This window comes from Felis catus, chromosome B4, assembly GCF_018350175.1.
Source record: "Felis catus isolate Fca126 chromosome B4, F.catus_Fca126_mat1.0, whole genome shotgun sequence".
Taxonomy (NCBI): domain Eukaryota; kingdom Metazoa; phylum Chordata; class Mammalia; order Carnivora; family Felidae; genus Felis; species Felis catus.
In genome coordinates, this window is record NC_058374.1 from 73,796,305 (window position 1) to 73,940,483 (window position 144,179).

At 39.9% G+C, this 144,179-nt stretch overlaps 1 protein-coding gene and 1 long non-coding RNA gene across 4 annotated transcripts; one reads left to right on the forward strand and one right to left on the reverse strand.

The window, feature by feature from the left end:
* Nucleotides 1-27,370: 27,370 nt before the first annotated feature.
* On the reverse strand, nt 27,371-98,285 carry SLC38A4 (solute carrier family 38 member 4). Of its 2 annotated transcripts, none has more exons than XM_006933639.3 (16): nt 98,152-98,285; nt 57,645-57,874; nt 53,662-53,752; nt 53,044-53,159; nt 50,216-50,289; nt 49,498-49,590; nt 44,694-44,775; nt 44,521-44,603; nt 44,362-44,420; nt 43,234-43,509; nt 43,042-43,121; nt 41,595-41,695; nt 39,720-39,844; nt 33,871-34,015; nt 32,416-32,513; nt 27,371-30,468 (listed from the first exon to the last, which is right to left on the reverse strand). In XM_006933639.3, exons 2-16 carry the CDS (start codon nt 57,761-57,763, stop codon nt 30,367-30,369), a joined length of 1,644 nt encoding a protein of 547 aa, XP_006933701.1. In that variant the 5' UTR covers nt 57,764-57,874; nt 98,152-98,285; the 3' UTR covers nt 27,371-30,366. The 2 variants fall into 2 exon arrangements, with proteins under 2 accessions (XP_006933701.1, XP_019690401.1); XM_019834842.2 differs by lacking the exon at nt 98,152-98,285 and adding an exon at nt 67,851-68,005.
* An 11,130-nt stretch (nt 98,286-109,415) lies between these two features.
* LOC111561355 lies at nt 109,416-118,604 on the forward strand. Of its 2 annotated transcripts, none has more exons than XR_006600677.1 (3): nt 109,416-110,206; nt 113,084-113,309; nt 115,845-117,011. It is a non-coding gene; the product is annotated as an uncharacterized LOC111561355 (long non-coding RNA). The 2 variants fall into 2 exon arrangements; XR_002743867.2 differs by lacking the exon at nt 115,845-117,011 and adding an exon at nt 118,438-118,604 and having other exon boundaries at nt 109,423-110,206.
* The last annotated feature ends 25,575 nt before the right edge of the window (nt 118,605-144,179 follow it).

The window sequence follows — 144,179 nt, forward strand, 5'->3', positions numbered from 1 at the left end:
TAAATCTATCTGGGTGGGGAGTTTTCTTGGTGGGATGGTTTTAAGTTACAGTTTCAACATCTTTAATAAACATAAAATTGTTTAAGTTTTCAATATCGTTTTTCAAGGAATTGGTCTAATTCATCTACATTTTCAAATATATTAACATAAAGTTATTTAGAACTTTTCATTATCATTTCAATATCAGTAGGATCCATAGTGATGTTTCTTTTCCATTTCTGATATTGTATTTGCACTTTTTTTCTCTTTATACTTGATTAGTCTTCTTAGGAATTTATTCTTTTCATTAGTCTTTGCAAAGATCCACCTTTGAATTTCTTGAGTATCTCTATAATGTACCAGTTTTCTATCTTAACAATTTTTGCTTTTTCTTCTTCTTCTTCTTTTTGACTTCCTTTAGGTATATCTGCATTTAACACAATAACTTTTCTTACAAGCACAGCTTTAGCAGTATCCCACATATTTTGATTTGCCATATTTTTATTAACCTTTAAATATTAAAAAATTATTAAAATATCAATAATTTGTAATTAATAAATTATTTATAAATTTATAAATAATTAAAAACATTAAAATTTTAAAAAGTTAAAATATTTTCATTTTCTACTTTTATACCTGCCTTGATTTGTAGTTAATTTCTGAGCAGTTGGAGATTTTTAACTTCTATTTTTGTATTGTTTTTGAGCTTAATTCCACTGTGTTGAGAGCATACTTTGTATGGCTTCCATATTTAAAATTGTTTGAGGTCTGTGAGTAATTAAGGTAACTATTCCATAGACAATTGCAAAGTAGGTATATTCTGAAACTGTTGGTGCAGAGTTCTGTATGTGTAGATTAGGAAAAGTTTGTTAAGCATGTTATTCAAATTGTCTATATCCTTACAATTTTTTTTAATCATTATTTTTATTTTTTTTTCAATATATGAAATTTATTGTCAAATTGGTTTCCATACAACACCCAGTGCTCATCCCAAAAGGTGCCCTCCTCAATACCCATCACCCACCCTCCCCTCCCTCCCACCCCCCATCCTTACAATTTTTTAATCTGATTATTGTATCAGTTACTTGGAGATACATGCTAAATTCTTCCATTATATTTATGGATTATGTAAATTTTCTTTTAGTTTTATAAGTTTTTGCTGTATGTATTTTGAAGCTAAGTTATTAGATGATTACAGGTTTAGTATTTTATGTGTTACAGTCAATTAACTGCTTTGACATGAATAAATGCCCCTTTTATCTTTTGTAATGATTGTTCTCTTAAATACTATCCTTCTGATAATAGTTAAGACTTACCAGTATTTTGGTTAGTGTTTGTATGGTGTATACTTTTCCATTCTGTTTAATCTTATTCTTTCTTTGTTCTTATATTTAAATTGTATTTCTTAGGGGCACCTGGGTGGTGTAGTCAGTTGATTTCGTCTCAGGTCATGATCCCAGGGTCATGGGATCAAGCCCCACATCAGGCTTCAAACTGAGCATGGGGCCTGCTTGGGATTCTCTATTTCTCTCTCTCACTCTACCCCTCATCCCCACTGTATTTGTTTCTCTCTCTCTCACTCTCTTTCTCTCTCTCTCAAAAAATGTATCTCCTATAACCAGCATGTATTTGTGGGTTTTTGAAATTGGGTCTGACAATTTTTTTTTTAATTTTTTTTTTTCAACGTTTATTTATTTTTGGGACAGAGAGAGACAGAGCACGAACGGGGGAGGGGCAGAGAGAGAGGGAGACACAGAATCGGAAACAGACTCCAGGCTCTGAGCCATCAGCCCAGAGCCTGACGCGGGGCTCGAACTCATGGACCGCGAGATCGTGACCTGGCTGAAGTCGGACACTTAACCGACTGCGCCACCCAGGCGCCCCGAGGTCTGACAATTTTTGTCTTTTAGTCAAACTATTTGTTCTATTTATATTTATTTTAATTACTAATATATTTAAGTTTATAATGACTGTCTTACTACTTGTGTTTATCTGACCCACCTGTTCTTCTATTTTTCTCTACTTTTAACTTCCTTTGGATTAATCAAATTTTTTTTATTCCACTTTTCTGCTTGATTATTTTGTTAATTACATACTCTAATACTATTCTTCTACAGCTTGCCCTAGAGATTACACCATGCATTCTTGACTGACTGCAGACTAATATAACTTGTCACTTTTACTTTTTGGGTAATGCAAGAACCAGAGAACTGTTCAACTTTGTTCACCCTTCTTATCCTTTATGTTATTCCTGTATTTTTATTCTACACATATGCTAATCCCTTTAAGACAATATTATCAGTTTTTGTAGAAATAACATTGACTTAGATTTACTCCTAATACTCTTCATTCTTCATTTCTGTGCTTCCATCTTGGGTTATTTTTCTTCTGCTTAAAAAGTCTCTTAGTGTTTCTTTTAGTAAAGGGTCTACTGGCAACAAATGCTTTCAGTTTTTGTCTAAAAAATGTCTTTGTTTCAATTTCATTTTATAAAACAGTATTTTCTTCAGGTTGTGTGTAGTTTTTTAAAACAGTATTTTCTTCAGGTTGTGTGGCAGTTACTTATTTTCAACACTTTGAACATATTCTATCTTTGTCTTCTCAATTCCATTGTTTCTACTGATAAATCAGCTCTCAGACTTATTGTTGTTCCTTTGAAGGTAATGTGTCTTTTATCCTGGCTGCTTTAAATTTGTTTTTCAGCAATCTGATTAGGATGTGCCTAGGTGTGGTTTTCCTGGATTCATAGGATTTTAAAATATGTGATTTGATATCTTTGGTCAGTTTTAGAAAAATCTCAAATATTCCTTCTGCCCCATTCTTTTTCTGGGTTCCAATTATATGTGTCTCAGGCCCTTTCATCATATCCCATCTCTGTCTTACAAATATATTTTCTGTTTGTTTAAACCTTTTTTTCTCTCCTTGTGTTTTATTTATTTTAATGTTTATTTATTTTTGAGAGAGAGAGAGAGTGCAAGCGGGGGTGGGGGGCAGAGAGAGAGGGAGACAGAGAATCCCAGGCAGGCAACATGTTGTCAGTGCAGAGCCTGACATGGGGCTTGAACCCACAAACTGTGAGATCATGACCTGAGCTGAAATCAAGAGTCGGATGCTTAACCGAATGAGCCGCCCAGGTGCCCATCCTCTTATGTTTTAGTTGCTGCACTGCATCACACTCACCTTTCCCAGTTACGATTGATTGAGAGGCTTGTTTTCCCAGCTGCTGGGTATGTTGGTGCTGACAATTCTCACGTGTTGGTTCTTTCCAGGAATTTAATTCAGCTGAAGCTAACCACCTCCCTGAAGTCCATGCCCTCATCCTGGGAACAGCCTATCAAATGACTGATCAATGCAGGAGTATAAAAGATGGGCCCAGTTGCCCCCTTGCTTGAGCGTTTCCCGTGAAATTGGCTGACTCTATTGAGATGCGATTTTTCTCTCTGCCCTTCACTTTCTTTACTTCCCTCCAAATGTTTATCCCAAAGAGCTCTCCCCTGAAAATTTCTGAATTCTACTCTCCGTTTTAGAGTCTGCTTCCTAAGGAATCTGACCTGCAATATGATGCTTCAGTTTGTAATTTTTCTCTTAATCTATCTTGCAGTTCACTAATCCTGTCTATTGCTATGACTAGCTGTGGTTAAAGAATTCTTGAATTTTTAAGTTTAGTTATTTAATTTACAGTTCTATTTCCTTTGTTTTTTTTTTTTTCTTTTAAATAGACTTCACTTATTTGGAGAAACTCCTCATCTTCTTAAAATATAACTTGATAATCATATCTAGATCATCTGTAGATTTGTTTCTGGGTTTTTTTCTTGTTCCTTTCTGTTAACATGCCTAATAACTTTTTAAGTTGAATGTTGAACAATATGAAAAACCATGAAGATTTGGGATGAGGTCTTTTTTCCTCCCAAGAGAGTTTAATTTTCTTCTGGCAGACAGAACAGGGTAGATTACCTCTATGCAGTCAAGTATAGATCTGACTTGAAGGTGGATTTCACCATTTGTAGAAACCTGCTTATTTCTGGTTCACTCTTGCTCCTACATTTAGCTGTATAATAGTCTACCTAGAAGCATGAAGTTTATAACAGCCTCTTACTTTTGTGGGTCCTGAATTTTGTTTTTTCGACAAGTGAGACTCCTGAAAGCTGTTTGTCTTCTCAGGCTGTTATCTGATGCTTTCTGCTCATTCCATGCTGCTTATGTGAAACAAATGCTCCAAAAGAAACAGTGTAGATCTACACCCTCTCTTGGTCTGCTCTAGCACCATCAGAATCCATTTCCTTATTTTTTGCCAGCTTAGTTTGTCACTTGTCACCGTAAACATATGGTAGTTTTAAAAAGGCCTACAAATTATTTGCCCCATTTCCATCAAGAAGTGGAATCTGGGGCACCTGCGTGGCTCAGTCGGTTAAGCGGCCAACTTCGGCTCAGGTCATGATCTCAGTTTGTGAGTTCAAGCCCCGCGTCGGGCTCTGTGCTGACAGCTCAGAGCCTGGAGCCTGCTTCAGATTCTGTGTCTCCCTCTCTCTTTGCTCCTCCCCCACTCACGCTCTGTCCTCCCCCTCTCTCTCTCAAAAATAAACACTAAAAATTTTTTTTCAAAAAGGTGGAATCTATTTCTCCACTTCTTGACAGGCTTCTGACCAGCTTTAACCCACAGAATGTGGAGAAGGCAACGTTACTCAAGTTCTGAATTTGGGCTTCACGAAGGTTTGCAGCTTCTGCAAACCCAAGCAGTGGAAACCATCCCAAAACCTTTGGGCAAACCCAAGCAAGCCTGTTGGTGAATTAGAGACCATATGAACAGTGCACTGCCATCTACTTAAGATCCCAGACATGAGTGAACTCAGACATGAAGAGCTGATCCTGACCCAGATCAGAAGGACCACCCAGGTCTTCTCAGCCCGACTTCATAACCAGACTCATGAGCTAGATAAAACTTTTGTTACTTTAAGCTGCAAAGTTTTGGGTTGGTATGTTATGTAGCAATATGTAAAGCTAATTATGTAATTTTTTTGGCATTTGAGTGTTCTTCTCCTGGATTTGACTTTCTAATTGGTCTCCTGGGGAATGCTGGGCTATAATTAAAAGTCTGAAGGCAATGAGAGGGGGAATTGATGGAACCTGAGGAGACTTCAGGCAGGAACAACTTCCAGCAGTAACTCTGCTCTCACAGGGTGATTAATAGAGTTTGGATAACTCAGAATCCTTATTCCTCCCAAACGTTACCATTCTAATTCTCATGGTTCCACTCTTTCTCAGTCAGTGCTGTTTCACATAAAATACACTAGAAAATTTACTTTCCCACCCTGCACAATGACACTCTGATTTTTATCTGTTTATGGATCCATTTATGGACCAATCGATCTGCTAATGTAGTCTGCCAGCTGATCGATCTGTTGTATTCTGTTGATCGATGTGTTATATTTTATCCAGCTATGTCATTTATGAGATTTTTTTTTAGAAAATGCGAGAAACTCCATGATTCTGTCTTTATCTAAAAGTTGACACTAAGCCTCAATTTTCTTTAAGTTCTGAAGCGTAGGCAAAAGCATTTAATGCCCAGCGCTCCTCTATTTCTTGTGATTCTCCTACTGTGCTGTGGAGGTAGGCCCCATATGCCAAAATCTCTTTCATAGGCACTTTCTCCGTATGGCTAGGATGGTTAAGTAGCTATTTTGCCACTGCCAGTTGTGAATTACAAGTATTCTATTCCTTAATGGCAAATGAATCTTCACTACTGTGTAACCCAACCAAATCAGATAACCAGTTCCAGTCAGTCAAGGTACCTCAATGAGGATCCAGTGGTAGACAACAGAATCCACTCGAGCCAGTTTAAGGAGAGCTTCGGTTGGGGGATTAGATGCTTATAAAACTTTCAAAGAGGAAGAAACAGGCTCTAGGCAAGCTCCCAAAATGGTACTGCAGAATTGGTCTACGAAGTGAGTGAGCTTATGCTCTGTCATTATTAGGAAGCTGGGGAACTCGGAAGCTGCCTCCACAACTGCCGGTTCTAGAAACCGTCTCGCTCCTGACTTCTGCCATGATGTGGACTGGGTGAATGAGTCCTCTGCTCCTTACCTCTCAACCCCGTAAAGCTAGGGATACTCCAAAGAACCAGCTTCTTCTAGGTCCGATACCGAAATACCCTCGTGGCAGTGATTTCCAAAAGAAGTTAATAGAGCACAACTTCTATCTTTGTAGATACCCTAGCATTTGAAGCTTCCAAATTTCATGCAGGTGTATCTGCTTGGCCTAAGCTCTCTGACTGGCTGAACTATAAAGGAATCAGGGAAATGTAGTTTTTCACTTTTCATCTTCTATTTCCTGACTCACAGAGTGTATCTGTTGCCCAGTGGCCTCAGCATCCCCTGTAAGGGAATAGAGATGAAGGAATTTATCTGCTAAAATGCACGTGATCTGCTTGGAAACGTGCCAGTAACATGGATAATGCTTAATTCACGCTGTTTTTATTGTTGGTCTGGGGGAAAGGCAGACTCCAGGATGGGGGGAATCTGAGGCTGCTTCAGGCCAGAGTAGAAACGCACCTTTGTTTTCTTCCTGCTACCAGTGTTGTGCTCTTACAAACGGCTTTCCCAAAATACCAGTGCCGGAAGGGGCTTGGTTTTCGATGAGCAACTTTGCACACCGTCTCTCTCATTGTTAACCCCTTCCATCAATTACCTCAATTTCCCAGTGAAAAATGCCACTTTCTTTCCTCATCTTTGTTAATTTCCTGGTTTCCTCTCTTTCTTGCTTTTCTCTTCCCTCTTTGTCTCCCTTGCCTGCCTTTAAATATAAGGTTTTTTTACATTATTAAAAGCACTTTATATTCTTAAAGTCTTTGACTTCACCATAGTGAGTTAATATTTGTAAAGCATTTAAAACAATTCCAGGCACACAGTAAGCATTGTTTGAAATACTTTTATTTACTAACTTTAATTTATTAACTAAAAAATGGACCTACCTTAGGCATACTTTGGGGCCCACCTTGCCTTATAGTGATGTTCTTTTAAAACTTCAGGAATTAAATCACTTTGGCTGCGATCCAAGATGGACCTATTTTGTACTAAATCTTGCTCTGGAGAGGAACACTGGAGGATGATTCAGTGTTACTATGGCAAAGTCCCAGCCCCCACCCCCCATATTTGCTGTAGAGAACAAACTAATGCTGAGCATCAGGTCTAATTTCATGTGGTTCAACCTAAGTGTTATAAATAAAAACAACCCCGTTGTACATGCTCAATTTTGGATTTCTCTTAACACGTGGTATCACACTTGCTTGTACTTCTGCTTAATAAGATTAGATATTGGTGGTGCCTGGGTGGCTCAGTCGGTTAAGTGTCCAACAGTTGGTTTTGGCTCAGGTCATGATCTCATGGTTCATGGGTTTGAGCCCTGCATCAGATCCTGCTGAGGATTCTCTCTCTCTGTCCTTCCTCTGCTGGTGCATGCACCTGTGCTCTCTCTCAAAATAAACTTAAAAAAAAAAAAAAGACTGGATACTGGCTTTCCAGAAGAATCCAGAAATAATTGAAAGGGAATTACACACCTATTCATCACATATGTTTATATTTTGGACAATTTTAATTTTATCTTAAATGTGTCTTTTTAAGGGCCTTGAAGACAGAAAGGGGTACACTGACATAGAACACTTTAAAATCTGAGAGGATGTACTGGAACCTGCATTCAGAGCCCCAATCCTGGGAAGACCATATCCGGGAAAGCCTTGCTTGTAAAGATGTTATTTAAGATTTGCAGGACGCAAGTCAGGAAACCCTGATTCTGGCTCACCTGGGGCCCTTACAGCTATTAGCTGCTTTGTTTTCCTGCACTTCAAGCAGGGTTTAATAAGGCTGTTTGGTGGTCTTTTTGTCTACACACGCTTCCTTATATTTTCCTTCGCTATGACCAGCCCATATGGATACTGCAGAACTCTCCACCTCTGAGATAGCAATAATTATCTCTTAAGTCCCTTGAAAAGAGCATTTACAACCTCGGCCTCTCAGTTTTGGAATGTGAGGAAATGATTATTCAAAAATTGTGTTTAATATTCATTTTTGAGAGAGCATGAGCAGGGGAGGGGCAGAGAGAGAGGGAGACACAGCATCCAAAGCAGGCTCCAGGCTCCGAGCTGTCAGCACAGAGCCCGATGTAGGGCTTGAACCCACGAACTGCAAGATCATGACCTGAGCTGAAGTTGGGTGCTTAACCGATGGAGCCACCCAGGCACCTCAGGAAATGATCATTTTAAACAAGGGTTGCAACAGACCTCAAATGTGGTGTCTTTTGTTAGATTTACTTTGGGAATAAACATTGTGGCAGAGCTTGATTCAAGAACAGATCCTGATGTTTGCAAACCGTCCCTTACATAGAGTGCATAGGTTGGAATGCAAGTTCATCAACAACACTGATAAAAACCCATAATTTGCTGCCAAGCAAGGATCCAGCTGTTTTCTCCAACCCGAGCATACCCTATCCAGCCTAGTCAGTGTAACTGACCGATGACTACCTTACAGGTAGGATGACTATCTTCACTTTCCAGGACAGTCCTGCATATTGTGCTGCATTGATCCAGTTCATAGTCCCATTCAATCTCAAGCATATCTAGATTTGGATGATAAGCTTTATGGACAACTTATTCTTAAACAAGTAAGAGGTCAGGAAAAAGCTACTCAGGATACACAGATCTGCTCTTGCCCTACAGAGTTCCTGGAGGCCTGATAAATAGTCGGCATTCATGCTAGTTGAATTGGGAACTTAATGGAATCTTCAGTGACAATGGGGCCCCCCTCCTTCCCACTAATCTATACCCTTCTAAGCACTGTATGCTCCCCTTCTAGCCTTCCCTTAAAACTGTTCAAGAGCATTGGCATCAATTAGCTCCTTTCTGCCCTCCCCAGTCCGCTCCATCTCCTACCTGCTGCTGCTGCTGCAACTGTCGTTCCACATTGTTAAGTTACATTTTCTATCTTGGGACACTTTGCTCAACAATTACAATACATATTACGGCCACCCTACAAGAATTTATTTGTACCAATCATATGCTTTACTGGTTACTTGTTCAATTCTTCTATTCCTGTTCTATTTCTTGTGTCCTATCTCCTTCCCATTCTTGGATTACATTTTTATTTTGAGTAATATTTTCAGAAGGTTATGTGGGTGGCAAAATCTCTAAATTGCTTGCATGTTCAAAATTATCTTCATTTTGCCTTCATACTTGAATGCTAATTTGCCTGGGAAAAGTTTCCAAATCCTTTCCCCTCAGAATATTTTGGCAATTCCTTCATGATTTTCTAGCTTTTCAACTTGCTAGTCAGAAGTCTGGTGCCAGTTTCATTCTACGTCCTTTGTAATTTTTCCTTCCCTTCTACCCTTTTTCTGGTTTTAAAAGTTTGTAACGTTTTTATCCTTGGAATTCATAAAAATCACCAAAACGTGTTTTTTAACATTTGCATAAAGCACATGGTGGGCCATTTCAATCTGAACGTACATGTCCTTCTTTAGCATATGGAAATTTCTTCCATTATTTCTTTTTTTTCCCCCTCCATGCTCTGTTCACTTATTGGATAAATATTAGATGTCTGATATAGCTCCATGTGTATTAACTCCTTTCATAGTTTTTCCTTATTTTTGAATGGTGTTCTTGGGGAAAGTCCTTAGCTCAAGCTTCCAGATTGCCTAAGACACCTCCCGTCGTCTGTAGTCTTCTATTCGGTCCTTCTACTCAACTTTCATTCTAGCAACCAGAATTTTAGCTTCTGAAAGTTATTCAGTGTTCTCATGCTTTAAATTTCCTACTGTTCCTTTCTCATTTAATGGCAATGATTTTCTTAAATTGTCAGACACTTCTATAAGTTTAAGATTTTAGTTTTCTTGCATTAATAGTGCTTTCCTTGAGGACAGTTCCTCTACTTGGTCCATTTATTGACTTTTTTTCTCCCCTCAAATACTGGGGCCTGAATCCATATTGGGTGGGTTTGTGTGAAGGCTGGAGAAGCCCATCTTTGGGGTTTGGGGCTCCATGTGCATAGAGGCTGGCAGTGATCTAGGACCTTACCCTACTTCTCTTTCCACCTCCAGGGCTCGTGCTAGGCATTCCCTAGAAGTAAACTCACTTATTTTGAGAGGTATTCTTAGGTCTACAGTCCTAAGAAGAGGCCCTAAGGGGCAAATGCCATAGGCAACTGTTTGGAAAGTAGATTCCTGCACACTGTTTGGTTTTGCCAGTAACCAAGTCCATTTGCTTTATATCATTCATACAGAAATTCCTTAGTATTTTGGTCTGCTAATGACATGGCCTCTGGTTTTCTAGTGCTTTTATGGATTTTTGTTCTGATATTTTGGAGACAGCAATAAGTAGTCCATCCATTTTGAGCTTTAAGGAATACCAATTCACCAACTACTCTAATCCCATGGAAGGTTTGCCGAGTCTGAACTGTATCGACTTCCTGGTTGATAAAATTGACCATAAAGCGCCTCTTAAGGTGCTTCCACTTACCACTTTCTAATTGTCTAAGTTTTCTAATTCCTAATGCATGTTGAAAGACATCCTATCATATGCTACAACATGGATGAACCTTGAGGACATTAGGAGTGAAATAAGCCAGTCATAAAGATACATACTACATAATTCCTCTTCTATCTGAAGTAGTATCTAAAGTATGAAATGCTTAAAAACAAAGTAGAAGGGTGGTTGCTAAGGGACTGTGGGGAAGGGGAAAGGGTTGTTCAGTGGTTACAGAGTTTCAGTTTTGCAAGATCAGGTCCTAGAGATCTGTCCTACAACAAGGTGCTTATAGTGAAGGCTATAATCTTAAAAAAATGGTTAAGATGGTAGATTTTGTTAGATTTCTTACCATAATAAAAAAAATCAGAGCTTTAAATCTCAGTTTGACAGAAGCAGTGTGTGTAACTACTCCAGGGAGAAGGAAACGATTGGCTTAAATTTAGCCATAGCTATAAATGACTAGAATCAGACCCTAGTTTAGCTGCAGGTTTTCACAGAAGCAAGGATGGCAGAGAGTTTTGCATCTTGGGGGCTTCTGACGGACAGGGTGGGCACATGTGATGCCAAGAGGTCAGATGCTAATTGTTACATCAGAATCATGTTCTGATGGTGAGGGGCACATTTAGAGATTCAGCAATACAAGTTTAATTGGTAGATCATATTCCTACAAAACTCTTTCAGGAAGTCAAAGAATGCATGGGAAACAAATTTCTTGTGGAATCCGGTATGTAGTTCATGAAATTACAAGTGTTTTGAAGGGTATATTGTATATGTGAATGTGCTGTGAAAAGCTAACTATATACAAGGTAGGTATTAATCATGGTGAAATCAACAAATTGTTTTGAACAAGTGTTGGTGAGGATATGGAGAAAAAGGAACACTCATGCACTGTTGGTGGGAATGCAAACTGGTACAGCTATTGTGGAAAACAGTATGGAGGTTCCTCAAAAAAAAAAAAAAATTAAAAATAGAACTAACCATGATCCTGCAATTGCACTACTGGGTATTTACCCAAAGAATACAAAAACACTAATTCAAAGGGATACATGCAACACTATGTTTATTGCAGTCTTACTTATAATAACTGGATTTTGGAAGCACCCCAAGTGTCCATCAGTTGATGAATGGATAAAGAGGTGGTGCATATATACACAACGGAATATTATTCAGCCATAAAAAAGAATGAAATCTTGCCATTTGCTATGACCTGGATGGAGATAGAGAGTATGATGCTAGGTAAAATACGTCAGTCAGAGAAACACACGTACCATATGATTTCACTCATATGTGGAATTTAAGGAAAAACAAAGGAGCAAAGGGGAAAAAGAGACAAACCAAGAAACACTCCTAACTGTAGAGAACAAACTGATGGTTACCAGAGGGGAGGTGGATTGGGGATGGGCTAAATAGGTGATGGGGATTAAAGAGTACACTTGTGGTAAGCCCTGGGTGTTGTATGGAAGTGTTGAGTCACTATATTGTACACCGGAAACTAATAATAAACCATTGTATGTTAACTAACTGGATTTAAAATGAAAACTTAAAAAAAAAATGAACAGATGACTTGATCTTGCTATTTTTACATCTCCATTTTGACCCTGCTGTCTTGACTCAGACATTTTACTTTGGAGAACTTTGATCATGCACATGCAAAATTTGTTTTGATTTCTGTGCTTAATAAACATTGAAATCAGAAAAAAATTTGCTTTGACCTGCTTTTCTTCCATCTGCAGTCACCTAACTTTTCTAAAAGCTAAACTTAGAAAAGCTCCATATTGCACGATAACTCTTTAGGCTGCTCTTCTCGGCATGTGCTTCCTATTTCATGGTAATAGCACCACACTAAGTATTAGGGAGAAATTGTAAGAGATCAAAATTCCAAATGAACTACCATACGAAAATTTGGAAATACTGATGTTATCATTTGCGAGATAGTGAGAACAAAAACAATATACAAAATTTTAAGCTGCAATTTTCTTTGGAAGGGAGATTTTCCTTACATAATTTTTAAAATCTCAGGACAAATTATTTAGATAGTTAACATTTTGGGGTGCATGGGTGGCTCCATAGGCTAAGCATCCACCTTCAGCTCAGGTCATGATCTTGCAGATTGTGGGTTCAAGCCCCACATCAGCCTCTGTGCTGACTGACAGCTCACAGCCTAGAGCCTGCTTTGGATTCAGTGTCTCTATTTCTCTGTCCCTCCCTCCTCTCACACTTCTGGCCTCTCTCTCAAAATAAACATTAAAAAAATAAGATGTTACTTTTTAAATTTTTATTTCAGAAGGGTGTTGCTTACATGGTTTTCTGTCCTATCTTCTCATTATTTTCTTAAATATATTCTCATTTGTAATCAAATCAGGTGACTAAATTACTACCTGTGTTAGGATACCTGCATTCAGAAGACTTTGTGCAAGTCATTTCTGTTAACTGTCAAAATCCTTCTTTTAGTTACAACAAAGAAAATACAGATAGAATGGATTTTTAAATTAACAAAATCCTAGATTGCAATTATATATACATATATATATATATATATATATATATATATATATATATATATACCACATCTTTCCATTCATCTCTTGATGGACACTTGGGCTGCTTCCATAATTCGGCTATTGTAAATAAGGCTGCTGTAAACATAAGGGAACATGTATCCCTTTGACTTAGTGTTTTTTCTATTTTGGGTGTAGATACCCAGTAATGCAGCTATTGGATTGTAGAGTAGTTATTTTTTTTAAATATTCATTTATTTTGGGAGAAAGGGAGAGAACCCTAAGCAGGCCCTGCACTTTCAGTGCAGAGCCTGACATAGGGCTCTATGTTATGAAATGCAAGATCATGACCTGAGCTGATCAAGAGTTGGTCACTTAACCAACTGAGCCACCCAGATGCCCAGGGATTGTAGGGTAGTTCGATTTTTAATTTTTTAAGAAATTAATACTGTTTTCCAGAGTAGCTGCACCAGTTTGCATTCTCACCAACAGTGCAAGACGGTTCCCCTTTATTCACATCCTTACCAATGCCTGTTGTTTAGCCATTCTGACAGGTGTGAGGTGATCTCTCAGGTTTTTTTTTTTGTTTTTTTTTTTTTTGTTTTTGTTTTTTTTGCATTTCCCTTATGATGAGTGATGATCATCTCTTCATATGTCTGCTGGAAATCTGGATGTTTTCTTGGGAGAAATGTCTGTTCATGTCCTCTGACCATTTTTAAATTGGATTTTTTTTTTTTGTATTGAAATGTTTCAGTTCTTTATATATTTTGCATGCTAACCCTTTATCAGATATGTCATTTGAAAATACCTTCTCCCATTCAGTAGGTTTCCTTTTAGTTTTGTAGATTGTTTCCTTTGCTGTGCAGAAGTTTTTTGATGTTGTCCCAATAGCTTATTTTTGTTATTTCTCTTGCCTCAGACATAACTAGAAACATGTTGGTACAGCCCATGACAAATATTACTGCCTATAATCTCTTCAAAAATTTTTATGGTTTCAGGTCTCAAATTTTTAGGTCTTTAATCCATTTTTGAGTTTATTTTTGTGTATGGTATAAGAAAGTGGTCCAGTTTTCATTATTTCACATGTGGCTGTTCAGTTTTCCACAACACCATTTGTTGAAGAGACTTTTTCCAAGTCTTTTCTTGCCTCTTTTGTCAAAGATTAATTGACCATATAATTATGGGTTTATTTCTGGGTCTTCTATTCCACTGATCCATGGGTTTATTTTTATGCCAGCCCCACACTGTTTTAATTACCAGCTCTTTGTAATAAATTTGAAATCTGGAATTGTGACACCTCCAGGTTTGCTTTTCTTTTTCAAGATGGCTCTGGCTAGTTGAGGTCTTTAGTGGTTCCATACAAAGTTTAGGGTTGTTTGTTCTAGTTTCATATTGGCATTTTAATAGGGATTGCACTAAATCTGTAAATTGCTTTTGGGTGGTATAGACATTTTAACAATATTCTTCCAATCCATGAATATGGAATGTCTTTCCATTTCTTTCTGTTGTCTTCAGTTTACTTCATCAGTGTTTTATAGTTCTCAGAGTATAGATCTTTAACTTTTTTGTTTAGGTTTATTCCTAGGTATCTTATTTTTGGTGCAATTTTAAATGGGGTTGATTGCTTAATTTCCCTTTCTGCTGCTTCATTCATTATTGGTGTATGATTTTTGTATCCTACAACTTTACTGAATTCGTGTATTAGTTTTAGCCATTTTTTTGGTGGAGTCTTTCAGGTTTTCTATATATAGTATCATGTCATCTTCAAGTAGTGAGAGTTTTACTTCTTTCTTACAGATTTGGATGCTTTTTATTTCTTTAATTTTACCTCCTTGGTTAAGTTTATTCCTGAATGTTTTATTGTTTTTGGTGTATTTGTAAATGGTATTTTCTTAATTTCACTTTCTGCTCCTTCATTATTAGTGGATAGAAATGCAGCAGATTTCTGTACATTCATTTTGTATCCTGTGACTTTACTGAATTCTTCTATTCTAGTAGTTTTTTGGTGGAGTCTTTTGGGTTTTCTAATGTAGTATCATGTCATTTGAAAATACTGAGTTTTACTTCCTGACCAATTTGGATGCCTTTTACTTCTTTTGTCTAATTGCTGTTGCTAGGACTTCCAGTACTATGTTGAATAAAAATGGTGAGAGAGGGCATCCTTGTCTTTTTCCTAACCGTAAAGGAAAAGCTCTGTTTTTCTCCACTGGGTATAATGCAGGCTGTGGATTTTTCACATGAGACCTTTATCATGTGAAAAGGTGTATTCCCTCCAGACCTACTTTGCAGAGGGTTTTTATCATGAATGGATATTGTACTTTGTCAAATGCTTTTGCCTCTACTGAAATGATCATGATTTTTATTCTTTCTCTTATTGATGTGACTTGTTATGTTCTGTGAATATTGAACCACCCTTGCATCCCAGGAATAAATTCCACTTGATCAAGGTGTCTTTTTTTTTTTTTAATGTATCATTGGTTTTGGTTTGCTAATACTTTGTTGAGGATTTTTGCATCTATATTCATGAGAGATATTGTCCTATAGTGTTTTTGTTTTGTTTTTGTTTTTGTCTGTTTTCTTGTGGTGTCTTTATCTGCTTTTGGTATCCGGGTAATGCTGGCCTCATAGAACAAATCTGGAAGTTTTCCTTCCTCTTGTATTTTTTGTAGTAATTTGAAAAGAATAGGTATTAAGTCTTTAAATCATTAGTAGAATTCCCCTGTGAAGATGTCTGGTCCTGGACTTTTGTTTTTTGGGAGTTTTTGATTCTGATTTCATAGCTGGTAATCAGTCTGTTCAAATTTTCTATTTCTTCCTGTTTCAGTCTTGACAGGTTATGATCAGGTCATTTTAAACTCACATCAGCACAGTGTGTATAAGAAACTGTTAATACAGATTAATGGAAAAAATATTTTAACAGAAAAGGGTAAAGAACATAAGCAAATTTCCAGTGATGAAACAGTAGTTATAAACATATCTCTAAATATGTATAAAATTTGTTAATTAAAACAACAAAGTTCTGTATTTCCCCATCATAAAGACAACTATTAAATAATGACAGTATTAAGGAGATGATTATAAGGAGAAATTATAAGGAGATGAATACTATAATATACTACCAGTGAGAGAATAAATTGATAGTTATTTTGGAGAATAATTTGACAGTTTGTATTAAAGTTGTATGTGATCTTTGGCCTGGCTTACGTATATCAGTAATGAACTATGATCTACAGTATTTTTGGAGTGACTAAATTACAAATGACTGTGACTCCAGAAATAGTGTAATAAACATACTATATTAAGCAATGGAGTTACTGTAGTTAAGGCAGTAAATTCAAATCTATATGAATCAACAAAAATTTTAAAAATTATGCTGGGGCGCCTGGGTGGCTCAGTCGGTGAAGTGATTGACTCCGGGTTTCAGCTCAGGTCATGATCTCCCAGTTCATGGGCTCGAGTCCTGCAGTGGGTTCCACGCTGACAGTGTGGGTCCTGCTTGGGATTCTCTCTCTCTCTCTCTCTCCCTCAGCCCCCTTCCATGCTCTCAATCTCTCTCTCTCAAAATAAATAAACTCTAAAAAAATATGCTAATAAAGTTATAGAACATAGTATATAAACTTATATTTAGAAATGACAAAACAATTTTATATTTTTATCCATGGTAAAAAAAAAATGCATGGGCAAAGTCTGGAAAGATACACAGCAAGCTTGTAATACCAACTCCCGCTGGGAATGTGAAAGTAGAAGCTTCCAGGCCTCTTAGAGAACAGCTATAAGATCATTTCAACTACATGCTCTTGGTCAGAGCAACTCTCAGGACCAGCCCAGATTCAAGAGAACCTCATCTCTTAATGGGGCAAGTGGCAAGCACATGGGTAGAGTTGGTGGTGGTAGGATTTATAGCAACCATCTTTGTAGACTACACACCATTTCCCTTTCCTTGTTTTGGCCAATTAACATCCTTTGGCTCTTGGCTCCTTTTCCTGCTCCTATATCAAAGCTTACTTTTAAAGGAAAATTTTATAGGATTCTTCTACTTTAATTGAGAATTGAAAACAGATACAACATTCTAACAGGACAGTTATTTATATCTCTTTGGTCGTGGCGAGAAATAATTTATCTCTTAGGGCAAGTTCAGGCATTAATAAGTGGGAGAAGTGTTTTCCAGAGCCTTGCTTTTGAGTCTCACTTCATAGCTTTCTAAGTGCTGCACCTCTTCCACCCTCTTAAAAGCTGGCTGGGAATTAAAAGGTATTGTCACCCTGGAGGGACTGAGCTCTCCATTCACAGATGCTGCCCAGAGCCTGGCTCTGAGCTTCTGAAGAGGTGTTCATTGCCTGGAATAGAAGTGTCTTTAACCACATTCTTTTCTGGGCCACAGTTAGGTTATTGGCCATGTCAGATATACAGGAGGAGGGGAACAACAAGAAGTCATCCATTCCAAAATATTTGCTGATGACAGTGTGGCTGGATACTATGCAAGGTACTAGATGTACCAGTAGTGAGCAAGACGGGCAGAATCTGCCCTTATAGATGCTGTAGTCTGGTGGGTTGTAGAGACGAAGAACTGGCAAGTGTAAGATGTGTTAAGTACGATAAAAGGAAGGTGCTACAGGAGGACTGCAGAGGGATCTAAAAAGTCGTGTGCTGCTAAGTGTTTAAAGACTGATTTTACCAATAAAACAAAACTGAACTAAAAGGAACCCCCTCCCCCTGACTTGCAGTATTTGCCAATTTTCATGGTGTAAAGATTTCCCGTTAATGTCATGCTACCAACATGATCTCACCGAATGGAATTATAGAGATATGGCTCTTGAAGGCCATATTAGCCAATTGTGGTACATCCCTGGGTCTACTAAACAAGGAGGAAAATACTTTCATAAAGCTCTACCAAACGGTGCTTCATTTCATAACATGATCTAATTAGAAAGTGAACCATGTGATGAATATCCTTCACAGGTGAATTGTTTGAAATAGTCCATTTTCTTTTCATTTTCTTGCACAGTGAGAGGACTGCCATCTCAGCAGCAGCTCTCCGCCTCTAGCAATGGCTGGCCCTCAGTGGCTGGCCAAGGTGTATACCTTTAGGAAAAGAGCTAAATGCAAAGCTGCAAGTGGTTTTAGTTCTCTTTGAATTGCATAGGTTGAAAGAAATGCTGATTAACCATCTGGGAACAGAAGTTTGGGCTGCAGACCAGGTTTAGACAATCTCTTACCAAGTAAAAACCTGGTGATCTTCCAAAATTTTAAGTTACAAAGCTGGCAGTAATAAAACAAATATGCCCATCACTATCTGGAGAACAGTCAAGTTTTCCTTTTGAGAAAGATAATACCAAGAACCTGACCGTAAAATAATCATTCTTGAATAGCTTATTCACAAATGACCCTGATAAAATGCTCTCGGATCCAGTGCCAGGGAGGCTGAGCCATGACGAACAGGGAAGAATCAGGTTTCTGTCTTTCTCCCTGCACCTCCCCGGGCTGGTGGGAAAACTCCAGCTTAGTGACACATACACTTAATGTCAAACTAAGCATAAAGCTTGCTGTCTAGGAACCTTATTGTTAGGGCTACACGCTGCCTGAACCAGACCTGGGACTCAGACCAAGAAGGCCAGTTGCAATGTGGAGGTCATTTTGCTATTACCCTTCCATTCCTGGTCTCAATTTCCCTTTGGTAAAATAGCTATATTTTCCTATGAGTCCATTAAGCTACCCAGTTTGACCAAAATTAGGGTGATCTGGAAAAACGCAGATTACAGTTGAGTTCATGTTTTATTTGGTCACCTCTTGTAACCTTCGTCTGGTCTGGCCTGCACCCATCCAGACCACACGCACGCAGGCATACGTACGCACACAACCATTCTGGAACTAACGTGGCACGTGGTGATGGTAACCATAACACTCTGTACTACTATGGACAGAATCTCCAGATGCGGGGGGGGGGGGGGGGGGGAACTGAACCAATCTCTTTGCATCAAAGACTGTTAATAAGGTTGGTTTTTTTTTTACTTTCACAGAATGTATTAAAGATATTCTTACATTAAGATGCACCATTATTTCATGTACCAATAGAAGAGGAAAAATGCCAACTGAGACTTAATGCTTTCTTTTTTTAAATCTTCATCAGTCTTGGGGCGCCTGGGTGGCTCAGTCGGTTAAGTGTCCGTCTTCGGCTCAGGTTGTGATCTCGCGGTCCGTGAGTTCGAGCCCCGCGTTGGGCTCTGTGCTGACAGCTCGGAGCCTGGAGCCTGTTTCAGATTCTGTGTCTCCCTCTCTTTCTCTGACTCTCCCCCATTCATGCTCTGTCTCTCTCTGTCTCAAAAATAAATAAAAAGGTTAAAAAAATTAAAAAAAATCTTCATCAGTCTTGTTAGAGGATTATCAACTTGGAGTTTTCCAAAGAGCCCGCTTTTGTTTCACTTTTTTCTTTTTTCCCTATTTTCCTGTTTTTGGTTTCATTTATGTTTATTAACTTCCTTCTGGTATGCCTAGGTGGCTCAGTTGTTTGGGCTCTGTGCTGACAGCTCAGAGCCTGGAGCCTGTTTCAGATTCTGTGTCTCCCTCTCTCTCTACCCCTCCCCCGTGCATGCTCACTCGCTCGCGCTCTCTCTCTCTCTCTCTCTCAAAAGTAACGATTAAAAAAAATTTTAAGTAAATTCCTTTCGCTTCCATTTGGTTTATTTTGTACTCTTTCTAGGTTTTTACCATGGGAACTTAGAGATTTGAGACCTCCCTTCATTTCTAATATAACTTAGCACTACAAATTTCTCTCAGCACCACCTTAGATGCATCCTACATATTTTGATATGTTTCTTTTAATTTTTATTCAGTTCTATGTACTTAATTTTCCTTTGATACTTTGACCCAAAGATTATACAGAAGTGTTATTTGACTTCCATACCTTTCTGCTAATAGTTGCTAGTTGATTCCATCATGGTCAGAAAATGCACTCTGTGTGATGTCACTTCTCTTTAATTTGAGGGTTTGTTTTATGACCCAGGATATGATCTGTGTTGGTAAATGTTTCATGCATACTTTGGAAAAAAAAAACTGCAGTGTGCTGCTGCTGGTGGAGTGTTCTGTGTGCATCAGAACCTTTTGATTGTATTGTTTGGATTTTCTATATCTTTACTGATTTTCTGTCTAGTAGTTCTATCGGTTTCTGAGAGATGGGTGGGGAAGTCTGCATCTATAATTGTAGATTCATCTTTCTCTGGTCAGTTTTCACTTCATGTATTTTGAGGCTCTGCTCTCTGGTGTGTGTGTACAAATTTAGGATTGGTAGGTCTTCCTGCTGGATCGATCTTTTTATTATGTACGTGGCAGAGGCAAAGGAACACCTTTTTGTCTCTAATAACTTTTCTCTGAAGTCTATTTTATCACATGAATATAGCCATGCCTACTTTTCTGGGTGATTTTTTTTTAATGTGTATCTTTTTACTCCTTTTTACTTCCAACTTACCTGTGTCAATGAATTAGAAGTGAGTTTCTTAGCATGTAGTTGGGTCATGATTTTTACTCATTTATTATGTGTCTTAAGGTTATTTACTTGTCTTGAGAGCTCATGAGCAGGGGAGAGGCAGAGAGAGAGAGAGAGAGAGAGAGAGAGAGAGAGAGAGAGAGAGAGAGAGAATATGAATGAATCCTAAGCAGGCTCCGTGCCGTCAGTGTAGAGCCTGACATGGGGCTTGATCTCACAAGCTGTGAAATCATGATCTGAGCCAAAATCAAGAGTCTGATGCTTAACTGACTGAGCCACCCAGGTGCCCCTATTCATTCTTTTAACTTTTTTTTTTTTTATTAATGTACTTCAACCACTTACATTTAAGGCATTTGTTGTTATTGCTTAAGTGTGCCATTTTATTGTCTTTTTTTTTTTTCTCATTCTCATTCCTGTTTCTCTTTTCTTGGCTTCCCGTGGATTACTGAAATATTTTTGAGAAATTCACCTTTACTTATGGTGTTTCTGAGTGAATTTTTGTATAGTTCTTATAGCGGCTGCTCTGGCTATTGTAGCATACATGAGTGACTTAAAACAGTCTACTGGTAACATTTTACCACCAGCAGCAAATTGTGAAAACCTCATTTCTGTTTAAGTCTTTCTTGGTTCTCCACTTAAAAAATCATTGCCTTGAGTATTAGATGATACGTTTTCTGATTGAAGTAAAAATTATTTATGAAGCTTGTGAAGAAAAGAATGGTCTACTGCATGTATCCATATTTCTGGTCTTTCCTCTGCTCTTTTCTAATTCTCTAATATTTCTTTTTTTATCACTTATTTTCCGTTTGAAGAACATTCTTTGCTGCATCTTTACGGGTAGGCCATTCACTTAATTTTCCTTTTTCTGAGAATGCTGTTTCCCCTTTCTTCCTGAAAGCTAGTTTTGCTTGATACAGAATTTATGTTGAAACTTCTTTTCTGTCAGCACTTGAAAATGTGCCAGTTCTTTGTGACCTCCACGTGTTTTGATAAGAAATCCTCAGACCTTAAATAAGTGTTCCCCTATAGGTAACGTGTTCCTCTCAGGATGCTTTCAAGCATTTAACAAGTATTTGCATGGATTTCTTTGGATTTTCCTTTTGGGAGTTCACTGAGGTTTTAAAGTATATAGCTTGGCATCTCTCACCAAATTTGGGAAGTCCCTCAGCCATTATTTCTTCAAATTGTCTTTTAGCTTTATCTCTTTTCTTTCTGGGACTCTGTTAATACAAAAATGTATGTGACATTTTTGTCACAGAGGTCAGGAGCCCAGTTCTGTTCTATTGTTTCTTTTTCTAGTCTCCTTCCTCTTTTTTTGTTCAAATTGGATGAATTCTATTTATATTTGCTCAGGTATGCTGATTCTATTCTCTATCTCCATTCTACTGTGCACACCCAATGAATTTTTCTTTATTTAAAAAAAATTTTTTTAAATGTTTATTCATTTTTGAGAGCTAGAAAGAGCATAAGGGGGGAGGGGCAGAGAGAGAGAAGGAGACGCAGAATCTGAATCAGGCTGTAGGCTCTGAGCTGTCAGCCCAGAGCCCGACGCAGGCCTTGAACTCAGACTGCGAGATCATGACCTGAGCGGAAGTCAGACTCCCAACCGGCTGAGCCACCCAGGCACCCCTGAATTTTTCTTTAAATTTCTGTTACATTTTTCCATTTGTAATTTCTAATTATTTTTATAGACTTGAGTTTTTTTTGCTGGAATGTTCTATTTTTTTGTTTTAAGAGAATTTATAATTAACACTGAAGTATTTTTAGAATGGCTACTTTAAAATTCTTGTTAGGAGGGCTGCTCGGGTGGCTCAGTAGGTTAAGCATCAGACTTTGGCTCAGGTCGTGATTTTGTGGTTCATCAGTTCCAGCCCCGCATTGGGCTCTGTGCTGACAGCTCAGAGCCTGGAGCCTGCTTCAGGTTCTGTGTCTCCCTCTCTCTCTCTGCCCCTCCCCTGCTCATGCTCTTTCTCTCTGTCTCTCAAAAACAAACATTAAAAACAATTAAAAATTCTTGCTAGGTAATTTGAACATCTGATTCATCTGTGTTGGCATCAGTTCATCATCTTATTCAAGCTGTAATTTTCTTGGTTCTTGGTGTGGTGGGTGACTTTCAATTGCATATCAAACATTCTATTAAAATCTTTTACTGTAGCAGGCAGCCACTCTGTTTAGATTTGACACACAGGTCTTGACCTACTTTGTGGCTGTAGTGCTTATCAGTTTAGTTTTAAGAATCTTTGTTTTACTTGGTCTGCTTGGTTTATGATTTTTGCTGGGGCTTCTACTGATCCCTGCTGGAGCTGCCTATAAGATGATAAAATGTGTTCTTTAAAGTCACTAAGACTATGGTAATTTGTTATAGCAGCAAAAGGAATCTAATACAGAGTATGTGGAAGGTGTATGCATACATGTGTCTGTGTGGAGTGGGGATTCAATGGGAGCAATCATTTTTTTGTCTGTGCTCTTCTCCTTCTCATCTTTTATCTGATAACTTCAGTGTGTCCTTTAGGATTCAACTGCCAGGATTAACAGGCATCTGATGCCAGAAATCAGAGTACTCTTCACTCCCCAAGCTTGACTTGGGTACTCCCCTTAGAGACTCCGTGGGATCATATGTATGCACATATACACACACACACACGTACACATACACACACGTAATTAGTTTTACTTTTTTTTTCTTCCAAGATTTTATTTAAATTCAAGTTAGTTAACACATAGTATCGTGTTGGTTTCAGGAGTAGAACTTAGTGATTCATCCACTGTATACAACACCCAGTGTGCATCCCAACAAGTGCCTTCCTTAATGCCCATCCGCCACTTAGCCCACCCCCCCTACCCTCCAAACCCCTCAGTTTGTTCTCTATCATTAAGAGTCTCTTATGACTCGCTCCTCTGTTTTTACCTTATTTTATGTTTCCTTCCCTTCCCCTATGTTCATCTGTTTTGTTTTTTAAATTCCATATGAGTGAAATCATGTTGTATTTTTCTGACTTATTTCACTTAGCATAATATACTCTAGTTCCATCCAGTATTTTCGATTTTATATTATAACTGTCTGTATACATGGGCCCCTTCCTCTATAAGCTCCTTAAAGACCAGGACTACTCTGTATTCTTGTGCCTAGGACAGTCTCTGGTGCACGGTCTTCCCTGAATAAGGGTTTGCCCATTAAATTATTCAGCCTGAGTGGCAAGGTGGAGTATTCCCCGGGAGCATTTGACTTAACCTAACTCCCACTTTGAGGACCCAGCTGCAGAAATCATTGCTTCAGGGTATGCTTTGGAACACTTGGAGGATCCCTTCCTTATGGCTGTCGAGTATGTGCTCTAGAGGTATAAGGACTTTCTGATATTCCCAATGATTCTAAGCTAAATCATCTTGGGAATTGCATTATGTAGAAATTATACCAACAGAAATGAAAAAACTGAAGCTCAGTAAAATTGAATGACTTTCCCAAACCATGGATCTGGGACTGAAATCCTGGCCTACTGGCTATGCTGTACTGTTTTCTTTATGTCCTTCCCATGCCTCACCTCTGGCGAGGGTCTGCCCCATCCTTTCTACTTCTGCTTCAGTCATCCGTGACTGTGCCCCCAATCATGAATTGTATTCTCCAATTCTGCCTTTAGACTCAGCTGAAAACATAAAAATTGGCAGCATGTTTTAGTTATTTCCAGAAAATCTAAATTGACAAAAAAATGTTTCTCTGAGTTTTTCATAACTGTAAAAGGAATGGTCTCCGTAGAAAATAACAGAAATCTAGGTTGAAGAATAACCTCACTTATCTTGTTATCTATCATATCCACTCTTAACACTTATGTCTATTTCCGTTTTCCTATTTCTATTCTATTCCATGCATTTTTAATATGTAAAATTGGTATAATGAAACATGCATTCTTTTTTTTTTTTCACTTTATACCATAGTTTCTCATTTTGTTGGTAATGATTCAAAAGCATTTTTAATGACTATGTCCTATTCCAGGCTGTGAAGCTACTAGAATTTATTAAATCATTCCACAATTTTGGGCTTTTGGAGTGTTTCAAAAATGTAGCCCATTATATGTTCAAAGAATACATTAGTAGACAGAAGTCAATTCACTTCTCTGATTTCTTCCTCAGAATAGTTTCTTAGAAGAGTTAGTGGATCAAAAGACACGAACATTATTGTATTTCCTAGTTTCCTGTTGTAACAAATTGTCACAAACTTAGCAACTTAAAACAAGCCTCATTTTACTATCTGCTAGATCTGTGGGTCAGAAGTCTGGCTAACTAGGAAGAGTTCTGTGCTTGGGGTCTCACAAACTTCAAATCAAAGCATTGGTGCCCTGGGCTTCTATTTGGAGAATCAGGAGAACCATTTTCTTGGCTCATTTAAGTTGTTGGCAGAATTCATTTCCTTATGTTTCCACATGGTCTCTTCTGTCTTTAAGCAGCAGTGGCAGTTTGAGGTCCCTCTCATGCTTTGAATCTTTCTGATTTCAGCTGAAGAAAGTTCTCTGATTTTAAGGGCTCATGGGATTAGATCTTTTGGGGGTCTTTCTGCCCACTACAAACATCCTTAGGGATCTTTAAGCATTGCCAGCATGCTTTCCAGATAAGCCAAGCCAGGATTTCTGCTACCACCATTGAACGAGTGTTCAACTCCCCACACTCACCAGCACAAAGGATTAATTTTTCTTATTTTAGTAATGTGACAGACAAAACAATTATATTTGTGTTTTTCCTTGTTTTTGACTCATAGGTCAAATGACTTACACTCATTCACCATTTTTCTTCTGTGATTGCATGTCCATTGCCCATTGTTCTATAAGATTCTTAGTTTCCTTTTTTTTTTTTTTTTAGGTTTATTTTGAGAGAGAGAGCATGGCAGAGGAACAGAAAGAAAGGGAGAGCGAGAAAATCCCAAGCAGGCTCTGCTCTGTCAGTGGGGAGACCAATGCTAGGCTCGAACTCATGAACCACGAGATCATGACCTGAGCTGAAACCAAGAGTCGGGCCACTTAGCTAACTAAGCCACCTGGGTGCCCATCCTTGTTTTTTTTATGTCTTCATACATTAAGGGTATATTGGTTTGTATTTGATACTGGCTGGTATTTTTTTTTTAATGTTGATTTATTTTTGAAAGAGAGCGCACAAGTGGGGAAGGACAGAGAGAGGGAGACAGAGCATCCAAAGAGGGCTCCGTGCTGACAGCAGCGAGCTTGATATGGGGCTGAAACTCACCAACCGTAAGATCATGACCTGAGCTGAAGTTGGTCACTTAACTGACTGAGCCACCCAGGCGCCCCAGTAACTGGTGTTTTCTAAATTGCTCTTTAATGCACTACTGTATAGTCCCATGATCCATGGTTGCCCTTGTAATTTCCTCCACTGTGTCTTACTTCCCTGGGCAGCTGTCAGGTCGTTCTTCCTAAAATGTCGCTGCCTAGGTTTTTGCCTTACTTACTGACTTTTTCCACTTTTGGTGTATGATGTGAAGGAAGGGTCTGAGCTAATTTTCTTTTTTCAATCAGTTTCTTCAATATGGTCTATTGGATAATTAGTACCCAATATTTTCTTGGGAAAAGACCATCACATGCCATAGAAGTAGACGCCCTGCGGACTGCTTCTGCACATGAAGTAATTTCTCCTGTTTCATCTGTATATGCCTGTAACAAGGACTGAGAAAGCTAATGAACTTGATTACAAGTAGCCAGGAAGGGTTTTTGATGTCCTGGGTCTATCTCAGTAGTACTGGGTCTCCTAACCTAGAGTCAAAGTGACTTAGCAATTAGTCAATTATCTATTAAAAAAAAAACTACATTAGTATACTTTCAATAAAGCTCACTAGAAGGCAAGAAAACAGATTATGCTCTGCCTGAAAAAGAGAAGAAGACTTCCTCTCCAAATTTGAAAATCTAAATGTTAATTATAACAATACCATCCTAACTAACTTTATTCTAGTAAGACAGGAATTATTCTAGTAAGCTATACAGACATGGCCCCAGAAAGATATAATTAAGATACCTTTAGGTAAATGAGTAGGCTTGTCCTAGACTGAGAAAGTAGACTGCCATCTGACAAAGGACATGTGTCCAGAATATATAAAGAACTGACAAATCCACAATAAAAAGACAAACAACTTAACTCTTAAAATGGCCAAAAGATTTGAGCAGGCACTTCACAAAAGGAAACATGAATGGCCAGTGAACACATGAAAAATTTCCAACACTAGTCAGCAAGGAAATGGAAATGAGATACCATTTCATGGGGCACCTGGGTGGCTCAGTCAGTTAAGGGTATGACTCTTGATTTCAGCTCAGGTCCTGATCTCATGGTTTGTGAGTTCGAGTCCTGTGTCAGGCTCCGTGCTACCAGCATGGAACTGCTTGGGATCCTCTCTCTCAAATATAAATAAACTTAAAAAAAAATACAATTCCATACCCACTTGAAAGGCTACAAAATACAATGCCAAATGTGGGCAAGGCTGTAGAGCAACTGGGGCTTGTATATATTCTTGATGAAAATGAAAATGGTGGAAACACCTTGGAGAACTATTTGGAAGTTTCTTAGAAAGTCCAGCACTCAACTTAGCGTTTGACCTGATATCCCAGCAATTGTCCATTTCTACCCAATCTGCTGCACTCCTGTGTTGCTTTCCCTTCTCCAAACCTTCCATGTCTCTATTTTACTAATCTTCATATTTCTTTTATTCTTCTTCCATCACAAATGAATTCCTCCTGATTAACTATATAGAGACTCATTCTAGGAGATATGTATGTGATGACATAAATAAAAATGATTTAGGGGATGCCTGGCTTCTCCAGTGGGAAGAGCGTGTGACTCTTGATCTCAGGATTGTGAGTTCAAGCTTTGTGAGGAGTGTAGAGATTACTTAAATAAAAACTTAAAACAAACTTCAGGATTAGCTGTGTATTTTACCAAAATAAGATGGCAACTATGTTTTGACAGCTACAGATTTTAGTTATGTCAAGACTAACAGTGAAAATGGAACATATATCAGTAGAAGACAATATGTAGACTTAAAAATTTTTTCTCATGTACAAATAATTTATAGCCTTCAACAGTAGAAAGAAAATCAAATCAGTCATTTGAAAAGTTCATTTATTATATACCAATATACACTTTCTGTAATAAAAAAAAGCCTCCCAGTACATTGAACCATCTTATAAATGAAATAAGAAAATAAAACTTTCATCTGTTTATAAATGGGGTTAAATTAACCAGTACAAGATACCATATGTAAGCCTGCCCTGCAGTCTATGTGAGCTCCAATCCTGAAAATTGCCATGAGAAAAAAATGGTGCTTTATTATTTGGCACTGTAGTATTGCTCTTGAATATCTGTATAATTACAGACGTTGATATTTTCAAGTTCGTAATTTCAAAGGTAAAGTATTCAGACTAATACAGATTGGATACTTCCCCAATTTTTGAATCAGTCTTCATCTTTATATTTAAATACATTCAGATTAAACCTTTAACACTCAGAAGGTACCTTTTTCCATTTTCTTATTTTGACACACTCTCTAGGTGACCGTTAATAGAAACCTATCTTGAAGATGCTATTTGGCAAGTATTTTCAGATAATAGTGACTCCAAAGTTATGATAGTGTCTAGTAATGCTCAGTTTCCATAACAAAGTGCACCATTTGACAGTATTATGCCTCTAGAAAATAATATATAAAACAAATGTACGTTTTCTTAAGGCACAATACAAAAAACCCTATTGAAATATGATTTAATATTATACTTAGCCGATACTTGTATTTCATACTTGGCTTGACTAAAATATAAAAATCTACAATAAATGTTCTTCCTACCGATTTGGGGGGGAGGAAGTGGCAAAGTCTAGAAATTCTGGGCAGCAAGTGCTAGTTTTTAAATCCATTTTATGTGAGCATGTTGTTGAAGGGAGCAAGAATACCAGTTTGCATCTCTGTAGTGTTAGCACTTTTATGGAGAACCATTCAACATCGCATTAAATGGCAAATGAATGTCAGACTCCTGTGCAAGCTAAAATGAACTAAATCCTATTTTAGACATGCTTAGTTAGAAGAACAACTTTGGTATTGACTATTATTTGCAAACAAGGAACTTATTTTCTTGTAGATGATTGTTGTTTTTGTAAACATTGAAGAGCATTACTGATCTATATATAACTTAGGTTTCAAATTTAAAATATCCCCAATAGGCAGATACATACAAATGGATTTTTGAGTTTATCAACATAATTCCCTGCCCCCACCCTCAATAACATAAACGTTTTGACTGTGAAGAGAGAAAACTACACATGTAAAAAATAAAAATCAAATGTACCATACATCAAAATTCTGATGACTACAGAATAAGATTATATACATACACATATAGCAATCACAGTTTCCTGCACTGAATGTTTATCAAATAAAAATGTATCAAACAATACTGGGTAATGTAGCTCCACATGAATCGTGGTCTATCTAAAAATTGTGAATGACAATGGAAGACGAGAGGGAGAGCATTGTTCAGTGACAAAAAAGCGTGACAAGAGGACTAGGAATAATATTGAAGAACAAATGCTTCCAGAACAGGCAGTTGAGCAATAAGCATTATTTTTGTTGTTGCTCTATAATTTAAAGCCCCTCTCTCTGTTTAGAAGATGTTTTAACATTTATACATAAAAAAAATTGAACGAAGAAGGCACTCCAGTGTCCCAAACAGAAGAGGCGAAACATTCCTTTACTGTTGACAGTAAGGTGTACTGGTGTCTGATCTTTCATGTATGTACCTTTCAGGGACAGTTGATAAGACATGTAGGCATACCTCAGAGATATTGCAGGTTTGGTTCCGGACAATCACAGTAAAGCGAGTATTACAATAAAGCAAGTCAGATAGATTTTTTGGCTTCCCAGTGTATATAAAAGTTATGCTTATGCTATAGTGTACTAAGTGTGCAACAGTATTGTCTAAAAAAATGTACATACCTTAATTAAAAAATTGCTAAAAAGTGCTAACCATATCTGAGCTTTCAGCAAGTCTTAATCACTGATCATAGATCACCATAACAAATATAATAATGAAAAAGTTTGAAATACTATGAGAATTACCAAAATGTGACAGAGGCACAAAGTGAGCAAATGCTGTTGGAAAAATGATGCTCCACGCAAGGTTGTCACGAACCAATTTGTAAACAAACAAACAAACAAACAAACAAAAAACCAACAGGGAAAAAAACCCGCAAAAAACCTCAGTGCTAAGCACAACAAAGCACAAGAAACGAGATATGCCTGTGTTTAATAAGATGTCTTTAACATTTACCAAAAATCTATTGAATGAAGAATTCATTAATTCAGTGTCACAAACAAATGGGCAAATATTCCTTCACTGTTGACAATAAGATGTTCTAGCCGGCTGTCTGATCATTCATGTACCTTACAGGGACAGTTCCTAAGACATGGCTTTTGCCTCTGTTATTAAATAGACCTAGAGTATTTGGTGCTGGATTGGGGGAAGGCATTAAGTGGTGATAGCTTTGCCACCAGGGCATTTTTGTTGGATGTTCTGAGAATACAAGTATTTGGTAATTTGAGGGGGAGGGGAAAAGGTATTATCTGATGACCATTCCATGCAGCTACCCTTATTCTGCTTGTGCAACAGCAAAAATGCATCCTCTCACACTGTTTTAGGAAAACCTGGGTAGAAATGTGCACCGCAGGTTTTAAACCTATAAACAGCCATTCTTGACAAAAATGATGCTTTTTTTTCTTCCACATGTGCCTGGTGATGTTACTATAAACATCTTTGGAATCTTCCTGTTATTTCCTATGAATAACATTCCAATCAATAGAACTCAAATGTCTTTTGCAGCATAATTTGCAACCATTTCCAATAGAAAAGGTATTTTTCTTTGGGTTAGTGATGCTTGGAATTTGGAGGGTTGTAAATCCAGTCAATTATAATGAGTGCCATGCTTCCAATCATGAAGATGATTCCAACCACAAGGAAAATTAAAGCCTGTAAATCAGAGAGCTTGTTAGGGAACACAGAAACCATATTTAGCACAGTTTGCTCTTAGAAATTGTTTACCCAAGACAGCAATCTGATTGGCATATTGAATTGTATTATTCTTATGGCTCAGATGTCTATGCCTAGCAGTTCAGTGAATTTAGAAGCCAAGTTGAGGAAAGAGGGTGAATACAGTGGAGAGATTTAATCGAAGTCTTCAAAATAGATAAATGGTTGATTTGTTACATCAGAATGATGGAATACTCTGTAATCATTAAAAAAAAACAAGTGACAGAAAAAGATACAATGACATTGAGTGTGCTCACAATCTTTTAGGTGAAGGGCATATTATAGTCTATAGGACAGGATTAAATTTACAAAGTAAACAGATAAAAACAAAAGCCTAATCTATGTTACATATTCCTTTAAAAACGTGTGTGTGTGTGTGTGTGTGTGTGTGTGTGTGTGTGTGTGTGTGTGTGTAAAACACTAGAAGGGGCCTTATATATTATCATCACTGGGATCAACCACCTCATTCAATCTATGAGGAAGCAACAGGTGAAGTTTTTCACTAGAAAGGATCAGGGGACAATTTTACTCATTTTTACATCAAACTCAGAATGGGTCACAAACAGGATAAATAATTTGCCATGGTCACCCTTCTGTAAAAGTCCAAGCAAAATAGACTGGAGAGGCTAGGAATTCGGGGGTGGGAGTGGGGAGGAGATGTTGGGAGGAGCTTTGGATACCAAACTGTCCTGAAGTCCCTGAACAGTCCTGAGGAGTGAATGACTCTCAGGCAACATTCAGCATAACTTAGTAAGAGGCACTGTTTTTAAGCCTTAAATGGAAGATATACTTGAATATTATCAATGACTATTTGATAATTAGAAAAACAAGGGGAGCCTGGGTGGCTCAGTGGGTTGAGCATCTGACTTTGGCTTAGGTCATGATCTTGCAGTTTGTGGGTTTGACCCCTGTGTCGGGCTCTGTGCTGACAGCTCAGAGCCTGGAGCCTGCTTCAGATTGTGTGTCTCCCTCTCTCTCTGCCCCTCCCCTGCTGACGCTCTGTCTCTGTCTCTGTCTCTGTCTCTGTCTCTCTCTCAAAAATAAACATTAAAGAAATAATTAGAAAAACAATTTACTCTGGCATGTGTTTCTTTCTTTTTTTTTTTTTAAATATCATGCCAGTGTTTAAAGCAGCACTTTCAACGTGTATTTATTTTTGGGACAGAGAGAGACAGAGCATGAACGGGGGGGGGGGGCAGAGAGAGAGGGAGACACAGAATCGGAAACAGGCTCCAGTCTCTGAGCCATCAGCCCAGAGCCTGACGTGGGGCTCGAACTCCTGGACCGCCAGATCGTGACCTGGCTGAAGTCGGACCCTTAACCGACTGCGCCACCCAGGTGCCCCTGGCATGTGTTTCTATAACATCATTTTGGAAAAGAAATATGCTCTCGCTTAATAAAATTAAATTTTATATCTAAAGAGGTTAACTGGAAAACGATGGTTTTGTTCTGGATCTCAGTCCACTCCAAGGTACTATGGAGGGGGAAACCAGGCAGCATCTTTTCTTTTGGCCTTCCTAACCTAAAAAATATGACTAAAATGTTTCAGTTATTTCATAACACTGTCAGGGAGCCTCATTCCTTCCCACATAATTTCCTGTGGATAGTGCTACAATCTTGGTGGTGGAAACTGGTATCCATATATGCCTGTGGGAAAACTCTTAGTGTTTGATGGGTAGAAAGGACTTAACACAAGATTCTTGATTTATGACGGGAAGAAATCCTGGAATCATCTCAGTACCAGAGATCTACCCTCCTTTCTCTCCACTAAAGTTCCAGCCCATCTCTGATTTTCAGTTCTTGGTCAATCTTTTTGAATTGTATATGTTCGGTTTACTCTCAGTTAAAGAGCAACTTATAACAGGGGAGATTGCAAGCCTTACTTACCCCAACCTTTTGTGGTGACCTAAGAGGTTCTTTCTTGACAAGTTTAAGGTAAAACACTGCTGGAAGTATGAAGATCAGCATAGTGGCAGAAGAAGCCCCTGAGGGGATAAACACAGGCCAGGTCAATGTCTTACTCAGCAAGGCAGAGACTCAAGGTCATGCACTTTAAAAGTCTTAATGCTACCCTAATCTTAGCACTGAAAGTACTATAAACCTGTCTTGGTTGCTTATTCAAATGTTTATCAAGAAAATTAAAATATACCTAACATCATAGTTGTATCCTAAGTACACATAACATATAGTAAACAAAAAAAGGCTGACTTAAAAACTTATATAGGAAACTGACAATAGAAACACATACTAAGGAAGCTGAACTCATCATGCATCCTTCTTATCCACTTCCAACTTTTCAAGTTGCTGACACCTAATCCAAAAAATGTTATATTTAAAATTTGAGTAATCCCTCAAATCAGCAGATGAAAACTATATTAACGGGCCACACAGTTAAGGAAATCTGCTTTATAAGACCAACCTTCTCCACCTCCAAAGATGGCCATCAATGCTCAGCTGATACTGACAGACTCGAGAAAGCATCCTATAGGTAGACTGTGTCTTCCTTACTTTTTGATGCAGAGTTAAGACCTAAATTCAAATCCTGCAATAGTCCAAGATACAGGTATTCCCCACTTTGCAAAAGTTCATATCATGCCACTTCACTTTTAGGAAGGACCTATGTTAGCACCTACCTTCCCTAACTGAAAGAAATCCAAAGAAGATTTCTGTCTTTATGGGGAAAAAAATTAAAAGGTGAAAGTTGCGCCCAGAATTTGTTTTGCAGTAAACATTATGGAGGCAGCGCCCCCTGAGCAGCGAGAGAGGTGTCTCCAGGTCTCTTCCCTGGGGACTACACTTCATCTCGGCATTAAGTTGCCATGGCTTTTGAACCGTTGTGAATATCTGTGTTTTAGGTCGATTTATTTTCTGCATTTGTTATCAATATTGTGTCGTAAGTTATCAGAAGAGTCCAAGAGCGGTTATCTTTTGTGTCTGGGATGCTCAAAAATGCTTCCATATGAATGAATCGTAGTTTCTTCGTAGCTTTATGCCATCAAGGCTTACGAAAGATTTCATATGATGTTCTACTTTTGGATGGAGGGGAAGTGGGGAACTGTATATGACTTGACTTCTGTGGGGTTCCATTTCCGTCAGAAAAGGCAGCTGGACTAGATGACCTATAAGGTAGCTTTTACTGTTGACATTTTCTGATCCTGTGATTAACTTCCAGAGTCACCTGGGAGGGAGGGGAGGTGACCAGGTGGCCCGGCTGGGCTCACGAGAATCCCATGAGTCAAAGATGGAGCAGGGATCCTTGACTTCCCCTCCACCAGCTCCCCGTCTGCCACTTAAGGAGGTATCCACTTGAGCTGATCAAATAAAAGCCTTTCTCAAACTTACCTATGAATCCAAAGATATATTTTATAGTGGGTACAAGGATGACCAGAACATTATTAAGTGCAAGAAGTATGGCTGCAATCAAGAAATGTCTTATCCAACTGAAGGGTCTTTTGGGAAATAAGAGTGTGGTCACTGATGTACGAATCTGCAACAAGAAAGTTCAAAGGCAAGGTTACTAATTTGTTTTTGATTTTCGTCTACTATTTCAAATATTCTTGTCACTCTAAAGCACTTTGTGTTTTTCCTTTTTCTCCCAGAAAAGATCTTGATGCTGATTTGTTTTTCAAAATTTCATTAATGTGGTAAAATATTCATAGTGTTAACTATCATAACTATTTTTAAGTGTACAGTTCAGTTATTAAGTATGTTGATATTGGGGCACCTGAGCCCCGACTTCAGCTCAGGTCATGATCTCATAGCTTGTGGGTTGGAGCTCTGCATCAGGCTCTCTGCTGTCAGTGCAGAGCCCATTTTGGATCCTCTGTCTCCCTCTCTTTCTGCCCCTCCTCTGCTTGCAGGCTCTCAAAACTAACAAAGAAAAAAAGTATGTTGATATTGTTGTGCAGCCTTGATGCTGATATTTCTTTGAGATAGTTATTTTCCTTGTGCTCACTTTCTCAGCTTTCAGAATTTTTTCTTAAAAGTTATCTCAGAGAAAATAACAGGTAAGACTTCAGGGACACAGTAAAACCCTTATTGATTTCTAAACGTGTGTTGTCAAACAGGATTAAGTATTAAGGGCAAGCACTGAATTGATTTGCACTCCTTGTGATTTTTACAAATCTGGGCTTTTTAAAAATTTGGCATCGTATTTAGCATATAATGCTTATTTTGCCACATAATGTTTTTTAAAATGATACTCTTTGTATTTCTTTTTGCCCTTTTGCCCTCCGTTCCCAATTACAGATTATAAATGCACACAAAATGCAAAGAATAGGACCTGGTAATTTTAGCATTCCTCGGAGTTTCTCGTTTGGTGTCTCTTGCACACAGCAGGCACTCAATACATGTTGAATTAAGTTGAACAGAATGAATCCCTTCCCACCCTTCGGGAGCCTTGACAGACTTCAGCCCTATTTCAGCAGCTACAATAAGTAGGTGAAGGGTCAAGAGAGGCTCCATTTGTAGCAGTCTTTCAAGTTACTGTGCTATAACTGGATAATAAAAAGATCCTTGTGGGTGGAGGGAATGCCCTGCATGTTTGAACAGCTTAACAAAGTGGAAAATACTCTCATCTTTAGAATCTTTTAGAGGACACTTTTGACTCAGTGGCATTATTCTGTTGGCTTTTCAATAAGGGAACACTCCAGTTAAGCTCGGACTTCACATTTTTAGAAATGCCGGCATTGATTTTCCACTTAAAATTTTACTTCTGAAGTCTCTTACTGGTGGAGAGATGGGAACTCATGTAAAAGCAAAAATGTAAAATACATTTTTGAAACACATGTATGAACGGCCAAAACTTTGAGCCGAATTGCTTGTAGTGTCTAATGTGACATTCCTTTCATACTGGTCCACCAAAATTAAAGCCATCTGTTTAGGTTTCAAAAGCAATTTCATTTCCAGAATGGCAAACCAGATAGTCTCTGGAAATGGTTTAAGAGTGACTTTGTAAGGGATTTTAAAAATTGGATTAGTGAAAATTATGAAATTCGCTCTGAAAAGTAGGCTGAAGAAAGCAAATGCCTTGATTACATTTTCCCCAGCTGTCCATTAATTCTACATTATGATCCACACTCCATGGTTATTGGATATTGTCCAAACCAGTCTTATTAGGCTTCAACATAAGCTTTCCATGGTACATCCTTATGGCTTAAAGATTTACTTGTCTGAAAGTGCGAAATTTACAGAATAAACAAGTAGAATACAGGTTATTTTCAGGCAGGGGACTTACATATGTGAGTTTTTTTGTTTTTTGTTTTTTGTTTTTTTTGTTTTTGTTTTTGGTCTTTTGTTAAAGGAATACTCTATTCCAGAAGCTGAGTTAGAGGTAAACCTCTAAGTGCAGTTCCCCTGAATGTGAATGTGGTTTCCTAAGGTCTCATGGCTCCCAGAAAGACTAAGGTTTGGCTTGGTGATGTAAGAGTACAGAAGGTTTACAGGAATCATCATTGGAATAAATGATGAAAGCTTGCTCCTCACAGCAAATAAAGAAAAACAAAATCCCAAACAGAACTGAAAGCATGTAGAATTGCCAATGCATTCCTAGAAAGGATCATAGGGCAAGCGGGGAGATAGTAGGGGGCTGGTGGTGGTGGAAAAGAATAGAAGAAAACTTGCCGGTCATTCTATGTTAAAATGCTGCCTTGCGAGGTGAGCCTGGATCAATAGGTCCTGAACAGTTCTATTTACCTATGTCAGGACTGAGGCAACTCTGGCGTGTTACCCACAAAGCACTGCCTGCTGTTCCACTTATCTAAGTGCCTTTTCTCCACTGACACAAACTGATAAGAACCTGGAAATGTGGGTCAGATGCTGTGGGTGGGGAAGTCCTTAGCAACAGCCATGCCCTCTGACCCAGAAGGATTCCAGAAAGGTCCTTTGCAGCTCTAGAGAAAACATCTGTTATTTCCAGAGAGAGTATTCAGAATAGGAGGTGCTATGTTCTAATCTGGGGACCCACTGGGAGGCAGAGTAAAAAGTGGGAACCTTAGGTCTGAACTCTTAAAAAAAATCAATCTTATTGTTTAGAAGCGAATCAGTTTCATTTTGTAAGACTGCCTAGGGTAGGAGTGTTGGAAATATCTGTGGACCACTACTCTATTCCAGTTCTCAGCAACATTTGCCATATTTCTATGCCTATATCTGCATATGATTCAAAACAGATCTGATGGCAACATATGTGGGGAAAAATGATTTCACCATCACAGAATAAAAGAGAAGTAGCTGGAAAATCTGAGATGTGATTTTTTTTTTTTTTTTTTAAGGTATGGCAAATGGAATGTGAGTCTGTGTGTTCTTGATAAACTCTTTAGGATGATCTGGTTTTCTGTTTTTCATGTTAATGGGTGAACTTTACTGCATAAAGGGGAGTACAAGCTGAAAATGGAATTAATAGTCTTTGGGAAGGAGGTGTAGTCCCATAATAGACTACCCTCCCATAAAACCCCCACCCCCAACAATAGAAACAAATGTTGAGCTACTAGTAAAAAAGTAATTCACTTCATTTATTCATCTGTTCAATAATCATTTCTGCACTCAATATGTCTTTTGTTATGGAAAAAACTAGCCTAACTGCAGAAAATAAGATAATAAATAGAGTAATCAAAGGAAAATCCATCTAGTCAACCAAAAACAGCAACGCCCTTCCTTATTGTGTCTTTTTGGGCTCCTAAGAAAAAGAGCCTATTATCCTCTGTTGAAAGAAGTAGAATATACAATTATGCCTAAAATCGAGAGATTTTAATCCAGATTAGGTTTTGTTTGTTTTTGATTACTTGTATATGGGGATATCAAAGCAAAGTAAATAAACTTCTTATTGGTCAAGAGTTTCTTAATTCAAAAAAACTACCGGGAGAACCCTGCTGTGCATGGCTCAGCGTTTGACATGTTGGAAATCATGGCTCTAAATCATAAGAAACAAACACATCACTAATAACTTATCTCACTTTAGGGAGAAAGTGTCTGAAGGTAGTCTTGTGGGTTTGACTGGGACGAAGAGACTTTTTTGTCCTCCATGTTTACTTTTATGTTCTGCATCATACCCATGGACACTTAATTCATTTAGCCCAGCTCCTGACCCGAACTAAAGTTCGTGGCAAATGTTGGCAGGGTGAACAGCTTATGCTATTGCTAGAAAAAGCAGTTTACACATCTCACAAGGCAAGATTCATTTGGAGACCATTTTTCTGGGCGATTGTTGTCAAACTTCTCCTGCACCAGTCACTGTGCCCATTCCTAACCTTTAAGACTTTTAAACCAGGGGAGAAGGTGGACACCTACGCAGATTATCTCAATGTAATAATGTTGTAGGGTCAAAGACAGAATTATGTGCAACATGTTTCGTAAATGCTAACGTTGGGTACAAATACTTAAGGATAAGTTATTTTTTGAAATTTTGGTTCCCATGATCCATTTTGATTCTAAGGGGCATCTAATGGGAGACATTCCCAAACCACTACTGTTCCTGATGGTCAAATTTATATCTGTGCCCTGTCACAAGAGAAAGAACTTCTATGGGGAGATCTGGATTTTAAATGTTGAGGTAAAATGACCATCAGTGTGACTTCCACTTCCTTTATCTTGACCTCAGCCATCAGTGTCCTTCTGTGAGCGGTGCATTAATCAGCTGTAACTAACTGCATGACCACAGGCAAGTCCATTAATCTCCCGAGACCATGACCTCAAACTGCTATATTTAGGGCTTATGAAAAAAGCAATACAGAGCCACATAACAAATTTCTTCTATAAAATGCTTTGACTCGATAATGATGTGAATACCTACTGTGTGCCAAAAATTAGCTCTTTACACACAAAAAGGGCTTTCAACTTTGGTTCCTCAGAGACACTGTTTGCTTAGAAATTTTACCTTATGGTACACTTTGTCAATAGCTGTCTTCTGCCTCATACCCATGATGGAGCTGATTTTAGGCTAAAGCTGTATGCATGTCATTTGAAATACTTACAGACATATGTGAGGCAAGATATTATTTAGGAGTAAAATATTAGCCCTCCTAGTAATAAGGATCTGATTTCATGCACTCATGAAAAAGGAATGTGTTAAAAAATATTTCAGCACACAAGCTGCATTTAAAGTGACCACAGTGTCATTATATGAGTAGTCCTTATATGCTGGGCCCTGTATGGAACATTCTGTACAGGATGGTGCTGGTTACTAGGTCGCTTATTTTCTCCCCTTAATGAATGAGTAAGTTGAGTATTTATGAAAGGAGAAGAGTTGGCAGGAGAATGCGGACTTGTGTTTGTCCATAGGTGGTGGTTTTAACTCACGCAGCCCAAATCTCTTCAACCAGCCCTGCTCTGTGATCCCAGGACAAGTGATGCCAAAGGCAAATGCCAAGAAGGGGTGATCCCAGTATGAGTCTAGTCGAGGGCATGTATCAGTGTTAGGGATAGTAGAAAAGATATAAAGTGGAAAATATAGCTATTTTTCAAGAGATTTAGTTCTAGTAAGTAATTTACTTAATAAAATTCCCCTTCTCATTGGTCTTCAAGGAATCAGATTAAATAAGGCAACATTTGAATGTGACTGCAACAAAACTGTAGGGGAAATTTAAATACCTTCAGAACTGGTGAAAATGCAACAAATTGAAAAGTAATGTAGTTTTTGCCTTTTAAGTTCCAGAAGTTCTATGAACTCCTACTCATTTCTACCAATCCACAAGATAGAAACCCAAGATCTTCTTTCTGAATTGAAGTTTAACAAAAAACTTTGACCTCAATAAAGTTGGAAAATAAATAGAAATTTTGTGATTATATTTTTCCTCCTATATCTTCAAAGTGTTTAACATTTGAGGCGCCTGGGTGCCTCAGTCGGTTAAGCATCCGACCCTTGATATTGGCTCAGGTCACAATGTCATGGTTCATGAGATCGAGCCCCGCATTGGGCTCTGTGCTGGTAGCATGGAGCCTGCTTGGGATTCTCTCTCTCTCTCTCTCTCTCTCTCTCTCCCAAAATAAAGACTTTTTAAAAGGTGTTTAACATCAAAAAATATTTGTTGAATCTACGTATTAAATTGTCCATCTTAAATGGCTCCAAAATGCTGTGTGAAAATAACGTCTTCAGGCATTGCAAATGCAAACTCACATAATTAAATCCATGTCAAATTGGAACATATCTAAGCTAGGAGATTAAGCAGGATTCTTCCATCAAAGCTTCAGGTACTTACTGGGAACAGGACAATGGGCACAGTTAGTGTCACTGCCACAAGGACTGCCAGGCGTACCATGAGGAGAGGGGTGTCAAATGTATATACTTTACTATAAGCATGAAGTAATTCGTCTTCAACTTCTCCTACAAAGAAGAAGAGAATGGGTCCAGTTTGGTGTTTCCAAGTCAGTATTGATTACCAAAAGCAACATTTTACAAAGGGAACACAGTACAACGGAAAAAAACACCCAGGTCTGGGAATCTAGACGCCTGTTTTTATCCTATCTTTGAGCTTATTTATTAGTTGTGTTGATCTTTCTTCAAATGGACAAGGGGGCCAGTGAAGCTTATGAAGTTAAAGAAGCTAGAATAAAATTGTGAAGATGCCTCTCTGGCTCATTTGCTTCGTGATAAGTCTACTCAGTTTGTACAGAAGCCTCACAAGAGACGGGAAGCTGAGGTGCTCTGGTTGAAGGGGATGAAAGGTCCAAGCCCCCACCAGCCTGTCCCTTACATCCTGCCCACTCCCCCCTCTATTCCCACCTGCTAAGTGAGCCTTGATGCAGCTTCTCTGAATCTAGTATGGAAACCTTATGACAAATGATTTTTAATATTTTTTCAAGTTCAATAATTATGACTCTATCATGATACCAATACAGATACTTCCGGGGATTTTTCAAGCTTATCTTATGAAACTCATTAGAATCAGTATAAGTAACATTCAAGGATGAATTAGCATGATCTTAACAGGGTCTCCCAATGAATACTGATCTAAGATTAAGATGCCATGCTCCTGGAAAGCTTATCCACTCAGAATTCCAGACACAAATGACGTGGAGATGCTTATAGAATCAGATGTAGTTCGATTTTTCTCCCTACGCCCCTCCAAATCAGATAAAACGGGGTAAAAATACCTTCAGTGGTATTGATCTAACTTTTATTAATTCACAACCAACAAGCAGTTAATGCCCAATCTAAAGTGAATGCTTGGTTAATAGCCAACTATTAGTCAAATAGAAAAAAAAACCCCAAGTAAATGGTGCTCCCTCCCCAGTCTTTTCCTCCACAATTTGTCTAGTAATCAATTTAATTTAGTGAATCAGAAGAAAAAAACAACTAAAAAGTTAGAGAAGTTTAAACAAAAGGTTTATTTATGTTGATTACACTGATTAGTGATAACAGGTCAATGTTTACGTCCCTGAAATTTGTCTATTAGGCTATGCTTCAATGGAGTGCAATAACAATCCTACTTTTGTGTCCATTAAGATGCCATAGACAAATTGTTTTAGGCATAATCTAATGTGTCCATAGTAACTTTTTTTGTTTTTGGTAGTGCACTCCCAGATTGAGTGGAACTCTGTCATGTCGTCTTTTCTCAGGAAACTGTTCATTATAACAGAATAGAATGGGATAAGCCAGAAAATTTACCTAATGCTCCAAGCCCCCAGATCCCACTTGACTGGTAAACAAGAAGCAGGTTCCAAATCAAGGACTTTGCACTTTCCCTACCATTTGCTTAGTAGTTAGTTATTCCACCAAGAAAGCTTTACAACATATGATTGGATTCACTGTGATTGCTCCTAGCATGAGATGGCCTAAGAAGTCAAAGTCAAGGAAATATAATCTATCCCGTAAGGAAAATAATGTAGATTTGAGGGCTGGTTTTTCATAAAACATGTATGAATTCACAAATTGTTGTAACTTGTTAGCTAGACTGGTTCAGGTCCCATTTTCTTAGGTCAAGTGACAAGGCTAAAATAGCATGTTAGTTGACTACATGGACTATAGATCATGCTGCTTATAGAGGGTAATTAAAAGAATTATACCTACCCGGGTTAATGATCAGTCCAACTAGGATTTGCACAAAGAGAATGACTTTGACAGAGTGACCTACCATAGAAGGTTAGGTAACCAAAGAGGGCAGCAAGCAGGTACATGATGAGCATTCCCGTGATGGAAATATTTGACACTGTTTGCATCTTCCTCCGGGACCGACTGAAATGAAAAAAAAAAAAAAAGCTCAGTGTTTTTTTTTTTTATCATTTTTTTAGTAAAAAAAATTTCTAAAATAGTGAAAGAATGTATGCCTGTGTACTATTATAAAACCAAATATCTCATACAGAAACATAGCTTCTTTAAACTTGTCCTAAAGAGCTGTGGGGGATTTGTTTTCATTTTTCTTAACTACTACTCTGTCAGTCTTAGAGACAACTATTTTCCTAGAAGAAGACTGGTTTATTTTGTGTTGATAAATATACTTGTCTACTGAGTACACAAGAATGTAATTAACACAAAGATCCAACTGTCTGCCAATGTAGAAAGCTTTCATACTTCATAGTGAGATGGGATTCATATTTCATGTGGGAGGACACAAACCTACTAGAATCAGCAAAGCACAAGTTGCATGAGTCCAGACCACAAGAGAGCCTAGAAGCGTCTGGAAACCATTCTGGAGGGCACCCAGCTGCTTAAAGTCAATTGCTGGGCTTCTGGAGTAACTGCTATCACTTCTTGATCTTCGGTTAAGGTCAAGTGTAGAGTAAATGCCGCATGTGATTTTCCAAGTAAAGCGAAAATTATTGAAAGTGTTCCCCCAATTTTTTATAAGTTAAATCAGAATTTGTGAAGCAATTATTGCTATGTACTGAGAATAAAGAGTGAGGTTACTGATATCCGGATTAAATAAAGTGAGAATTACTATAGGCCACCTTTTTCTAAAGGTAAAGGGGAAAGCAGTGCTAGAGGGCTCAGACACACTACATACCTAAGTAGATGTCAACAGCCTCAAAGGGAAAAGACTACAAACGAATCCTAGAATTTCAGCTAGAAGAAACAAGATTGTCTAGCCATTGTCTCCATTGTACAGATAAGACAATGAAGGCCAGGTTTTGGCACATCCCTGTGGTGAATGTCTTCTAGACAAGGGTTAAAGACAGAGCACAAGTGACATCAATGGCTTAGCAAGGTCACCTTAGCCATAATTTTTGGTCTTCATGGGTGCGGTCATTTATAGCTGAGGTGACATCATTCCTAGCAAATTTCAAATTCAAATTTCTCATTCCTGCCAAAATTCTTCTAGCCATTGGCTCTTCCTCCCCCTGACCTAAATTCCTCTTGTGGACCATTAGGATGAAGAAATGGGAGAGAAGGAAGCAGATACGGTAGTGTAGGGAGGGGGCTAATTCATACCTTTTTGGTTAAAATACATTACTGATGAGTGGTATGTACCACAAACCTTCTCTGAAGAGAAAGCCATTAACCATGCTTTTGTATAAAGCACCTCTGAACATATGAGCACATTTTCAAAACAAGTTAGAATGTTAAAATGATGGCTGCCTTACTCTTTAAGTTCACTGTATATGGGAAGGACCTCAGGGTGGCACACAAAAGCAAATGCTAGGATGGGAATTGCGTAGGCCGTCTGAAAAACAAAGACAACAACGCATGTGTAGCTTTTCAACACAGATGGCAATCCCAAGCCATCTCAGCTTATAAAATGAAGACCCAGCCGTTTTGGTAGGCTCATCACTTACCCGGGAGTTGAACACAAAGTATTTGGGTTGACACTTGTCATCACTGTGTGCTTCATACTCTACTCCACTGCCATGAAGAGAGCCCTTGGCCTGGTTCTCATCTAGCCCTGCAGGATTTTGGTGGGTGTAATCCATCATGAAGTTCACGCCATTAATCTCAGAGTTGTTAGGTAATATTACCATGTGCACTGGAAGTGTATTGTTGAATGTCAGATTTCCAACATTGTGATCCAGAACAGGCAGAGGGCAGGGTATTTGGAATTTCTTGTAAATCACCTAGGCCCAGCCATTAAAAAAAAAATTATCAGCTTTTTGAGGAGAACAGTGAAACAAAAATCCATTTATATAGCTTATGGGGTAGTGGTGAGGGGCCTCTGCTGAAGATTCCCTTTAGGCTAATAGACAATGGAGACTCTCTAGCCTCTGCTCTAAGGAAAGAGTTGGAAGGATGGTTGTCCCTGAGAATCAATAGGACAGTATTTTGCATGAATCTCTTCTAAGAATCATCCATATTCTTCTGTGATAAAGATGATCATTTCCTTGCTATATTTCATATCTTTCATTTCTTCAAATTAATATGGATTATCAAAAAATTTCCCATCTTCTTTTGCCTTTTTTGGGGAAATGCTGTATACATTTTGGCATCCAGGATATTACAGAAGTTTCCCTTTTTGGCAGGGAGTGGGGGCAATGGGGAGAAGGATCTCTTCTTTAATTCCACTGGGATTACCCTCTTTTCATGGGTGGAATGTGTAGGAGAAAATGGCTGACTGATGTAGACATGAATAATTCTATAGCTCATTGATTTCTGGGACTCTTCACCTCTTCCTCCACCTTTCTAAATACTAGATCATTGTCATGTTACTGCTTGAAGGGTTCCTTTTGTCCAAATATATATCCAGTGTGCTTAGAACATACTATTAGCAATGGCCTTGACATTCTAACTCAACTATTTTTAAAATCATGACTGTTCTTTTCTCATTCCAAATTAGAATATAAGAAAATGGCTTGTGATGCAAGAAGTATTTGATGCTAGTGAATTGCTTGAACAAAAATGAGGACACTAATTCAGGGACTATGTGTCTCATGCTCACCAACCTACAAGGATCATGTCAATAAATCACTTACCACACTGACAAAAAACACCATGCAGGTAAGAGAAAATCCACTGGTGTAACCAAGGTAACCTAAAAGTTAGCAGAGAAATTCTGTAAGGTGAATACAGTATCTACAATCGACTTACCTATTGGAATAGGAAATGAAAATAAAAACTAAAGATGACTTTACCTAAATTTTTAAGAAGAGAAAGTGGGAGAATGATTCCAAGAGACACAAATATGACGAGGTAGTTGCCATTGAGGTACCATTCTCTACAAGGGAAAGAGCGTCAAGAATATTAGGATCAGAAAAGACCAAGTAGAATCAGCCAAAGGATGTTGTAGAGAGAACATAAGACATACCCAGTATTTTCTTCAAGTCCCATGAATGCTCTGATTACTTCAGGTAGCTCATATTTAATGATAAAGAGGTAGCTTGACATTGCTAAAATGGAAAACGTGACAGCTTAGTGGTGCACATAGCACTAAAGTCACAGGCAAGTTGTGAGAAGTCCTGGCCTTTGGGACATTCAGTCTTCCCGTCAGATGTGCATCTGATCCCCTGAACAGAAAGAAAAGCCACCCGGTATATCTTGTACTGCTTCCGAGTTCTTTTCAAAAATAGGTATTTGGCCCTCTGGCTCTTGCACATGGACCTTTGCTGACAGTATCAATGCTGATTCTGTTTTTAATCCAGCTCTGAGGTTTTTAGTAAAGTTGTTCCATCAGTTAGACGTCATGATGGCCTGTACTAAGTGTGCCTGTTTTTGTGTCCATCATTTGGGCAGGGGCCTGGCAACAACAGGCATCGGCCAGAGGAGAGAGGGCAGAAGTGTAGGGCGGTGCTGTGTAGATTATATGTCACTCTGGCTTCCCCGGGTGGGCGCTAGTCTAGTCCTCTGTAACCTCCCTGATGGGCACCCAAAGCCTCAGACCACTAATTGTCTAAACTGGAGGCTGACTGGATTGATAAAAGAATGAAAGAAATGATAGCTTTCCCACTTTTGTCAGTGAATTTTCTCTTCTCTATATCCCAGTCTCCTCTTGACCAAATAAGAAATTATACCAAGTGGCAAAAGCTCTTGAGCATCTTGACAAATGATCCACGTGTGATCATGTACTGTTCTGAAAATCTGATATAATCTATAAACCCTCTCCCTGGAAAAAGATGTATGTATACATATGCATAACATATAATCTTGCCAAGTTATAGGGATTTATGCAACATCTTTTCTAAGTCCATCCACTCCGTGAAGTAGAATGCTAATTTGACACATGGTCCAGTAAATTAAAAATAAAATACATTTTGGGGCACCTGGGTGGCTCAGTCCGTTAAGCATCTGGCTTCTGCTCAGGTCATGATCTCATGGTTCATGGTTCTAGCCCCACATCCAGCTCTGTGCTGACAGCTCAGAGCCTGGAGCCTGCTTCAGATTCTGTGTCTGCCTCTATCTCTGCCCCTCCCCTGCTCACACTCTGTCTTGCTTTCAAAAGTAAATAAACATTGAAAACATTAAAAAATAAAAATACATTTTATTAACTTAAAAATAAAACTGACGGGTTTTGCATTGCTAAAAAAAAAAAAAGTGTGTGCTCCATCCTTCTGGTGAAGTTTTGCTCACAGACACGTAAAGCAGATTTCTAGGTTGCAAATTGTGCTATTAGTAGTTTCAAAATACTTAACCTCAAACAAGTAATAATGGTGATAATAACTCCCTGTGTTGTTTAGTACTGCACTTCACTCCATTTGATCAGCTGAAAAGCCTTGTAAATCAGCAAGATGTATGTTATCTTCATTCCACAGCTGAGGGCATAAAGGTTTGAAAGCTTAGATGACATACCCAAGATCACACAGATTGAAAACGACAGACCACATCCAAAATAGAAGATCCCCGATCCCCAGGCCAGTGTTTCTCTTCTATTGTGAAGTGAAATGATTTTTACAATACCTGATGTGTCTTCTGTAAATATTATTTGGTTAATCTTTACAAAGACCTTGGCTAAAGCTAAATCTTACGGTGCGTAAACAGAGGAGATATTTCTGATTAACTGGCTCAGTGAGGTACCATTCAATTTTAGAGCTATTAATTGCTGACTTTCAGTGATGTCACCACTGTTAATGTGTTTGGTCTTCGAAAATTTAGAATGATCCAGACCTGTCTGGGTAATGTCAACATTATTCTGCTAATGTTGAAACATCTGTGGTAAATGTTAATTTTTCAGGGGATTGAGAAAGTTAAATGTTCTAAATGTGGAGTTGCTAAATACAGAAATACAAGTGATTTCCCTTAGGCTAAAATAACTACTAATCACACAGAGTAACCAAAGTGAGAGCATTTTCAGGAATGGTATATGAAATTTTGTGTTAGCGCCTTAAAGCCATACTTCCCTCATGTGTGTGCATCTTGAGAGACCATTTTATAGTTTATTCCATTACTTAGTAGCTACACTTTGAGCCACAGATGTTGTGGTTGTCCCCCAACCCTTGGGGTTTAGGGCCAGATATGTGTCAGGGTATTTCAGTTATTCAGACAAATAAATTAGATCAGCTATGAGGTGATACTATGAAATGCTTGATGTTTTAAGTCTTGAAAAGGCTAAAAATTTGAACCAAATGTAAAGCGGTCTATTTGGTGGGAATGGGGAGCTTCTATGCTTGTGGCCCAAACCCAGTAAAATGAATGAAACAATCCTGGAATTCCTGCCAAATTCTACCCGGAGCTGTGATCTTAATATATACAAATATGAAAAGAAATAAATACAAATCACGAAGGTATGCCTGGATTTTATTTATCTGCTTACCGACTGTCCTTTAGCAGGAGAAGTTAGAATTGGATAAAGGTTACTAAAGGAATTGCTGAATTTGGGAAATCCTAGATAACTCCAGTGACTTTATTATTTTTCTTTTAATGAAAAAAACATTTTAATGTTTATTTTTGAGAAAGAGAGAGAGTGCAAGCAGGGGAGGGATAGATAGGGAGACACAGAATCTGAAGCAGGCTCCAGGCTCCAAGGTGTCAGCACAGAGCCCGATAAGGAGCTTGAACTCAGGCTTAACCAACTAAGCCACCCAGGCGCCCCTCCAGTGATTTTATTAAGAAGGGTTACCTCCTTGCAAGATTGCTGTGCAAATTTATTTATTGTAGCAATTGTTTGGATGGTTTCCAGTTTTTCACTATTACAGTGTCAATAAGGGATTCAGTAAACCAATTATGGTACATTTGTACAATGGAAAATTCAAAGCCATTAAAAAGAATATGCAAATACATTCAAGGCATATTGTCAGGTAAAGAAAAAAGGAAGCTGCAAATCCGTGTTATAAGATGATCCAATTTTAACAGTAACAATATACTTATTAAATTTTGCATAGAGAAATTACTGAAGTAGTTATTTCTAAGGGTGACTTATATAAACATCTCTATAATTTATGTATTTATGTCATGTTCCAGTTTTTCACAGTTAGTATGTATTTGTCTTATAATTATGCCCATTTAAAAAAAAAATCAGGAGGGCTCCAGTGACATTGAATCTGAGAACTGGGGAGGAAAGGATGTACTGAACCCTCATTATGTGCCATATGTTGTCTGATTTCATCCTCAAAATGACCTTGTGAGATGGAATAATACTCCCATTCTCATAGATGGACAAATTAGACTCACTGGAGTAAAGTCACAGTGGCAGAAACAGACTCACATTTGGGTGCATCAGACTCTAAAAGTCTATTCTCAATGGTTTTAAAATATTTTTTAAAAACAATAACATATCAGATATATATAAATGGGGGCACAAGGGAGCCCAGGGGAACTAGTACCTAATAATCTGGAGAAGTCATGGGAGCAAACAGAACGAGTGTGTGTGTGTGTGTGTGTGTGTGTGTGTGTGTGTGTGTGTGTGTTAGGGTGGCAGGCCTACGAAAGGGGAACTGAATATGGTTTGTTATGGTATGACAGGACATATAGAAGCTAGGTAGCTAGGTAGATATGGGGGTGATAGGAAAGGTGTCAGAAAAATAGGCAGATGAAGACCCTTCTATGTCAGACCAAGGAGTTTAAACTCTACCCTGAAAATAATGAGGGCATGCTAAAGAATTTTATGTGTGTGAGAAGCAACACTAGATTTGAATCTGATCTGGAGATCAGAGCAGGAGAAACTCAAGGCAGAAAGCCCAGTTAGAAGGCTAATGCAAGAGTCTGAGCAGAAACAATGATCACTTGAACTATGGGGGAGAGACTAGAAAGAGAGGAGAGCTTCACAAGGCAGGTAAGATAATAGACTGGACAGGAGGTGGTATTTGGACATTCAGGGTTAGGGAGAACGGGAGAAGTTTAGGATGATATGTGAGATTCCTGGCTTAAGAAACTGGATGTTGCTGGTATTCATTGAGAGAAGAAAGAAAAGAATAGAACGGCAGGTTTGGGGACAGGAGAGGTGAGGAAAGAAGTGCTGCTGTGTGATGATAGCTTCCAGGCCAAGCAAGAGGACATAGACAGTAGGACATAGGAAAATGGGTCTGGATGCCTTCTGGGGGTCAAAGACTCCACGGGACCAGTGAAGCTGGTGGGCAAACATATCACCTGGAACACTATTACAAATGCGTATTTCTAGGCTCTGGAAATTATAATTTAGTAGGAATTATAAGAATCTGTAGAACCAAGGATTTGTGGTTTTATCATAATGCTTCTGGTGTCTAGCCGAATTTCTGCTTTGGCACAATTTCTCGGGACACACTCCAATGGGCTGGTTCTGTACAGGCTATCTGAAGGATACCCCATACTTGGATATACCCCTCAGATACTTAATTTTCAGTTTGACGAAATAAACCCCATCATACGTAGGAAACCTCAACTGTTCCAACAATGAAGTAAGCACTAATGCTTTAATTTTTCTTAAGTAAAATTAAGGCCATGATAGCATTTGATATCAAGAGGTTTTGTTCTATACTTCTAGAATACATTTGGTGGGATCTTATATAATATTTTCTTAGATATTGTTATTTTTGATTAAGGAACAGTAAATCTACTTAACAATCTTCTTGTCTTTTAAATTTCTGAATGTAAAGCAGCTGTTTTTTTGTATTTAAAGTGCTTGTTCCTTGCTGTAAGAGTTTTCTTATTTATTGAACATTCTCTCGAAAGTGTAAGTGGTAGGGAAAGCTATGTGCCCTTACCTCCAATGTTCTGCATTGTAATGGAAACAAAAGCTCCGATTTTCCCAGGCCATCCAAATGCCTTTTCCCCTAGTTTTTCATAAATTAAAGACCCTATAATAAAAAATAAAACACTTTTTAAAAGGATTGTTTGTTTTTGTTTGAGAGAGAGAGGAAGAGGGGCAGAAGGAGAGAGAGAGAATATTAAGCAGGTTCCATGCACAGGGCTCGATCTCATGAATCGTGAGATCATGACCTGAGCTGAAATCAAGAGTCAGACGCTTAACCGACTGAGCCACCCAGGCGCCCCTAAAAGGATTGTTTTAATGACTAAAATATTTCTATAATTGCACACTGGAGTCTCAAATGTGTACATAAACACCACACAGAAATTATAAACCCAAAAGATGCAATCTCAAAAGCCAATACCAAATATGTTACATGTTCTCCAGACAAGAAGCAATGGCTTCATTCATCTTAGCTCTGTGCGGCACGTCAGAACTGTTATTTCTGTCATCCATCAAGGCTCCTTTTTTCTATTTGGCTTAAACCTGAGCCAGTTGCCTTTCACTTCCCTGAGCTGCCCAAATTACTAAAAACATTGAGAGGCCGTGTCATTGGGGTCAGAGAAAATGCAATGTGAAATTAACTAAAATCATCCTCCAGTTCTAGAGCTATCGACTGAAATACCTTTAACAAGAATCAAAATAGGACGTCTTGGACTTAAGGGGTAGCATACCTCCTTCCTTGGCGGTCTTTAATAAAAGGTGAACTGAGTACAGGGATAATATTGCTACCGCAAGCAGCATGATTCTAGGAAGGGAATAGAGAGTAGAAAATAAATGTCTATAATAAAGAAGACACAACTCATGTTAGATATTATTATAATAAATTATCACATGGGCCCTTGCAGTCATTAACCTTCCAAAAGTATGTGGATTGGGGGGAAGCTGAGAAATTCTTTTCAGAACTCTACACATACCCTTTCCTGTCACACAACGGGAATTTGCTATATTTTATGTGCTAAAACGTACCACCAGAAGTTCCTAACCTTTCCACTAGTGGAATCTGGTTTACAACTTAGATGCTGAATGTACAGCAAAATTAGCAAACACTATGCCTACTTACTCAGCATATGGGTATATGTACATCAGGTGTGTGTGATAGTCTCAGCCACATTTATAATTTAAGGGCTATTTGACGGCCTGGCTAAATTTTAATGTAAAATCTGGAAATACAGACACCAAAGCATGCAGAGTCTAAACTCCTCTACTGATCCTGCATGTTAGATGGCAAGATACTTGTGAGCCACAGCTCAGGCAATTGCCTGTAAAATAGAAAAAAAGAGAAGGAAGTATAGGGTGCAGGAAAATGCCTTTATATGTGTTCAGAAAGAATCCTTTCTGGTTCAGCCTCCTCCACATGTCCACAGGCACGTAGGGATTCTTATACAGTGATCAGTGTTTCTCCAAAAACAAGATTTGGAAAGCAGAAATAAGAGCATAGATAGAAGCACCTATATAATAAATAAAGGAACAATACTAACCTTTACCTAAAACCTAAAGAACAAAACAACAACAACAACAACAAAAAACCCTTATTCTTTATTTTACACAACAATAAACATTTTGCCACAATTGATCTAATTCTTTGGTATTTCCTGACGGAGTCAACTTTGCAAATGTACATTTGGGCCATGAATTTCAAGTGTTTCTAACTAGCTATATTGTGCTCTCGCTTTCCACAAAGTCTGTTTACCGGAACTGTAATCAATGACTTATTCGTAAATTTTTCCATATGCCCTGTGAACTTCCCTGTTTTTAAAGATGCAATTCAGATGGCATAATTTTGTTTCCTGGAAAAATAATGAGCATTCCCTGTATTCTAAACATATAATTGCTTTGGCCAAAAATACTAAAAGTAAAACCAATGAAATCCTGTGTCACTTGTTGAGAATTAAGGGAGACGGCTGCATTCAGTCTGTGCCACTTGGATACACAGAACATACCCCATCATGTATAACAGTTTAATTGCTCTGAACATCTTAATCTGTTAAATGTTGTTTAGGCCTGAAATGAGGCTGTCGGTTTTAAAAGTGGAATATTCTTCCTTGAAAATAATCTTGTGGCCCTAGGATCGGGGGAAGAGTTTCTTATTTCTGTTCATCAGTAAGCGATGATAACTTCTGATTGTAATGGCATGTGTAATTACTAAGGAGAAGGCAGTCTTAGAGATAGCATACATTACAGAAGTATACGACTATGTATACGAACACATCTCTAAGCCATTAAGATTCAGAGAATTAAAAAAAAACCCTTTATTTCAAACATGACATAAAGAGTGGTTGACATAAAAATCCATTCAGCTAAAAAATGTTATACCTAAAACAGGCCAAAGCACTAACACAATATAAATATTTATAGTCCTGCTGATCCTTAGCCCTCAAATAGCTGTGTGATTAGATAATCACAAATGATGTTCAAAACATAAATAGCATATATTTATATATAATATAAGCATTGCATTCTTAGACAGTTATTTAACGCCCTGGCATTGCATTAGGGGTGGCAATCTGCATTCACACGGATGCCTGACTAATATTAGACTTTATTCCTGTGAAGAATTTCACTACTGCCAACTGTGTCTTGGAAAATACCAGGCTGTACGTAAGGTACACAAACACCTGTGGCCGTCTGTCATAGATGATGTGATATCCATCCTCCAGGTCAGCTATGTGGCGCTGCTGTCCTTAGGCAGCATTTGACCAAGTACATAGGTCTAGGAATACATTTTGGCTACTCTGCAAATATTTCTATGCCAAGCACTATGCTAGGTCTTGGGGATACAGACATCTGGTGGGTGAAAACAGACAATGGCTCGATCCTCTGGAGATTATAGTCTGGCAAGGAAGAAGATAGACACTAACCAAATATATCAGACAACTGCACTAAAATATTAAAACTGTGGGGAGTGTTTGTCCCAGTCATGGAAGTCAGGGAAGGTATCGATGAGGGGGAGGGGGAGATGTGCTATGAGGAGTTAACTAGATGAGGAAGAAAGGGAAAAGGATACTAGAACCATGTGCAAAGGCCCTGTGGTGAGAAGGAATATGGCAACTTCTGGGATGGAGAGAAGGCCAGTGTGCCCATCGTATCAGGCATTTAGGGGGCGTAGGGGATGGGGCACAAGAAGAGATCGGAGCATGCAGGGATCTGTAGGCCTGGATTGGAATGGGATCTTTCCTAAGAGTGTGATAAAGCCAGATCTGCTTCTGGGAAAGATCTTTTTACGGTGAATCACTTTGTGAATTGCTTTCTACGGACTGGTAGGGCTGTTCCAGCACCCTGGGTGGTTGAGCACATATACTTTCTGCCATTTGGTTAGGGGCAGTTGGTTGAACAAGCACCAGGATGAGTATGCTCTGATCATTCCTCAGGTTGCTGTTCTATCTATAAGCCCAAGAATATGCTAATACTTTCTCAGAGCATTATTGTTCACAAAGATCAGACTTGAGGTTGTTACCTGAAAGAACACCAGGTGTGCATGGGCTTTGAACCGAATACTTACATAAAAAGTATGATCCCCGTGTTGGCCATGGCGTAGGAGAGGCCCAAGATCCCACTTCCCATGATAGCATTACTCAGGTTGAATGAAGACATTCCAAAGGAGGTGGTTCCAGGATGCTTAAAGAAAAAGGGGCACGTTTGAAGCAAATATTTGCCAAAAGGGTGACCTCTTTCAAATTATTCTTATTCTCACATTATCTTTGCTGGAGAAGATTATGGTTCAAAATTGAAGACTAAGATAAAATCACAGTGAACAAAAGCTGTTACTTCAGTAAAAGCATGTAATTTTCAATGGAATGGAATGCTTGGTTTTAGCAAGGGTCTCAGTAAAAATAAAAAATACAGGCTGAGTAACATAAAGAAAGGAAAGCATGTATGATTGCAGACTACATTTGGGTTAGAATGATTTCTCCAAAAAACAAATGAATTTCATAAATGATTTATGTAGCCATATGGCGAACAGGAAAAACAAGTCCTTATTCCAGTAAGGGCCTGAATAAACAGAGAATGTGCTGATCAAGGCTTGGAAAATTTCAGTCACATTGTTTTCCCACAGAGACCTAGGTAGATCAGACACCCTCAAGTCCTGTTTACTGCCTGAAAGCAGAGATTCACTTACATGTTCATCATCGTAATCTGCCAGCTTCTTTTCCCCCAAAAATCCATTTGTCAGGAATTTCTGACTTTCAGCATCTTCGTTAGTAAATTGACTGAACGCACATAAAAAAAAGAAATAAAGTAAAAACATCTAAGTAAATGCTCTGAATTGTATTTGTTTCGGGTGACCTAAGTAACTGGATCAGGGAGGAAAAACAAGGCGCTGAAACCTTTTCCCCCCTTCTCTTCCTTGTCTTCCTTCCCCCCTTCTCTTCATATCAGTGGTCTTCCCAGACCAGCAACTGCCCTCCACTTATGAATGTCCTTTGGGAAGGAGAGACGAAGTTAGGAAAGGAGAAAATTTTTTCAGTTGGCATCTTCTTTTAAGCCACATTTCTTCTTCCCACATTAACTCTGCAAGAAAGAGAATGACAGCTAACGCGGTTTCCATTTAGGGCCCTCACAAAGAGAGGGTACCGGAGCAGTGACTGAGTTTTCTCAACTCCTGCCCCACTATAATCAGATGATTCTCTCAATTCAGTAGATATTTGCTAAGGGCCTAGGCCTGTGATCTTCAACTCAGTCGATGCTCGAATATCCCTGTGAGAGGAACTTGCACGCCCCTACTCTGAGGATGAGGTGACCATGGCTCAGAAAAGGGAAGTACCATGCCTACACCCACTAGGCTCCAAGTCTAGGGTCTTCCATGGCGCCCTGCAGCCCCAGGCAGGGCCCTGTAGCTGGTATTTTTTTCCTTTTTTTTTTTTTGCTCCACCTGTGTATTCACCTATCCCGTGCTGGAATGTAGTTCAATGGTAGCTCGGTGTCGTGTTTGGTTTTTGTGTCTGAGTGTGAGGATTTTAACTGCTCTGGAAATACATTTGGCTTATTAGACGATGAGAAAGGAAGAAAAGCATTAAAGACACCCATGAAATTGGAAGAGCCGGGAAGGAAGCAGGACCTTAAAATGTCACGATCTGTGAACACCGTGGTGATTGTGGGCTACTTGGGCAGAGGCTGGCAACTGCACATTGCCTTCCTGTACAGGTCCCACAGTTGTCTGCCAGGGGTTTTGAGGATATAGATCTACTACCACCACGTTTCCAAAAGGCTTGACTAATAATTATAGGCGATCTGTACAAGTTATCCTTTGTAATAGAAGCTAATCCTGAAAATATCTTGCGAGCAAGAGGGACAACCAGGTTCCTTTTTGAGAATGTGGAACAACGTAAAGTGTATGCAGGACCAGCTGACAAAATTACTAAGCTTTATGTGCTTTTCCAGATGCTTCCCGTGCACAAGTTAGGAACATTTCCTGGCATCCTCCTATTTCTTATAGGGAGCGTCGTGCCCTCAGATGCTGCTTTCTTTCCTCCCCGCACTAACCCCCACAACCCCCTGCTCCCTTTTGGTGCTTTATTTCAATCGTCGGTAGTTAATATACTTGCTGCGTGGAGACTGGTACATAACGCTCATAGTTGGAAACAGACAATAAGATGAAATGGAGCCTAAAGCAGGCCTAAGGATTATAAAGCAAAAGTGTCATCTAGATTTAAACTCTGGAATGCCAACATTCTTTTTTTTTTTCTTTTTTTTTTTTTTTTTTACCTTAATCAATACATTAGAATCCTTTAGTCCAGGAGTAGTTTTTACAATGTAAAATGTAAAAGTAAGTAAGAGTTTCCTTCTTGAGTCGTTCGTAAGTTTTTATTTTGGCATGTGATGAATTATAATAACACATGACAATATTGGATAAAATATATGAGAAATGTTTTGAACGTCTTAAATGTTTTGATACTGAACCCAGCCTGTATTGAAAACATAAGTATAATGATGTCAAATAAATGAATTGTGAACTTTTGGGAAATTAAACGTATTTAGGGGAACAATCCAAACCAAATGTAAGCAAAACCCATCTTTTAAGAGTGATTGTAAAATTGCAAAATGATGACCCGTGTTTGAGTCAGGAGTTAAAAGCTAAGGCACTGTAAGTGGCCCAGAACACTCTATACACTTTTAACAAAAGCATTCCTGCTCTTTCCATTATGGCTTTCAGAGCCCAAATCGAATGACCCTGTAGGACTGTTCTCGGGCGGGCATCCCCTTCAGCTCGGCCACCTCTGCAGAGATCACATCTGTGCTCATCTTTCTCAGAAACGAGAGCCATCAGAGTTGATCAGTTTACTAAGGGTGATGAAGTGGAGGACAAAGAAACAAGGTTTACTGAGTATCAGCGATCTTTCAGGTATTCACTTCACCCCGAGAATGGTAGGTGCTGGTTTGTCATTCTGCATTTTTCACTGAGGCTTCCGGAAGATACATATCGTCTCCAAACTCAGATATCCACTCTACAGATTCCAGAGCCCTGTGTTCTGCCACATCATGCATTCTCAAGGATTGCTCAACCTAGAAAACACCACGATTTGCATGTCTGTGGCCTCTCTGGTCCAACAGCGTGAAAGTTTACTCCACTGGCTCCATGGAGGAAGAACAGTGCTTCCTCCTGCGGCCTTTCCTGGATGTTGTGAAATGAAGTGAGCTGTCCTTGTCTAAGGATATTCTCTACCTCAACCCGAGATTTGGTCAAAAATTTCCTTCTAAGTGTCTTAAGTCGTGCATCATTCATGTTATATACCATACGGTGAGGAGTTAGTTTACTTCATCAAATGGCTGTTGTGCACCTATCACATTCCAGGCCGTGTGATTTGTGCTGGGGCCACAGAAGCCATTAGCCTGTTGTAGCAGTATAATGACGAGAGAGGGCACACAAAGGAGCAGGTAGTCACTTCCACCTCCGGACTTCATAAGAGTTCTGACTTTGAGCTGTGCCTTGAAGGATGAATGGTATCAATAGAGAGAAAGGGGCAGGTAGGTGGGTGACACTGAAAGAGGATATTCCAGGCAGATGGAGCAGAATGAGTGAAGGCACAGGGAACTGGGAGTGGCTCAACAAGGCTTCCCTACAAAAAGGGAGCAGAGCAAGAGATGAACAGGAGAGCTAGGCGAGCGACAGATCATTGCCAAGCAACGTGTAGCCCAATCTTTGTCTTATAGCTAATGGGGAGCCACTGAAAGGCTTTACCGAGGGATGGAACAGGAGTCCCTTGGCAACTGTAAAAGATTACTTTTGCAGGGATGTGAAGAGCTAGTTGGGGGAGAGCAAACTGTAAGACAGGGAGACCAACCTGCCTGTTTTAATAGGCGACAGATAAGGACCTAAAGTGAGATGGCAGTAGAATGGGTACACAGAAGTGGGTGGATTTCAAGTATTCAAAGAGGTGGAACCAACTGACCACAATCAAACATTGGATGTGTGGTTTGAGGGAAGGGACAACTCAGGGTTGTTAATCGGGGTCTTCAGATTGTGTTGCTGTATGATAGTGGTGACTTTCACTGTGGTGGGGACTCCTGGAGGAGGAGCAGGTTTGGAAGAGAATTATAGGAGTTCAATATTAGACATTACAAGTTTGACTTTATACATGAGGCGGTTCTGACATGTGAGACACCCCGTACAGATGTGCAGCACACAGTTGGGTATAACGATCTGAAAGGAAGTGGAGATGTCTAACAGGCCCAAGACGTGGCATGCGTTCAGTGGGTGAGACCGTGATAGTTGTGAATGAGCTTGCTCACAGGACACTTTTAGTGACCAAAGAATCCCTACAGAATTCTGGAGACGCAGCAGCATTTAAGGGGCAGTCAAAGGAAGAGGGATCAGAGAAAATAGTCCAAGAGGTAAAAGAAATGGTAGGCTAATATAACTGGAAGTATCCTATATTAATGACACAAGAATGCTATAACTTCAATTCTAAATTAGTCACACACAGTCTAAATCAGAGACACAGAATAATGATGTAATAATGAATACTTTAGGATCAGAAAGTTGATGTGTTAACATCGATGTCATTGTTATCTCTCAAATAGGTAATGAATTGAAAAACATTATTTCTCACATCCACAAACCTCTCATTTTTCCATGGAACCTGGTCATCTTTAACCCCATACCTGCTCATTGCTGCCTTTTCTAAATTTCCCATCCCAGTGTAGCCATCTTGAACACTTTCTCCACTGATGCTCTCATCATCAGGTTCGATGTTGACATTTCTCAGTTCCATGGGATCCATTTCAGCTGTCAGCGCTTCTTGTCCACACACAAGCTCCTTCAGTGTAAACAGTAGGCTGTACCTTCAGCTTAAGGTTCTTCCTCTTTGGGCTGATGTTCAGAACACTCTGTTCTGTGAGCGGAACACAAAATAAACCATTGTAATTTTCTTTGACTAGATAAATGAATATAGAATCACCTACTTTGTGTATGGTCTCTATAAAAACATGGAAAGAAAGTAAACTCCTGAAACTGTCATATAAATATGTCTGGCAAGTTTCCTTTACCCAATACAAAAAAGGGAAAATCAAAGAGAAGAAGGAAAATCATTAATAAATTGCTCAATCAGCAGATATTTATAGAGTGCCTATGTATATCAACATGGCAAGTGTTTTACTATTCACTGTGGGAAGAAAAAAAATAACACCTGGCTGTGATCTTGAAGAAGCTTTTCTGTTTGTAAGCAAATTGCATGGTTTAAAAGAAAGGAAAAGTGAATTGTTGACAAAGACTTAACAAAGCAGAATCTAATGGTCTGCTTGAATTTGCTAATTGGGCATGAAAGAATTAACATCACCAAAATGCTTGATAACAGGCAACACAGGATAGGAGGATCATGCTAAGGGAGCTGCTTTCCAGGCACTTGGATCATGAAGCCAAGATCTTTGAGTAAGCATCAGTCAACGTCCATATAAAAATTAAAATGCATTTTAACAACAAAGAGACTCAGCTTTTAGGTTCTACTCTGCCTTTAATGCTTTGAATCCCAGCACTTTTCTTTTCTTTTTTTTTACCTCATTTTCATAGTAACATAAAAAGGGGTGGACTGGCATTGTGTTTAAAAAAAAAAACAAAAAACTGTGAATCCATCATATGTTGTTGACACAATTTCTTAAGTTTTTACTATTAGAATCAGTCCATTCTTTAACTGTTATAGTGGGAGAAATACTATCACTCTTGGAAGGTGTTCTCAAATGTGCACTACCTGTTTGGTAAGAAAATCCTGAGCACAGAAACTAACATAAAAATTTCTCTAACTCATGAAATCCACAAGTCCCCTGACAGATATAAAACAACCACATGGAAATGCCTCTGCAATCCAGTGAGCTAGTAGCACATCTGTGGAAGGAACACTTGACGAGTTCACAACCCTAAATTACAAAAGCCACATGAAAACTCAGGAAGAACATCAGTAAGCATGAGATATAAGATTCATACTTAAGTAACTAGAGATGGCAAAGCAATTTACTTATTTCTTTTTTAATTAAAAAAAATTGTTTTTCATGTTTATTTTTGAGAGAGACAGAGAGACAGAGCACGAGCAGGGAAGGGACAGAGAGAGAAGGAGACACAGAATCCGAAGCAGGCTCCAGGCTCTGAGCTGTCAGCACAGAACCCAATGTGGGGCTCAAACTCATAGACCATGAGATCAGGACCTGAGCCGAAAGTCGGACGCTCAACTGACTGAGCCACCCAGGCGCCCTGAGATGGCAAAGCAACTTAAAAGAGACTTTACAACATAATAAAAAGTAATAGGAAGATTCAAAATAAGAAACAAAATTCATAAAATAAGAACATTGTAAAAGATCAGGCTTATTTGAAAAAGAGCTGAAAAGGAATTCTTAAAAAAAAAAAAAAAGTCATTGAAATAAAGAGAACTCAGCTGAAGGGAGAGTCATGAAACTGGAAGATAGGTCCATGGAAATCACTCAAATTATATCACAAATAGGTAAAGAAAGACAAATACAAAGTTAAGAGACATGGTGGGGGGAAGCAAGAATAAGAAATTTAACATATTCTTTTTTAAAAATTTTTTTTCAACGTTTATTTATTTTTGAGACAGAGAGAGACAGAACATGAACGGGGAGAGGGTCAGAGAGAGAGGGAGACACAGAATCAGAAGCAGGCCTCAAACTCACGGACCGTGAGATCAGGACCTGAGCCGAAGTCAGACGCTCAACCGACTGAGCCACCCAGTTGCCCCGAAATTTAACATATTCTAATAACCCTCCTAATATGAGAAACATGTAAGGCCAGGGAGAAACAAAATAGAAAGACATAATGGCAGAGAATTGTCCAGAACCAAAAAAAAGATAGTAGCTCTCAGGATTAAGAAAAAAAAAAAAACATATAGTGTATGTATTTTAAGTAGAAGGAATAAAAACGAATATATTCATGAACATGAGGTTGTGTGTGTGTGTGTGTGTGTGTATAATAACAAATGAAAAATTATAAAAAACTATAAAAGTCAAAGAATGGAAGACATGCGTATGGTTAAAGAAAAAAATAGAAACTTGTGTTAAATGAGTAAAAAATTTTCTCACCCATCACACAGACCAGTTTCGCTTGAGAGCAAGAACCATTAATGACCGTTTCTATTTTTAGTTCTTTATATAAAGTTAGTCCTTCTAAATTATTCACTAAAACCTCTGAGATGGTTTATCAATTCTAGACTCGTGCACATGACAGATGAGGAAATTAGTGTACTTCTTTCTATCCATCCTCTCACACACTTCTAATTGTTCTGGTTAATGAAATGCTTTTTATGATATTGAGATTCATAATACTTTCATATTATTCTGTAAAACAACTAAGTCTCGTAATTTTCTGTAGGTTGTTTTGAACACTAAAAACCAACAATCAGCATTTACAACATTATGATTGTGTTAATACTATGCTCCAAAGAACCAGTGGTATATTTGACAGCATAATAAATGATATAGAAGTCCTCTGTGATTAAAACTTTGAAAGTGAATTTTTCATCACTGTTACTTTCTGAATGGTCTCCTCCTCCACACTTGGGGTCTCACTCAGCTGCCAATGTCCTCTGAACACCATTCTATCTTCTTTCTTCAGTTCATTTTGCATTGTGCTGGAATCCACCTTGATTGACTCCTCTTACACAGTGTGTCCATGTTTGTAAACAGAATTTCTGAGTTGTTTCACATTGGAAAAATGACTTGGCTTTGCCCTCAGACTTGGTCTGAAGAAGTATTAAGTAGAAAAACAGTTTATTTTGTTAAGTTTTTATTTAAATTCCAGTGAGTTAACCTACAGTGTAAATATTAGTTTCAGGTGCAGAATTTAGTGATTCAACACTTCCATACAATACCTGGTGCTCATCACAAGTGCACTCCTTTATCCCCATCACCTGTTTCACCCATGCCCCCACCACTTCTGCTCTGATAACCATCAGTTTGTTCTCTATAGTTAAGTCTGTTCCTTCGTTTGCTTTCTCCTCTTTTTCCTCCTTTGCTCGTTTGTTTTGTTTCTTAAATTCCACATGTGAGTGAAATCATGTGACTTTCTCTGACTGACTTATTTCTCTTAGCATGATACTCCCTAGCTCCCTCCATGTCCTTGCAAATGACAAGATTTCATTCTTTTTATGGCTGAGTAGTATTCTATTGTATAACACACATTACTTTTAAGCTATATCTATTTTATTTATTTTTAATTTAATTTTTTAATGTTTATTTTGAGAGAGAGAGAGAGACAGATAGAGTGCAAGTAGGTAAGGGGCAGAGAGAGGAGACACAGAATCTGAAGCAGGCTCCAGGCTCCAAGGTGTCAGCACAGAGCCCATAGCAGGGCTCGAACCCACAAACTGTGAGATCATGACCTGAGCCACAGTCAGATGTCCAACCGACTGAGCCACCCAGGCGCCCCCTATTTTACTTTTTGACCTGTCCACTAACTATTTTTCACAGTCATGTTTTGAGTTTATAATAACTTGGTTTTGAACTTCTCCCTCTTTTTTTCATCCTATCTTTTTATGTTTGTTTTGCAGATGCAATATTTCCTCAAATCTTTCTAAGGACGTTGATTGGAAGTTTTCAAAAGCTTCTTTTGCTCCTTACATTTATGTATTTTTTTTTTCTGGAGTTAATTCTGTTTGTTCAACTTGGTCCTTCTCTTGCTTGCTGGTTTTCCTTAAATTCTTAGTGACCTTAGGTTGTCTATCTTTGTGAATGAAGGGGACATGGGTTAACTTAGGTAGTACTTGAGGTTGCTCTTAAATCTTGCAGGTTTTGGGGCACCTGGGTGGCGCAGTCGGTTAAGCGTCCGACTTCAGCCAGGTCACGATCTCGTGGTCTGTGAGTTCGAGCCCCACGTCAGACTCTGGGCTGATGGCTCAGAGCCTGGAGCCTGTTTCCGACTCTGTGTCTCCCTCTCTCTCTGCCCCTCCCCCGTTCATGCTCTGTCTCTCTCTGTCCCAAAAATAAATAAAAAACGTTGAAAAAAAAATTAAAAAAAATCTTGCAGGTTTCATCGATGGGTTGCTCTCTTGTAGGTCCTGTAAGTGGCTTCTCTGCAGATGTCTGTGTATGGAGCATCCCCTGAGAACCCCACTCCCAGACACGGGGGGCACTCTAGGAGAGGTTTCTGTGGGAGCAAAATGCTGTCATGTGTTTTCCTCGTGGATAGAGCTTCCATTCCTGCTTGTAACTCCTCTCTGTCTGCTGTGGAGGCCCTAGTGTCTTCTGTAAAGGCCCTAGATCACAGCCTTATCCTTTGAGCGAAGGCGGCAGCCCAAATGGGGTAAGATGTCCAGATTGAGGTTCCTTGGTGACCCCCTGGTCAGTGGTTGCCAGTGATCCACACCTTCTCTTCGTGTACGTTGATTTAACTTGGAGCTGCTGCCAGGCTTATTCTGGGGAAAAAAAGCCCACATACCTTGGTCTACCCTGGCTTCCTTCTCTCTTTCACAGACTTTTCCAGTGAAAAATATCTGCTCTCTGCCTTTGAAGAATGCTTCCAAACTTGTGTTTATTAATGACACTGATATTTTTTGGAACTTCTTGGTTTTTTCTTTTAAACAGTATTTTGCTTAACACTTCGTTGCTTAAATTTCTCAACATTAGGTCCTAAACCCCCCAGTCTTCCAATCTACTCGCAAGACTTCATATCCCAAGGACTGCTCAAGTGACATCCTTATCCAGGCCTCTCTTCTCTCCAGGTGCACATGTCCAGTGTCCTAACTGATGTATATACTTGGATATCTCAAAGGCAGTTTAAATTCCATGTGACCCAAATCTAACTTGTAACAGTGTCCTCTTCTTCCGATGTTTCCTAACCAGAGAATATCGTTACCATTTATCAAGTTACTCAAACTGGAAGCATGAGTCTTCTCTTAAAATTTTCCTACCTTACCCCCACATCCGGTCCTTTATAAAGTCTGGTTGATTTTACACCTAGTCAGAGTATTTCTCAAGTTAGTCTACTACTGTCTATTTCTGCCTCCATCAGTCGTGGCCAAGCTACCATCATTTCTTCTGCTGTCAACTGTAACAGTCCTAATCCCTGTCCTTGAACCCTCTCTTGCCTCTCTTCTCCGGCAATTTGCTTTTCACACAAAAAACGAGAGTGACCTTTTAAAAACAAAACCTGGATCATATTTACTTGCTTAAAACCCTTTCCTGTCCTCCCCTTGTTCTTAGGAGAAAATCTAAATTCTCAACATGGTTCTACAGGGTTCACCCTCTTTTCTGGTTCCCTCTCCTCCCCACCTCACTGTTCTAGCTTCATTAGCCCTGGTGCAGTTGCAGGAACTCAACAGGTTCTCTACCGCCTCAGGCTGTTTGCACAGCTGAGTCACGGTACCTGGAATGCACTGTATTCTGTGCTTTAGTCAACCCCTCTAGGGGGTTCCCAGAATATATGTGGCAGTAGGCCTGGGGGCTTCAGTTAAATTCCATTTCATTGCATATTTATTCAAAGGAACCTCACTGATTTTATTCATATTAAGCTAACCTGATATAAAAAAGTATATAAAATGTGGCAGTACTTACCACATGCCGACACTGTTATAGAGCTTCATATCTATTAACAAGGATCAGAAACTCTGGCTCTGATGATAAATATAACGTGGTATAAATCTTGGCCGAATTAACTAACTTCTGACATTTCCGTCTTCCCGTATGTAAAATGAGGGTAATATTATTTACCACAAAGCAGTGCTATCAGGATTTAGGAGATATCATGCTCATCAAAGTTTGGCACGGAGTAGCAGTAAATTCCTGTTCTTTCTTTTAATAATCAGAATTTAATTGCTATTTTTATCAGCATGCCAACATATATAGCATCTTACATGTATATCTACAGTTTTCATAAAAGAGGACTTTAGAGTTCTCCAAACTCAGAAAAAATGTAAGCAAGGTAGGTATCCTTAAAAATATGGGAATCGAGACTTAATCTCATGCTGTTTGTACCATATATAAATCATTACATTCTCTTTTGAAGATGACATAATATAGCCCATGAAGTATGAATTAGTGGTTTAAGATCTTGGCCCCTAATCCTGATTTTGGTCCTGGCGAAGGGATATCTTCTCATAAAAGCTGGGACACATCTTCCTATCTCATATCTTTAGCTCTAAAGATTGTATGACTGGCCACTCAAGGAAACAGCCAAGAGCAAAATTTAAAAAGAATTAGAACATGAGAAACTAAATATTCTGCATCATGTGCCTGTAGCAGAAAGTACATACTTTGAAACACTCAGCGCATAATTATTAAAATTTACTAACATGATTATACTTCAGTGTGGAAGTATTTTACAGATGGTATTTATTCATTCAACAAATATTGAGAATGAAATGTGGGCCAGAAACTCTGAAAGATAAAGCACGAATAAGACAGAATTGCTGTAGCTGATGAACTGTTTAGTAGAAAAAAACAGATTTTGAACTATTAAAACATAATTTACATTTTCACTTTTTCTCTAAATAGCTACTTCTCGAACAATCAATGAATCATTGCATGGGCAGACCAGAAAAGAATGATGTTGGCATACACCTTGATTGAAAAATATAATATATGTAATATACTATATACGGTACATTATATGTGACATTAAAATAGAATAAAATGTTCATAGACACAGATTCTCCTGCCCCCATCTCAGTACACAGCACTGTCATTAACCCAACTGCTCACAGGAAGAATCTGGCTATAGGTATTGACACCTCTCATTCTCTATCCTGAATCTTTCTATCCATGTCCAATCTATCACCAAGTCCTATCAGTCCTTCTTTCAAAATTAAAAAAAAAAAACAAAACGATTTTTTTCATTACTCTTTAGAATCAAGTCAAATTTCCTACTACGTTACAGAGATCTCCCTACTTGAACACACATGTTGCTCTTTAGGCCCAAACTGAACGGCACCTCCCTTCACTCCCTGGGCCTTTTTCATTTCTCCTTGCCACCTCGGGACCTTTTAACATGCTGTTCTTTCCACCTGGAATGTTCTTTCCCACATTCTTAAACCCAGGTGTCTCCCGAAGTTAAAAGAATCTGGAAATCTTTAAATGTGGTCAGAGAGGCCTGCCATCTAAACTAGACCCCGGTGGGGGAGGGGGTGGTCATCTGCATTGTTGCTTCACTCATTCGTGAAGATACAAAATCAGAACTGGAAACGAAGGTATTTAGGATACTATTACTATTAGAAGGCTTTGTTTTTTCACATTTATTAAGTGCTATCTTAAATGTCATCATAGCTGATTCCTTATGTCCAAATTCTAGTTACTAAACATTGTGCCTTGTTTGAATAGGTGCCCAAAAAATGCAGGCTGGAAGATTCTCAGAAAAGCAAACTTGTGTGTTACTTATGTAGTTCAACGTCAAAGAAAGACCTCAAATCTGGGAAGCCAAACTGTCCTTGAGTCAAGAGGCAAAAGTTATGACCTTTCCTAGTGACTGTAAACATTTATTTTACCTGATAAGGGAAAGGGAAAAGGAAGCTAGCACTGGCAGAGCATTTCCCACCATCCAGTCTGTCTAGTCTTTCATGCCAAGTTCTGATGAATCTACCCTGAAATCTAGGTTTAGGTAGCAGATAGCCTGACATCTCATTTACCCTTTGGTTGAGCAACTGGGAAGTAGCTGGTCATACAACTTCTAAGAGCCAAATGATCTTTGCATCCAAGCAATGGACTTAAATCCACACCCCAAATGTACCTTAGGTAAATGAATACAGCGTTAACAATGGAGTCAATCTAACATTACCTTTATATTAGATTCTTTTAAACAGTTTCCCCAACGGTGTCTTTCTGGTCACATATTGAGAGTCAGATGGCTTGTTAGTCTGTGGCATGATTTTTCACAGAAATTAGCTTCCACAAAAGCATTTGGTATCATTCAGTCTGAGGTACCTCTTAGAAAAGAAACTGCCAATGGCAGCAAAACTGTTTACTTGACTACTTCTATTGCTGGTGCTAATATTTTAACATTTCCATTCCTTTCCTCTACTCAGCCATACCTTAGAAATAGTACCTGGGGAGAACTAGAAAAGTTAAAAGAAATAACCCTATGTTGAGATCTTTTCCTTTTGTAAGAAGATTAAATGCTTGCTGATATAAGCATAAAGCAGTCATTTGAATCATATAAAGGACAATTCATAAAATGTGAATATGTTAAATGTTATTTTCTTATATTTTATAAGCAAAATAGCATTTCTAGCTCTGTTCTTAGATGGTAACAGAGGTTCTCTATCATCTTAAACATGAAGAAGCCTCTTATATTTGTGCATAAGTTTCAGTTCCTATTTCCTCAAACAGTAGTTTCCAGAAATGTAGAAAGATCTGTCCCATATGATATATCAGAGTGAATTCTGTATGCTTCATGTATTAAAGCATGATATTTCAGAACCTGAATTGTGGATGCAATAAATTCTAAGATGTCAACATGCTTTATAATAGATACTAGATTACCCTCAGAGGTACTTTTTTAAAATAATTTATTTTACTTTTTCTAAAGCAAATCATATTAAAACATGGTTATAGAAAACACAAGAATTTAGTCCTCAAAACTGCATTTCTCAGTACTTAAATCTTACTGATATACTTCATAGGAGTAGAAAAATAAAGACTTTCAAGAAAATCCAAAAATATCACCTAAATATAAATCTGAACAACTGGAGGGTCTTGGCCTATAAAATAAATGGTAGTCTTTTCTAGAAAACACACCTAAATTTCTTCAGTGTGTCAAAAATCAAACTTTCAGCCAACTGACCATGAATGTGATATATATCATCAGTTTAAATACTTTTTTCAATGAGTTAGGAAACACTCTTTGCTACCACCTGGGAATTTAGGTGAGACCCTTACTTTATGTTCAGCAAGATACCCAAAATATGCAGATACTTAAACCCATGGAGAATTTCCCCCATCTGATTGATAAATTTGAGGAATATAGCTTTATTTTTAGATAATTGATTCTAGTCCTTCAAAACCTAAAGCTATGTTTCTATTCTTATTCTCATATATATTCTTATATTCTATTCACTTTTCCAGTTTCTTTTAGTAAATTTGCTCTAAAAATACTCCTTCATTAAAATGGACACATAAGGGGGCGCCTGGGTGGCGCAGTCGGTTAAGCTTCCGACTTCAGCCAGGTCACTATCTCGCGGTCCGTGAGTTCGAGCCCCGCGTCAGGCTCTGGGCTGATGGCTCGGAGCCTGGAGCCTGTTTCCGATTCTGTGTCTCCCTCTCTCTCTGCCCCTCCCCTGTTCATGCTCTGTCTCTCTCTGTCCCAAAAATAAAAAATAAAAAACGTTGAAAAAAAAAATTAAAAAAAAAATAAATAAAATGGACACATAAGCAGCAAGGTAAAACACAACTGTGTCTTTTGCATTTACCAATGGTGCAGCCCAAACTCTTAGCCATTGATACCTGCTGCAGTCATGGGATGTTCCTCCTTTCATTGGTTTTTGTGGGCATTTTTGTTTTCAAGACAAGGAAAATCTTTAATGTTATAGCATTTGGAATGTACTTCTAAAACCTTATAATTTTACTAAGACAAATTAAGTCAACTCTTTACTCAGTGGTTAACCAGGAGATGTAAATAACTAAATACTTGTTACCTAACCCTTTTTTCTCTTTTCTATTATCCACTGTCCTAATTTTATGCTCAAACCTAAAATTATCTGCAAAAGAAAGCTGCAGTCAAGATGTGGGTAAATAATTCCAATTTTATCTTTTTTAAATGAGAAAAGAATTGCCCAAGTACTATTTTCAAACATTTGATTTGTAATAAATAATCAACACCATAAAAAGAAGAAGGGAAGCATTATCTTAACACTGCAACTATTCATGTAAAAAGAACTTTACCTTAATTATTTATCCAGTCCTGTGCGATCTTTCTGGAATTGTTTGAAATGGCAGACCCCTGCGACAGTGTTGACTTATATGAACCTTTGGGGCTCTAGACAATGATTTAAAGACCAGTGGGCGTGAATGAGACAGGCCAATCAGACCACCACCACCTTGCCCCAATGTCTCCCTCTGTCCAACTTGCGTCAGCTCTCAAAAAAAAAAAAAAAAAAAAAAAAGAGGCAGCTAACTCAGTTGACTGTTGTACATTTGGATTAAACATCAGTTACACCAATTTCTATTTGTTTGTAGAATTTTGGCTTTTATACAGCAAAATACTCATTTACTGAAAGTTTTATCTTGACTGCTCTCATTCTGTATGAAGATGATATAAGTTGGTAGATAAAGCTTTTGGAAAATTGATGTTTCTAGGTGTATGAACTGAAGCCAAAGCATAATAATACAATAATAATAGTTATGGAGTCTGATTGTTGACTGAAGCATTATAATCAGAATGCATAGAAAATATTAGGTATAGGGGATATATATTCAAATATATTTGAATTTCTGGCTTATTCGGAGGAAATTTTATAGAATGACAGACACTTCCAAATGGCACCAACTTACTTAAGGCACCGCAAGATTGAAAATTGTAAGCTCTGTCTACCACTGTTACCATTCCAAAGGCACTGAGCTGAATAAGCACAATGCTATTTGGAGTTTTTTATTTAAAAAAAATGTTTAGAGAGAACACGAGTGGGAGAGAGGGGCAGAAGGAGAGAGAGAAAGAGAATCTTAAGCAGGCTCCTCCGACCCTGAGATCATGATCTGAGCAGAACTCAAGAGTTGGACGCTCAACCAAATAAGTTCTCCAGGCACCCCTGTTTGGAGTTTGTACAGAACTTCTAAATGAACATTTCCTCCTTTTCAAAAAATCTATTTGGCTTTCCACAAATTAGAGAAAGTCAAAGTGTGTTGGCATATAATTTGTTCTGTTATGAAAATGTATCAATTACACATATCGGAGTGAGGTGAAAAAAAGATTAAAAATCAATCCAGAATTCAGGGTTCTTTGCCTTTTAAATATTTATGACATGAGTGAACAATCTGATGACCAATCAGAAGAAATGTTAGATTACAACACATGGGTCAGCTCTCTATTTCTCTAAAAACACAACTAAGCATTGTTCTTTGAGTAAGAAATTCTTAATAGTTAGTGCCCTGCAGCAGCTTAAGTAAAATGTCCATTCACCCCTTTCTAATTTCCTTTTCAAATGTGCCCATTTGGTCTATTAACTTTAATATGGTATCTTGGCTTGTATTTGTGTCTTAGTTAGCTTGTTCTTTATTTTTCAAAATCACTCTGTAGATTTGTTTTTTTGTGAAAATTATTATGGCCTAGGGAAAAATTATAACAAATATATTAATTTTAACTTCAGAAAAATTTAAAGACTATTCCTTTTCAAAGCACTTCCATTGTTTAAACTGTGATCTTTCCAACTTAAGATTTTTCTTTTTGCAAAGTTACCAGATGAGTATAAGATTGAACAAGCAAAAACCTGCACTAATTGTTAGAAGATTAAATATCTGTATTCTAGTAACATTCCATTTCATAGTGGGTCAGCTGAAAAAAAATCTAATATGTGAATTTCATTCCATGGTATCTTCATATTAAAAAGGATAGAGATAAATGTATAAATCACTAAAGTTTTCCTCTCTTAAAATTTTAGTTTAGATTTCATTTATAATTCAGAGCTTCTTCAAATACGCTAAATTATAGTAAACTAGCATATCAGATTAAAAGAAAAAACACACATAAGAGAGGTCTATATTTCTTCTGAATCTATTCTAATTGCAAAATTCTTATCACAAACTTTGCTAACACTGACTTAAAACTCAAATATATACATATGAAAATTAATTTGATAAAAGTTAGCTAAATTAAAACAGCCTAGGAGCTTGTCTGACTATTTTCTTCCCTCAATTTTTGACATGTTTAGGTATTTCAATTAATGAAAAAACATATAGTCTGCTTTTGATGAAACTCATTGTAACTTGCCTTTCATCAGGAAAACAGACTTAACGCTATAGTTTCATGTTCTACATATTTCTTAAAATCATACGTGATGTAATTTTATATACATTTGGTAATAGGTCTTTGCTCTTTTGATTTTTAAAGCCTGGCAAATGCAACATATTCATTTAGTCTCTGATTTGGCTCCAGTAGCACTCTAGGAAGAGGTAATGAACCAGAATACGTACCGACTTTAAAAAGTGAATACAATGAAAAATCTGTGGGTAGTGAAAAATGAAGCAAGTCTGGGCAAGAAGATGACAAACACTTTAACTGATCCTTCATAAAAGGAATTCATGTAAGTGTTACCAGGAGCAGATATAGGAGACTTGGTACATGGGCTAAGGAGAAAGGGGACCCAAGGGATAAGATATGACCACATAAAGGGATACCTGACTTCCCAGACTATAACACAGTTAATGTCAGCATAATGCACAGGACTCTGGAAGATGAAGAGTCCCCTGGGGCTGAAACCATCCAAGAAGGAGTTATGGAGCCCATGGACTTTGAGGAGGACCTTCAAAGTCCACATGAGATCCCAATAGGTAGAAAGAAAAAGGAAAGGCATCCTGGGTGAAAACTGTAAACAGACTAAAGCGTGTTCTGGCAAAAAAAACCAAAACAAACAAACAAACAAAAAAAAAAACATAGAATGGAATAGTCCAGACTGTAAAAGAAGCTCAGAATTTTAATGATAAGGATCTCTTGAAGGCTTCTGAAAAAAAAAATTATAAAATCAGCAGGAAGGGGAGGCAGGTAGGAAGAAGGAGGAGATGGAGGCAGGGACATGGAGGTCAGTGAGGAGGTTGAATGATAGTTTGGCTTTGGTGATATTTACCTATCTGAGGATAATGGCAGAAGAAAAGGCAGATGGAAAGGATCTAAACCAAGGTCACTGGTGGTTTGACTCTTTCTTATACTACTGTTCCGATTTATCACTTTTACTAGCTCACCACACATGCCATGAATTTTATGTGACTACCCTATGAAAAACAAGAAACTTGCAATACAATCTTCATTTTTCTTTATATACAGGAAGAGAATACATGGTGATAACGCATCCATTTTGGCACCTCATCCATCCATCTGTGGCTATCATTTTCAGATAGTACAGAGAAGGTCTTAGAGCGTATATCCCAATATGTTATCTGTTGAAAGTACAAAATTGTTGGCTCAAAATAAGTTCAGATCCTACCTATACATTGAATTAAAATTTTTCTTGCTTATATTTAAAATCACTGATTATCTTGTTTAAAATTTCCACTTTCAGTGCTGTCCTCAGAAAGTTCCAGCTGGATCAAGTCAAAATGAGTCAACAATTAAAAAAATGCCTTAGCCAGACCATCATGGCATTTTGCAATGACACTGAGAAAGATAACCTCTTGTTCTCATCAGAACTGCACCCAAATTTCTAATTTTAGTCATGGGACAAAATAATACTTGGAAATATGATCTGATTATAGCCAAACTGGCAGAAGAGGGTAGAAACAGTATTGACTAAGAAGAAACCAAATTACCTAATTTTTAATAATTTTGTATCACATCTGTACCTGCATTCCCTTCCTTTTCTTTGCTCCTGTTTTAACTTCTCTTTAGGTCACCTACCTTTTTCTCGTCTTTCTTTTTAACCTTGCTAAAAAAGTGACACTCTTTTAGAGCAGAAAAGAACTATGTTCTTTTTGTGATGTCTTATTTTCCAAGAAGTTACTTTTTTTTTTTATCATTTTCAGCCTTTAGCTTCATAAACTCAAAATCTAATAAAGTAGATCAAGTCCCGAGACTGTATGTCCATCATCCTACAGTCAATATTAGTGCTTCCAAATATGGGCACTTACATTAATCCAACTATTTCCTATCGTATTGTGGGTAAATGTCTACCTGATTTACCAAGTCATTCTTAAAAATAGACACTAGGACAACTGCAGTCAGAAACAAGATCTTGATTATTTCTTTTTGATGTAGTTTTTACCCTCTGGATTTTCATTTTCAGGCTTACAGTGTTGAAGAGAATTTGTGATTTTTTTTTTTTTTGATGTCATGCTTTGGCACTCCAAGTCCTTCATTTTATCTCTCAATATGGACACAAGAAAAAATGAAAGAAAAAAAATTCCGTGCAGAAATGTTACAGAAATTTTCCTAAATAATTCAAATAACAGAATTCTATGATCCCGAAGGTGAGTTGGCTGTGTATATACTTGAGCTGCAATAGTCTTTGTATCACTTGCAGAATGATGAAAGCTTAGGTATTGCTGTAGGTGTCTTTTTCTATGGTTTTATAGTTATTAACCTCAACTCACAGAATAAAAAATACAGAATAAAGGCAGATAAAACGGAATACCCCCAAAGAGCCACATGCCAAATTAATTGTAGACACAGAGCTAAAGATTAAGGGGCGCCTGGGTGGCTCAGTCGGTTAAGCATCCGACTCCTAATTTAGGTTCAGGTCATGATCTCATGGTTTGTGAGATCAAGCCCCACATCGGGCTCTGCACTGACAGCTTGGAGCCTGCTTGGGGTTCTCTCTCTCCCCCTCTCTCTGGCCCTCTCTTCCTCACTCTCTCACTCTCTCTCTGAAAAATAAATAAATAAACTTAAAAAAAAAGAACTAAAGATTAATGTTTGTCTAATCCTCCTTCAGCACAGCCTGTCAGATGTCCATCGAATCTTAGGCCACTTCCATTTTTTAAGGCTCCAAATATATTTAAAAATTTACTTAAAGCCCAAAACAGGCTTATTAAATGTAGTACATTATCAACGTGTCTATTTAGCAAATTAACACCTAAACACACATACAATACAAATGACTTTCAATAGCCTCATTTGGGGATACCTTCAGAAACTCGAAACACTCTCAAATAAGAGACCTCAAAGGACTTCCCAGCCCAGGCCCCTGGAAGAGACCTTGCTTTTCTGCTCTAAAAACTCCCTGACCAAGAAAAATGCAATGACCCATGCATTCTGAGAAAGTTACTTAGTTGATGGCCTGCCCCTCTTTTCAACCCAGCCTACAGCACCTTTACAGTTATACAATGGAATGTTTTGGAAATGTTTGCATAGTCAACTACTATGTTGCAAAATTAGCAAACAAGTTTGGAGCAGGTTGACAAATTTAAGAGACTTTGCCACAGACCTAAATAGAAGATTCCTTTTAGCCTCAGCTGACCAAAAAACAAAAACAAAAACCAAAAAACAAAATGAAACAAACAAAAAACAAAAATAAAAAAACAAAAAAACCCCCAAAAAACAAAAACAAAAAACAAAAAATCTAGTTAGAAGACAGCTCATGTTGTTATTTTTGCTCTCTGCCATTTGTCTTTTCAGCAACTCAAATTCTTGTCAATCTTTATTTTTTGATCCCACATTGAAATGATGCAAAGAAAACAGTATCAAAAGTTCATTCCAACTTCTGCCTAAGCAGATCTGTCGGGGTAAAAGATAACAAGGTCTGTGAGGCTTATGGCTGGTTACGATTTAAAATAATATACCGAAATTCTAAATGCTAAATTAGAGCTTTTAAAAGTTTGCTTTGAAGAATGATTCCTACCCTTTACAATGCCTGCTTGAGGAGTCAGCCCTGGGAAGGAAGGTGATGTAGAACTATAATGATAACAACACTTCCAGCTAAATCACCTTGTTCATCTCAGTTCTTTGTACAGAATGCAGTATTAACACAATGGGAGCTTGAGTTGACTGCCTTTCTAATGAAGAACAATTGAGGGTTTAAAAATTATTCTTTGGGGCCACAGCACAGTAAGTTCCATTGCTCTCCTTTATATTCCCATCCACCCCTTTCCTTTAAAAGCAAATTCTCTACCACAACATTTTCTAGACATTTTGATTTTGTAATTTTATCATTGATTGGAGATTGTAAACCTGGTGCCATCTTGCCTGAACTTGGACTCCCAACAGTATCTTGAGCTGTGACCCAATAGGCTGTAAGGAGGCAGAAGAACACTCAATGGGATCTTTAATGGGAAGGGGGTTCCCAAAAGTTGAGGACATGAACTTGTGCTGTAAAGGAATCAGTGTCCCTGTTAACAAGCGATATGGTCAGGCTGGCCTCAATGTTGAAATAAAGTGTGCATGTCTACCACAAACTGTTTTTCAAAGGAATCTGAGCAGAGTGAGATCTGTCACAGTTGACAATGACAGTTCTCACGGAACTGAGTCTCTCACGGAGGATTTCCTGCATCAGGTCTGTGTAGTAAATGAGGTGCAGGTTTCTGCCAGGAATGTTCATCTCTCCTGCTGGGCTGTCAGCAACTCCAGGGCAGGGCCATAGGCTCAGAGCTCTTTGCAGGGGCTTACAGACTGATACACTCATCCTCTCTGCTACAAGGGTTACCGGTGCCCAGCGGCAGTAAGACTACCTGGGTTTTTTTGTACTTTGTGGGTGGCTTGAATGAGGAATTATAATTCCTGGAAAGCTGAGTGTAAAGTTGGTAGCATCAATCTTTCTTTAAATATAGGAAAATTGACTCAGGTAAAGTAAATGTCTTGACCTTACTTAGCAGGACAGCAGCAGAGGGGGGGACATTCAGTCAGATGGTTTAGGAGGTTTGGGGATGGATTCAAGTATGTCTAGACAGCCAATTTAGTTGTAAACAATTTCTTTTGCTTGCTTAACCTTGATTAATTTTAGCCTATGCTTGGGTTATAATAGGCACTGTATAAATGTTGAATTAATGAAAGTCTCTGTTAAGGACAATGATTTCAATCTGTGCATCCAAAACCTTTCTTTGGAACTTATATATGAGGTTGCAACAAGAAACATTGTAATAATTATTTCAATTGATGGATCCTGTGATATGTTAAAATGCAATAGTTCCTGAGTTGTTCTTCTCAGAGCCAGTGGTAAGGTGGGGTAAAGCGAATGCTCATATTGTATGCATTAGTCCTTTTATAGAGAACTGCCTTCCCAGAATATAAAGCAATAATTACCAGTCATGTGTTCAAAGAATATTCGAGGAATAATAAAGGTATGCAAAAATTGTAACTATAGGCTTTAAAAGCAAATCACAAAATCTAATAGTAATATGATCCCTGTGTTTTTAAACTTCCGTATATGTACACAAACAGATTCAAAGGAAAAATGCCTGAAAGAACACCTATCAAAATACGAATAGTGGTTATCTCCCAATTGGGGAAACATGGATAATCTCTTTCTCATCAATATTTGCAAATAATCTTTAAAAATTATGGATTACTTTCACCATAAGAAAAACAATAAACGTGTATTAAAGACAAAAACAATATAAAGAGTTCCTCTCCTAGGTTTTGTAACAATTCTTTATCCCGGATAAATGTCTATTTCTGGTGAGGGTATTTTGGGTGCTTGACCAGCAATAATCAACCCTCTTGAAAAATCTTCGATTCTGAATGGGCACTTATGAGTTATTTAGAGTCAAGACAAAGTTATACATGTCCAGTTTGTTTGAAAGGAGGGATTGCTTTTTCCCCACCAGCAGGAGGTACGCTAATAGTTCTCAAAATATTGTGGAGAAAAATGGACATCACTATTTCTAGCATAATGCTGTGAGATAGTCAATTTCTATTACAGTGGAAGGAGTTATCTTCATCTACTCACTCATTATTGAACACCTATGAACCAGACTTTGTGGGAGGGACTAAGGCAATAGAGACAATAAAAAATGAAGATCCAGTCTCTGAAGCCCTGGACTCTCAAGGGAATCCACTGCTTATGTAGGTCAGGCCACTGTAAGGTAGTAGGTGAGATGCCTGTAAGAGCTGAGGGGAAGGTTAAGTGTGGCACCCAACTCAGTTTGAGAAAGATGGACAGGACTTCCTGGAGATGACAGCTGGGCTGAGACTAAAAGAATAAACAGGAGCTCGCCAGGATCCGAGGGATGGGGAGCAGACCACCAGCGCAGGGACAGCATGAGCAAAGGCAAAGGAGGCAAGAAGCAGCAAGCTTGGAGGCAAGCGATGGGAGAGGTAGCAGGTGGGAAGTGGGATCTCACCAGGCTTTGGGTGCCTTGTCTTTCTGTTGTTGTTGTTTTGTTCAAATGAGCTTATAAAAAAGAGCAGCCGAACAGTACGAACACTTCAGATATGTGAAGAAAATGTGTTAGATATTGTGATAATAAAGATTGCAAACAGGAAACACACACACACACACACACACACACACACACACGCACACACACCACTAGGGTAGCCTGGGGCAATTCTTGCCTGCATTACATTCTTGGAGGAAGTGTTCAGGTGGGCTGGGGCCTCTGCTTTGTGTTTAGACCATCAGGGTTGTTATCATATAATTTGGCTAAGAACAGAAAAGTTTAGGTTTATAGGTATTTTGCTTCATATCATGTAAAATACACGAGAAAGGAGCTAATTACAAGTCTTACAGAAATTGAAGTTTTAACTATAGAAATCTTGACTCTTTCTATTCTCTCCTTGCTATTTGAAGGTTATTTTTAAATTTAGAATCTAAGGTTCAACATATCTAAACTTAATTATTTTAAAATACATCGAAGTAAAGATTGATGCATAATTATGAGTAATTTATCCAGTAATATTGGTATCTTAATTTGTAAGCATCTATATTCAAATTCCTTTTTATAGCACCTAGAGTAGTATGATAAATAACAGCTTAAAGACTGATACTTCTTAATTATGGGTGATCTGATATTTACATATGCATAAGATAATCACATAGATTCAAATAGTTGTGCTTGTGCTCTTAAGTTTTAAAGCTGATGGCACTTCCTTTGAATCTTGCATAAGACGTTTAACATTAGTTTTTTCATAGGAGGCCTGAAAAGAGCTTCACACTTTTGTCTTGAAAGGATCCCTATTCATCCCTTGCAGTCTACCTGGAAAGTTTTTGACGCCCAAAAGGATCTGAATGGCTGAACAAGTTCTTCTTCCTTTGTTATGCTAGCACTTGACATTTGCAATTCAGGAAATCTGGGTTCAAGTTCTAATTCCATCATTCACTAGCTATGGGAACTATCAACAAATTGGTAAACTCTCTGGGTCTTCATTTTCTCATTTATAAAAAGTATATAATTCTTGGGATAATAACAGGACCATTGGGAAGAGCAAATGAACTTCACATTATCATTTATTGGGGACCTACTATGTGCCAAAAATACACTTACAAATACAACTACTGTGTGCCAAAAATACGCTTAGAAGTACACCTACAAACTGGCCAAATATTTATTTCCTGTGGAGTTCTTTTTGCCACTGCTTGGACTGCAAAACGTAGAAATGTAAATAGTTGGTAGCCACGCTTATACAGTGGTCAAAGAAATGTCAGAATGGTTGTCCAATAGAGACCTGTTCATCATAAAATTGGTATGTTGACATGAAATCCTGATTCTAAATGTTTCAGTTTACCTAATTCTCATCAAAATTTTCAACAAGGTTAAAAGGTGAGCAACAGAATGCATCATCTCTAGTCTTTTTTTCTTGCTTGTTTTCAGTAAATCAATCAGTCAGCCAGTAATCACTGAATATCTATTATATGCCCAGAATGATGCTCATCACTGTCTCCATGTCTTTAGGCCTTTCTCCTACTTTCGAGTAGAATATCTGTTGTTGTTTTTTTTTCTGACTGACTGCAAGCCTTAGAATAACTGAGGAATTTTGCAGTTGATTTGATATACTTGAGAGTTCTGCTGGTATCTACATATATATTAAATTATGTGTTATATGTGTTATGCATGTATGTATTACACAGATGATGAGAGGGAGATCTGTATACCTGTATCTTATATCTGTTAGGAACCACAGTGCTTTCTTTTTCCTATTTAGAGAAGCATGGTCTTTATCCTTTGGTTCACATGCTATGTTCCTATGAGCGCATTGCTTTCTTATTGTCATTCTAAACCCTTTTATCAAATATGGGCCTGCCCTATGAAATGGAGAGCACACGGACTCTGGAGTCCAAATTCATGGATTTGGATCTGATTCCCATTCTGCCGCCTGCCAGCTGAGAGCTTCTGGACAAGTTAGAGTTAATCATCCCTCCTCCGCACCCTCTGCTTCCTACGAACTGTACTGACACGTTTGTCTACATGTCTGCCCTTTTAGACTTTGAAAGTCCTTGGGAGCAGATGCTGTGCCTTATTCAGCATAGCACAGGGTCAACTAGTATAGATTCAATCCGGGCTTGAATGCCTGGATTTAAATCCAATTTCTGTCACTTATTAGCTGTCGGACTTGGGGCAAGTTGGCCATTTCCCTGCCTCAGGCCCTTCATCTGTAAAGAGGAGGTTATGATAGTGCCTGCCTTATACCGCTGTTATGAGGAATAACTAAGTTCATATTTGTAGAGAATTTAGAAGAGTGGCACATGGTAAACATTATGTATTTGTGTCTTTAACGAATTGTCTCTGACTTCAAAACCCAGTATCACCCACTTAATGCATCTTTGTTGAATAAGCAGATAAAGTCACGTAAATATTCTGGAATTCAATTTTCTCTTTCAGACTGGTCTAACAGAAACCATTATCCCAGGTTACTGTGAGAGGTAAATGAGATAATGGATATTTAATCATTATAAATGTAAAAGGTAGATGTGTTTTTTTCTTTTTTGCTGTTTATAAGGGCAATAGGACATTAGCAAAATTGATTGATCATAAAATAGTTTCGACACCTTTGCTTTGGAAGTGTATTGTTACTGTTTAATTAGACCGTTATTCCACTTGTTACACTATTGATTAGCCCTGTCGAAAAGCTAGAAAATGGCAGGTTTTGACCCTGACCCGTGGAATCTCAGAAAACAACCTCGTAATAAGACATGATTTGCAATATGTGTTTGTTTAACATTAACCAACCTGTGAAGCTGAACAGCCCCATGGTACATATTTACCCCTGAACCTGTCCTCAGAGCCAGTGTTTAAACATGTAAATGTACTGGTAGGTTTGGGTGAGGGAGAGGGTTGGCTTGGCTCGGCTTTGGGTTATTTATTTATTTTTTTATTTCTTTGGTGACACTAACAAAACATGAAGACCCACAGATATACCGAGAACACATTTTCCAAATGCCAAAGGAAGTGACCTACATTTTGCTTATACTCTGGGATCTGAGCTCTTGCTGGGCATTTTTACTAATTCTAATACTAATACTAATTTTAATACCTATTTAATACTAATACTAGTATTAGTTTTAATACTAATTTCTACAAATTCTCAACTATAATTTCTACTCTCCTCAGCTATAATTCTGATCCAGTCATTGTCACTTGATTCAGCTGCAAGATCCTTTTCATCATTATCGATCAGTGCATGGCTAAGCAAGCAGGCAACGTGAAGGGCTCTCTGAGGCAGCTTCTTGATCAAACAGGACCCCATCACTTCCATCTTTACATCTCTTCAACACGAACAAGTCTTACAAGCAGGCACATAGGCTCCTTCTCGCTAATGTGAGGCTAACCTGGATACAACTGCTTAGAATTTGAACTGAAGTCTTTGAGACTGTGCTGTCAAATCCTGTATGAGTTCCAGTTTAATTCGGTCTTTGTTAGAAATGGGAAAGCATACACGCAGGTGTTTTCATACAGAATGCTTTATAGACATTAAAAATAACATTTGATTACAATCTTTAGTGTTCTTATAAAATATTCTTAACACTATTTGGGAAACATACCAGGTTTTTTTTTTTTTTTTTTTTTTTTTACCCATTAGGTGGTATGGGTATGAATGTGAATAACCGTGTGCTGCTGATGGAAGTTGGTGATATGTACGCTGGTATTTTACTTCCTTTCTACCTCTTCCCCTTTCAGATAGTTGCTCTTTGGGTGCCTGGGTGGCTTAGTCAGTTAAACGTCCGACTTCAGCTCAGGGCATGATTTCATGCTTTGTGAGTTCGAGCCCCGCATCGGGCTGTCAGCGCAGAGCCCACTTCAGATCCTCTATCTCCCTCTCTCTCTGCCCCTCCCCCCTTTCTTTCTCAAAAATAAGTAAACATTAAAAAAAAAAACAAAAAAAACCCAGACAGTTGCTCTTCCAGTTGCTGACATATTGAGCTGTTTTCACACCAGTGTGAATATACTGACATGAACAAGTCCCTGTTGTCCTCCAAAACAGTAATATTGAAGTATATTTATTACATGACTATAGATGTCTTTAGGCATCGTTAGGTGTCATTATGGTAGTACCTACCCAGACTACTAAGATTCATGGTCTCAACAACCCAGTTTAAATGTCATAAGGGAGGCACCTGGGGGGCTCAGTTGGTTAAGAGTCCGACTTCGGCTCAGGTCATGATCTCACGGTTCATGAGTTCAAGACCCGTGTTGGGCTCTGTGCTGACAGCTCAGAGCCTGGAGCCTGCCTCAGATTCTGTTGCCTCCCTCGCTCTCTGCCTCTCCCGGGTTCATGCTCAGCCTCTCTTGCTTTCAAAAATAAATAAACATTTAAAAAAACAAAAAAAAAGTTTTAAGGTAAAAGGTAAACTTAGTTAAAAAAAAAAAAAGAGTCAGCCCCACTATTTGGTGGTAAGATAACAAAACGAATCTGCTGAATTAGTTACAGCCCAATGTATACACTGGTTTTCCTGGGGCAATTGTTAAGTACACAATGTTTGTATCACTCCCATGGGCCATTGTCACTGCCAATGCCCCTTTAAGAAGAGAAACAATAGGAGCAAGAGCTACGTAATGAAAGAGAAGAGGGGCGCCTGGGTGGCGCAGTCGGTTAAGCGTCCGACTTCAGCCAGGTCACGATCTCGCGGTCCGTGAGTTCGAGCCCCGCGTCAGGCTCTGGGCTGATGGCTCAGAGCCTGGAGCCTGCTTCCGATTCTGTGTCTCCCTCTCTCTCTGCCCCTCCCCCGTTCATGCTCTGTCTCTCTCTGTCCCAAAAATAAATAAACGTTGAAAAAAAAATTTAAAAAAGAAAGAAGAGAAAATGAGGAGGCCAGAGTGAATTGTTGAAAGACTCCCTAGGATTGTACTCAGTGTGTTCTGGTCAGGTTTTGGATCACAAGAAACATTATTTAAATATTTCTTAAATATCCGACACAACTTATTTTTATTACACTAATATAAGGATTGAGAAATATGTGGCAAAAAGATGAAACACATTTTCAGATGTCTTAGAGAAATCTCCTCATGATGACCTCAATAAGCTGAATCATTCCAGCTGGAGTGAAAAACTGAGGGCTCTGTTTATTCTTTTTCCTGGGATTTCAGCAAATAAAAGCACTCAGTTTTTATTATATACATGGTCACAGATGTTTTGATATCCCCAAGAGGAATATTTAGGTGTATAAGCAGATTCACTTTTAGTATGCAGAAAAAGATGAGGTCGTATGGCTTTGTGGCACATGCATTTTCACCTAAAATGTTTAGGAAAGGATTTTCTTTTAAAGCACTGCATTATCTCATCTAACCACCATCAGTTATTCCATGTTGTGGTCACTGAAATCATTTGAGGATAATTGGCACAACTGATACATAAGAGAGGATGCCTGCATTGACTAGATGGGGGAAGAAAACAGTTTTTCAAGGGTTCTTGTTGTTCAGAGGGCATTTGTCTCCCCCTCTGACTCTGTGAGTCTTATGGAGATGCCCTCACTTTATGTCTTAGGTAGATGGGTAAATTAAGACCTCTTTTTATTTTTTAGTTCCTCATTTTTGCACAGAACAGTAACTGATTAAAGAAGGCATATGTATGCTTTATGTTTCCCCAAGTAAGATAATAACATGTAAGGAGCTGAGAATAGGACCTGAGATACAGTAAGGACTAAATAAATATTATTTATTGTTGGTGGCGGTTGTATATTTTTAAATCAGTGAACCACATAAAATAGCCTAAGTCCTTAAAATTTTTATGAGAAGCTACTGTTAAGCAGGGGATTATTTTTGATTCAGAAAGAATAATGGTCATGTACAAACCGCAATTGAAAAATTTTAGTCGGTATTCTTGGCTGAAAACCAGTTGGCAAGTTGAATTTCTAGGCCTACTGGCCATTTCAGGAATGGTCTCCAAACTTTTGTTATTTATAATATTCACAGATCTCCAGAAGAAATGGCTTCATTTTCTTTCCTATTTTAGGGCCCCTTAAAACATTCAGCCACTTGGGCAATAGCATTTGTTGTCTTGTGTTAACTTCTTACAGAGTTAACATTTCACATGTAGGAAACCCTGAAAAAATATATATTTATAACAGACATGCTGACAAGGTCTTGATGCCCCTAGCACCACCTCTGTTGCAACGTCTGTTTGCTCTGGTCTGGTATTTAATAAAATATACAGACTTGTCATAGCAACCACTGCAACACAAAGCATATATGTGTTTCTACGATAAGGAGAGCTTTTTTTTTTTTTTTTTTTTTTATTAAAGGAACATTCAAAAAAGTATGTTAGATGCACAGATAGTTTAGATATTTGGCAAAATGGAAATGTATGCAGTGATGTTTTCATAGGAGACCATGATAATACTGAGAAATATTTAGAATATTCCTAAGTACTTTTCATTACTTTTTTTTCCTCAAAAAGAATCTTAAAGGTTTAGTATATTGGGCTGCATAATAGGGACTCTGGCAAAGAAGACACAACCACAGCAGTGTAAGAGTTTGGGCTAATGACTATCATTTTATTAAATGCATGACATATAAATATGCCTTATTTTTATTTTGTCTGATAGTTTCTATACAAGTTTGAGTTTGTTAAAAGTGAAACCCACAGAATCCAAAAAGAACCCCAAACAATTTCTAAGGAGCAAATGTAAAACATCTCTTTATTTATTGTGAGAAAATTATTTGTTTTATGGCTGATGGGCAAATGACTGGGCCTTCTTTTGGCCTCAATTAGTGTATTTGGTGACCAAAGTCCCGTGGAATTTGAAGCCCATCCCGCTTGACTATTTCTGTCCTTTCCCTACTCAAAAGTGTGCTCCCTAATTTATTTTTCTCAACTAATTTTGGTGGAGAATAAAGGAGTAATAAAAATGTACTCACATGGGCTACTGAATTGTTTTCCCAAATCTTTTGCCAAACTTAAAATGTTTACAAATCTGCAAATTCAGAAATGGATACATAAATAATAATTTTGCTGGATGAATTATGATTGGATTTTTATTTCAATTCTGATTAAAAGTGTTTCAAAAAGTGACTGTGTAAGAAGCACCAGCTCAGAGGCACTGGGGGATCTGAGTGCAGAATAACCTCTCACCCGCTGAGAGGATCAAATTCTTAGTCTGTGACAGGAGAATTCCAGGTCGGGTAACTTAATAGCTTACAGAGAAGATTAGTTTGGGATTAGGGTCAAGCCAAGCCTGTGTGACTCTGTATAATATTTTTACACTCATAAAAGTAAAAGTGTTACCAATGATATTTTGCGTATTTTAAATTGGTAATCGTGAGGATAATTAAATTTAGATTTGTCACCTTTTGTTCATGAAAATGTCTCTAAGGCCTCTCCCAGAGTTCCAACAATTGCAAACTCCCACTGCTTTGTTGTATATAAATCTACATATACCAGGGTACATTTTCAGTGTATGACCTCATTCTAATAAAATGTCTAATGTCTTTCTGATCTTACGGATTAGAGGCATTGTCTCCTGCTTGCTACCTCTCAGTGTGGGCCCAGAAACAGGATTAACACAGACGCTTGAGATGGAGAAACTTCTGGAAGGCTTTCAGTAACATACTAGGCCTAGAGGAATAGATAATTCTGAAGCCTATTCCTCTGTCTCTCGAAGCAGGTATTTCTAACCTGAGACATGAACACACACTGCCAGCCCCCCTTCACACTGCTTGTAGCTTCCTCCCCTCAAAGTGAGAACCCAGCAAGCCTTACCCTAGGACCTGTGTTCCACTTATGTGTTCCAAGCCTTCACACAAAAGCATTTCTTCTTACTGTGCATCCGTTTTCCTTTCCTTTCCACTTTCAGCCTCAGTTCTTACTCTTTCCCTTAATTATTCTCAACTGGACTGACTGGGAATTCGTATATACCGTATGGGATTAAATTCATGCAACTTCAGAAAAGATGTAATGAAGCAGGTCCCTATATACGAGAGTTTTGTAGTTGCATGGCTGATTACAGTTAAAAATTACCCTTGGATGTAAGTTTAAAAAAATAATAAATGCCATCATAAATTATTTCACTTACATTTCATGTACATTTCAGGTACATTTCACGTACATTTCACTTAAATTTAATTAACAGAAAATTATTGATAAAGGCTATATGCCCTTTAAAAGGCATTTCCTAGTATATATGACTAATGTAAGCATAAGGTGCTAAATTCTCTTTTCAACAATTGAACAAAATAAAGAGAAATCCGACTAAAGTTAAAAGCTGATAGGTTTTTGAAAAGGTTTGTGTTTGACTTTTCACCTTGGAAAATAGGACCTGCACGTTCCTCTAGCGTAGTAGCAGGGAGAGGTAGTAAGTGTGACCTTCATAATCTATCCTAGAATCTTTTTTTATGGCATAATCAAATAGGTTGGTTCACGCCTCTTCTGGGAGTCTTTCGTTAGCTATTAGTAGGCTCCAGGGGCACGTCAGTGAGTTCTACCACACCAGAGTCTTAAGACAGACCACAAAACCTATGAAGCACCTTTGCATGAGTCCTGTTTCAAATCATTCCAAACCATGTCCCCATTTTATTTAAATATTACTTATATGATGATTTCATTTTACTTTAAAACTGATTTGTTTTTAGGCAAACCAGACTTCCGGAATAGGATAAGCAAGTGCATGTTCCTTAGGCACAATTTTTTTAATGTTATTTATTTTGAGAGAGAGAAAGAGAGAGAGAGAGAAAGGAGGTGAAGGGCAAAGGGGGAGAGAATCCCAAGCAGGCTCCATGTGCAGCATGAGCCTGATGTAGGACTTGAACTCACGACTGTGAGATCATGACCTGAGCGGATATCAAGAGTTGAACGCTTTACTGACTGAACCACCCAGGCGCTCCCTTAGGCATGATTTTTTTGATGATTTTTAGCAAAGGTGTCACAACATAGGCCCCTAAAATGTTTCATTATTTAGCTTGGGTAATATAGTATATGTCATTTATTATGGAAAACCTCAAATTTATACAAATGTCAATTGGATCATGTAGTGAAACGTCACAGATGCACTATCTAGCTTGAACAGTTATCAACCGTGGCAGTCTTCCTACATCCAAACCACCACTCTTACTCCCCTATGATTTTAAAGCAAATCCCAAATACGTAATTTCCTAGTAAATATACTTGTATATGTCGTAATCAAAAAGGACTTTTTAAAAAGCAGTCATGTGGCATGATTTTTAAATTCAAAGCAACCTAGTGTTTACTGGTGATGTCTTGAGACAATACAGAGAAAGCTGAGTAAGCACCTGGGTGAGGAGGCCAGTACACATTTTGAAATCTGACCTAAGGGCATTCCAGGTTGGACAGGTTCTATCAGGAAGAAGTGTTAGGTAAATCATAGGCATTAAAATGAAGGATATTTGGACAAAATTTGGCAAAATGTAGGCTGGAGGATCCTCAAAGAAACAGGCAAAGAATGACAAGGTATAATTTTTCTTTAAAAGAGAAGCAATTTAGGGGTGCCTGGGTGGCTCAGTTGGTTGAGCATCCGACTCTTGATTTCAGCTCAGGTCATGATCTCACTCTTCATGATTTTGAGCCCTATGTTGGGCTCTGTGCTGACGGTGCTGTGGAGGCTGCTTGGGATTCTCTCTCTCCCTCTCTCTGTCCCCCCAACCCCCCCGCCCCCGCTCACTCTCTCTCTCAAAATAAATAAACATTTTAAAAGAGAGAGAAGCAATTTTATGAGGGTTAGATTTAAAGAAGGCAGACTATTAAAACTTGAGGATGACATTTTAAAAGTTTTGGAAATCAACAAAATTCAGAGTATGGGAAATTTCATAGGACAAATGACTTGGTTTCACCATCCAATAAATTGCAAGTGAGAAAAGAGATGAGGATTGGCTGAACTTATGTCTGTCTCTTAAACCTCTTTTAATCCATATCAACCAAAGAGTGTGTGAACCCCATTTCGATTCTGATTCAAACAAACTAGGGGTAAAATAAAGAGACAATCAGACATATATGAACACTGCTTGGAAATTTGGTAATATTAAGAAAATGGCTTATTTAAGGTGTGATGATTTGGTTATTCTTCAAGACTTACCTTTGTGAGATACATATTGAATCATGTATGGATCAAATTATTTGGTGACTTAGATTCTCTTGGAACTAATGTAGTAATGGTTGTGGTGAGGGTAGCAGGGAGGAAAGATATGGGTATGGATGAAATATAACAGACAAGTATTAATAACTGTTGAAGTTTTGCAAAGGTGCAGTATCATTGTCTATATTCTACTTCGGAATATATTAGAAACCATATTAAAAAGGTTTACGTTTCCTAGTTTAGAACTTTTCCATATGTTTTTCTTGGTATTCCTACCAAAAGGTTGAAAGCAGAAGGAAGATACTCTAAATTCCTTCAACTAACCAGAAATTCCTATTACCTAGCATTTTTGAGTTTTGCCATTATTGATGACGTCAACAAAAGATTAAATCATGTTGAGTAAAATTCTAATTTTAAAATGGGTCTTGCTGTATTCTGATTTTTTGAAAATTGACAATCCATGATAGGTATAACTTCATCTGAACCAGAACACTGCGCTAATTATGTAAGAGTTTTTCTATCTCCTTAGCTAGACAAATGAAACTTGTTTTTATATTTATTTCTTTTGAGAGAGAGAGAGCAAGTGGGGAGAGAGGGAGAGACAGAATCGCTAGGTGGGGCTTGATCTCACAGACCATGAGATCATGACTTAGCTGAAATCAATCAAGAGTTGGATGCTCAACCGGTTGAGCTACACAGGCACCCCAACAAATGAGACTTTTGAACAGAATTTTTCTCTTCTATGCCTGTGAAATTTATAAATATCCATGTGTACATGTGCACCTCACCAAATTTTTGTGGACATCTTCGGGGTTGGGGGGTTGTTATTTGCAATACTTGTACACATAGAGTGTCTATCACTTGGCGAAAAGTAGTATTTAAGGTATGGCCCCAAGAACAAGATAAAATCAGAATCTGTATGTGACTCCCCCCCCCCATCCCAAACTAATCTACTTTGCTATTTATTTAAAGTATCCCCATTCTGTTTGTAATTGCATGCTGTGGTCTGAACCCATCATTTTTAGATCTGTAATTCAAGACACAAAAAGGGTTTGTTTAGAAACCCGTGAACACAGAGTGCACTAATGATTATGCCCTTGATTGGACTGAACCTACGCTTCAGTGAAATATCAACCAGTTTGTAAGGGAATATCAGAAAACCTACTAATTTGGCATTATGCACATTCAACAACCGGTTAATTCATCAAACTTTTCACTTTTCTAAGGCTACCGATTGTATTGGTAATAGCTTCGACGATGGATGACTACTTTCATTACTCTTTGAAGTCAACATCTACTATTTGTTCCCTTCATAGAAATTTACTCATCATTTGATCACTTCTTACTAAAAATAAAATCGGTGCCAAGCCGCACATATTTATGTTAGATCTAAGAAGGAAAGAATCTCTCTGCTTCACTCTGTTTGAGTCCCATCTTAGTGGGTGGGGATTAGAGATTGCCTTCCTTGATAGGCATAAAGGGACCCTGTCCCTTCCTATGACAGCAGGTAGGGTTGAGAAACACAGAGAAGCCTGAACTACCAAGTTTTCTAGTCTGCATCCTCCACTCAGACCATAAGCCTGTTAATTTTGTAAAGTCTGAAATCTCATTTTTAAAGTTCTCATTAGTAATCATATCGATGACAGCCAGCCCTATGCTAAGCATGTTACATGTATCAAATCAGTAATACCCTAACCTTTGAGGTAGGTAGTATTATTATCCCCATTTTACATGTAAGGCAACCGATGCTCAAGAAGACTGAGTAATTTACCCAGAGACCAAAGCTGGTGAACAGGTGACTGAGCCGGGACTCACCCCCAGCCCCACATCTGACTGCAGAGCCCAGCTCCTGACAACATTCCATCACTACTGGGTACCTACTTTTTTGTTGGACACTATTCATAACAGGATACCTGTCTTCAAGACCTGGAACTGAACTGGAGAGCTCCGTGTGGGAACTGGGACAAATGGAACAGGTTTCATGGAGGAATAATGGTATGACTCCAGAGAGAGGAGGGTGGTTCCAGGCAGGAGAAATGGGATCAGAAGTTTGGCCCCAGTAATACCAAGACAATTGGAGTCTACTGCAGCTCACATGGAGTGTTTGTGTAGAGTCTGGCTGAGGTTGACCTTGACGGCCGCGTTAAGGAGTTTGAACTTTACGGAATTCTGGTATAAAGAATAATGTAAACCATTATATTTGGTGTCATTCTGTAAAGTGTGGATACTGCTCTAGCATTACAAAATTGTTCAAAAGTAATTGTACAGCTGTTTGGGTTTTGTCTACACTGATATAGTACATGAGGCATTTCTATTTTCTTTCAGAAAAGCTCTGGGTTTTTTTTCGCTTTAAAGAGTTTAAGAAACAAACAAACCCCCTCAGTTATCCCTTAAAAAAACCAAAGTCCGCAATGTTGGGAACCATAGCCTATGTCTGCATTTCGCATCACACCCTTGGAATGACTGTCATCATTAGTTAAATAAGTAATACCGGGGCACCTGGGTGGCTCAGTCGGTTAAGCGTCCGGCTTCAGCTCAGGTCATGATCTCACGGCTCGTGAGTTCGAGCCCCACGTCGGGTCTGTGCTGACAGCCCAGAGCCTGGAGCCTGCTTCAGATTCTGTGTCTCACTCTCTCTCTCTGACCCTCCCCCGTTCATGCTCTGTCTCTCTCTGTCTCAAAAGTAAATAAACATTAAGATATTAAAAAAAAAAAGTAATAGCATAATAGCAAGAGAGGTGAACAAAATTCAGCAAGCCTTTTGTTCAGTCTCCTGACTCACAGCCGAGTGTTCACTCCCTCAAGATTACTAGGCTGCATTCTGTCCTACCACAGGCTGTGGGACCTTAGGGTCCACATAAAGGAGATGTAACCCAGCAGAACAGCCTGCAAAGCGATGTGAGGCATCTAACATTCACACAAAATAAAATAAATTACATAGATGGTACAAAGATTCTGTCCCATTTTGAAAGATTCAGGAGAGCAGATGTGCCTATAAAAGGAGTTCTAAATTATTTTAGCTGTGACAGTCCATATATGTTTATGCTTTGGAACCAGCATCCTGTACCTACCCTCTATCCTCTGGCAGAGTTTGGAATAAGGAATATGTTTCTGGTAACAGAAATCATTAAATTGGTGACTTAGCATGATGCCTTCAGTTAGACTTGGATCTAGTCAGGGCTCTAGACTGTTATTTTGTGAAATGACAATATGTCTGTGAAAAGTGTGAAATTCTAAAAACACAAATGGGTATTTATACTTTCAGATGCTGGTAGATAATTTGTTCCCTCCACTGTTTGGGGAGGACAGGGTGGGGGGAGAGAACTTTAGGTGCCAACTAAAGGGGGGGGGGGTAAGCCTAACTCTTCTAAGTACTATTCAGAAGTGCTGCACTTCCCTGAGCTAGTTACAGCTGTTGGAGTCCAGGTTCCCGATGCTTCTGGGTGTTCAGGTGCAGAAGAACATCCTTGCTTCAAAACCTGACTTAGAGGGCAACCTGGGTGGCTCAGTGGTTGAACGTCCTACTTCTGCTCTTGTCATGATCTCGCAGTTTGTGGGTTCAAGCCCAGCGTCGGGCTCTGTGCTGACAGTTCAGAGCCTGGAGCCTGCTTTGGATTGTATCTCCCTCTCTCTCTCTCTGACCCTCTCCCACTTGTGCTCTCTCATTCTCTCTCTCTTTCTCTCTCCCTCTCTCTTTCTCTGTCAAAAGTAAAAGAAACATTAAAAAACAAAAACAAAAAACCAAAAACACCTGACTTAAGTGAACTCTGGGAGATGCTCCCCCCACTGGTAGATGGGGTGAATGCCCAGAAGAGTATAATGCTGACAGTCTTGATAGATGACTTGATAGATGCCCTGGGGCTAAAGATGCTATTTTGACTCTCAGAGACCCCTGTCAAACTGGAGAGCCACTCAGTCATTTCCAGCCATGCCCCCTGAGTTATCAGCTATGTGACTGAGCACAGACTGGCAGGGAAATCCCTACTGCAGAAGCATTTTTAAAATTAGCTTCAAGAAACCAGAGTTATCCTAACTAATGCTAAAAGGCACAGAACACATAATCCTATCGGTGTAGAAATCTTAAAAAGTGCCATGTTTTATATCTTATTGTCTAAATTCATAGTTTTTTTTCTGCCATATTCCTTTTCTCCTTTCCAGTTGGCCAGTCATCTGTTTTACATAAAAATGTAGTTTATACATCCTTTTGCCCTGTAACACACACATGTCATTTTGAAGTTAAAAACTTATCCAAATTTGTCCTCACACTTTCCCCAAGTACCCTCAGTATCCCTTTAATCCAACTGGCGTTCTAGACAAGTCTATCCTTTGAGAAGACAACTCACCACCAAATATGGTGAAGCAGCCGGAATACTACTTCACAGCGAAAAGGACCCAACTATTGACACAACAACTTGAATAGATCTCAGGAATGGTATGCTGAATGAAAAAAAAAAATCAACTGCAAAAAGATCACATATCCTAGGATCCTGCTTATGTAACGTTCTCAAAACAATTAAAATAGGGAGATGGGAAACATCTCATTGTCAGGGAAAGGGAGAAGGAGGTGAGTATGGCTATAAAGGAGTCGCACAAGGGAGGTCATCCGGGTAATGGAAGTTCTAGGTGTTTCTGGCGGTGGCTGCACAAATTTGTCCACATGATAAAATGACACGGAAACTATACATATTGTACACACATATTGTACCAACATCGATTTCCTGGTTTCGATATTGCCCGGAAGTTGTCAGATGTAACCATTGGAGGAAACTGGATCAAAGGTGTATGGGGCCTCCCTGTGCTACCTTTACAACTTCCTGTGACTCTATAATGACTTCAAAATAAGAAGCTTAAATGTATGGAAGTCCACCAACAGCATGGACTCCTCTGTACAGCAAGTATAATGACATACAGCGTCGTGACACATGCCAAAAAGTGTCAGATTTTTTTAAAATGTGCTGTTTCTAAAGAATTGCTTCAAAAACCACAAAGGAGTAACACAGTGATGAAATGTGTTCTCTGGACTATAATAAAATCGCTCCATTTATGTCGTGCTGTGAAGCATAGGATTGCTTTTCAGGCATTCATGAAGCAAGGTTGGAAACACGAATGTTTTTAGTTAGACCACTTTAACAATCAAGATCAGTTTGATCATACAGTTCATAAGAACATTCGGCATCTATGTACCACATTCCTCCCATTTGGAGAAATTCCAGAAAATAAGACTGTAGCATGGGTAGCCCCATGTCGCATGCAGGAAACCTTTCTTAAAAAACAGAAAGGGCTGCCCTCCCTCTCCCCTCCTTTTTCAGTTTTTTTTTCTACTTCTCTTTCCAAGTCCATCTCCCTCACTCGCCTGGTTTCTCTAGTGAAGTCTCAGCAAAAGCAGGCAAAGTCGTGAGCAGCGCCTGTCCCTGACGTGGTGGCCTCCTGCGGTCCTCCCTGGCGCCGCGACCCAGCTCATGCTCCCAGCGCGCAAACGGGTGGTGGCTGAGCAGGACACGCGTCGCCCATAAGCCACCGGCCACTGCCAGAGATGCTCTGGACAGCACACTCCACACTCCGAGTAGCAACACTGCAGACACAGCGGTGGCCCGACCAGCTGATGGCCAAAGTTGCCTCTTGGGGGGATTACATCTTTTTTTTTTCCTTTTTTTTCTTTAACATTTTTATAGTGCCATGAGTGTACCCAGTGGTATAAAATTATGCCAAAACAAAGAGCAAAGTCCTTGTCCTGAGGAGTATGCAGTGTGAAAAGCGCATGAATGACGCAAGGCAAAATGACAGGACAAACACAGGGTGGGTGGGGAGGAAAAGTTACCCTGAAACAGAAGGCAGAATCAATATGATTTTCAATGGACCAAAAAATGGAAAAGCCACGTCAGGGCCCCAACTCCTCATAGCAGAAACATAGAAATAAGGATTTGCCATAATAGCAATAGTAATGGTAACATTACCATTTATAATGTGCCGTGCAGTATCATCACCCGAATTCTATAAGGCTGGTATTAGTATTCCATCGAATTCGAAAACTAGTCTCTTTAGCTGCTTAACAAACACTCCTAAATTTCACCATGTGCCACGTATAATTGTTTTATCCTCATGAAATCGTTATGAAGTAGGAAACGTTTCCCTCATTTTATAGAGGAAGAGAATGAAGCCGTGAGGTTAAGTAACTAGCTCTATCTGGGCCACTCAGGTAGAAAGCGGGAGAGCCAAACTGGAAGCCAGCACATCCAGATGATAGAACCAAGATCTGAATCCAGGAAGCCCAGCTGTATGATGGAGCAGGGATTCCTGTCCACACACCCTGATTCCCTGCCTGCACGCTTAATGGTGTGCAATAATGTACACTGAATAAGTAATTTATTTAAAAAGATTTACATTGACGGTCAGTAAGGCACAAATTCACTTTGCAAAAGCCTTTAATATTTCAGTGAAAACATGCTTGCTTGAAGAATAAATTGTTTTGAGGTGCTTGGGTGGCTCAGTCAGTTAAAGCGGCCGACTTTGGCTTAGGTCATGATCTCACGGTTGCTGAGTTCGAACCCCGCTTCGGGCTCTGCGCTGACAGTTCAGAGCCTGGAGCCTGCTTCCAATTCTGTGTCTCCCTCTCTTCCTGCCCCTCCCCTGTTTTCCTTCCTTCCTTTCTTCAGCAGACATGCATGAGTATTTGTTTGTGCCAGGCACTGTGTGAGGCACCATGGAGACAAAAATGAGAGAAAACAAGGGAATTGGAGATGATGTTCATTTTGATGACGGATACACACGAGATTTATCAGGAGAAATAGGGGCAAATAGCCAACAGGAAATAAGGGAACATTTCAATCTCATTATGCAGGGAATGATGTTATTCTGGGCTGGACCATCCTGTGTATTATTTATCCTTTTTCATTTCCTCTCTTCTGCTTCCTTCATTTTAGTTATGACAGAGGAAAACACATGGTCAAAGAACATATAGACATTTGTTAGCATTTCAAATAATGCTTTGGGTGGCAGAATAAATAACATTAACAATAATAGCAATCCCATATTGAGTGCTCACTATGAGTCAGGCATTAGTCTAAGCATTTTACATGTGTTAACTCATTTAATCCTCATAACAATCCCATGAGGTAGGTGCTATTATGATCTCAATTTTGTAGTTGAAGAGAAGCTCAAAAAGATTAAAAAAATTTGCCCAGGGATATAATGCTAAAAAGTCGAGGATTTAATGTATTAACTGAAATTAGATTTTGGATTATTTGTAGATTTCATTTACCCTTTGAATTCCCTTCCAAATAAGAAGAGTTTGAGTAACAGTATTTTACAAGTGTGGAAATGGTGAAGAGGCAGGCAGACCTCTGAGCCTGGGATGAAAAACTGGCATAAAAGATCCCTAATGAAGCAAGAGACTGTGGGAGTTAAATTCTCCAAATCTGTTATCAAAAGCCAGAATCTAAACTGGCATAAACATCTACTTTGGAGTTGGAGGTTGACATCATTACTGTCACTCCGTTCCCTATCTCACTTTGGGTTTTTTGTTTGTTTTTTTTTTTTTTTAATAAATTTTTCCTTCCAGACTCTTCTGCAACACAGTAAAATAAATAAAACCACTAAAAACTAAAATAAGGAGACAAATCCTCCCCAGCTACCCCTCCCCGTCAGAAAAACACAGAAAAGCATTTGTTTGGGAATAGTTTTTTGTGATTGTGTAAATTGTATCTTTGTTAAAATGGAATATCCCCTCAAGAGCTAGAAAAATAATTGATTTTCCCATACAGAGGACACCAAAGTCTGGTCTTCCCATTTGAGCACAGTGTTTCAAACCCTAACATTATAAGGAGTCTAAAAAATTATAGTTCTCTATTATATGACCATAATCAAATGATAAAATAATAAAATGTGTTGCCAATTCCTGTATTCAGTCATTTTGTTCCTTGTTAGGACGGTTCACTTCTGAAATGCAAGGGCAAGGCAGAGCTTTGGGACCCCTGCAGACAGAATGAGTGAGGACCTCACAGGACACTCCTCCCTCCCAGCCTCTTCCCTTACATGTTCCACTTCCCAGTACTGAACTCCTAAGTTCCCTAAGTGGCTCACACTTTCTCCTTTCTCCCTTCAGGCTGGTCTCTGTTGAGAATCTTCTCCCACTTCCTTCACTTCTTTGCCTAACTTTTATTTCTACTTCATAACCTAGCTCAGGTGTTAGCTAGTCTTGAAATGTTCTCTGGCCCCCTCCCTAAGCCAGCTTCAGAGGTGCCATACTCCAATCTGAATTTTTCCTGGCCATCAACACGCTGTTAGTGTGACTGTTTGCTTGCTTATTCTTTCCTTGACTAGACTAATTCACTTATTCAACAAACATCTCTTGGGCACATTTGCCCGGGACTGTGGTAGGTGTTAGGGAAACAGGGATAAAAGAAACTCCTTAACAGGGTAACTGGAAGGTAATGATACTCAGTGACTGTGGAATGAATGAATGGAATTAAGTCATTACAAAAATAGGAGAAGGAGGACCAGAAGAAGGTTAGCAGTCATACAAAAGGGAATTGGCAGTTCATTTCTCCCGTCGTGCATATCCTACCCTATTGTGCAACATCTTTCTAAACCTCTTTTGTCCTTAAGTTTTGGTTTTCCTAGTCCTCTTTCTTTGTGCTGGCTCAAATGGAGGCAGGAACTCAGGCACGGAAGGGACTTAGTTCTGATGCCAGCACTGTCACTTACCAGCTGGGTGACCCTTGGCTCTTTCCTCCATTTCTATGAGCTTCAGTTTCCTCCTCTGTAAACTGGAGATAACAAACACCTATACCATGGAAGTCTGTGTGAAGATTAAAGGTGATTCACATTTGGGACATAAGGACTTAGCTATAAAAGTCTGGCTCTTAACAGAGTTCTCCTCTCCTTTCTTTCTCTCTCCCCTACTCCCGCCCCTTACCCTTCCTACAAGATGTCCCCAGGGCAGTTGTGGCAAGGAGGATAACTTCAGGTGATACATGAAGCACGTTCAAAAAAAAAAAAAAAAACCAAACTGTACTATTTTGATAGATATCAAAAATATATAAGTAGACATAAACCCCATTATTCCTTTGATTTTTTTTTTTTCATAGAAGTCATTGCTTTGGAGAGTAAAAATTAAATTAAGCCCTTCTTGGTGTTTTTTTGTTTTTAACAATAGTTAGAAAATATTAGTAAGTCAGTACAAAAGATAAGGGGGAAGAAAAAGAAATAGATGCCTGAAAAACACTGAGGAAATAAACAATGGCAATGACATGAAAGAAGAAAAACATTTAACACAGAAGTCCACGGCAGCTGTATTTATCATGCTCGTCCCCAGCATTTGATAAACTGACAGGTAACCACAGGCATACTATGCATTTCTCAAATGTCACTTATTGAAAAAAATCTAGTTCTGGGCCTGCGAAGATTCAGTCTATAGCTGTATGATCATGCCTTGGCTTTCTTAGCATCGGTTTGGTCTGTAACAGGCCAAACAGCCAGCTTTGGGTCTCTGAAAGTCACCTGTCCAGTTCTGCCCCTGATAAAGTCCAAAGTGAAAGAGAACTGTTCGTTTAGATTTAAGAACAAGTAATTGCCCAAATAGGACTTCCAAAGAGGTTCTATGTTCCCTGCACTGTATATGTCCCAATCTTGCTCTGTAAAATGAGTATAATAATAGAGTCTATTTCCTAAGGTGGTTATGAGGACTTCACATAAAAGAAGCAAAACAGAATAAATATAATAACGGATATGTATGTGTAAGTCATTGTCATCACTAATCCAGTACAGACTAGCCTCCTTGGAGCACCTTGCATTACATACTCACCCATCCCTGCAGCCTTGAAAATATTTGTCCCCTTACACCAATCTCCCTTCGTTTTAGTGTTTTGTGACAGAATCAGCCCAATAAAAGCTTTCTGTCTCTGAACACATGGCATTCAATAATTTGGCAAAGTTCACATAGTCTTCAGTTTCTCTGTCCTTAACAAACTTCTACCCAGACTGTGGATTTTCTGTAGATTTCATGTGTTAGCATTTGCGAAGCTACATACACATGTGCACACGCACGTGCACGTACACACACTTCTTGTGTTCCAAGTGAGAGAGTCTACCAACCTCGATGACTCCTTAGGGACTTGTTTGCAGTGGGGCTTATCCCCCCCCCACTTCACCCCCAAATTAAGTTCTATAAAAGGGTATAACCGAAGTTGAACCAAACCCAAAGTACAGCCCTAGCTACCGGGCCCTGGAGATAGTGATCCAGGCATAGGGTGTTCTTTTTACAACATAAGACAATTCAGTCATAATGACTGTGTCTGCGCTGCCGGGAAGCAAATACGAATATAAGAAAGCGGTAAACTGGGAAACAGGCCAACTCTCCTTTCTTCCCCAGGGGTGAGAAGCTGCACCGCTCCCAAATGCATAACAAAGAAAGCCGGCCCAGGAGCCGGGGGTGGGGGGAGGAGTGGGGAGGGGCCCCTGGCGAATAGGTGTCTGTGGGATGCGCCTGGGCGGCCAGGGTCTGCTTATACCGTCAGGGCCACAGCTACCCCTTTGCCTCTTTTCTCAGGGTGTAAGATGCCCGGAGACAGGTAGAGATGCACTTTTGCCCTGAGAAATTGACTTCCAGACACACTCTGTCCTCTGGTGAAACCAGGACCAGGTCTCTAAACACTCGGCTTAGAACTGAGGCTCGGGATCTCTAGGTCCTCGCCGAGTCTCTCAAGGACCCAACTACTGCGCCGTCACTGCCCGGTGCCACCCTGGCACACCAGCCACCAAGCCTCCCAGGCTGGGCTTCCTAGTTTATCGCTTTCTCTGCCCAAGTCAGCAGGCGGGTACGCATCTCCTGGGCCGTCCCGGTGCTCACGGCACCGGAGGGGCATTCTCCCTACCTGTCCTTGCTGGATCGCTAAGAGAAGCTGGGGGCCCCGAGGGGTGCACCGCGTGCCTCGGCGCCCCACCCCTGCCAGCGGCCGGGGCGCGGCGCCCACCGGTGCCACTGCCTGTGAAAAGCCACTCCCCGTGCCGCTCCCAGCACACAGCCCGCTCGTCCCCGCGGTCACCTCTCTCCTCTCTCGGACTCCGGACTCCGAGGCTCCCAGGTCACCCCCAGGAGCTCCCTGCGTGTGCGCTCCCTTCGCTCTTCTCATTCATTCTCTTTTCTCCATTTTCCCTCCAACCCTCACGCTCTCCGGGGCTCTGGCCTCTTATCGCCTCTCGCCTTCACCCCTCTCTCTGATGTCCCCTCGACGTCCCCTCGACGTCCCCTCGATTCCACTCGCCTTTCCCGCTCCGCGTTTCTGCACCTCTCCTCCCTTCTCTCCAGTGCGCCCCGGGCTTCCCGGTCCCCTGGAGCGGGCGCTGGACACCTCCGTCGGAACTTCGGCCTCAGTGTTCGAACCCGCCGCTGCCGCCCGCAGTCAGGGCCCCCAGACCCAGCAAGGCTCTCGCCTTCCTCCTCCCCTCAAGGAGACACTCTCGGGACTCCTCCTGGGGCCACAGCCCCCCACCAAGGGAACCGTGCTGGCCTGGCCCAGGCAGCCCAGCTGTCAGGGACAACGGGTCTATTTTAGGTCCAGCACCCAATGTCCCCGCCCTGAGGACACCGGCCCCGGCCCCGCGACTTGGGTAGCACTTGCCAGCACTGATCGCAAGCCGACTCGACTCGAGCGAGGCTGGTGGCAGGGCCACCGCTGTGGAAGGCGGTCGCTGGACACCCAACTGGAAATCCCAAGGGTTTAGGAAATCCGGGGGGGGGGGGGGCAAGCCCCAGCCACCCCCTCCCGCCTCCTGGGAATGGGCTACCTTGGAACCGCCACCTCTCTTGCAAAGAGAGCCACACACGAGCCTTCCCAGCTAGTTCCCTTTACCTCTGTATGCCCTGGTTTACTTAATTTCTAGTCAATCGGTCATTAGCCTGCAATAACCCACCCAAAGCATGATCCTTTAGAAAATCTAAGAAGAATTAGGGTCAATCAACAAACAAGTTACGAAGAGCCGCAATGCCTAACCTAAGCCCCAGAAGGTTGAGCAAACGGACCGCACACGCGTGCGTGTCCCTGTGCGCGCAATCACACACGCGCACCCACACCAACACCGGCGAACCAGCCACCAGTTCGCACACTGACAAGTCTCTAAGTCTAGCAGAGATTAGAAGTGTCACTCACCTGTGTCGTTTTCTACTTCTGCCGATTGGGATCCGGGGGAAGTATCGGAAGAGGGTGGATTGAGAGACCCTCCTTTCTTTTCTTTTCGCCTTTCTAAAGAGTGGAAATTTCCATCATGTGATAGGGGGCAGCATCCCCAGTGTCGCCTTTCCTGAGGACCCTCCCTTCCAGCCCAGCCACCAATCGCCAGGCGGCAACCTGAGATGTAAACAGAAGCATCCTCCCAGGTGGGCTGAGTTGTCCAGCTGTCCCGCAAGAGTGAAGCCTGGGAGCCGCCGGCCCCTCTCCCTCCTCTCTGGGTCCCCGACAGCGGAGAATACCTTGGTGTGAGTTCGGGTTTTCGCGGTTGTTGTTTGGTTGTTTGTGGTTTTGTAATGAAGTCTCCTCAATAGTCAAGGTTGCATTTGTTGAGTCTGCCCTACATGCAGAAATGCATGTTGATCTTCCCTTCGAAGTCAGGAAAAAAGTCTTTCGGGTAGGTGTCCCTAAACTGCCTCCAGGTTTGGGGATGTCGAACCTGAGCCTGATGTAAAAGGGGGGAAAATGGAGGAAGGGGTATAAATGAAAAACCTGTCAGTCACCATTAAAGCCCCTTTATGCATCAGTGAAGCTGGGGGTAGCTTGGTGGCATTTAACTATGAGTGGCGATCTTGGCGGCAATTTCTTTTCTGGGATTTCAATTTAAGCATAACCCTCAGTATGTATGGAGAAGGAATTAGGATGTGATAAATAGCACTATAATTTTAATTCTCTTCACTAAAGGCATTAACCTGCCATTTCAAGGAAAACCGTTCACGTGAAAGCCATTTTCTGATGGTAAGCAAAATTCTTATTTCAAAGAAGGCTTCTGTAACCCATTTGTTCATAGCCCTGTGTTTATTTTCGTACTCATTTGTCATTCTTTGGGGAAAAAGATATTCTCCAATGGCGATCTGACTCCACAGTGCGTCAAACTCACCAGGCAACACAAATTGCTTTCTGACCTGGCCAGACACATCGAATTGTACTCAAACCACGCAACAATGCAAATTCAATAGAAGGATGATGCAGCAAATACCTTCACTGGGGTTGCCGTGTTGGACACGAAACATACATAAAAATCAGTATCTAAAAAAATTCTTGTTTTATGAAAGCTGATGATCGCCCACCTGACCGCCCACCCAGTATACCTCCTTAGTTTGTCATAACAAGAAATTTCCATTCCGGGAAATTCGAATACATCAGAATAATTTTCAGGTCCCTTCAAACTTGTTGAAACTACATTATCTTTATACTACCACACTTTCCACTGATTCTTATTTAACAGACATAAGCATATTTTGTAAAGCTACTGAACTGTCAAAATTGGTGGGCTTGAGAGAGGGTTAGTGGGAGATCAAGATGGACGTACATTTCTCTCTGCCTAATGCTTACTAAAGACAAAACCCAGGTTTCTAAAATGACAGGCCTTTTCAGAGACAACCAGATGAAGACGGCATCACGCAATTGTAAGGCAGATACTAGTTTGTATCACTGCTCGGTGTTGTAATGAACCGCTTCTTATTCAGTTCTTGGCATCCATATCTCAGTACAGAAAAGATAAAAAATGGTGTTTCATTGCCGAAGTTGCTGGAGTCCTATGGGTTACCCACCTATATAAACTCTTAATGTCAGGTGTGGGTTGAGGTAGAACGAGCTGCCTTCATCTGTGAATCGGTGCAGTGCTGAACAAGGTCCAAGTGTGTCGTCTCTTGTAGCTACGGTCCATCATCAGAGTCCGCGAAGAGCTCAAAGCGACTTCTGGATGGTTCGAGACAACTGACAACGCTTTATCTTCCCTGATACAATCCAAACCTTGAGCCATTGGCGGCTCTGTTGAATCTTCCTGCCAATCTTCCGAGGTCTGTTCTCAACCAGTCTTGGAGACAATGCGAAGCAGCCCTCGCCAGCGACATGAATACACCTGCAGGACCACAGTGGAAAACACATTCTGATTTGTTGTCAAATCATTCACTGGCTCTGGAGCAGTTAGCTTAGGTTTAAATCTCAGAGCCACCGCCTACCAGCTATGTGACCTTGGCCAAGTCCCTTAAGTTCTTGGTGACTCAGTCTCCTGAAAAATGGAGAACATTTCTTGGCACATTGTTTTCCTGACTTGTTATTTGCAGACAACACTAAAAACTCACCTAGTGATGGAGACAAATGAAATGTTTGCAATCAAAAAAAACTTACGCGCAGATAGCATTTAGTACCATTTGGACAAAGCTCACTCGATGGAAACTCTCTGCTCTGAAATCATATTGGCCTAAGAATGTTATTGGTTTTGTTGGGAATTCTTTCATTTTTAAGAAAAGTCTATATGGGGAAATACTCCCCAAATATATTCTTTTGAACCAAAATTAATACTTGAAAACAGAGTTCTCTGCTCCCATTAGTTTGGAAAACATTGTGGTGAAAGTTCTTGTGGGATTCCTCAGAAGTTTTGATCAGTCTCTCTAGGTTGGGATGGAGCACACAGTATTTTTCCATGACTAGAGCCCTTTGGGGGGAATATCTCTCAGGTCTGATGATCCAGAGTATACCCATTGCCAAATTTTAGCACACATGAATGCCCGAGGAAGGAAATAGAACACAGTTATTATCCAAACACCCCGTGGCAAGACTCTAAATTTCCTTGGTTTATAGACTATTGTTGAGAAGTTTGATAGCAGCAACTTTAGTAGACGCGTAGAAACTTTTTTTCTTTGATAGTGGACTTTTAATATGGATTGTTTTTCCAATTAATAATTATTATGATTCTAAACTGACTTTAGGTTATGAAGCACCTTAATGTATATTATGGCACTTGATACTAAAATAAGCTAAGTATTATTTTCCCCATTCAGTGAGAAAGGGAAATGAGGTTAAGTGATTTGTCCAAAGACACAGAGCTAATAATTGACAGACTGGAATATGAACCACTGGCTTCAAATTCAATATCTCCCACAGCTCACCTCCCTTTACTTCTGAGCATTTTCTTTTCTAAGACTGATAACTGTTTTCCTGCCTACAATGTAGTCAACCCTAAATGGCATGCTTAGCGAAACTATTATGATTTTTAAAATAATTACTATAAAAGCAATGATCTCCTTAGCATAATTGCATGAGCCTTTGCAAATTCTAATGTCTTTATAATGACATTATTTTGTATGAATTTGAATTTGATTTATGTGAAACACTGAGTAATACCAGGAATTATATTTGTGGTTGAGTTTCTTTTTAGTGTTATGCTCTTGAAATGAGCTACTATTTCTTACTGGCTCTAGGAAGAAGATACCTGAATAGATCACTTACCATCTCAGTTTCGCACTTGATGAAACAACTAGCATCTGGATCTCAAAATGAAATATCAAACTCGATCTAGGATCCTAGAAGATCCAAGTCTAGTGGCCAATATTGGGATGTTAGGGACCAGACTCAAGGTCCCATCCAGGAGGTGACAGGGAGAGCAGAGCCCATATGTTGCACATGGGCAGCTCAGAGAGGAGAATTGTGCATTGTGTGGTCAGCATTCGACCCCAGCCCCAGGGAAGTCAGCCTTTGGAAATGGCATTACAGGCAGACACCCGACCACTTGTATTTACCAAACACACCACCTTCCTTTTCCAACTTGACACTCAAAGCACCAATCAACTATACCTGTCTACACAGCCCTGATTCTAAACCACTTACTGCCCCCCACCCCCCAGCACCAATACCATGGTTTTCCATGCTTTAGAGCTTTTGAGTGCGCTATGCCCACTTTCTGGAATCCCTTGCCACTGGCTCTGCCTGTCAACTTCACTTTTACTCACTGTTCAATGTCGTCACCTAAGTGAATGAAACCCTTCTCAACTCCTCCAATTCTTTTTTTTCTTGGTAGGTTGGGGACATGGGGTGGGAGTGGGGTAGAGTTCTAAGAAGGGTAGAAAAAGAGAACCAGCATGTTTGGGCATGGCATTTAGTACTTAGAACCACCCTGTGAGGTGGATGCTTTTATCCCCACTTTACAGATGAGAAAACAGAGACTGTTTCTCTGACTGAGTCTGAGTTAAGTGGCTTGTGAGAGGCAGAATCCGAATTAGGACTCAGGTATACGTGACTCCAAAGCTCTCCTCGTTCTGTCCCATGATTAAACTTGCCCTCATTTGGGCTCCAGAGATAGGTCATAATACATTATTTGGCCCCATTAGACTTTGAGCTCCTCAGCAGCCAATCTCATTCTTATCTGTGTTCATGGCATTTCCATTGCATCGGACACCTAGGTACTCGGTCGCTAGAGGTGGAACGAGTGAGAGAATGAATGAAGGATGCCCTGTGATTTGCATATTGTAACAAACACTGTCTATTTCAGAGTTATTAAGTAAAATCACCTGTTACTTGTCCCTAATGATAATTTGTATCTTTTCTGTTTGTTTTTTTCTCCAAAGTCGAGAGGCACGATGATTAGGTGTCCAACTATAATTTTGGTGCTCAGAGAGACAATGATTAAATCTGCCAGGCTACCAGCGATGCTGACATGTTTTGCACAACTGGTGTTTGAGCAGAGATCGACATTGATTTGATGTCGCCAGGTAACACAGTAGCGTGACAGCTTTGAGAAAATGATATCAAATTACTCTAGAAGCAAATTTTACCCTTTGTGACATTCCTCCAAGAGTTAGTAACTTAGTCATGTCAGTCTTCACTTCGTATTTGCTTTATCTGGGAAAATCAGATGAGAGGACTTATCACCGAAACCCAGACATGTCTAATGAGACTTACCACATTAAATACATTTATATGTACAAATATATGTACAAAAGTCCAATATACACATGTACAAAAATATATGCACAAATTCCAAATTTAAGAGACAGAACATGTGAAGTTAAAGAAATTAAACACTTGTTGTTGTTGTTGTTGTTGTTGTTGTTGTTAAGTTTATTCTGAGAGAGAGAGTGCAGGAGGGGCAGAGAGAGAGAGAGAGAGAGGGAGAGGGAGAATCCCAAACAGCCTCCATGGTGTTGGTGCAGAGCCTGATGTGGGACTCAGACTCATGAAACTGTGAGATCATGACCTGGGCCCAAATCAAGAGTCAGACGCTTAACCAACTGAGCCACCCAGGCGCCCCAAACACTTGGTGTCTGATTTCTGGAACCAGATTCCCTAGGTTTGAATTCCAGCTCTGACACTTACTAGCTAATAACTAATTATTAGTTGTACGATAATTAGGCAAGTTATCAGCCTCTCTATCCTTCAGTTTTCTCAACTGTGATTGGGGATAACACTTTGTACCTATTCATAGTTATTTTAAAAAGTTTAAGTCACACCACATACCCCTTTTCAAATGGAAAATGCTGATAACAGTCATATCATTTGTCAGTGAAGAATTCTTATAATTACCCCAGAATTTTATTCTATTCCCCTGGGCCTGTTTGCTCATCCCTAGTACAAAAGGGCAGACTATTTGATCCTTGCGTCCTGTGTGATCTACATTCTACAAACGAATAGCTTGTGGGTGTTCTTTTATTCCCTTGTCTCCACAACAAAACTCCAGTGTCCTATTTGCTTTCTGAAGAGATGGATGGCAGGAAACTATTATTAATCTACTTCCTAATTTTCAGAAGACTGAATCTGAAATAAAACAAAACTTGCAAAGTTCCATGAAAGCATTGAACTTGTGGTGCTCAAATGGAGGAGAGAGATGGTGTGAAAGAGGTCAGAATTATGTGCCGATTTCTGCATTGGCCTCTAGCATCTGGCCATCCCAATGCTGTAGTATTGCTTCATTCTTTCTCATTGAAGAATAGGTTGTTTGCACGGTTCCTCTTGAGACTGTAAGTTCTGTAGCTGTTTTTGTCAAGATGTATTTGCTGAATAAATAAATGAACGGAGGGGTAAATCCATTGATGCTTCCCTTGTTTTTGTTTTCGAGAAGTTGAAAAGTTGAGTAATAATTTACTGAAAGAATGGGCTTTTATCAAAAAGCATTTCCAATTAAAATACCACCATGAAGATGACTTTGGAAATTATTGGTCTTAAAATTTGGTGTTACTGAGGACCTATTTTTTGTTATTCTGGAAGGAGGATATTCCTGACCTATATGGGACATTAAGACTCAATATTGAGATCATCTTCTGTGTCACTGCATGTAAGGCCACTGACCAAGGGGGGGTTCTTCCTTCCATTCTTCCCAGTGGGGCAGTGCCCTTCCAGTCCCTTCTCTGATGAGACTCTCAGCAAAGTAGGAGGTCTGGGCCTTTCCCTTTGAGGCAGCCCTACCTGGCCAGCACTCAACAGCCACAAACACAGGACTATGTAGATATGTTAAATTCTGAAGAGTGAGGCACATCTCAGAAGAGTATTCCGAAGTGGAAGTTTGAAGGCTGAAGTTTTGACAAATTTGACTGTACAGAGGAAGGCCCTGACACAAAGCTTCTCCACTGCTGCCTTCACTGGAGACACTCCTCCCCGCTGGCTTCTGCCTGTGCACAGAGAGCCCTCCATTCAATCCTGGCGACTCCGTCTCCTCCCTCAGAAAACCCAGTCCTGTCTGTATCTGCTCATCTTCTGATTTAGTGGACATTTATTGGGTGCCCCCCTTGGTGCTGGGTGCTAGGGACAGAACTGTGAGCCAAACAGACATGATCCCTGTGGAGTTTATAATTTGGCAAGAGAAAACGTTTTACTCAACGTGCGACACAAATAAATATAAAATGACAGAGACTGCACTGGGGTCAGGGAAAGACTTCCCTGAGGAAATGACTCTTGAGGATGAGTGTGAGGAAAGTTTTTGTTTCTTAAGACAGTAGTCACTTTACCATATTTGTATGCCCATGCGAAGCCCATGCCCGCGTTTGAACTGGTGCGCTTGAGAGAGCGGAGGGGCAGATCCATCTCGGGTAGCGAGAAGGACTCCTCTCCAGAGGCGGACAAGCTCCTCTCTCCAAAATGAGATAATGTGGGATTCTGATTCCAGTTCTGTCCCCCTGCCAGTAAGAGCCATGGGCGGGCCGGTCTGTTTCTTGGTCCCCTGTGAATCAACACGTCTCAGAGACGTGCTTTACTCACCTAGGGATGACCAGAGTTACTTTTCCTTTTGCTTGATTCTTTAGGAAGAATAGAAAATCTCATCCCACCCGCAATACAGTGCTTTTGATTCAGCCGCATTGCAGTAAACCTCATAGTACGTTAGTTGTCAGTGGCCTCTCCCTTTGCTGTCTGGAAGGAATGATCTAGCCTGATGGAATCTTTTTGATACAGAACCCTCTGGTAATGATTGAGATGGGAGAGAGAGGGATCTGTTAGTTCAACTTGCCACGAAGAGTTCACGAGGAAAAAAGGTTCTGGTTCTTATAAAAAGTCTGACTATAAACTGGAGGGGGCATCTGAGTGAGTCAGTAAGGAACAAACCCCAAACATGGGACATTGAGTACCTCCATTTACAGAAAGAAAAACAGGGGTTCCTTTAACCTTAAACAAAAATGGTAAAGTCAGTTTGGAAGTGAGATTTACAGTCATTCCCTGCATTTCTGCTTCAACTTATGTTGACATATTGCAGCATGTAGTATGTTAGGAAAGATGTGTTGCAATATTCTGCAATATTTAATGTGCAAAGGACAAAGTCACACCTCAATCCCAGGTTCTGAGTTTTGTGGGGTGTTTTGTTTTTTATTCTTTAATTCCCATCACCTAATCCCACCCATTTCCCCTCTGGTGATCATAAGTTTGGTCTCTATAATTAAGAGTCTATTTCTTTCTTCTTCTTTTTAAATGTTTGTTTATTTATTTTGAGAGAGAGTGAGAGAGAGAGACTAGGGGAGAGGCAGAGAGAGAGGGAAAGAGAATCCCAAGCAGGCTCTGTGCTGCCAGTGTGGAGCCTGATGTGGGGTTCGAACCCATGAACTATGAGATCATGACCTGAGCCAAAAGCAAGAGTTGGATGCTTAAACAACTGTGCCACCTAGGCACCCCAAGAGTCTGTTTCTTAATTTGTCTTTCCTTTATTTTTTCCCTTTGCTTGTTTGTTTTGTTTCTTAAATATATATATATACATATATATATATGTATATATATGTATGTATATATGTATATATATGTATATATATGTATATATATGTATATATATATATATGTATGTATGTATATATAGAATGTATGTTATAAACTTCTTTATCCATTCATCAATCGATGGATACTTCGGCTGCTTCCATACCTTGGCTATTGTAAATAATGCTGATACTATAAATAAAGGGGTGCATGTATCCCTTTGAATTAGTATTTTTGTATTCTTTGGGTAAATGCCCAGTAGTGTGATTGCTGGATTGTAGGGTAGTTCTATTTTTAACTTTTTGAGGAACCTCCATTCTGTTTTCCACAGTGGCTGTACCAGTTTGCATTCCTACCGACAGTGAAAGAGAGTTCCCCTTTCCCCACATCCTCACCAACACCTGTTGTTTCCTGTGTTCTTGGTTTTAGCCATTCTGACAGGTGTGAGGTGGTATCTCATTGTAGTTTTGATTTGCATTTCCCTGATGATGAGTGATGTTGAGCATCTTTTCGTGTGTCTGTTAGCCATCTGGATGTCTTCTTTGGGAAAATGTCTATTCATGTCTTCTGCCCATTTTTAATTGGATTGTGTGTGTGTGTGTGTTGAGTTTTATAAGTTCTTTGTATATTTTGGATACTAACCCTTTTTGGATATGTCATTTGCAAATATCTTCTCCCATTCCATAGGTTGCCTTTTAGTTTTGTTGACAGTCTCCTTCACTGTGCAGAAGTTTTTTATTTTGATGTAGTCCCAATAGTTTAAGTTTCTTTTTGCTTTTATTTCCCTTGCCTCAGGACACATCTAGTAAGAAGTTGCTATGGCTGATATCAAAGAGATTGCTGCCTGTGTTCTCCTCTAGAATTTTTATGGTTTTAGGTCTCACATTTAGGCCTTTTATCCATTTTAAATTTATTTTTGTGTATGGTGTGAGAAAGTGGTCCAGTTCCATTCTTTTGCATGTAGCTGACCATTTTTTCCAACATGACTTGTTGAAGAGACTGTCTTTTTCCCATTGGCTATTCTTTCTTGCTTGCCACAGATTAATTGACCCTATAATTAGGGGTTTATTTCTGGATTTTCTATTCTGTTCTATTGATCTATATGTCAATTTTTGTGCCAGTGCCATGCTATTTTGATGATTACAGCTTTGTAACTATTACTTGAAATCCAGAATTGTGATGCCCCCAGCTTTGCTTCTCTTTTTCAAGATTGCTTTGCCTATTTGGGATAGCCAAATACGAACATTATGATTGTTTGTTCTAGCTTTGTGAAAAATGCTGTTGGTATTTTGACAGGGGTTGCATTAATTGTGTACCAAAGATCACTTTGGGTAGTACAGACATTTTAACAATATTTGTTCTTCCAACCCATGAACATGGAATGTCTTTCCATTTCTTTGTGTCACCTTCAGTTTCTTTCCTCAGTGACTTACAGTTTTCAGAGTATAGATCTTTCATTTCTTTGGTTAGGATTATTCCTAAATATCTTATTTTTTGTGCAATTGGGATTGATTCCTTGATTTCCCTTTCTGCTGCTTCATTATTGGTGTATAGAAATGCAACAGATTTCTGTACATTGATTTTGTATCCTGCAACTTTGCTGAATTCGTGTATCAGTTCTAACCATTTTTTGGTGGAGTCTTTGGGGTTTTCTATATATAGTATCATATCGCCTGCAAATAGTGAGAGTGTTACTTCTTCCTTACTGATTTGGATGCCTTTTATTTCTTTTTACTGGCTAATTGCTGTGGCTAGGACTTTCTAGTACTACGTTGAATAAAAGTGGGGAGGGTGGACATCTTTGCCTTGTTCCTGACCATAAAGGAAATGCTCTCAGGTTTTCCCATTGAGGATGAGATTAGCTGTAGGTTTTTCATATATAGCCTTTACTATGTTGAGGTATGTTCCCTCTAAACTTACTTCGTCGGGGATTTTTACATGAGTGGGTATTGTACTTTATCAAATACTTTTTTCTGTCTCTATTGAAATGATCATATGGTTCTTATTCTTTCTTTTATTGATATGATGCATCACACCGATTGATTTGCAGATAATGGACCACACTTGTATCTTGGGAATAAATCCCACTTGATCATGGCGAATGATATTTTTTACGTATTGGTGAATTCAGCTTGCTAGTATGTTGTTGAGAATTGTTGCATCCATGTTCATCAGGGATATTGGCCTGCAGTTCTCACTTTTAGTGGTGCCTTTACCTGGTTTTGGTATCAGGGCAATGCTGGCCTCACAGAATGAATTTGTAAGTTCTCCTTCCTCTTGTATGTTTTGGAATAGTTTGATAAGGATAAGTATTAACTCTTTTATTTTCTCCCGTGCTGAAACATATCCCAAGCATGGGTTCAGCAGTTGATAAAGTCATGCTTTGGGCTTGGTTGCTATCAGTCTGGAAGCTTCCAGGTCCCAGCTCCTTCTCCCATCCTGCCCCTTGTCCCATTTCCTGTGTGTGGAGGGGAGGCTTTTATGGCCTGAGGGCTGGAGGCTGAGCTAGAGGAGGAGGAGGACAGGGGGGCTGGTGTGGTCTCTGTTCCTGCCCAGGGCCCAAAGAACAGAGAAGTCCCTTCTTTCCACCACTGCCCCTGCAAATCTGGGCCCTGAGAGACACTGGTATTCATTCCACACTGTGAATGTGGGCCAGGATGTCCTCTGAGCTTTCCAAATGGCTCCTTGAACACCTATGGTGGAGTGGGTACCAGGGGAGGAAAGGAGGAACAGGATGTTGACTGAGGCAGACCACATGATTGGTCTGTGGAAACGTGTGAGGTGTCCCCTTGGACCTACTTGGAAGTGACTGGGGCACTTTAAAAGAAAGGAACCAGCTCCTTCTGTTACTTTGATAGATTGCATTTACACATATATACATATAAGGGTACATATGTATATAATATGTAATACATATGTATAAATGTATATGTGTGTATATATGTGTATATCATGTAAATAACATAATATACATTATGTAACAAATGCTATAACATGTTATGTATCACATTACATGTCGTACATTGTATCATATCAGATAGTATTATTTGTCCTCTATTCAATTTAGGCTTATATGGTGGTACATCCAACACTGTATCTTAGGATAAATTGGCAATAAATATTTACGAAGATTTATGAATGAAAAACCATAATTTTTAGGATGTTAAGTTCTGTCTAATGACTTTATGTATTAGACATGCAGAAAGAGACATTGGGTGAATTTGTCTTTTTGCTTAATTTCACATTAAAAACTTGGTTATTCTAATTTCCATAACACAAATTACCAACAAAATAATTAAAAAAATTTTTTTAAGTTCCTCTAGAGTGACATTGTTTTCACTACCATCTGTTTCTACTTAGTTATGTGTTGTCCTCTACGTTCTTTTTTACATTTCTTTTTGTTATTAAAAATGGGTAAGGGTTTTGCAAATTAACTTTATTCTCTCTATAAAGCAGCCGCTCTTCATAAGTGAAAATAGAAATTACAGGGTTTTTTGGCAACATCTCAAGGTTCCAAGGCATGCTAAGTTTAAGGTGTATGCCCAGAACCAGACCCTGAATGTCATCTGGGGGAGGAGGGAGTGAGAGGTGTCCTAACCTGACGCCTTCATGCAGGCTTCTATACCAAAGTGCCGCAGCCTGGATGGCTTGTGAACACTAAAATTTATTTCTGAGATTTATAGTCTGAGGTCAAGGTGTCAGCAGAGGCCCCTCTTCCGGTCGCAGACTGCCCACTCCTCGGTGTGATCTCTTAAGGCAGAAATAGGGCTTGTGAACTCTCTGGGGTCCCTTTTATAAGGGCACTAATTCCATTTATGAGGTCATAATCATCAAGGTGATTATCATCACATTGTGGGTTAGGATTTCAACAGATGAATTTTGGGGAAACACCTGAGTCTTAAAGAATCATGAAAGATGGAAACTCAGGGCAGCGTGGTTTTGCTGACAGACCAAGGTTAACATAGACCCCAGAGGAATCTCTCCCATCGGACCAGAGTCCCACAGAACAATATTTCATTGCAAAAATGTAAGAATTTGGGTTTCAATTTAGAGGAATATTTTTTTCTTACTCCTTGAGGGGCACTTACCAGAATGTGTCTTCACCGGACAGGTTTATTTAAAATAGTTCAGGTATGTGGGGTGCCTGGGTGGCTCAGTCGGTTAAGTGCTGACTTCAGCTCAGGTCATGATCTCACGGTTCATGAGTTCGAGCCCCGCGTCGGGCTCTGTGCTGACAGCTCAGGGCCTGCAGCCTGCTTCGAATTCTGTGCCTCCCTCTCTCTCTGCCCCTCCCCTGCTTTCTATCCCCCTCTCTCTCTCAAAACTAAATAAACTAAAAAAAAATTTTTAATAAAAAAATAGTTCAGGTATAGTTAATCGGTTGCTTAGTGACTTGACAGTGGAGCTACATCTGAAAACATCTTGATGCTACAATTAGTGATTGCCAAGTTAGAAGGAGAAAATTCATGACTGCAAAAGAGAGACTTGCTTCTGTTGATAAATGAAGTGAATGAACACCTGTGGAAAACAAGGTTTCTAGTTTGTAAGTGCCACTTAATCAGTCATAGTAATGAAATCGTCTCTGAAGAGCACTGTATCCTTCCCCAAAGGGCTTTTTCTGTACATTCTCTCATTAAATCTGCTGATTTTACTGAAAAGCATCCTGTAGCAAGAACTTCTATAAACCTATAGTTGTTCACTGGCTGTTTCCTATGTGCTGGGCACCAGGGCAAGCACTTTGCATGTTGTCCACTCTGCTCTGACGCTGCCTCATGAGATAAAAGCTCTATTGTCCCATATTCCAGGTCCCATGTTACAAGGCTCACATAGCACATTGTACCAGGAGAATTCATCAGTGCCTCTATCATCTCCTGCCTATGCCTTTGATATTATCCTTTCAATATTATTTACCCCATCACATTCCAACTATTTCTAAATACTACTCTTCCTTCGTTGGTTGTTGGATCAAATACACCTTATTAGTTTAAAAAGAATCTTTCAGGGGTGCCTGGGTGGCTCAGTCGGTTGAGCATCCAACTTTGGCTCAGGTCATGATCTCGCTCGCGGTTTGTGGGTTCGAGCCCCGTGTCGGGCTCTGTGCTGACAGCTCAGAGCCTGGAGCCTGCTTCGGATTCTGTGTCTCCCTCTCACTCTGGCCCTCTCCCACTCACACTCTTTCTTTCTCTGCCTCTCAAAAATAAAGAAACGTAATAATAATAAAAAAAATTTTTAAAAAGAATCTTCCCCTAGGTGTCTGCCTGTCTTTCGTTCGGAGAATCCTATGTGAATACCTGCGCACTGTAGTGGTTCTGGGTAGTCCCCCCGGGCTTGTAGCCTGGTGCCACCACTTTCTAACTGAGCAAGTGACTTTACTTCCCTGTGCTTCCCTTAGTAAAATTAGGGGAATGATCGTGTATTTCATGAGGTTATGTGAGGGGGGAAAAAGACAGTACCTAAAATGTAATAAAATAGTGCCTGATGTAGTAAATACTCAGTAAACATTAGGTTTTCTAATATTACTGTTCCTATTGCTGTCATTGATTCCCAATACTTTCTCACATTTGCATTTTTAATTAAGTCTTTTCTCTAAATCTATTCTCTCTCTTATCTATATTTATATTAGATATGTTCGTGTAATATATATTCATATTATGTACATCATTTACATCTATAAAAATAACTTGGTGTCTTTCCCACCATCTGCCTCTAAACTTGTTACTCATCTGCAGTACTGAGTACTGAGTACTGCAGTACTCTTTGCAACCTTTCCTGACCCGCACTCCCTTCGGAGACGCCACCATGCTTCGTGACCTCCATCTCTAATATCACTCGTGGCACTCATTACAGTTAGTTGCTTCCATATCTATCTCCCTAATAACTATGGACTCATTAGGATCAGGGACCATGTCTTATGTATCCTTTTAATCTCAGTACATTGCAGATTTCCAATTATTTTCAGTTAACGAATGGATGACTGAATTAACAATGTTTGAGGGGTGATATTATTCATTTTTAAAATGAAGTCTACACAACAGAGCAAGAAGAGGCTTTTAAAAATAATTAAGTCCATTCCCTCCCTTCCCATTATCCTTTCCTTTAGAGACGGGGAAGCAGAGGTACAAAAGGGTAAGACTCTCCTAACGTCACATTGATAGTAAGCGGCCAGAGTATGCATGTAAAGTGCTCGGCCCTTGGCAGACAATCAGAAATAGTTGCCAAGGGCGCCTGGGTGGCTGACTCAGTTAAGCATCTGACTCTTGATCTCAGCTCAGTCTTGATGTCAGGGTCATGAGTTCAAGGCCCACGTTGGGTCTCGCGCTGGGCGTGAAGCCTACTTAAAAAAAAAAAAAAAAAAAAAAAAGAGTTGCCAAACAAGAAATCCAAATCCTGCGTCTTTTTTACTATGTTTCATCCCTTTTCATCATTAGTCATTATATCAGTGAAGATGCTTTTAGCTACATACAAGTGACAGAAAATGCAATTCAGATTGGCTTAAATAATTGGCTCCTTTGATTTGAAAAGCTTTCTGTGTCTCCGTGTTGCCTCCTGCGGTATGAGCTTTATGCTAAAGCTGCCTTCTTCTTAAGGGCGGCTGCCACCTACCCTCAGGGCTATCTGCTTGGCCATCCACAACCAGAAAAGAGAGAAAGCGAGGGTGAGGGGACAGCTGTGGATGGGGGTGGGGGTTACGGATATGGTGGGGAGGTTTCTTTTGGCAGGGATGAAAATGCTCTAAAATTGTGGTAATTGCTGCACAAATGTGTGAGTATCCTAAGACCCATGAAATGGTACGCTTTAAGTGAATTGCATGATAGGTGAATTATCGCAATAAAGCTGTTTTGTTGTTGTTGTTTTTAAAGCTGTTTTTTGTTTTAAATGAGAAAAATGGGGCTTCACTTGACAGGTCATCTTCTGGCAAGACCCAAGACATTTTGTGTGCCCTTAATAGGAATTTAAGCTTGCTTTAGCCCACGTCATTTGTAATCGTCAGAACGACACGAACGTGGACATATTGAGATGCATGGCCCCACTGTGCATGAAGTCTGAAGGTCGTCAGAAGAGAGGAGGAGTCGAGGACATCAGGGACACTCCTGTACCTGAAGAGGATTCTGATAGAGCTCAAGCATCAGGTATCCCTGGTCCCTTTGGCTCCCCTCCTTCCAGCACGGTGGGCAAGTGGGGGGAGTTCACTTATGTCCATTCTAAGCAGTCTCCTTGGCTGCTCACTTTCCACTGGTTCCTCTGTCGTCCTCTGCTCTCGGTCCCAGGCCGCTGCCTGCTTTCCTGCTCTTTACAGCCCAAAACTCAAGGACCCCAGTCACTCTCAAGCAAATGTTGCCACCCTCGCCAGGGCATTTGTGGAGGTGTGATAGTTTCATTTCATTTGTGGAGCAGGTAGTTAGACCTGCTGTTCTAACAAATGGTCTCGAATCAGGTTGCTTAAAACAGAAGCAATTTACTCTTTCACAGTTCAGGAGCCTGGAGGTCTCGCATCAAGGTTTCAGCAGGGTTGGTTCCTTCTGGAATGAATTCCACGCCCGCTCCTAGCTTCTGAGGCCTGCGGGCCATGCTTGCTGTTCCTGGCTAATGATGGGTCTCTCTAATCTCTGCCTCTGTCTTCACATAGGCGTTTCTCTTCATCTGTATGTTTTCCTCCTTCCTGTCTGTTATAAAGGACACTAGTCACTGGATTAAAGGCACACCTTATCCAGGGTAATCTCCTCTAAAGATCTTTGCCTTAGGTCTACCTGCAAAGGTTTACTCCAAATGAGATCACATGATGAATCTCCAGGGGGGCATGAGTTATTGGAGGACACTATTCAACCCGTTACCAAAAGTGAAGAAACACTTCCATTTGGGGCTATCCTCTTTTGCCCTGCTACAACGTCACTACTCACAGTTACGTGGGCTAATCAGATTTTGCTGAAGTCTTGGCGAAAGTAAAAGGGAGCTAGAGCATATAAAGGGAAAACAACTATATGCTAACTGTGATTTTTTGAAATAAAAGATTCCTCTAGAAATCAAACCTTTCATAGCCATCACACGATGAGTAACAGATCTTCCACCTCAGGCCCATGAAGCATGGAGGAGGGCTCCCTTCTTCAAATGTCGATGATACAGCTGTCCCTTCAATACTCCAGGGATTGCCCTCACCCTAGGGACCTTCCCTTTCCCCAGCAGGTAGTTCAGGGGACCCAGTCATCATTAATCATTTTCCTAAGTCTGAGTTATTTACTACTAGAGTCACCCCATGGGGGTGAGTCCAACAGGATGGTCCAAGGTAGGGTTGACAACATGGAGTACAGTAGAAAAATCGGGACTAGGCACAGCACTCCATACCCAGTTGCTTTTGAAATAACACCACCCTTAAGAGTTACGGCTATGCCTCTTTCTTTTTCTAATTGTCTCCACATCTCTCAAGCATAGTTTCCCAAAACAATGGGGTTTGTAGTCATTTAGGTACTGTGAAAAGAGGTTCATTACTGAGCCATATATCCCTTAATATAAAGGCCAGAGTAAGTTTTTAAAGATGATATCCTTCTACAATCCTCCCTTACCTTTTCTTGGGGGTAGTGGAGATGGTGGTGGTTGTGGTAGTAGGTGATACAGGTGAGGGGGACAGTGGTTCATTGTCCTGTCATACGACCAAAGTTATTGATTAGAGATCACTTATAAATCACTAGTCTTATTTCAGACGTAGTTCGCTTCCAAATTTTAAGTATATTCTTGCATACACAGGGCTCACAAAAGTACCATCTATTCATGAAACACTAATGACTTTTACGTGCAGCCCGAACAAATAGTATTGGCCAACTTCTTGCTTCCCATTATCCTGAAATGTAAACAGAACCAAGATTTTATGTGTTATGGTCTCTATAATGTTGGAAATTCCTACACACGTATCAGCAGTATCTTTCAGGGCACATCTTCTTGGGTTAGGCCAACACCTTTCCTATTGAGGCCAAGGGGCTTCTTGGCCATATCTCCAATCCTTTATTTTCCCTTACCTGCTTCTTGTATTTAATTTCTGGCCTGAATTTTTATTGGCTTCAGCTTTATTTCCTGGAACAATTTCACTGTTACTGTTTTTGTTTCATTATGGAATATTTCATTCATATGAAAATTACGGAGACATATAACAAGCAACCATTGTTTGACTTAAACAAATGTCAATATCTTGCATGCTTTGGGTTTTTTTTTTTTTAATTTTTTTTTTAACGTTTATTTATCTTTGAGACAGAGAGAGACAGAGCATGAACAGGGGAGGGGCAGAGAGAGAGGGAGACACAGAATCTGAAACAGGCTCCAGGCTCCGAGCTATCAGCACAGAGCCCGACGCGGGGCTTGAACTCACGGACTGTGAGATCATGACCTGAGCCGAAGTCCGACGCTTAACCGACCAAGCCACCCAGGCGCCCCGGGTTTTTTTTTTAAATAAATAAAACATTACGGATTCATTTGGGACCAGATAGGTGCAGGGTTTCCTTTCTTTTTTGTAACCTTCTTACTTATGTTAGTGTTTTAAAAATTTGGTTAAGAGAAATTTTATTTTAAGAAGTAGCTAAGTTTCTTCAGAGAATGTTTTTCTTTTAAATGACGGGAAAATGAGTCCTTTGGATGGTGGATTCTGGCTGTTTCCATCCTAACCTTTTCTCATCCCGCAGCCCCTCCTGCCTGTCTCCTGCACGCCGTGGCTTGATTACTCCACCGATGACTCCTTACTTCCTATCTTCAACCCAGGTCTCTCTTTGGAATTCCAGACTTGTACATCCAGAGGTCACCTTGTTGTGCCACAGACCCTTCCATCTTAACATAACCCAGCAAACCCGTGATGTCCTCCAACTGCTCTTCCCCATCTCAGTGGATGGCACCATCATTCATGCGATTAGGCGTCTCCGACACGTACATAATTGTGGCGCTTTATTCTTCATTACTTCTCTAACTCTGTCAGCACGTCCGACTGATTCTGCCTCCTCAAATAGGTATCACACTTACGGACTTCTCTCTTCCTCTGTGACCACCACGCTAGTCTAAGGTGTCATCTCCTGCTCTCACTGTAGCAATAGCTTCCCAACTATCCTCTGTCTTTCCTGGGGCCTCCAGCAGTTTCTCCACACAGCAGCCAGAGGAAGATTTTCAGAACACAAATCTGGTAAGACCCCATCCTGCTGGACTTTGATTCTTAAGATGAAAAAAGAATGCTGCGTGGTCAGGGTAGTCCGGCCCAGGCTACTCCTCTTGGCCTCTTCTGTGACCCTCACTCTATGCCCCAGGAGCTAGGCTGTGAAAGCAATATGCCTAGGGGCATCCGGGTGGCTCAGTTGGTCAAGTGTCCACTTTGGCTCAGGTCATGATCTCACGGCTCATGGGTTCCATCCCGGCAATGGGCTCTGCGGTCAGGACAGAGGCCACTTTGGATCCCCCATCCCCCCACTCTCTCTGCCCCCTCCCCTGCTAGCGCGCAAGCTCTCAGAAATAAACATAAAAAAAGAGAGAGAGAGCAATATGCCTATTCTTCTACCCACAGCCTCTGCATGTGCTGTTGTTCCCTCCTTATGAAGTACTCACCAATTTATGGGGTTAACTTCTGTTTATCACTTAGATCTCAACTCACATGTTATGTCCTTAGGAAACTTCCCTGACCCCCCCCCCCCCCCCAATCTGAGTCAAGTTTCTTTAATATCTGTTTGTATCTTTTCCTCCTGGGACTTTTCTCAGATATAATAATATGCTCTCTTGTTTATTTGATTAAAATTGATCTTCTCACCTCTCCATCCCCTACAAATATATTGTAAGATCTATGAGGACGTGAATAAATAAGTGAATCTCAAGCTACGTGATTTATAGGTAGCCTCGTCAGGACCATGCGGAAACAAGCATGATAATGCCGATAATAATGTTGTGGCATTCGGGGTGTCCATTGCTATGATCTCTCCTTCCTCTGTTTCAAAATTTACATCAAGGGGCACCCGGGTGGCTCAGTGGGTTACACGTCCGACTTAGTCTCAGGTCATGATCTGAAGTCCATGAGTTCGAGCCCTGCGTCGGGCTCTGTGCTGACAGCTTGGAGCCTGGAGCCTGGGTCGGATTCTGTGTCTCCCACTCTCCCTCTTTGTCCCTCCCCCACTTGCACCCTGTCTCTCTCTTTGTCAAATAGAAATAAACATTAAAAATTTAAAAAAAAATAAATGAGGTGTTTCAAAAATAACATCAGGCCATAAGCTAATGATACCACTTGTATAATAAGAAAAAGGAGAGGAAAGCTTCTGGCATAAGATGCTTGATGAGAGATAGACTATTAATTTTTGGTATCTTAGCGAAATGTAAAGAGCTGTGAATCCAAATTCCTGTTGTACCTCTTGAGTGTTCTTGGGGCGTCAGCCAGGAGTGACAAATGCTAGCCTCAGTGTCAGCCTCTCAAGCGACAATATGCTATCTTCTAAGTGAGTTGTAATCACTAGAAATGATACATCCACAGCGCCTGTACCATAGTAAGAGTAGGTAAATATTTGCAGACTAAAGAAACAACTTAATGCATCAATTAGTGAGAGTGAAACACCCTAATAGCAAATGCTCAGTGAATGGTAACCATAATAAGATGACAAAATGACTGGAAAGAATGCTTTCTTGTAAGAAAAAGGAGGTGGCGAGCCGATGTGGGAATAAAGGATTGAAAATCGGTGGAGGGCAATCAGTCCTGGACAATAATGCAGAAGAGGTTTCGTTCCCAGGCCGGGTGCTTGAGCAGCTTCGCCGTGTTAACGGCTCTGGGATGGGCTGACACCCACAGCCGGCTGTCTATCACGCAGTGTTACCTGATGTCCATAGGCAGCTATAGACAAAAATGAGTGGAGAGCCTCACAAAGGAAAGGATGAGCCAGAGACAGAGAAGCGGAACCAGGAGAGTAGGGTGGGGAGGTGGGGCGGGGAGGCTGGGGTAGGTCAGAGAGGCCAAATGAGGAGGCGGTGGTCAGAGCTCCAAAGAGCAGTTCGGATGGCAACAAAACCACATTCTCTGTATCTAATGATAGCCATACGAAGGTCAAGGATGACTTTGGCAAAGCCCGGTTTTCAGCAAAGCGGGGGTGCAGGAGGCAGAAACAACTGAGCTGGGCGGTGAGTGGGCGGAGAGGAATACAGGCAGGGAGATTCTTTCAAGAAATGTGTCCCGAATTGGCAGAGGAGAGACCGGGTGGGGTAGTTTGAAGGGGAGGCAGGGTTGAGAGAGGGTTTTTTTTTTGTTTATTTTGTTTTTAGGTGAGGAGGCGTGGCATCGTTACAGCCTGAGAAAGGAATTGGAAACAGTGGCCTGGAGAAAGAGAGGATAATGAATAGGTTGCAGTTCTAAAGAGGCATCAGAATGCCAGGCCTGCCGTCGTCAACCCCGTGGTACACCCCAAAATAAAAGAAAATGCGTTCTTGGTCTCCCTCCTCCATTCATCTGTATGGCCCTGGACCCTCTCCCTTGGCCTCCGCTTGCACTTACATTCTTGACCTCCTGCTGCATTGCCCTGACCTTTTGCTTTGCCTCTTATTTTCTTTAGCCTGCTCTCACCCTTAAGATCTGATGACTGATTTAGCTTCCCTGGCGCCCGGCCACTGTTCCCCTTGGCCGCACTACTTGCCTTCACCCTCAGCTGTTGCAACTCTTGGCCACCCTGAGGAAAGGCCCTGCCAAGCCCCCCCTCCCTGACTCGTCCACGTGGAGGAGAAGGGTTTCCTGGGGGAGCTCACATCAAGAGGATGAAATCTGGGTGCAGGGGAAGGTGAGCTTTGAGGCTGGTGGGGAGGTGAGGAGGGAGCCAGAGGAATTTCCCCAGGAGGGTGACTTCAGCCTTCTCTTCAGTCTGATTCTGCACCATTCTGGCGTGTTTTGTTTTGGTTTGGTTTGGTTTGGTTTGGTTTTTACCACGAGGATGTATTATGGAGAAAGCACAACTTTTGTTTTTAAAACAAAAACTGATAAATGAGGGGGAAGGAAGTGTGTTCATTCATTCATTCACTCATGCATTCATTCAACAGATACCTTTTGAGCCCCAGGCGGACCATGTGCTGGCCACACTGGTGAACAGGCTCCATCCCTGATCTCAGGGCGCTTGCCACTGGGCAGGGGAGATGTGCAGACATTAAGCAAATAATTACTCACCTATTTACGTCAGTGCAAAAGTTGGGACTCTGGGAGGGTTGGGCCCTGAGTGCTACTGCTTTCACTGAAGGGTAGGAGGCAAGGTCATTTGCTCAGAAAGGAGACGGAGCTGGGTAGGGGGCTGGAAAGCCTGCTGAAGATTAGGAAGAAGTGTTGCAGGAAAGGGGTCGGGGGGAACGTGTTAACCAGAGCAGAACTGTGCATACTTCTTGCTTTGGAGGTTTCCAGATTCAAGTGCCAGAACTTGATTTTAAGCTGGCCATGTGTGTCACATACTTGCTTTCAAAAAGCAAATCCCTTTTCTTTAGACTCTGTTAGTCATCGTTCTCTTTTTAACATGGCCAGCAACGATCTCCTTTTGCAGAAATATCTTCTCTTCACAGTGATCGTACTAATAGCCAGTCTGGGTCTTCAGGACCGTTAAGTGACAGGATAGATTTTTAGATTAAAAACAACACAACTGTGTCCTCATTAGATTCTCGAGAGTCCTTCATCCCTCCCCACTGGGCTTTGGCAAACTCGGAACCGTTGGCTTCCCAGGGCATTGGCACCTGGTTAAGCCTCAAAAGTATATTACCAATAAATTGACTCCAGCTTTACCTAGCATATTTAAACAATAACAGCTTAATTATATTCTTGCAAATTATAGGTGCCCTGCAACATATTTTTCATCTATTGTGCACCTTTCTTCGTATCATTCACTATTTTATGAGAATATATTTTCCGAATATTGGAGAAGAGAATTAGAAATAAAACCGGCATCTCCTAGGTTTTTCTCTTGCTGGAAGCAGTGCTTTATTTAATTTACCCACAGGCTTTATCTTCTATGTAGTGATTTCCAAATGTATTTCGAATTTGCTAGTGAGTGGTGTACAAAAATCAGGGTGTCTTCAGATATTAAGGGATAACAAAACAAGAGAGTGTGACAAAGAGAAGTATCTCACTAATAGTTTATAGATAACTGGTTCATTTGTTTTGTATGTACCTTGCCTGCCTCCCTCCATTCATTTTGTTTGTGCTGCCCCGGATAGATATCTCCTGTAAAAACAATCTATCATGAGCTGTAAGGAGGGAGACAAGGAGAGACAAGATATGTCACTGAATTTTAAAAAATATCTGTATGTGTTTCACCTAATTGGCAAATAATACATGTTTATTACATCGAATTGAATTGAACCAGGATCAAGGGCATGTGGCTTACAGCTGAAATTCGGTTGCTTATGGTATCCGGTCGGATCAATAGTACTGGGGGAGGAAAGAGAAAGGAAAGAGGCACAATATGAAACAAAGTGAGAAAACAAAAGCAAAGTGAAGAGCAAACAATTACAAAGATGGATATTAGTACATATCTACATTAGGTATACTGTTACATACGTTTATATGTATATATGCTCCTACACCTATGTGTATATGTGTAGCAGTCTCCACATGTGTGTGCAGCAATAATAACATTACAGGGTCAAATGTTAATAAGTAAGAAATTGGGGGGCACCTGGATGGCTCAGTCTGTTAAGCCTCCAACTTCGGCTGAGGTCATGATCTCACGGCTCAAGTCATGATCTCACAGTAGGTGGGTTTAGGCTCCGCCTTGGGCTCTGTGCTGACAGCTCAGAGCCTGGATCCTGCTTCAGATTCTGTCTCCTTCTCTCTGCCTCTCCCCTGCTCGTGCTCTGTCTGTCTGTCTCTCTCTCTCAAAAATAAATAAACATAAAAAAAATTAAAAAAATTTTTTTTAACGTTTATTTATTTTTGAGACAGAGAGAGACAGAGCATGAACAGAGGAGGGTCAGAGAGAGGGAGACCCAGAATCTGAAACAGGCTCCAGGCTCTGAGCTGTCAGCACAGAGCCCGACGCGGGGCTCGAACTCACGGACCGCGAGATCATGACCTGAGCCGAAGTCGGCCGCTTAACCAACTGAGCCACCCAGGTGCCCCATAAAAAAATTTTTTTAAATAGGATATCAAGTTCAACTTCATCATATCTATTTCTTTCATTTTTTTTTTAAAGTTTATTTATTTATTTTGAGAGAAAGGGGAGGAGGGGCAGAGAGAGAGGAGAGGGACTGAATCCCAATCCGCTGACTGCACAGAGCCCCATGCGGGGATTCGACTCACAACCGTGAGATCATGACCTCAGCCAAAATGAAGAGTTGATGTTTAATCCACTTAACAGGCTGTGTCACCCAGGCGCCCCTGTATTTCTTTCATTTAAAAAATTTTTTTTAATTTTCATCATTATTATTATTATTATTATTTATTTATTTCATTTTAAACTAACACCTCAATTTCCCAGCCCCTCCTGTCACACTGTCATCCTCCTTCCATGTGAATAGAAGGCATATCCGTGACCTGAAGCACCGCCACTTCCTGCAAAATACTTTCTCCTTCCAGTGAAGGGCCCCACTCATCCGTGGGCCCATCCTCTTAATTTCGTACTGATTTCCAGAGCCTCCTATTGCATTTAGGCTCCGTGTCACCTGTGCTGTAGAAGGCCAGGGTGAAATCCAAATAAAGGTTTAAAAAGCCAACAAGGACAGGAAACAGTCACAAGTTAGTGTTGTGGCCAGTTGCCCAGTGTCGGAACCCCTCTCCTGCGTTTGAGAGGTTCCTCACCTTTGAGTCTTGGTCGGGTGGCTCAGACACTGATTATTGCAAAAGCTGAGTAGGTCAGCCACTTGCTTTCCTCACCTCCTTTGGAGCGAGGGCCAGAAGGAATGCGTGGGTCTCCAACACGCCCCCGTCCAGGGGCCACAGAGACTTGGGGGACGTGCTCTCTGGCTGCAGCAGCTGCGGGAGAGCCAGTGGCGTGGACAGAGCCCACACTCGCCTTGTCCCCCCCAGGCCGCAGTGCTCGGAGAGGGGGCAGTGACGGCTCACTTAGACCAGCCCTCCCGTGGAACAGGGGCATTTTCTAGCTCTGTCACCCTGCACCAGATTCCCCACCCAAGGCCTCAGGGAGCTCCTGGATTCCTTTCCATGGAGAAGAAAAAGCTGCCCCCTGCTGGCAAGTGCAGGGCTCTGCCTCATCCCTTCAGTTGGTCCCGAGCGATCTGTGCTCCTTTTCATGGGTTTCTGTTCTGTCAGAATTCTTCAAGGATTGCCCTGTTTACAGCTACAAACCCTTGCTGGTATAATAAGGCTACCCACGTGTCCAGTTATACCCATAAGCCTTTTTGTAGTATTATGCACCTCTTAAAATATAGAATTCTTTTAATATAATTTTATTTTTGAGAGAGAAAGAGCAGGGGAGGGAGAGCAAAGAGGGAGGGAGAGGGAGAGAATTCCAAGCAGGCTCCGTACTGTCAGCGCAGAGCCGGTCGCAGGGCTCAGTATCACAAATCGTGAGATCATGACCTGAGCCGAAGTTAAGAGTCCAATGCTTAACCAATTGAGCCACCCAGGAACCCCTAAAATTCTTTTTAAGTCATTCTGTTATATTATCTGGCATTACCATAGGACCTCTTATAATATCCTCCCCAAATAACAGAACTAGCCAATATTTGCTATTTAATCTAAAGCCTCGGTCTCCTAACCCAAAGTAAATCATTAGCTTACTTACACTTTTAAATGTCCACCTTCAAGATTAAATGGCTCAGCTGCCAAAGCCTAAATGAGATATTTTAAAAGTTAAGCTTATCTCATCGTGGGAAAGAGGAAAAGGAAGACAGTAGTTATCAGCTTGCACCTGAGGGAACCCTTAAAGTATACGTAAGACAACACCCATTCCTGGGGAGAATACACTGGGGCTCCGGTGGCCCCACTCCATCTTCCACTGACAGATTACAGCTTCAGATACAGCTACAGATGCTGGGCATCTTTTCCAACCGGACTACGGTCACAGGAGCAGCCACCGCCAGTGAGATCGCACCCGGCTCCCACTATACTCACTGGGCTTACTTCAAGGACACGGCCAAATCCTACTACATCTTGGCGCTCACCTCCTCCGTTAAACCTCCCAATTGAGTTTATGGGGCCAGGTGAATGCAGGCAGGCATCTTCTGGTCACCTACCATCTCCTGAGGGCTCCTTTCCATACTGTTTTCTATATCCTATCGGTTAACCGAAACCTGAGCCTCTCCCTACCCTTCCACTCACCCCTGGGACCTCTAGAAGTCCTGCACCATAAGCCTCAATCTTTCTTACCTTCAACTTCTTTCCTGGACAGTTGCTCTACCTCCTTCACATCGCTGAAATACCCCCCAGGTGACATCATTTCCCTTGCAACCTGGGGGCTGCTTCTTTTTGTGCTCACCAGAGTCCTTTCTGTATTAACAGAAGGTGGCGTGGACAAGTGTTGCCACAGTTATCCGAAACAGGCATCTCCTGAAGTGCTCACACCTTACCTCCCCAAAGACCTGGAGCTGGTAATGATCACATCTCCTTTTATGTAGGTCCTTCTCGAGAGAAAACACTAGTCTCTCCCATCTTGTTGATGGCTTGTTAATATCCTCTCCCAGTGTGTGGATTGTCATTTTACTCTGTGCAGTGTCTTTTGATGAACACAAGCTCTTAACTTTAGTGTAATTAAGTCCATCGATCTTACCATCTTACGTGGTTTATGCACTTCATACAATATTTACAAGGCGACTTTTATTTACAGTTTGCAGTTGACCTTTATTTACTTATGACTAATATTAGAATTTATGACCTTGAAGTCATAAAGATAGTCTGTTTTATTATATTTATAAAGCCTAATAATTTTGGCTTTCTCATTTAGATTTTTAATCTACCTGATTATTTTTTATTTATGTTGTGAGAAATGCACTCAATTTTGTTTTTCTTTAAAAGGATCGTCAATTTCCCAGGATGATTTATTGAAAAAAAAAAAATCATCATTTCCCTGTTGACCTGCAGTCCTACCCCAATCTTATTTCAACAGCCTGTATATTAATGTATCTGTTTGGGAAGTCTAATTTGTATTATTGGTCTATTTTTCTCTGCCTGCACCAACACTTTATGTGCTTATGTACTTTAATTTGATAATACCTTACGTAAACGATGTCTACCTGTCATCTCACCTTTTTTTTTCTTCAAACGTATCTTAGTTATTCTCAGCTCTTTGCATTATGCAGAATTTATAATTAGCTTATTAATTTTCAAGAAAGAAAAACATGGTGGATATATGGTTAGTATTTCACTGAATCAATTTAGAGAATTGACCTTTTTTAAATATTGCACTTTCCACTCAATGAACATCGTTTATCTTTCCATTTTCTTAGGCCTCTTTAAACACTATTCAGTAAAATTTTATGCATTTATCCAGAAAGTTCTGGCCTATGTTATGTCATTTTTGATATTAGATACTTCTTTATGTGTTTTATTTAAATTCAAGTTAGTTAACACAGAGTGTCGTCATGGCTTCAGGAGTAGAACCTAGTGATTCATCTCTTACATATGAAACCCCGTGCTCATCCTGAAAAGTGTCCTCCTTAATGCACATCACCCATTTAACTCATTTCCCTCCACCGCCCCTCCAGCAACCCTCAGTTTGTTCTCTGTGTTTAAGAGTTTCTTACAGTTTGCTTCTCTCTGCCTTCGCTTCCCCTATGTTCGTCTGTTGTGTTTCTCAAATTCCACATACAAGTGAAATCATATGATATCTCTTTCTCTGACTGACTAATTTGGCTCAGCTTAATACCCTCTAGTTCCATCCACATTGTTGCAAATGGCAGGAATACAAGATGCTTTTCACATCTTCTTTACCCATTCATCAGATGATGGACATTTTGGATCCCTCCATAACCTGGCTATGGTTCATAGTGCTATAAATATTGGGGTTCATGTGCCGTACTGCTATAAATATTGGGGTTCATGTGCCGTACTGCTATAAATATTGGGGTTCGTGTGCCCCTAGAATCAGCATTTTTGTATCCTTTGGATAGTTCAGTTGCTAGTCGTAGGGTAGTCTATATTAATTTTTTGAGAAACCTCCATACTGTTTTCCAGAGTGGCTGCACCAGTTTGTATTCCCACTAGAGGTGCAAAAGGGTTCCCCTTTCTCCACACCCTCACCAACATCTGTTGTTTCCTGAGTTGTTAATTTTAACCATTCTGACACGTGTGAGGTGGTACCTCATTGTGGTTTTGATTTATATTTCCCTGATGATGAGTGATGTTGAGCATCTTTTCATGTGTCTGTTAGCCATCTGGATGTCTTCCTTGGAAAAGTGTCTATTCATGTCTTCTGCCCATTTCTTCACTGGATTATTTGTTTTGGGGGTGCTAGGAGTTTGGTAAGTTCTTTATAGATCTTGGATACTAACCTTTATCTGACATGTCATTTGCAAATATCTTCTATTCCATATGTTGGCTAGTCGATTGTTTCCTTTGCTGTGCAGAAGCTTTTTATCTTGATGAGGTCCTAATAGTTCATTTTTGCTTTTATTTCCCTTACCTCTGGAGACATGTTTAGTAAGAAGTTCCTGGGGCGCCTGGGTGGCTTGGTCAGTTAATCGTCCGAATTCGGCTCAGGTCGTGATCTCACGGTCCGTGAGTTCGAGCCCCGCGTCGGGCTCTGTGCTGACAGCTCAGAGCCTGGAGCCTGTTTAGGATTTTGTGTTTCCCTCTCTCTCTGCTCCTCCCCTGTTCATGCTCTGTCTCTCTCTGTCTCAAAAATAAATAAACGTTAAAAAAAAAATTAAAAAAAAAAGTTCCTGTGGCTGAGATCAAAGAGGTTGCTGCCTGTTTTCTTCTGTAGGACTTTGATGGTTTCCTGTCTCACGTTTAGGCCTTTTATCCATTTTGAAATTATTTTTGTGTACGGTATAAGACAGTGGTTTTATTCTTCTGCATGTCACTGTCCTGTTGTCCCAACACCATTTGCTGAAGAGATTGTCTTTTTTCCATTGGATACTCTTTCCTGCTTTGTTGAAGATTAGTTGGCCATGTATTTGTGAGTCCATTTCTGGATTCTCTATTCTGTTTCACTGATCTTTGTGTCTGTTTTTATGCCAGTACCATACTGTCTTGATGATTACAGCTTTGTAATACAGCTTAAAGTCTGGAACTGTGATGCCTCCAAGTAGAATTGAACAGTACATTAAAAGAATTACTCACCATGATCAAGTGGGACTTATTCCTGGGCTGTAGGACTTGTTCAATATTCACAAATCAATCAATGTGATACACCACATTAATAAAAGAGAGGATAAGAACAATATGATTCTTTCAATAGATGCAAAAAAAGGATTTGACAAAATACAGCATCCTTTCTTGATAAAAACCCTCAGGAAAGTAGGGATAGAAGGAACATTTCTTAACATCATAAAGCCGAAATGAAAGGCCCACAGCTAATATCATCCTCAATGGGGAAAAACTGAGAGCTTCCCCCTAAGATCAGGAACATGACAGGGATGTCCACTCTCACCACTGTTGTTTACCATAGTGTTGGAAGTTCTGGCCTCAGCCATCAGACAACAAAAATTGTCAAGGAAGAAGTCAAACCTTCACTCTTTGCAGATGACATGATACTACATGGAAAACCCAAAAGACTCCAAAAAACTGCTTGCACCAATACATGAATTCAGCAAAGTCACCGGATATAAAATCAATGTACAGAAATCGGTTCACTTCTATACAGCAATCATGAAGCAGCAGAAAGAGATATCAAGGAATCGATCCCATTTACAATTGCACCCAAAACTATATTATTTTAAAAAGTATCTGTTTAATTTTATTTTTCAACTGCTGCTGGCATGTGAAATGCATGCCAACATTTATTGGCAGCAACTTTACTATAAAAGCTCTCTGGTTATTTCACTTTAAAAATTTTTTTTGAATGTTTATTTATTTTTGAAGGAGAGAGAAAAATGGAGAGTGAGTGGGGGAGGGGCAGAGAGAGGAGACACAGAATCTGAAGTGGGCTCCAGGCTCTGAGCTGCCAGCACAGAGCCCGACGTGGGCCTTGAACTCACAAACCGTGAGATCATGACCTGAGCCGAAGTCAGACGCTCAACCGAATGAGCCACCCAGGCCCCCATCTCTCTTGCTGTTTCTAATTTTCTGAAGCATCTTTTGCGGTGTTTCTGTACAAAATCACATCGCTTGCAAATAATTTTAATTTTGTTTCTTCCTTTCTAGTCCTTGTAGTTTTCCTTTCTTTGCGTATAGGCATGCTAAATTGGAAGGAACTGTGTGGTGTTGTAAACAGATGTGTTACACAAATTCCACTTCTATATATGTATTTCTTCTCAATAGTTCATTGTTAGTGAGTGGAGGGGTAAACATATGATGGTGAATGCTCAACAAGACTATTAAATGTCATATTAATGAAAATTTCTAAGATGTTACAGATATTACAATGCTATCTCATCTTGACGCCAGTAAGTAAACTTTACAGAACTATCAAGTGGTGCCTCATTAAAAGCGCCATTTGAAGGTGGTCCAGTGGCAAAATGTTGACTGCTCTGACATCTGATTTTCTCGAACTAGCAAGCAAAATTTTGATGTTAGTAACATCATTTCTTACAACACACTTGAGAGCAGGTGTTTGCCTTTGTATTGTTGATGCCTAAAAAAAAAAAAAAAGACAGACTGCATCTTTCAACAATTAAGTCAAGCTTTGACAGTTGAGTTTCCGCGAAACAGTTTCTTCTGCAATAGCGTATTAACGTTCTAAGTTTGAGTGCTATGTTTCTCAGTGTTTAATTTGTAAATTTATTTGCTTTTATAGTGGTATAAGAGTTATGATTATGCATTGTTTGTGCCTAGTTTTATTACATATTTAAGGAATCTTGTAGTTAAAATAGTTTTAATAAATCTTGGTTGCCCTGAGGATTTTTCCTTTTGAAATAGTCTCTCATCTTCTCACTTATGTGTGAGAAATTCTGTTCCAATGAGCTGGGAGACTCTCCTTGCTCTCACCTTGGAGGACCCTGGCTTTGCTGCCGTTCCTGTGTAAGTTACCTACTCACATTGGGTGGGTGTACCTGACTGCATCTGTTTCTCCACTGTAGGGCTCCTGAGTGCTCTTTTTAAAATGCAGATCTGATTGTAATCTTTGTCTCCTTAAAAGTATTCAATAACTTTCCTTTATTTTTAAGATAACACCAAAAGTTCTTTTTTTTTAGTTTTTTTGAGATCTAATTGACATACAACGCCGGATAAGTTTAAACATACAGCATAATGACTTCACGTGCACATATTGCAAAATGATTACCGTAGTAAGTTACCATCAACTCAAACAGTTAACAAAGAAAATTTTCCCCTTGCGATGAGAACTTTCAGATCTACTCTCTTTCAAAATTCTTAACGTAACTAGGAAAGTTGTGCATAATGCAGTGCCTCCCCACCTCTCTAAATTTATCTTTGCACACTGCTCCATTTACAGGTGACTTCATCCTTCCAACTGCTCAGGCAAAAAGCCCGGAGTCACCCTCGACCACTCCCAATTATGTACCACATCAGTAGATCGTTCGGGCTCTACTTTCAAAATATATAGACTCTGACCATTTCTTGTCTCTCTCATACTGTTGTGTGGTCCATTCCACCAACACCTAGTTACAATTCTGGAATCATTTCTTGATTCGTGTCCACGCCCTTACTCCTTTATTAGTTTTCTGTTGCTGTAACAAATTATCACAAACTCAGCATCTCAAAGCAATGCTAATTATTATCCCATAGTTCCGTGGCAATCCCGTAGGTTTGACTGGTTTTCTGATCCAGGAGCTATAAAGTCGAAGGTGTCTGGAAGCTCTGGGGGGGAACCCACTTCAAGCTCATGCGAGTTGTTGGCAGAATTCAGCTCTGCGTGGATGTAGGCAGCCTGCTGTTTCTGCTGAGAAACAGACAGGCTGAGGGTCTTCGCAGTCTGGTGGCTGATGCTCCAACGGCTGAGCTGCCTCTCATTGAGCGTGGGGGAAATACACGCACCCGCAGTGCACTGCAATAGAGTGTTTACTATATAATGTGCTGTGTGTGTACTTTAAGGAAACTGTTTTAGATATAAATGGTGTTGTAACGTATAATTGCTATATACATAGGCTGGCTTTAAAGGATGTATGTGTGCTCTCGTATGACTGTTTAATATTAGGCTCTGCCCCTGCCAGACTGTAAGCTTTGACCGCTCTATCCTCAGTGCTAAACACAGTGCCTGGAGCAGAGGAAGTAGTAAGTATATATTGAATAAATAAGTGAACAACAGTTTTATATTGGTCACTAAATCCAGACTACAAAAATGTTTTGAATCTCAGGATCAGCTAAATGTTGTCTTCATGATCAAGATAAAATCGTTGAGCCTATAATATTTCTGAGTGGATTGGGGAGAAAATATGTCTTTTGGATGTAAATTTCTGCTGCTGATGCAATAGTCCTGGGGCAGATCAACCAGAGATGAGCAGGTCCTGCCCGGAGAGATAGATGCAGGCCAAGACCTGAGCCCGTGGCAGGCTGGGGCTGCTGTTATACTTGGCTCACTGGTTTGGGTGATACTTTGAGGCAGATCTGTTCTTTAGACCTTGTCCTTCTGGCAAGAACACACGGATGGTGGTCCAACAAGGACGGTGATCCAACAACAATCAAGCCTTGGTCTAACAAGGAGGCCTACTACTGCAGTCAGCCCAAACACAGTCACCCCAAGGGAGACTGTGTAGACTTTCAAACTATATTAGCTTAGAACTTCTAGAAGATTCTAGAAGGTATCGTGTGGGGGATGGGCTAGTCGGCCTTCTTTCTGAATTTTCTTCCTGAATTACCACTCTGTTTGAGGAGGGCTCTTCTTCCTTTTGTGAGGGCTTGCTATGGAGGGCTCAAGTCCATCTTTAAATCCACTCAGCTAGTAGAGAGACATCCAGATTAAATTGTGCGAAATAAGGAGAATTAACTACTGCCAATTGTGAAGATTTTTCTCTGCTTCCAATGTCATAGAAGCTACAGGGTTAGGGTTATACTAATACTAATTATAGAAGCTATCGTATAGGGTTATACTAATTTGCGGGACCTAGTCCATAAACTAGAAAATACTCAGTAAGCTAGTGAGGAGCAGGACTCATAATAAGCCTACCTCTTTAAACAGGAATACTCATTCCACATAAAAAAGTAGGCTCGTATTTGTCCGATTCGTACACTCAACAGACATTTAAAATAATCATTCAATTTTTGTCAACGGCCTGAAAAAGAAAGTTATATTGGATAACCCCCCTCTGGGTGTTCCCTGGGTTTCCATGGATTTCCCCAATACACATCAGGGTCAAAGCCAAGTAGACAAAACCAGTTTGTGGTGAGGGCTAATGATTTGCCATACGATTTTAGATGCAGTTTTCTGATCTTTCTGGGCGCAGTTCCCTGATCTCTGACAGAAGGGGAACATTTCTCCTTCAGGGTTTTGAGAAACAATCAACAAGCTAATTATAAAACACTTTGCCAAAAAAAAATACCATGCCACACACAAGCACTCAATAATAAAGGCTGCTTTGTAACTTCATAACGTCTTGAAAGTTGATCAGATAGGATGAGGGTGATGTTGAGTTTGGGGCTAATGTTTGGGTTAGATTTTGTTTTCTTTTCCTGAGGGGTGGTCCTGTGAGGAGGGCTGTATTTCACCGGGGTTCGTGACTTAGGTCTAGCCGTATAGTGTGGCAGGCATTTCAACAAGCAAAGGAAAGACAGCAATGACTAAAGAGTTCTTGCCTTCAAGGAGCTTAGCGAATGGGGAAAGTAGAAAAATGTGCATTTACAACTCCATGTGAGAAGTGCTTTGAGAGTATTGATGCTTGTGCTGTAAAATATACAGTATAGCAGCTAAAACCTGAATTTGTAAAGGGAAGAAGATAGGAGAATATGGTCCCAGAGGAGTAAAGAAAGAGAAAGCCAGATATCTTAGAGGAACTAAAAGCAGTTCTGTTTGGCTGAGGTGCAAAGAAGAGTGGCCTCACTCTTGAAGGCTTTACTCCAAATTAGGGACTTTAACTTTATCCTAAGGACAGTAGGTAACATTAAAAGGTATTAAACGGGGAAGTGACATAATCTGATCTGTGTTTTAAAGGGTCACTGTAGAAAGGTGTTTTGAAAGGTCACTATGTTATGTGTATCTTACCACAATATAAAAAAAAAAAAACCTCACTATGGGGTGCCTGGGTGGCTCAGTCAGTTAAGTGGCTTCAGCTCAGGTCACGATCTCATGGTTTGTGGGTTCAAGCCCCACGTCGGGATCTGTGCTAACAGCTTGGAGCCTGAAGCCTGCTTTGGATTGTGTGTCTCCCTCTCTCTCTGCCCCTGCCCCCCGCCTCTCTCCCAAAAATAAACATTAAAAAAAACTTAAAAAAAAAAAACCCTCACTATGGACAATTTTTCTATGAAAGGAGATAATGGACTTTACCGAAATTAAAACCTTTTCTCTGCGAAAATGTATGTGAAGAGGACGAAGAGAGAAATTACAGACTGGAGGAAAAAGTTTTGCAAACCACACAACCAACACAGGATTTGTATCTAGAATATGTAAAGAATTCTTAAAACTTGACAACAAAAACAGCAACAACAAAAAATAATGCAGTTAGAAATAGAGAAAAGATGTGAGCAGTCATGCTACTGGGGAGGATATCCAGATAGCAAACAAGCACATGGAGAGAGGTTCAAGATCATTAGCCATTAGGGAAATGTATGTTCAAACTCTGGTGAGGTATTACTACACATCTATCAGAATGGCTAAAACAAAAAATAATGAGAACACCAAATGCTGGTGAGGATGTGGAGAAACTGGATCATTCACACTTTGCTGCGAAAATGTAATTGGTGTAGCCACTCTGAAAAGTAGTTTGGGAGTTTATCGTAAAACCAAACATGTAACTACATACCACCTAGCAATTATATTTTTCGATATTTATCCCCAAATAAATGAAAACCTATGCTCACACAAAAACCTCTCTGTGGATGTTCATAGCCATTTTCTTTGTAATAGCCAAAAAATTGGAATCAGTCTAGATGTCCTTCAACAGGAATGTTTAAACAAACTGTCTTACGTACTCCCCCTAAAAACTCCTCAGCAATAAAAAGGAACAAACTATTGATACACCCAACTTGGATGAGCCTCCAGCTAATTATACTGAGTGAAACAAAGCCAATCCTAAAAAGTTACATACTGTATGATTTCATTTATATAACATTTTTGAAATGACAAACATTAGGAATGGAAAACAGGAGAGAGACTGCCAAGGGTTAGGAACCAGGAAGGTGCAGGCTGTGCTAGAGGGAACAGTTTAAAAAGAAGGACAGGGGCACCTGGGTGGCTCAGTCGGTTAAGCGGCCGACTTCGGCTCAGGTCATGATCTCGCGGTCCGTGAGTTCGGGCCCCGCGTCGGGCCCTGTGCTGACGGCTCAGAGCCTGGGGCCTGTTTCAGATTCTGTGTCTCCCTCTTTCTCTGACCCTCCCCCGTTCATCCTCTGTCTCAAAAATCAATAAACATTAAAAAAAATTTTTTAAAAAAAAGGACGAACCGAAAGGTCTTTATGGTGTTGGAACTCGTTTGTGGTGGTTGATGCACCAATAAACACAGGTAATGAAACCGTATAGAACTTAATATGCACATTCGTGTCTGCCCACCACACACTCATTACTACCAGGAAAGCTGCTGAATTCCAAATAAAAGAGGTGCATTGTATCAACGTTAAAACCTCAGTTATGACACTATTCTATCATTTTGCAAAATGTTACTTTTCAGGGGAGCTGGGCAAAGTGTACAAGAAATCTCCCCACAATATTTCTTACAACTGCATATTTGTTTAAACAATTACCACAATAAAAAATTCAATTAAAAGCCACTCTGCCTTGTAGACGACAAGCTCTGGGGAGCTCGTAAAAGAGATGGCGGGGCTGCACCTCCAGAATTTCTGACACAAGTGGTCTGGGGTGGGGCCTGAGAATTTGCATTCCTAGCAAGTCCCTGGGTGACACTAATACTTCCGGTTGGGGAGCTGCACTTTGAGAACCACGGAACTAGAGGGTCGTTGTGGCTTTCCCCCACTTAGGGGGAAAAACAGAGTTTGGCTTTTCCTCAGCGTTGCTTTTCACAAAGCCTTGAGTCTCCTGATGGGTTTCTGCAAGGCTAGGTCTTTGTGTTCCAGAGCAGAGTTGAAGTACCTGGTTGGTGTGCAAAGAATGGCCCCCTGGCTGGTAGCATTAACATAACCTAGGAACATGCTAGAAATGCATAATTTGGGGCTTCCACCTAGATTTAGGGACTGGGGTGGGGCACTACAGTCTGTGTTTTAACAAGTCTAGCAGGTGCATTCTGTGCATGCCAAAGTTTGAGGACCCCTGGATTAGAGAGAGGCAAGAGAGGACGTTGGGAAGCTATTTAGGACCTTCTGAGTTAATATTAACAAGCATAAAGGGCTTTCCAGGTGTGTCTGATTTCAAAACAAGATACGGCAAAGGAAAAATCAAGGTGTGGCCTCCGCAGGGTAGTGGATATTGACGTCTAGTCTCAAGAGTAGACAGAAGGCAACACTGACTTACCTCCTTCACAGCCAGCGCTGGTCTAATCAACCAATTAAGGGATCATAAAGCACACAGAAAGAATAAGCCCAAGATTGACACTAAGTGGCAATTAGGGGTATTAGGCAGTGCCCATTATATGCTCAGAAACATATCAACATGTTGATTTTAAGAGGGAATACGACCAGACAGTGTTCATGAACTGCCAGGCTTTCCAGGGCCTCTTACTTACTTCAAGTCACAGGAGCAGTTGGCCCTTGAACAATCACCTTTCAGGTTGGTTAATTCCACCAGCCCAGAATTCAGTCTTTCAGCTACCTATTGAAGGCCTGTGCTGGTTTTTCCATTATGTGCGGTGAGGGTTCTGGAAGTAGAGCACAGTATCTGATTTCTCAGTTCCCTTCTATTCCTAGCTGCGATTTTAGATGTGGCTGGCTGTCAACATTCAGAGACCCGTTAAGTCACTGGGGACCACAGCTCAGGGTGCGTGCATGAGCAAGTGAGTTTATTACCAACTCTGTGCACATGAGTCATCACTGCTCTATTTGTGGAACAGGGCAAAGATGGCTGGGTCATCGCCAACGCCTGACTTGGTTGGCTCAACAGCTATCTAAGTGGATATGAAGTTGGAATAATTTTACTCATTTATTGCCTGCTTGCAAAGTAACCAGTAAAATGTCTAAAATTTATAACACTTTCTCAATACATTGTCAAGGGAAGGGGCGCCTGGGTGGCTCCGTCGGTTAAGCGTCTGATTTCGGCTCAGGTCGTGATCTCACCGTCTGTGAGTTCGAGCCCCGTGTCAGGCACTGTGCTGACAGCTCTGAGCCTGGAGCCTGCCTCAGATTCTGTGTCTCCCTCTCTCTGACCCTCCCCATTCATGCTCTGTGTCCCTCTGTCTCAAAAATAAACATTAAAAAATATTTAAAAAATACATTGTCAAGGGAAAACAGACAGCTCTCAAAAATGCTCCTTTGTGGAGAGTTTCCCCACGGTCTTCTGAAATCTCTTACTAACTTCTGACTTCCTAAAGAAACAGTATGGTGTAGAGGAAAGAACCCAAGGGTTGAAATCAAACAGATTTATGTTTAAATAGCAGAGCTGGCACTTAATAGTTGTTTAACTGGTCAGGTGCTTAAATTCTCTGAGCCTCAAGCTTCCGTCCATAACATGGGCTCAAATGTGTGGTTGACTTGACAAAAACAAAATGACAATGTACAGAGCCTGGCATGCATTAAGGCACAAAAACATCTTGGTTCCTTTCTCCTAGAGTTGAAGGTAATTGCTTGGTCTTGGTGTGAGTCTTTCCCCCATAAACTTAATAATATCTGGGAAAATTCAGGTGGCCGTATGACAGGTCCACTTTTCTTTTCCTTGTTTCCTTTTCTCCACTGTTTCAGTCAGCATAAAGTTCGTTCTTTTGAGGTTCAGTCCTCCCTAGTCCATTTGCCAAGGATCCTGTCACTCCTTTTATGGTCTGAAAAGTGATATTCATATCTGGGAGGCATCCAAAACGTAATGATACTCCAGCTCATGTTTGTCAGACAGAGCTACAAAAAGCAGACTATAAAATATTAAAAGGAACAGGATTGTTTTCCTATACCCTCAAAAGAGCTGAACAAAAAAACCAACTGAATGTTTTCACCAGTATGACCCAAATCATACTACGATATATGAATCTAACAAAATAATGTAATAGGACACCAATTGCTAATATCCAGCTCTACAGATAACAGTAAAACTCACTCTCTGTGGTGTGCGTTATCAGGCCTTTGGTAAACCTGAAAATAAGTTGTCCTGTAAAGTAAATATTTAAAATATGTTGGGAGAGTGGAAACCGGCAGATATAGAATCTAGCCGAAAATCAGTTTCATTAGATAGCCGTAATATTTTGCAAAATTTAATGCAAATGCCTTTTGGCTGGGTGTGCATTTCCTACCACCCTCGCTGTTTCAGGCCCACCAGCCCACCTGCTTCATATATTTCAAGGCTTACCAAACCCTGTAGGCATTTAAATTTGCCGACCCCAGTCCCAGGGGGGATATTTAGATCAGATTACCGGGTTCCTGCTCAGACAGCTGGGCTTCAACAGCAGGACCCTTAGCAGCACATCTGAGCTAGCTTTGGGTAAAGTTTTGCCTCCTCAAAACAGAGATGGTCACAGTTTCCTATAGTTATTAATCTTCAAGTAACTTGACTCTACTGTCTTTTGCTCCTCCAGACTTTCCAAAATTCTTGTAAAAAATGTCTGTATTAACTTTGATCTATGTGAATGTTTACCATGTTTAATGTGCTTTTGTTTTCCTGTTTGGACTCTGACTGATGTAGCGCCAGATCGAACACAACTACAAAGGAAACCCAAGCTCAGTATGTGTGTCTACCAACATCCAAACACAATAAAAGGAAATCAAGGGTCACCAGGCATTTAAAAAAAATCCACACCATAGAAGAGAAAGACCAAGATGAACAGAAGAAATACTAACTCTAGAAAAGAGGAGATAACTTGATAAACAAAAAAGAACTTATACTTTAAAAAACAGTTAATATTAAAATTGAGTTTGGGGGAGGTAGGCGGGGTTGGGGAGGGACAGGTGATGGCGATTAAGGAGTGTACTTGTGTTGAGCACTGGGTGTTCTATGGTGTTGAATCACTATATTTTACAGCTGAAACTATTATAACACTGTGCATTAACTGACTGGAATTTAAATAAAAACTTAAAGTTTTTGCTACCAAAAATGAGAACAAGCTGCTATGAAAATGGAACAACCAGAAAACGGGACAGATATTATTGCACCTAAAAATACAACAGCTCAGGGCCAGGGGGGCACCTGGGTGGCTCAGTCAGTCAAGCATCTGACTCTTGATTTCGGCTCAGGTCGCGATCTCAAGGCTCATGGGATCAAGTCCCAGGTCAGGTTCAACACTGACAGCACAGGGCCTGCTTGGGATTCTCTCTCTCCCTCTCTCTCTGCCCCTCCCCCACTGGCTCACAAGTGTGCATGCTCCCTTCTTCTCAAAATAAATAAATACTTAAAAAAATACAGTTGCTCGAATGAAAAAAATAAATGGTCTGAATAATGAAAGGGACACCTAGAAAAGTTGATAATACAGAAGGTAAATTCAAGGAACTCTGAGAATATATGGACAAAGAGCCAACGAAGAGGGAAATAATAGTAGTACTTAATATGTGCCAGACTGTTCTAAGTGCTTTAGTTGTTACATATTTAATTTGTTTTTTTTTAACGTTTTATTTATTTTTGAGACAGAGAGAGACAGAGCATGAACAGGGAAGGGGAAGAGAGAGAGGGAGACACAGAATCGGAAGCAGGCTCCAGGCTCTGAGCCATCAGCCCAGAGCCCGACGCGGGGCTCGAACTCACGGACCGCGAGATTGTGACCTGAGCTAAAGTCGGACGCTTAACTGACTGAGCCACCCAGGCACCCTACATATTTAACTTTTATAACAACTCTCTGAGCTGAGAACTATTATTACTTACAGAGAAGCTAAGTAACATGCCCAGTCACACAGCTACTGGGGCAGCAGAGCTGAAATTAAAATCCAGGGAATCTGACCCCGGAGACTTTGCTCTTAAACTAATATTCTCTATTAACTATTTTAAAAGTAGGAGAGAAGTTAAGAGATACAGCAGATTTTTAGGACGTCCAATAGCCACCTAATCAAAATTCCGAAAGGAGAAAACAGGATGAATAAAAGGAAATAAATAATTGAGAAACAAAAGTAGAAAAAGGTACTGAGCTGAAGAAAGATTTGAAAGACTCTACTAAGTGTCGAGAATAATTAACAATTAATGTGTTTAGATACATACTTGTGAAATGTTAGAACTCCAGGACAAAGAGAGAAACTTAAAAGCCTTCCAGACGAAAGTTACTAGCTACAGACTACTTGAATCAGGTTAACAAAAGATGTTACACCTGTAGCGATGGAATAATGGTTTCTAAATTCTGAAGTTTTGGATTTAGAATTCTGCACCCAGACAGATATTAAGTGGGCAGGCAAAATCAAGGCATTATTGAACATACGAGAATTAAGAAAGGATAGCATTCATTGCTATTCAAACAGAGAGACCAAGAAAATATAAAATATGTCTTCGTCGGTTGGGGTTACTGTCACAGAATTCCATAGACTGGGTGGCTTATAAATTACAGACACTCATTTCTCACAGCTCCGTAGGCTGAGAAGTCTAAGATCAAGGTGCTGGCACACTCAGCGTCTGGTGAGAACAGGCTTCCTGAGTCTTGACAGCTTCTTCCTGGAAACTCATGTGACAGAATTGGTGAGGGAACTCTCTGAGATCCCTTTAGAAGGGCACTAATCCCAGGCATGAGGGCTCTGCCCTCATGACAAAACTACCTCCCAAAGGCCCCAGCTCCAAATACCATCACATTGGGGATTAGGTTTAAAACATATGAATTTGGGGAGGATACAAACATTCAATTTATAGTAAAAATGGTTCTAAGAAACAGGAGGACTTGAGATACAAGAAACATCAGCAGTTGCATATGAATGCAGAAAGATTCCAGAATAAAATTAAAAGTGAACTCATTAGGCTTGCGCCTGTGAAAGAGTCTCTTTAGAAAAATATAAATGACAATAACTATTTACTTCTCTGTAACTCCAAGCTGAGTATCTAATTCTACCAGTAAAATATTGATATAACCATAGTTTAAGTAATGTAAATGACATTTCAAATTGTTATTTGATATTTAAAAAATGATGTTCGTGTAATTTATTCTAATTTTTTTTAAACACTTACTCATTTTTGAGAGGCAGAGACAGAGCATGAGTGGGAGATGGGGCAGAGAGAGAGGGAGACCCAGAATCTGAAGCAGGTTCCAGGCTCTGAGCTGTCAGCACAGAGCCAGATGCAGGTCTTGAACTCACAGACTGTGAGATCATGACCTGAGGTGAAATCCGATGCTCAGCCAATTGAGACACTAGGCATCCCTGTTCATGTAATTTTTAAACTGTCTAATGAATGATAATGAAGGAAACCAGTAAGTGTCACTAGTTACGAAGAGATTTAAGCCAAAACAAAGAAGGAAAAACACCCAAGAACAAAATGGATAGTAATTATCAAGTAGAACGACTGAGATCAAACAACTTTCCCCCCCACTTTGGGGAGGAAAACACTTTGCTTCTACATTTTTTTCAGAATAATGGAAACCTACTCTTCTTGATCATATCTCAACTATTTTTAAAAAGGCAAGAAACAACATCTTCCAGAAACCCTAGAGAAAGTGCTGGGCAACAATCCAAGACATAGGCAATGGGTTGAAACCAACTTAATTTAGATGTGCTATTCCTAAAAGTTATCTGAAACTTTCTCAGCAAGCTAAGCATTTTGAGAAGTCAAATCACCAACATCTCCTATTTTGCATTTTCTATTCCCAGAGTTTACTAATAGATTAACTTGAAATATGATGAGTAAAACCATATAAAGTTATAACCATATATATTATGGTTTGTCTATATTTATTTTGCTTCCTCAACTCCAAATAACTTACTTTCTTTATAGCTATCATGTGTCTTGGTGACCTTGTACAACAAAAATATTAAATTCAGAACAAATACTTCTAGGTGGTGTGAATCTACATATCTTAGAATTTTCAGAATAAAATGAAACAAAAGCTCACCCCAAAGACAGTCATTTCATCTCCTATATCTCAAGATAATTGTGAAACAGCAAGATAATAAACTAATATTCTGTTATAAATTTGATTATATTTTAAAATCACCATGGGGCGCCTGGGTGGCGCAGTCGGTTAAGTGTCCAACTTCAGCCAGGTCACGATCTCGCGGTCTGTGAGTTCGAGCCCCGCGTCAGGCTCTGGGCTGATGGCTCAGAGCCTGGAGCCTGTTTCCGATTCTGTGTCTCCCTCTCTCTCTGCCCCTCCCCCGTTCATGCTCTGTCTCTCTCTGTCCCAAAAATAAATAAGCGTTGAAAAAAAAATTTTTTTTAAATAAAATCACCAAAATGGATGGATTTAATTAATTCAATTTAAGTCCTGTCGGTGAACAATGACATTTCATCTTCTGGAGTTGGTGGGAAGAATGTGGGAAGATTGATTTAAGAGTAAGTTTAACTTGCTTTGAAGTCAGATTTCGTTGAACTAGGAGTAAATTTTTCTACCTCATCAGTCTGTGTTGACTTGCATATGAGTAAAATACAGCTTAGCTTTGGACCTTACAGTTGAGAAATTAATGTACTTCATCTACTTCCCACATGTCAGGATGCAAAAATCAGTCAAAATCAGCGCTGTCAGTGCAGAAAAATATTACCATTTACCAGGAGGCTACTCATGGTCATTGGCAACTTTGATCAGTATCATATGACTGCTCATTAATTCTTCCATTCCTTTATAAAACATTTATTGAAAGCTCCCCATGTATTAAACTCTGTGCTTGGCTCAGAGAATTTCCTGGGGGAGACAGAGACCAGGTGCCCGCCATCAAGGGAGTTTAAATTTGTCAATGGGATGGCCTCTAATATGGACCATAGACTTGAATTTAGAAAGATTATTCTCTCTCTCTCTCTTTTTAACTGTAAATTCACATTTATAAAATCAGATTCTCCTACTGAAATTAGCTATATTCTGATTTGAAATGCAGTTCTTTTTAAAGCCGTGCACAGTCAGAAATGAAGAGAAATTTCCTGTTAAACATGGCATATTTATCACCTGGTTATCTTCTTTTGCTCCAGAGCATCATTAAAATGATAAATGGCCAAAACAAGAAAGGGAGATGAGTCATCAGGAGGCGAAGTCTTTCAATAGATTTTCAGAGGGTACAATTAAAAAGAGGCATGGTAAGTGACTTGGCAGAGTGGATGAATCCAAAACTCACATACCTGCTGAAAGGTCCACTGATGAGGAATGAGTCAATTTCCTCCACTGAAACTCATAAAAAGTCTCAAGACTTGCAGGCACCAAGTTGTGGATAATAGCAAAAGGTTAAAATCCAGGGAAATCTGCATTTGAAGTGACTAAACCCTGGTGGATCTCCACCAACCTACACTGGACAGGTGTCAACCTTCTCCTACCCACCCATCCATCACCTACTTCCAAGTGACCACAGGCTAATTTTTTGTAGAAATTAAGCAAGAGATGTTTTGTACCAAAGCAGCAGGTGCAGTGGGGGAAGGTACAGGGCTGAGGACAGAGTGACACATCGTTGAATACTACCTTTTTAGGGAACTCCAGGAAAAGGCCAGCTCACTGCCCAGTAACCCTAGAGGAGAGCCTTCCAGGTGCTTAGCTCCTCTCATGCAACTTACTCACATCCTCATAGCATTTCCAATTAGTCGTCCAATGTTTCACTCTTAAAGATGGGTAAACAAGTCTTTTCAGCAAACAGTGTGGGGACAATTGAATCCTCACCTGCAAGAGGATGAAACTTGACTTCTTCTAAACACCATATACAAAAAACAAACAAACAAACAAACAAACAAACAAACACCTCAAAATGCATCACAGACCTAAATATAAGACCAAAACGGTAAAACCCATAGAAGAAAATATAGGATTAAATCTTTGTGACCATGCCTTCTTAGAGATGACACCAAAATCACAAGACACAAAAGAAAAAAAAATAGATATATTGGACTTCATTAAAATTAAAACCTTCTGTGCTTCAAAGAATACCATCAAGAAAATGCAAAGATAGCCCACAGAATGGGAGAAAAAACTTGCAAATCATATATCTGATAAGGGACTTGTGTCTGGGATATATAAAACACATTGACAACAACAACAACAAAACAAAAATGGACAAAGGATCTGAGGAGACATATTTTTTCAAAGAAAATATACACATAGCCCATATGTACATGAATAGATGTTCAATGTCATTAGCTATTAGAGAAATGCAAATCAAAACCCCAAGACATCACTCCATACCCACTAGCATGGCAATAATAAAAAGGATGGATAATCACAACTATTGGCGAGGGAAATGGACACCTGTATACACTGCTGGTGGGAATGTAAAATGGTGAAGCACTTCAGCAATGTTTCGGGCAGTTTCTTAAAAATTCACACTTAGAGTTATCGTATGATCCAGCAGTTCCGCTCCTAGATGTAAACCCGAGAGAAATGAAAACATATGTCCACATAAATACTTGCACGTGAATGTTCACACCAGCCTTATTCATCATGGTCAGAAAGTGGGGAAAATGTCCATAAATGGATGAATGGATAACCAAAATATGGCATATCCATACAATGGAATATTATTTGGCAATTTAAAAAAGTGAAATACGAATACATGCCGCAACATGGAGGAATCTGGAAAACATTTTAAGTGAAAGAAGTCAGTCACAAGAGACTGTATGATTCAGTCCCCATTATGAAATGGCCAGAACGGGCAAATATGTAGAAATGGAAAGTAATGAGTGGTTTCCTAGAGCTGAGTCAGAAGAAGCAGGGGAGAGAAGATCAACTGAGGAGAAATGGGAAATGACTACTAACGGGTATGGGGTTTCTTTTTGGGGCGATGAAAATGTTCTAAAGTTTAGGTGGTGGTTGGGGCGCCTGGGTGGCTCAGTCGGTTAAGCGTCCGACTTCGGCTCAGGTCACGATCTCGCGGTTTGTGAGTTCAAGCCCCGCATCAGGCTCTGTGCTGATGGCTCAGAGCCTGGAGCCTGTTTCAGGTTCTGTGTCTCCCTCTCTCTCTGCCCCTCCCCCGTTCATGCTCTGTCTCTCTCTGTCTCAAAATTAAATGAACGTTAAAAAAAAAATTTAAAGTTTAGGCGGTGATAGTTGCAAAACTATACCTGCAAACCATTGCTGTGTTCACTTTAAATGGGTGAGTTGTGAGGTGTGTAAATTATCTCTCAATAAAGCTGTTACAGTAATGTGAATGGACAGCCACAGATTACCAAACACCTATGGGCCTCCAACCTGAGAGACACTGATGAAACAAACAAAAAATGAACTTGGATGGCAAAGATACAAGAAATAAAAGAAAAGGTAAAATATTTTGGGGGCGCCTGGGTGGTTCAGTTGGTTAGGCAACTGACTCTTGATTTTGGCTCAAGTCATGATCTCATGGTTCGTGACCTGCATTGGGTTCTGTGCTGTCCCCACAAAGTCTGCTTGGGATTTTCTCTCTCCTTCTCTCCCCTGCCCCCTGCCTCTCTCTCTCTCTATCTCTTTCTCTCTCTCTTTCAAAACATAAATCAACTTAAAAAAATTACATAGAAAACATTTTTTATTAGTATCCTCAGAGAGAAGAGAAAATATTGCAGGCCATTATTTTCATAGCAGACCAAACTGCTATAGGGAAATAAAGAAAGAGGCTTGAAAATACAAATATGATTACAACCAAATCAAAGAAACTATCCCAGAAAGTAAGATAAAAGATGAAGAGTTGTAACCCAATAAGATAACAAAGAGAGCAACTCAAAGCTGTCAACAATAAGATTTCTAGAAAAAAAGAGCAGAGGGTATGGAAAGCAGGAAAAACTCCTATGGCTAGAAGGAGGAGGCTCGAGAGGAAGAGAGCGAGAGGGAGAGCGACATGAGTTTCCAGATTAAAAAAACCCCACAGACCACTCTCAATAATGGATTTTTTAAAAATTCATTTCCAACCATCTTGAAATTTAAGAACCCCAGAATATATATACTATGTATATAAAATATATATATTATTTTATATACAATTCTTAGAGAAGGTTTAAACACCTTGAACATCTACATGAATAAATGTCTTCAAAATCTGAGGGGGAAAAAAAAGACTTTAGGTCAAAAGTTCTATACTCAGCCCAACTATCAATCATGTATGAGAGCAAGACATTTTCACATATGCTTAGACTAAGAAAAAGAACCACCCTATGCATCCTTCCTTAGGAATGTACTAGAGAACGGGACCTGGGTGGCTCAATCAGTTAAGCATTTGACTCTTGGTTTCAACTTCGGTCATGATCTCAAGGTTCATGAGTTCGTGAGTTCGTGAGCTCACAGTTCCTGAGCCCGTGTCGGGCTCTGCACTGACAGTATGGAGCCTGTTTGGGATTCTGTCTCTCCCTCACTCTGTGCCCCTCCCTCACTCACTCTCTGTCTCACAAAGGGAAAACCCAGAAGAAACAGTTAAATTGAAAGTTATTTGGGGGGTTGTAGTTATGAAGAGAGGTGGGTTAACCAACTGCTGACTTTTACTAGAGATGTTTTGATACAGCTTTGTTTTTAAGACCACGTGTATGTATTAATTGGAATAAACTACTTTTAATCCAGTTTTTTAATGACAGCACTGCTAAAACAATGTGACGTATAGACACAGGCTGTCAGAAATCTTACAGAGTAGGGGCGCCCGGGTGGCTCAGTCGGTTAAGCGTCTGACTTCGGCTCAAGTCATGATCTAGCGATTCATGGGTTTGAGTCCCGCATTGGGCTCTGTGCTGACAGCT

Bases quoted from the DNA above. Each gene is read 5' to 3' on its own strand.
- SLC38A4 (XM_006933639.3), bottom strand. From the start codon at position 57,763: ATGGATCCCATGGAACTGAGAAATGTCAACATCGAACCTGATGATGAG. The intron at 50,290-53,043 runs GTAAGTATTCGG...TTCCCTTCCTAG, and splicing joins ACGGGGATCATACTTTTTAT to AATCATGCTGCTTGCGGTAG. The intron at 39,845-41,594 runs GTAGGTCACTCT...TCTTCTTTGTAG, and splicing joins TGGTTACCTAACCTTCTATG to GAGAAGTTGAAGACGAATTA.